The sequence below is a fragment of the Mastacembelus armatus genome, chromosome 23, assembly GCF_900324485.2.
Source record: "Mastacembelus armatus chromosome 23, fMasArm1.2, whole genome shotgun sequence".
NCBI classification, from domain to species: Eukaryota; Metazoa; Chordata; class Actinopteri; order Synbranchiformes; family Mastacembelidae; genus Mastacembelus; species Mastacembelus armatus.
In genome coordinates this window covers 872,579-1,016,757 of record NC_046655.1, presented here as the reverse complement: position 1 = coordinate 1,016,757, position 144,179 = coordinate 872,579, and the positions used below count along the sequence as shown (strand labels likewise).

At 41.3% G+C, this 144,179-nt stretch overlaps 1 protein-coding gene across 1 annotated transcript; it reads left to right on the top strand.

Moving 5' to 3' along the window:
• Window positions 1-27,236: 27,236 nt before the first annotated feature.
• Window positions 27,237-134,538, top strand: large1 (LARGE xylosyl- and glucuronyltransferase 1). The gene is made up of 16 exons (XM_026326798.1): window positions 27,237-27,805; window positions 34,829-34,997; window positions 56,926-57,112; window positions 76,046-76,344; window positions 78,744-78,826; window positions 81,448-81,571; window positions 81,802-81,973; window positions 112,610-112,714; window positions 114,424-114,536; window positions 117,126-117,251; window positions 118,472-118,627; window positions 123,584-123,747; window positions 130,161-130,439; window positions 130,546-130,692; window positions 131,630-131,825; window positions 132,525-134,538. Exons 2-16 carry the CDS (start codon window positions 34,941-34,943, stop codon window positions 132,720-132,722), a joined length of 2,406 nt encoding a protein of 801 aa, XP_026182583.1. The 5' UTR covers window positions 27,237-27,805; window positions 34,829-34,940; the 3' UTR covers window positions 132,723-134,538.
• The last annotated feature ends 9,641 nt before the right edge of the window (window positions 134,539-144,179 follow it).

Here is a 144,179-nt window from a genome sequence, read left to right as displayed (position 1 = left end):
TTGTGCGTGAAAGTTTTTCAAAGCTTAAACATATCCCTTTCACATATATAAACAAATCAGATAGTAACCTGCTTTCTTTATTGACTTCTTACACTTAATACGTCACATCTTTTCTCTCTCCTCTATCCACTCACCCCAACCGGTCGAGGCAGATGGCCGCCCAAACTGAGCCTGGTTCTGCTGGAGGTTTTTTCTTCCATTAAAGGGAGTTTTTCCTCTCCACTATCGCCAAGTGCTGCTCATAAGGGATTTGTTGTTTTTTTTGTTTTTGTAAAGTGCCTTGAGATGATTTGTATTGTGATTTGGCGCTATATAAATAAAATTGAATTGAATATTGAACTAGGAGTTCTGTCCTTTTTTTTATATGTTTTGACGACGACGATGACAATGACAATGATCAGGAATGGTCGTGGTCGTGACCGTGACCGTGACCGTGACCGTGACCGTGACCGTGACCGTGACCGTGACCGTGACCAAAAGAACAATCCAGCAACAAGGTGATGTAGCCGGCAGGTAAATGTACCCTATCGCTGATTGCTCATCGGAATCAGGTGAGGCTCATCACCTTGTTGCCTGAGACCACACACACACACACCAAGAGAGAGAGAGAGACAGGGCAGAGACACACAATACAGGTCAAAAACAGGTGAAACTAATAATCATGACTAAACATAGAACTAACTGGGACAAGACTAGGTGAAACAGGAAACATAACTAAACTGAACGTCTACAGGAAGTCCGTGACCAGGATCATGGCACTTTTAACCATTAATCCAATGTGCTCCTAATCTGAACCAAGTACCAAACTAGCTTAGAGGTGGCACATCAGAAAACAGTGAGAATTGTTTTTGGAAGACACTTTTTTGATATTACCAAACCAAACCAAGCTGGGTTTAGATGTATGTTGTACAGTAAACACACTATAAGTGGTAAAAACCAAGTGTCCAGAAACTTGTGTCATCAAAAGCACATTTTTGTAAGCATGCAAAGACAGCATAGCGTCACTATATTGCTACATGACTTAATGAGTCTGGTAACCCCCTAACTGGATCTTGTGGCTGCTCTGGAGTTGGATTAACAAACCCAATCTAGTTGCTGTGATCTTGAAGCTGCATCTGCATGAACTGAAGATAGGAGTTCTCATTTGGAGACATGGACACAGAGGATGCTGGATCATCAGGGCTCAGGGATACATACTCTGTCTGATGCCATCCTCTACGGTCTATGTGAAGGTTGCAGACGTGACCTGACTCTGAAGATTTTCTACTGAGACATTGTTTGTGTGCTGTATGGCATCACTATGCTTGGACGTTGCTGTGGGGGAAAATATCAGCAAACACAATTCTGAGAGGTGGAGCATTGTTTTGTTTGGTTTTATAGGTTCATGTGAATGTCACTGAATGTTAGTGCTGCAGAATAAATGACAATCTATCTTCTCTGTTTTCTTGACTCTAGCCCTACAATCTTAACAAGAGGGGGAGGATCAGAGAGTGTAGGGAGAAAGATGCAGACATTTGATATTCTAGCATAGATGTGATGCTGGAATAATGTGAAAACTGTTGGATTAATAAAGTAACACTGATACTTGACCCCTCTGCATCTTTCTTTATTTGTCTGTGTTTCCAGCAGCAACCAGCTAAGGCCTTTCATTTCATGTTAGGGTTATTTTACACATGCACATCTCTTACCTATGTATAAATAACAGTGGACATATCAGAAAAATGTACTTACTGTAAGTATCAAAAATAAAATACCCTTCATGCAGATTAGGCTACATAAATACCACTGTAACCCACTGAAAATGTTTCAATGGCACTGAGGCAGATTAAAATGTGAGTAAGATTGTTCTGTAATTTCTATTTTGCAGGTCTTTCAATTATCTGCAGTGAAGGCAAATGCAGTTTGTTCTGCTGGACTATCAGTCAATAGACAACGAAGATGATAGCAGCTTTCTACTTCATATTTATAGCTCACCAAGTCAAGGTGACATTGGATGATTGTTATTGCAGCAGCAGTGAGACTATTTCATTGGAGTGGATAATAATTCTCTGTTGCCCTACAGGGACAGCATTTAAAACAAATCACTATCCCCATATGAAATATCCAGAAATAAAGCGTGGTCCCCCATTCCAACTCTATATTATGTATCTGGTTCCTCAGCTATAGATCAACCAAATCATCAACCAAAAATTAATTTCTTTCCCGTGTGATTGTGATAGCATTTGATGTGAACTTTAAACCCTTATTTCTCTCTATTTGTCTACAGCAACATGGATGAAAAAAATCACAGGTGGCATGAAAATGCGGCATGAATTTAAAATGAACATACCATTCAACTGTCAGCTGCTTTATTGCACAGTTCCTTTTCGGAACATATTGAACATATTATTGGAACCACTAGAGACATGCTGAATATGACCACAACAACATGTAAGATATACTGCATAGCATATGTGTATAATGAGAACACAGCAGCTGAAAATAGGATAAAAAATACAGCATTACTGATTTTCATACCTGTCACTATATTTCAGAGACAAGCAGTCCTGCCATGAACATAGTTTGTGTTCCACAGAGGAAAATATGGTGGATACAGTGTTATGATTTACAGAGAATTGATGAGGAGAACCCACACGCAGGATCACAAGGGAACATAACATTAAATATACAGCAGATGTTACAATAAGAGGCTCTGAGTTTCAGCTAAAAAGGGTGGCCAATAATTCCAATCACAGGGTGTCAAATATTGATGCTTTGTCAATTACCTTTGGTGCAAACAGACGTTAGACTTTGGTATTCAGTCTGCAGGGCCTGTTCCTATTATGTTCCTGCAGTGACCTCTATGCTGGCATCAGTGTAACTCAGCTAAGGCCTGTGTAAACTTAAAACTCATCACTTTTAGTTAAACTTCTTCTGTCGATTTATCTTTATTGTCCTTCCAGCAGGTTTGTGTCTGTTTTAGTCAATTCTTTTAAGCCTATTTAGCAGATGTATTCCTGTTCGGGAGGTGCGAGATTCGATATGTGAACGCCTCACATTACGAGATCATGATCGGTCGGCATAGAATTGGAGCAAAAATCTTGTCGAGTACCTCGACCCCTCTCGATATTCGGCGCAGATGATCTTCTAATGTGAGGTGTTCACAGATCGAATCTTGCACCTACCGATCTGCTCGCACAAAATCGGGGGTGCCCCGATTAATAGCAAACATGTTTGATATTTCGAATTTTAAATCGGGATGATGACGGTTATGATTACTTTAGTACTTTCACAATAGTCAATAAGAAACAAGTCTACAAGGAGACGGAAGTAACGAACATTTTGAAATGACGACCGCGACACCTGTAGAATGTACGCGTTGGACTTCAGAGATGGAGGAGCAACTTGATGTGGCAACAACATGACTGTAGACCTATTTAATACTTCAACTTCATCAAAGCTGCACCACAATACAGATAAGAAGAAGAGCTGGGGAGAAATCGCGTCGGTTTTAAACGTACGAGGTGAGTATAGAAAACTGCTAGCGCGCTAGGCTAGCAAATGTAAACAAACCACTGAAGCGTCAGTGACCATCTGCTATACATGTGTTTACATCCGCTTTTCCGCGTCTCCTCTGGATCAGGTGAGTCGCTCCTTCTGGCATGATAATCTTGTAGTGCGTGATGTGCCGTGATTTTCAAATCTTGTAGTGTGTGCATGTTTAAGATTTTAGGGAAGATAATCTGCAAAGATTCTCCTTATGTGTATACTGCAACAAGATTTCATAATCGGTTAGGATTTTTTAAATCCTCTAGTGTGAGCCTGGCTTTAGGTAGCCCTTCCAGGGTTCTGCAATCTTCAATCCTGCCAGAATTAATGCAAATTTAAAATGTAGTATAGTTATTAAAACATAGGTTGTGTGATGTTTAAGTGCAATGCTTGTTGTTACAGTGGTCAACCACTAGAGAGTATTGATTTAGAGTTATCCTTGATAAAGAAGAAGAAAACACAGACCCAAGATGGAGGTTGTACCCTATCCATGTTAGACACTGTTAAGACGACCTGTATTAACTGGAGTTGACCAGTAAAGTTCTACAAACTGAGACCTGGCCATCAGAGTCCTTTTGGGGTTACGATACTACATATTCTGGCGACGAGGATGAATACGACAGACAAGTCAGCGTTGTACTGGATGAGTGAAACCATACCGCTGCACCCATCTACACTCTCACCTAGCGGCCCTTCGGTGCAGTAAGAAACCTCTAGCTGTGACCTGACGGAGGGGGAGAAGAGAGGAAAGCTCCAGAATGGCAACTGTTGGCACGGTGACTCCATTTGATGCTAAGCACCAGTCTTGGGATGAGTACTGTGAAATTCTTGAAGTTTTTTGCAGCTAATGAGATTGATGATTCAGGCAGGCAAAGAGCCATTCTAACCAGCGTAGTAGGAGCACCCACATATAGTCTAATCAGAAACCTCCTCAGCCCAGAGAAACCTAAAGACAAGACTTATTAGAAACTAGTGCTGTTACTGAAAGATCACTTTGATCCCAAACCAAACGAAATAGTGCTGAGATTTAAGTTTGACTCCCGCACGCGCAAGCCTAATGAGTCAGTGTTACGCCCGGCCTAGGGGAAACCTGGGCATAACATGATGTGAGCTTTCTCCAAGCTTTCCCACTCTCAACAGAATCCAGCAGCGCACCAAATACAAGTAAAGGTAGCAATTTTATTTTGCCAAAAATAGTCAATAATTACTTCTTCTAATAACCAAAGCCCAAAATAACAAACAAAACTCTAAGGCAACCCTAAACTTACCTAACCAAACAAAAACCAACAAAAAGACTACCCTGGACTCCTAACCAAAAACGGGAGAAAGCAAAAATAAAAATAACTGGGCTTCTCACTACAAAGAAAATGCTACCTGGTGCTCAATATTTACAGTGCAATTAAAGTTCTTTCTCTAAGATTACAATTCTTACTGACGATTTGTTCCACACAACGTTAGGCTTTTCACAAATACAGAGTTACACAACAAAGAGTGCTGGTTTGGGAGTGGCAGAGATGGAGAAGAGCTCTCAGGCTGCAGTCAGTTGGTATTTCTTATAGTCTTCCAGGAAGGACTGGACCAATCCTGGAACATCAGTCCAGTTTGAATGGACCAACCCCATGGATCCACCTATACTCCACGCCCACTCCTTTCTCTCTCTCACATACACACATACACACACACCAAGAACCAGGGGAGGAGAGAGCTAACAACAACCAAATCATAAACCTCATTAATCATGACCCAGGGTCATAACAGTCAGTAACAGAGTTTGTAGCTGAATTGCAGCACCTTGCGCAAGACTGCAGTTATGGTGGCACACTCCAGCAGATGCTGAGGGACCATATTGTGTGTGGAATCAATGAAGAAGGAATCCAAAGGTGCTTGTTGGCTGAAGAGAATCTGACTTATGAAAAGGCGCTCTCCATTGCAGTCTCACTGGAAGCAGCAAGCAAAAATGCCCAAGACTTGCAAAACCCCAATACCACTGTGAAATGCTTCAGAGTAAACAAAAACGCAGAGGCACCTAGGGCGAAGGAAGAGTCTGCTCCATCCTGCTACCGCTGTAATTTTGAACAAGCATGTGGCAGCTGAATGTAAATTCAAGCAAGAAAAAGGTCATGCATGTGGAAAAATAGGCCACATAGCCAGAGCCTGCCACAATAAGAGTAAAGCAACTGATAAAGGGGACAAGAAAAGGGCAGGGCAATGGCACAACAAGAAGCATTCTATTCGCCGCAGTTCTCATAAGGTTGAAAGACATACAGGTGAAAACTCCAGTACTAGTTCAGAAGAAGACACAGTGACATTAGGATGTTTGACATATAGATTAGGGAAAATGAGAGAAGAGCATCACAGGAGTGTAGACCCCTACTCAGTGAGATTGAAAATAAATGGGAAGGAGGTAGTCTTTGAGATAGACACCGACTGTAGTCTTTCCATTATGAGTATCCATACGTACAAGACTGTGTGGGATGAAACAGAGCAGCCCCCTTTATAACCTGTTGGGATCAAACTAGAGACATATACTGGCCACCCAGTTAAGGTTGTGGGCGCAGCTCAAGTTAAGGTTAAGTACCTAGGTCAAAACAAGGCGTTGCCTCTAGTGATAGTAAAGGGAACGGGCCTCAATCTGCTAGGAAGAGGTTGGATAGAAGCCATGCACTTGGACTGGGCAGAGATAAGCATAGACATAAGTTAAAGATAGTCCAGCAAAAGAGGCAACAGTTACACCCAACAAAAGGGACACTGCAGAGTGTACTGGGTAGACATGAGACAGTCTTTAAAGATGAGTTAGGGACACTGAAAGGAACCAAAGCTCATATCCATGTGAAGGAGAATGCAACTCCCCATTTTTGTCGGCCGAGATCTGTCCCCTATGCTATGAAGGTGAAGGTAGATGAAGAGATTGATAGGCTGCTAGATGAAGAGATTGATAGGCTGCTAAATGAGGGTATTATCTCACCAGTAAAGTACTCTGAATGGGTAACCCCTGTAGTACCTATACTTAAACCTGTAGGGTCAGTCAGGTTATGCGGAGACCACAAAGTGACGGTAAATCAGGTGTCTTCGCTGGAGCAGTATCCGATACCGCGGCTGGAAGATCTTGTCACGGCACTGTCGGGAGGAAAGCTGTTTTCTAAGCTAGATATGAGTCATGCACGTGAGTGGTGTAGACGAATAATCTCATTTGCAAAACCTGAATGAAGTGTTAACCAGAGTAGAGGAGGCAGGATTAAGGCTAAAAAGACCCAAGTGCACCTTCATGCAAAGCAAAGTGGAGTATTTGGGACACATAGTGGACGCAGAAGGCTTGCGACCCGTGGAAAGAAAAGTGAAAGCTATTGTTGAAGCCCCTTCTCCTATGAACGTAACTGAGCTTAACTCATAGTTGGGACTGCTTAACTATTACAACAAATTCCTCCCAAACCTTGCAACCTTGTTGACACCCTTTCATGAGTTGTTGAGACATAATGTTTCCTGGAAATGGGGGAAATGTCAGGATTAAGCATTTCAGAAATCGAAAGGCTCTGTTGCAGTCAGCAGAGATACTGGTCCACTATGCTGACAAAGAGTTGCTTTTGTTGTGTGCATCTCACTATGGAGTGGGTGCTGTGTTGGCGCACAAAATGGAAGATGGTAGTGAGAGACCACTGTGGTTCGTTTCACGGACAATGTCACCTGCAGAGCGGAGATACTCTCAGCTAGACAAAGAAGGTTTAGCTGTCATGTTTGGAATCAAGCGATTTCATAAATACTTGTACGGACGTTCATTCACCATACTGACGGATTATAAGCCTCTATATCGCTATTCCACCCACAGAAGCCCATTCCCCAGATGGGATCCCCCCCAAGTACAGAGGTGGGCTCTGCGTATGAGTGCATATGAATACAAAATAATCTATAAGCTGGGAAAGCAGCATGCAAATGCTGATGCTTTAAGCAGGTTACCGGTGCCAGAGACCGTTTCGGACAATGACAAAGAACTAGTATTAATGATGGAGATCTTGGATGATTTGCCTGTGGATCCCAAACAGATCAGACACTGGACAGCAAGAGATGTCATTTTGTCGCAAGTTCACGAATACATTCTCAGAGGATGGCCCCCTAAAATGGAACCCCAGTTTGCACCTTATTGGCAGCGAAGGTGGGAACTAAGTGTGAAAGATGGATGTGTAGTGTGCGGGATCACGAGTTGTGGTGCCTGAAAGAGGGAGGAACCGTGTATTAAGGTTGCTGCATCAGGCACACTCAGGCATGTCCAAGATGAAAGGCCTGGCTTCGTCTTATGTGTGGTGGCCTGGTATGGATCAAGATGTGGAGAGAGAGGTCAAAACATGTGAGGAGTGTAACAAATACAGCAAAGCTCCACCAGCAGTTTGGAGTTCGAGGTATTCATTGCGAGGAATGGCATTAAACACGTAAGAACTGCGCCTTTCCACCCCTCTTCGAATGGGCTGGCAGAGAGGGCAGTTCAAACATTTAAAGAAGGGATAAAGGAAATGAACGGTGACAGTATTCAGACGAGGCTGTCACGTTTCCTGTTCAGTTATTGCCTAACCCCCCATACCACGACCGGAATCAGTCCGGCGGAAATGATGATGTCAAGGAGACTGAGATCCACTTTGGACTTGTTGTTACCAAATATTAATGCTAAGGTTCAACAGAAACAGCTGAAACAGAAAGAGGGTCATGATACCTCTGTAACAGTGAGGAGTTTTGGCCCGGGAGATCTGGTCTACATTAGGAATTACTCCTGTGGTCCGAAGTGGGTCCCAGCTGTTGTTAAGAGTGTTTCAGGTCCACTGTCGTATTCTGTCATTCTGGGAAATGGTCAAACCATGAAACGGCATGTGGACCAAATAAGAGCTCGATGGTTGATTACCGCTCCTGAAATGGAGCCAGAGGAAAACTACAGTCGACAGGAGGAGTGGGTGAGGTCTCCCAAGATACCACCGTTGGCATATGTACCCCCCAGTGGACAGGACAACAAGGAGATCATGTCACAGGACTGTTCTAGCTCAGACATCTTCCTGAGATCATACCTCCACCAGAGCCACCCGACATACCAGTGGTGCGACATTCAACCCGAGAGAGACATCCTCCCTTACATTTAAAGGACTATGTGATATAGATTGGACTTATTACAGTTGAGACATTATGATGGTTCAATCCACAGTTGTTGTTTTTTTATGGTTTGTGAGTAAATGTTAAGTGAGACTTTTAAGTTTTTATAAAGGCGAGTACTGGGGACAAATGCTGTTTTGGGATGGTGATGTGTTTGTGCTGCCTGTTTAAGTAGTACTGAATAAGGTGGTTATTCAGGCGTGTGGTGGAGGAGAAGATGTATAGTTATTAAAACATAGGTTGTGTGATGTTTAAGTGCAATGCCTGTTGTTACAGTGGTCAACCACTAGAGAGTGTTGATAGTCTATGATTTAGAGTTATCCTGGATGTGCCACATGTTTAGTTATTCCTCTGCCTCCATTAGTGATAATGATACCTGTAATAAGTGTAAGGTTCTGCTGGCTTTGGAGGCGAGGATCACTGATTTGGAACAGCGGCTTTGCACCTTTGAACAAAAGCCAACTCGCCTAGCAGATAACCCCGCTGCTAACCCTGTTAGCAGGTGTGGAGGCATCGAGCTCAGGCTCAGGGTCTGTTAGCTGTCCAAGGGCAGTTCCGGAGCAGCTTGGAAAATTAGCCTGGGTGACGGTCTGACAGAAACATACTGGCTCATCACCAGCCTGTTCATGTTCTAACAGATTTTCCCCACTCAGCGACACACCCGCTGAGAATCCGACTCTGATAATTGGCGGTTCTATAGTCAGGAACGTGAAGCTAGAGACACCAGCGACCATAGTCAAATGTATTCCTGGGGCCAGAGCAGGCGACATCGAGTCAAACTTGAAGCTGCTGGCTGAGGCTAATTGTAAATATGATAAGATTGTTATTCACCTCGGCAGCAATGACACCCGATTACGCCAATCGGAGGTCACTAAAATTAACGTTCAGCTGGTTTGTAACTTTGTCAAAACAATGTCAGACTCCACAGTTTTCTCTGGACCCCTCCCTGACCAGCGATGACATGTTTATCCGTATGTCGTCATTCCGTCACTGACTGTCTAGGTGGTGTCCAGCAAACGATGTCGCTTCATAGACAATTGGGACACTTTCTGGGGAAAATCTGGTCTGGTAGCGAGGGACAGCATCCATCCCGCTTTGCATGGTGCAGCTCTCATCTCTAGAAAGGGGAGCTCAGTGCACTGATGGTCCTGGGGGCAGTCTAGACCTATAGCAGCATAACTAAGGGATGGCTCAGGTTTACCTGAAGCCAGCCCTAACTATACGCTTTGCCAAAGAGGAAGGTTTTAATCTGGCCTTGCCTCCCATTATACTTTTGGAAACTCTGGGAATCACAAGTAGACCTGCACTCTGAGAGAGAAGTGCTCTATTGGGATAACATGGTACTATGAGGTCTTTAAGGTATGAAGGAGCTTGATCATGAAGTGATTTGTATGTGAGAAGAAGGATTTTAAATTCTATTCTGTATTTTACAGAAATACAGAAGCTGGTCTTGGAGCTGTATATTGCTGATGTGCAGTTACTGGCACCACCAACCTGCAGTGTCTATTTGTTGTTTATTGTTGCTGTTCTTCGATAGCTCAGTTGGTAGAGCAGAGAACTGTAGAGGCTTAATGCTGAAATCTGGTTCGAATCGGGCTCGAAGGAGCATGTATTTGTGGGGTGGACTGAACCACCTTCAATACCACGACTGAGGTGAGACCCTTGAGCAAGGCACCGGACCCCCAGTTGCTCACTGGGCGCCACAGGTGTGTGTTCATGGTGTGTGTGTTCACAGTGTGTGTTCACTGCTGTGTGTGGACTTTGGGATGGGTTAAATGCACCGCACAAATTCCGAGTATGGGTCACCATACTTGGCTATACAAGTCAGTTCACTATTTCTCTCTCCTTCATCCACTCACCCCAACTGGTTGAGGCAGATGGCCGCCCAAACTGAGCCCGGTTCTGCTGGAGGTTTTTTCTTACGTTAAAGGGAGTTTTTCCTCTCCACTGTCGCCAAGTGCTGCTCATAAGGAATTTCTTGGGTTTTTTTGTTTGTTTTTTTGTAAAGTGCCTTGAGATGATTTGTATTGTGATTTGGTGCTATACAAATAAAATGGAATTGAATTGAATTTAATTAATTGATGTATTTGCAGGATAGTTTACACGGTAGCATTAGCAATGCAATCTCAAAACTCTGCTTTACATACAGCATTTTTCATTCACACAGTTGGTCCTTTGTTAATCCAGCTACACCGATCAGAGGACAAAAAGCTAACAAAGGTAATATGACAGTTGGTCCAAGCAGAATTGGCCTTTGTTGTCCCAGGGGGCTGATCAGCTCAACCCCCAGATTGTTGCTGTCCCCAGTAGTGCACAACAGAGCACACTCAGTGGGAGATAAACCAGAGGCTGCTTACATCAACAAAACCCTTCCCTTTCTTTGCTTCCTGCCCTATGAGGAGTTTTCATTTTACCTGTTCAATTTAATATCACATAAGAAACAGAGTTGCAACCATGTGTATATGAGTAGGAGTATGTTGTGCAATTTGTTCTAATTATCCCCCAAAGGATGCTCCTTCCTGAGAGACATTTGCCTCAGTAGAAAAACAAAAAATTCCACTGAATGCCAATATTACATCTACCTGTGTCTAATAGGAATGTATTTGTTTTTCATAAAACTAGAATGTTAAAAATGCAGTATGCCTTGCTCATTTACACAGAAGCCTAAGTGCTTGACCCACAACCACAGTTCCATGGCTCAAAAGTTCTGTTCTGATTTATTATTTTAGTCATGCAGATGTAAATCTGCAGTGAAGGCCTAGCTCCCCATACACTCAGAAAAGATGGAACATCTAGTGTTGTCATAACAGCAACTCCATCTTTATTTCTGGATGTTGTAAACACTGTGAGATCATTTTTTCCAATAAGTCTCAACGCAGCAGCTTCCAAAGTCACTCCTCACTCTGTGCTTCCTCTTTTATTATGCTACAGCCAGCTGTCTCTGTAGCTGCCAAAGTCACTGTTAGCCATATTGCTGATCCCACCACTGCAACCACAGGTGTGGATTCCAAGAGAGCTGTCCTCTGCATCACTCAACATAAATAATAACACTAATTGACAGATTAGTCTCAGGTGTGACAATCACACATCCACTCTCTCGCTCAGACACAACCACACACTGCTGATATAGCCACATCAAGCTAGCTAACCACCACTCCCCATCCTACAAACAGCCCCATCTCCTCACACCCATTCATTGTATTTGCCTGCTCTAACTTCTTTGGCCATTAACTATGCATCCAGCTGTTCATGCCAATCCACATTCACCTAATCATTACTTACCTGCACAGGTGTAATAGGGTTGTTGCCCATGACAATCATTATCACAGTCTGTGTAATTGCAATGTTATATGCTTGTTTTATTTTATGATTCACAAATTCACACTCCCCTACACGACATCCTGACTGGAGAACTGCAGATCTGAGATGTCTGAGACGTTTGTCCCCACGGCCATTAGACCTTTTAACAGTAACTGTTAAGTTATTGACTGCTATATGTTATTGACTTGGTGCCTTTTTTATGTGTTTATTGTAAAAGAAAGAAAAATTGAGTCTGATATGGTAAAAAAAAAAAAAATCAGAATTTCCTGGGGGATGAACAAAGTATCTATCTATCTATCTATCTATCTATCTATCTATATTCAGCAGACTAGTGGGCTTCTTCAGTGCTAAAAATTTCAGTTGTGATCATCTTTTAGGGGGTGCAGCTATGTGTGCAACTATCATTGGCAATTTTAAGCTTGGTTGTCCTGCTGCTGCTCAGGCATTTCCTGCACACTTCTGCATCAGCGACACTCTTCTGTTAAAAATGCCATTCTAAGTTAAAGCTCTGTAACTGATGCAGCATAGTGGCTTAGTGGTTAGCATTGTTGCCTCACAGCAAGAAGGTTGTGGGTTTGTAACCCATCAGGGGCCTTTCTGTGTGGAGTTTGCATGTTCTCCCCATGCTTGTGTGGGTTTTCTCCAGGTACTCTGGTTTCCTCCCACAGTCCAAAAACATGTATGTCAGGTTGATTGGTGACTCTAAAACTGCCCATAGGAGTGAGTGTGAGTGTGTGAGGTTGTTCTGTCTCTATGTGGCCCTGTGATGGACTGGTGATCTGCCTTTCACCCAAAGAGAGCTGGTATAGGTGCCAGCAGATCCCTGTGACCCTAATTAGGAATAAGCAGGTATAGATAATGAATAAATAAATGTTTTCTGAATTGTTAAAGGTGCACTCCAGTGATTTAATGTTCCACTTCCATAAAGCATAGATTTAAAAGAAAAATCAAAATAGAATCAGAGTAGAGGTTGATATTCAAGTTTAACACCCTAACCTAGCTTCTTTTACAATGACAGTGACAATCTTAGTTCCAGATGTTTCTTCAACAAACCAGGTCTTCCAGGGCATAATCTCCTTTTGACAGCATCCCAAACACAATATAGATTACAAATACTTTATGATATTGTGGTGGCGGGGTGTGATTGCTGCCAGACTGTGGGGGGAGCTGTGGAGCAGCGGCTGGAGGAACGGTGGCCAAGCAATGGCCATGCTGGACAAGGTCGTCCTAGAGCATTTCATTGCCGGCTTACCAACGCGTCCGACTGGGTAACATAGTCCTGACCAACTAGATACTTAGTGATGCTGAGAGGTGACATTACACTCACATCTTTACTTGTTTGTTTGGGATAAGTGAAAGAACACAGCGTTGTGGAAACCAATGCTGATGGTGAGGCAGTGAGAGATGTGTTCCCCCAGCTTCATGTGCTTCTTCCTGTCTATCAGTAAGTTTGTGATCCACCTGCAGATAGAATCTAGCACAGTAATCCCATGCTTCTCTTGCACATGATTGTGGTTTTGAACAATGGAGCTGCACAATGTCACTAGTGTGGCTAAAACATGGATAAGGGGTGCGGGTGATAAGTGTACAAAGTTTCAGACTTTGTCATCAGGCCAGAACTTGTTTCCTGATTCCCATGTGAGTCAGTGGGTCACAAACATTTATAGATAAGAATATTTCAAAATAAATACATGGCATCTTAACCCTTGTGCAATGTTCAAAAACACTACCTATTATGTTCAGGATGAAAACATCCACTAAATAAACTGCTGTAAAATATATCAGGTAAATAATTTTTCTGACTAATTTACTGTTTATGGATGTTTCTGTCCTTTTGACTGCCATTATAACGACATTTTTTGACTGCACATCCATGACACTATAATCAAGTGGCCCCATTGACGCTTTACACAAGCCTGGGCATAGAAAGCTTAGTTTCTGGCTTTTATATGGAGTTTTATATGGACTATATCATATTATAGTGTGTGTGTGTGTGTGTGTGTGTGTGTGTGTGTGTGTTCAGTCTTTCCAGCATAACTTGCAGGATATAACCTCCTGCTCTTTGCAAGTGTGTCTACCACAACAGATGAAGGTGCTGACTGTTTTGTTTTTTTTGTCCTTTACACAACGTGCATGGTCCCCTCTTTACTCCTGAGCTGCTGGTGTCTGTGGCTCTGTGGTGGGACAGCTGCAGAAGACTGGATTCCTCTCACCAGTGCTGCAGCAAGTAGTGCGCGAGGGAGGTGCTCAACAATATTGATGCAGAGACCAGAGAATTTCCCTGTTCTTCTAGTAAAAGCTATGGTGATATGTCTACCAAGTACTGACAACCTACAAAGACAAAAGTTCTGGTTTATTTTTCCTGATTGTCCCGACCAAGGCTACTTTCTTCTGCAGAAGCTCCTGAGCAAGTGAGTAGGAGGTAAAAGTGACACAAGTAACAGTGAGGCCCCTGAAGTCCTTCTGTTATCTCCATGATAGCTGTACAGATTTTCTCGTGAACCATTTCGATTTGGTGAAGAAGAGACTGGACAGACAGTTTCATCCCTGCTGTTTCCAGTTTTCTGTGTGAAAGTGGAATTCACGGGCACCATGGCAGAATCCAAGGGGCTGCAGATATGATGAAAAGTACTCGGACAAGTTCTGCTGTTGAGCCCAAACTGATGATATAACAACGCTGAGAAACTTCAGTTGCTGAAAATACTGGAGGAAGCCTAGAAGCAGTTGCATAAGTAGCTGCTACTGATATTATGATACATTATTTTAATTGACACGCTGTAGCTAGGAAGCATTTTTCCCAGATGCATCGTATTAGTGGGAGGTACTGACAAACAGTTCCAGATTTGCTTGATATGGTCGAGTATCATGCAGAGAACAATAACATGTAATAGAGTTTTATAATAAACAGTTTCAGCAGCTAACCAAGCAGCAGTTAAAAATCACTCCTTTCTCAACACTAAACGAGACTAAAGCTTGTATTGTGGAGCTTTTCAGCAGGACTTTGAAGACCCGAATGTGGAGGTATTTCACATCTGCTCATTCTCGTAGATATGTTGATAAAATCCAGGATCTTGTCCAGGCTTATAATAATTCATACCACAGCTCTGTAAAGATGGCGCCCTCTGTGGTGAATAAGGACAATGAGAAGACCGTATTTAACACACTGTACAAGACACAGTCTCAAAAGCCAAAGGTGTCATTTAAATATGCTCTGGGTGACACTGTGAGGATATCAAAACTGCTGGGGGTGTTTTGAAAGGGGCGTCGTTAGCACCTAGCCCGAGAGCCGCCTGTATACAGACTGATTGATCTTGCAGGCAAGGCAGTGAAAGGGACATTTTATGAGCTGGAGTTACAGAGGGTAATTATTGATAAAAACAAGACTTAAAATAGAGAAAATATTGGGCAGACGTAAAAACTTAAATTTTAACTCCTGGGTACCCGCAAAACACGTTTTGGACATAAAAAATGCGTCCCAAATCACATAACCGCACTTTAGAGCAGGAGACATAAAAGCATGGACAAGAAGACTAACAGGTTTTATCTGACACTGTCGAATAATGCATCCACACACGTTTATCCAAATAAGAATTGGCATTAGAACGAAATTAGCAAGACCTGTGGGTGAGTTTCCCTGACTCTGATGCGGAAGTAGTACATGACACTAAATGCAAAAAGGATGTCTGTCATTCTACCTGTTTGTCATTATGACTCTATAGCTAGAATATTAAAAGAATTCAACTCTGCGTGTCTCTTACAACAAGCAACATCGTGCATTAATTTTCAACACAATACCTTAACAAATAGCACTCCGCTCCCACGGCTTCCCCCTTCTCTCTCCCCACTGAGGAAACTCCTGGCCGAGATGATGAGCTTGAATTCATCCTGGAATTAGCCTTGAACCCAGAGTGAGACGACTCTGCCTCCTTGCTATGCCACTCGCCGGATGGCTTCCCGATCCACCCCCGCCCCTCCGGGCAGCCGGTGCAAATGTCTGCCGCTAGCCTGCTAGCAGATCGGCCTACGCCAGCCTCTTCTACACCTCTGCCAGCCGTGGCTAAGCTGTTACAAGAGCTCCCGGGCATCATCACGACGGCGGCTAACAGATGTAAGCTCCCCGTCCCTCCTGAGATGGTTCAACCTCTTCAGAATACCCACTTCGGCCGGTACAACCCGTGGCAGGCGCCACGCCGTGTACCTGTTTGGCCTCGATCACCTACCATCTCCGCTTACCTCTCCACGGCAGTGTCAGAACCAGCCAAGCTAAAAGCTCTGGTGTCGACCTTCTCCCACATCACACAGGTGGCTGACCTGGGCGCTGGAACAGAGCCTGGCCTCTCTGTTTGGAGCAAAGTGTGTGCTACAGGCCAGGCGGCAGCCTGCCCCCCGGCTCCAAAGGACGTGCTAGCTGCTAAGCTAGTGGACAGGTCCAATCAGTGCGCCTTCCAGACCACTGCTGCAGCTAATAACATCGCTGTCCTGGCTCACTCACTGTCCAAGCTCATGGTGGACACCGAGGCCATCCTGTCTGATTGCTCGGAGGAGGTTAGCAAGAGGGAGTTGTTTCATTGTTCCACCGGTGGATGTGGCCCTTGGATTTTATTCCCATTATTTCCTGGTTCCCAAGAAATCGGGAGAGATGAGGCCCGTCCTAGATCTGACGCGTCTCAACAAATCAATGCAGATCAGCAGATTTCATGTTAAATCTGGGCCGTTCACGTCACTTTGCTCCACGCAGACGTGTCACGGCTCGATCGATGATGCGCCTTCTGGGGATGATGTCAGTGGCTCATCCGGTGGTGCCGCTCGACCTATTGCATACGAGGCTGTTTCAGCGCTGGTTTATCTGACTGAGGCTTGACCCAGTACGTCACCAGCCTCACTATCCCTCCCCCCGTCATTGGGCCCGGATCTGCTTTACTGGAATAATCCCTGTGCTCTGATGCAGGGGGTTCCCTTGGGCATTCCATTGAATCACGTGTCAGTGTTCACGGATGCTTTCCTGTCTGGTTGGGGAGGGACGTGCCTCTCCCGGACAGTAAAGGGGGAGTGGATGATCAGGGAGGTGGCGTATATAAATGAACTAGAGCTGCCCACAGTGTGGAAAGTTCTCTAGCACTTTGAGAGGTCACCACGTTCTGGTCCAAACGGACAACACGACAGCTACGGCATATATCAATCAGCAAGGGGGTGGGGGTGGGGTACACTCGGCGCGTGTCCTCTACCTCACTCGTTGCCTGTTGCTGTGGAGAAGGTTAAGCATTTTAACCCTCAGGTTAACAACAAAATGCTGTGCTTTTGTAAAATAAAGGAAGCAGACAGGGTGAACTCTCTGTCTTCTCTGTCTCTGTCATCTCTCTCCACAGACACGTAAATAAAACAACCTGAATCTCAGCGAATATTTGCCTCATAAAAATAAGAAATATATGGCTAGAAAGCTTGAAATGTTTTCTTTTAAATGAAACAATTCAAGTCTTAAGGAGTACCTTCTCCTGTCTCACCTCTTTACAGCTAAGTTGATCCCACCTCGCACTGAGCGCACTGTTCACATGTAAATAATCTGAGGTGAACCAGTTAATTCTGTGCACGCCCCCGAGAAATTACATAAAACGTCAAACTTCATCATAGAATTTACTCACCTTTTCTGTGTGTTTGGATGATGGCACGGTATGCAGGTGAAGAAGTGCTTCGTATGTTCCACACAGAGACGAAGAGTTTACTTTCTCCTCAGTGGAAAAACACGACTCAAATGACGAACGTTTGGATCCGCATTGTATTGTATTGTGTTGCACTAATCCCCGCTCAGCCACAGTGACTGAAAGTCTCATTATGCAGTTTTTTGTGCAGGTCTTTTGAGTGCGTCTTTTGTCTTAAGTAAATCACATGAGTATTCATGATCAGACACACCTTCCTGCATATGCCCTTTCTAAACAAAAAGTGTCTTAGAAAGCATTGTATTATTTTCTGTGAATGAGTGAACAATGAGTGAATGCCTTTCACATCATTGTGAAGTAAACACTTTACACTACAAGATGCAGTTCTTAAAAGTCTTGTAAAACAATGTTCTGTTTGTGTTTTATGGTCTTAAAAATTTTAGTTTTTCACTAACCATGCATAAACATGCTGCTCACATATTGTAGCCCAATTTGTGCTGATTACAGTGTTATCAGACTTTAGCCATTAATATGTTTAAAAGCAACTGAAAAAAAGCACAAATATCAGGGCATGTCAAAACTTGTCCAGCATCCCAAAACACCCTTAGACCCCAGAGGATTAATATGGTTTATACTGTATCATAGCGTTTCTTCCTGTGTGCCAAGACACAGACACACACTGTCAAACTATTATTACAGAGATAGACCACAAGTGTGTTTGGCTACTAGTCAGAAACATTATCTGGGTGACACTGTCATTAAATCTATCTTTTTCTAACCAGGTCACAAGACAAAAAGCTTCCAAACCTACAATCATGTCATGAGTCGCGTACAGACGCTGGGTGGAAGGAAGAGGAGCAGGACCCAAATGCAGAACTCTTTATTTTCCCCTGGGGAATTCCAGGGCGAACACTAACCACAAACTAGGAACCAAATGAAACGGTAACTCGAAAGACCGAGTGAAACGGTCACTACACAAACACAATTGCTACTGGGGGGCATCCACAGTAGCGAGACAGTAACTACTTCCACTGAATCCAACTAATGCTTCGGCAATAAGCCCAGAAACCAAGGAGGTATAAATAGGGGGAACACAAAGGCAAACAGGTGAACGGGATAAACAATAAACCACAGGTGAAACTAATGAACACAAACTATGAACATAAAGCTGCCAGAGCCCAAAACAGGGGAAACAGGAAGGCCTCACAAAATAAGAGTCCTCTGGCAGGAAGTCCCCAGAGGGACTCATGACAGGACCCCCCCCTCAAGGCCGGATTCCAGACGGCCCACGAGTTCCACCAAAAGTCCAGGGTGGGAGGGTGGGAACACAGTTTATGACCCCCAACAGGGCAGAGTTCTGGGTCGATCCGATGATTGACTCCTGGGGCACACAAAGTCTGAGGCCTTTCCGGCGGACGACCTCTCTGACAGGCGAGGATCTGGGACCGCTCCGGTGGACCGCCTCTCCGGCAGGCGAAGGTTCGGGGCCGTTCGGGAGGACGGCCTCTGAGACGGGCGAAGGTCCGGGGCCGTTCGGGAGGACGGCCTCTGCGACCAGCGAGGGTCCGGGGAAGCTGCAGGCAAGGCGGCCTGGGAAGCTGCAGGCGAGATGGCTGCTGAGGAGACTGCTGCTGAGACGGCCGGGGAAGCTGCCGTTGAGAGCGCTGAGACGGCCGGGGAAGCTGCCGTTGAGAGCGTTGAGACGGCCGGGGAGGCAGCGGGCACGGCTGCTCGGGACCCTCAGGAGGAGGCTGCTGAAGCGGCTGGTCGGGGAACTCTGCTCGCTGCCGCGGTGGCTCAGGGAACTGTGCTGGCTGCCTCGGTGGCAGAGACCGTGGAGACCGTGGTGGCTGCCGCTGTGGCTCTGGATAATCTAGATCGGGCTCCTGAGGAAGCTCTGGCTCTGGCTCGGGCTGCTGAGGAAGCTCTGGCTCTGGCTCGGGCTGCTGAGGAAGCTCTGGCTCTGGTGGCTGCTGCCTCTTCTGGGGAGCCGGTGACTGAGGGACGGAGGGCGCCGGTGGCTGAGAGACTTGGGAGACTTGGAGACTTGGCTGGGCAGGGCTCCAGTGTTGTCGGCTGCGTCGGCACGCTGGAGGTCGGGCAGGCAGGGCTGAGCTCCAGCGTTAACGGCCAAGTCAGCACGATGGAGGTCGGGGCAGGCAGGGCAGGGCTCCAGCGTTAACGGCCGGGTCGGCACGCTGGAGGTCGGGCAGGCAGGGCAGGGCTCCAGCGGGGACGGCCACGTCGGCACACCGGAGCTCACGGGACCAGGCTGGGAAGGTGCCTCAGCGGGGACGTCGTCGTCGGCACACTGAGGGTGCAGGATCCTGGTCCCGTCGATTGCTACTGGGGGGCATCAACAGTAGCGAGACAGTAACTACTTCCACTGAATCCAACTAATGCTTCGGCAATAAGCCCAGAAACCAAGGAGGTATAAATAGGGGGAACACAAAGGCAAACAGGTGAACGGGAAAAACAATAAACCACAGGTGAAACTAATGAACACAAACTATGAACATAAAGCTGCCAGAGACCAAAACAGGGGAAACAGGAAGGCCTCACAAAATAAGAATCCTCTGGCAGGAAGTCCCCAGAGGGACTCATGACAAATCATGATGAGCACCTGCAGCTGGAACATGTGTTTGATTGTGTCACAGAAGACATTAAAAAATTTATCAGGCTGACTATGACTCATTGCGTCTGAGGATTAAATCAATAAGTCTGACAGGCTGTTACAACTAATACTTTGGAAACTGTATGATTAAAACTTAGAAATTTATGAATGACATTAAAAAATGGTTAGCTATGTGTAACAAAGCTGAATGAATAAGATGGGCTGCCTCACAAACTAAGTACAAATACATAAAATAATATACTGTATCTTAACACTCTATATACATGATTAGAGTAATCTGCAATTGGTTAATTGAAATCTTTGTCTTTGGTTAGAGTAATCTGCAATTGGTTAATTGAAATCTTTGTCTTTGGTTTAATTTACATCTTTGTCTCCCTGTTCAGTCTGCATAGAACATGGTGGGACATGTATCCTCAGGATCATATATGTTCCCAAATCCACCACTACTTCCTTGAATATGGTTTCCATCACAGGAGAGAAACAGAAATATTGTTTGTTGCTTTTGCACTACAAGATTAAGAAAACATGTTGTAGGTGTTTACAGTCGCAACTACTATTGTTAGAAGAGTAAAGTTTCTTGTTTTATTACCTTTTAATAACAGTAAATTTTTATTTACATTATTCAAATCTGTAAAAGATAACTTTTCTATTTTCAATTTACAGTACTGGCATGTTTGCTTAAGTAATTGGTTGTTTTTGCACTTTCCTTTTTCTCCTCTGAATATGACTATTGATGTGTAATACCTCCAAAGTAATAAATGTTACTATTTTTTTCCAGAATAAATATACTTACAATACAATACACTGCCCCTTCCTTGCCTTGGGAAATTTGGTCTGCTGTCCAGTACATCACAGTTCATCTCTGAGATTACTTTCAACCTCTTTTTAATTCTTAGGATGAATTTATAACAATTGATCAAGTTATTTTTATATTAAACCTATAAAAGTGTGTAGAAAACATCTACTCCCAAAAGAGCAATCTCCTAATATGACTAATATACTTCAAATATGTAATTTTACAATTATTATAATAACAAGATCATGAATTACATTGGATAAGATTATTGGAATTATATTCTAACACCTTGTTAAGCAGATATCCAGTGTTTTTGTGCTCTACCTGTGTGCACATAAGCACACCACAAAAAACCACTGTCTGATGGTAATTCACACATCCAAACAGGATTCTGCTTTGCTGGTTACAGTGACAAACTCCTGGGGCCTGTTTCAGAAAGTGGGTTTAGTGAAAACCCAGAGTTTGTTAACTCTGAGATGGGGGATGCGGTTTTACAAAGTGGGTTCAGATTGACTCTGAGTCAGTTACCACGGTAACTTACTCTGTGAACCAAACCTGCTCGCTGGCAGGTTTTATAAACCCTGAGTTGTTTCTGAGCCAATGGGCATTGAGACTGAAGAAGAGGGAGGAGACATGACATGCCCTTTTGCTTCGCGGAATTCGAGAGGCTAATCAAACCTCATCTAGACGTCTTTTCTTTTCCTGGACAATATCTTTATGAGCGATACCGTTTTCTGACAGTTCGCTTCATTATATTCATGATATCCTCAGCCCTTACATAGCCCATATGATTTCTCGTGGACACGCTTCAAAGTCAGAGCAAATTATCAAATATCTTATCTTATCATTATATCTTATCTTATCAAAGAGGAATTGTACAAAATTGCAGGTACGACTACTAGCAACAATTGGCACATTCAGCCTGTAGCTTTGACACTTTATGCACAAATCAGTTTTTATATTTTAGGGTTTCCAGGCGTGATCAGCTGCATAGGTGGGACTGAATGGCAGAGGATCCCCAAATCCAGGTGTGAAAAACCTGTTGCATCATTCCCAAGAAGACTCATGGCTGTACTAGCTCAAAAGGGTGCTTCTACTCAATACTGAGCACAGGGTCTGAATACTTATGACCATGTGATATTTCAGTTTTTCTTTTTTAATAAATTTGCAAAAATTTCTACATTTCTGTTTTTTTTCTGTCAAGATGGGGTGCTGAGTGTACATTAATGAGAAATAAAATGAACTTTTTTGATTTTGGCAAATGGCTGCAATGACACAAAGAGTGAAAAATTTAAAGGGGTCTGAATACTTTCCGTACCCACTGTATGTGCCTGTTGTGGTTCCCTCTGTAAATGAAGGTGATTATGTCAATAGGAAGTCCTTCCACAGCATTAATGTACATGTAAATAGTGGACTTTAGCATTCATTATGAAAGATAATTCCATCACAGCTAATGCAGATTTTTTTGTTCTGTGTGCTTAAGGTCATATGTGATGCATCACATGTGATAACAAACATGGAAGCAAAGTGGCCTGGATCTGTGCACAGTCACAAATTTTTCATTCGAGCGTGCACTAAGCCATAGATTTGCCCATGATGAGTACTAATGGCAGGATGATTAGGGAAACAATTTGTTTTAAACATTTTGCATAATAAAATAAAGAGAACATATATGTATCAAGTCTTCTTTATTTCCTGTATGTACAAATGCAATAAATTGTCTTTTTTTTGGTTAAATCCATCATACATAGTAGCACCATATCACCTTACCCACCGTTTTTTTTTTCAAAGTCCGAGTAGCTCCTGTGTTATTTTGAAGTTTTTTTCGTACAATGTGTACTGGCTCAAGTAGAGTAGTGTACACTAGAGAAGAACTGTTGGCCCTATCAAAGATTGGACACGGAGTAACTCACCCAATCCCGACTACGCCCTACTAGACAGTTTTGTGGATGTAGAGCTAAGCTAAAGGCTAAGAAGAACAACAGAAGGTGGAGATACAAGCCTGTTCTCATGGGGAATGTTAACTCACTGCATAACAAGTGTGAGGAACTGGAGGTGCTTGTGAGGAGCCAGATGCTGTACAGGGAGTGCAGTTTGAAATGTCTTTCTGAGTCCTGGTTGAATGACAACATACCGGATTCATGTGGATATACCTGGTTTCACAGCTGTATGAGCGGAAAGACGAAAGGTGGGGGAGTCATCCTACTTTTCAATCAGAAATGGGTTAACCCCCAAAATGGGACTGTGAAAGAGAGGGTCTGCTGTCCGGACATTGAACTGGTCTCAGTTGGTTTCCGCCTATACTATGTGGCAAGGGAGTTCACATACATAGTCGTCATTGTTGTTTACATTCCCCTGAAGGCAGCGCCTGCAATGGTGTGAGATGTCATACATACATACATGTCTCTCTGTCTTCCTGCCTAACTGACTTTGTACAGTATGTGGACTGTCCAACACGTGGAGAAAGGACATTAGATCTGTTCTATGCTAAAGTCAAAGAAGCCTACAGGGCTGTGCCTCTTCCACCACTGGGTAGATCAGATCACAACATGGTCTATCTTCAGCACACATATAAACCTTGTGTGCAGAAGCTGTCACCAGTGACATTAAAGACGTCCTGAACCAGAAGAAGAGGGCTTTCCAGGACAGGGATAAGGAGAAACTAAGGAGTATACAGCGCGAGCTCAAAAAGACACTGAAGCAAGCTAAGGTGGAGTACAAGAAAAAGTTGGAAAAACAGCTGGAGAACAATAATACCAGGGGGTGTGGAGAGGGGTAAAGACCGTCACTGTCTACAAACTGAACAACTCTCAGTCTCTCTTTCGGTGATATGGATAGAGCCAGTACCTTCAACCAGTATTACATCGTTGCATGAGGCTGCAGGTTGAGGAGGATCTTGATCCCCTTCAGTTTGCCTATCAGAAACACATGGGAGTGGAAGATGCGATGCTTTACATGCTGCACCGGGCATATGCCTATCTGGATGTGCCTAGTTCATATGTGAGGATTATGTTCTTTGACTTCTTCAGTGCTTTCAATATTAAACAGCCTCCCATAATGAGAGACAAGCTTCTATGCATGGGGGTGGCCCCCTCCATGATGTCATGGATTATGGACTATGTGACATCCGCACCGCAGCATGTCAGGCTGGGCAGATGTGTTTCTGGGACACTGGAATGCAGCACTGGGGCTCCACAGGGGACTGTTCTTGCTCATTTTCTGTTCACAGTCTACACATTGGACTCTAGGTATAACTCAGAGTCTTGCCACCTTCAGAAGTATTCTGATGATATGGCTGTTGTGGCATGTGTGTGGGCGATGGGAGGGGGAGTACAGGGAATAATGAATAATTAATTGTTCATCTTTGTTTTCTTAATGTGCTTTTATGTCTTATTTTAATTTACTTTGATTTAAATTTATTTTATGTTAAATGTCTTTGTTCTTAGATACTCTTTTCAATGCTTTTAATGTAATTATATGCCTTGTAAAGCACTTTGAATTGTGTAGTGTATGAATGGTGCTATACAAATAAATTTGCCTTGCCTTGCCTTGCCTTGCCTAGCGGAGGCCTTCACTGACTGGAGCAAGAAGAACTAGCTTTTCCTGAACACCACCAAGACTAAGGAGCTGGTGGTTGATTTTAGGAGAGCAAAAACATTATGCCAGTCAGTCTGCATTGATGGACAGGAGATAGAGACTGTGCAGACCTTCAAGTACCTAGGGGTGGTACTGGACGAAAAACTGGGGTGGTCTGCCAATGTGGATGCAGTGTACAGAAAAGGGCAGAGCCTCTTCTTCTTGAGACGGCTCAATGTCTGGAGTGAGTTCTACCACACTGTTACGGCAAGTACACTGTTCTATGCTGCTGTCTGTTGGGGGTGTGGGATTACGGACAGAGACTGTAGGTGCCTGGACAAACTGGTGAAAAAGGCCAGTTCTGTGCTAGGCAGGGTGCTGAACCCTCTAAGAACTGTGGTGGAGCAGCAGATGTGGAGGAAGCTGCTTTCTATATTGAACAATAATAAACACCCCCTCCACCACATACTGACTAAACTGCAGCTGCAGTGGGAGGCTCATCTCACTGTGCTGCAGACCCGAGAGGTTGAGGAGATCCTTTGTCCCCACACTTAGACTTTTTAATAGTAATTGTTGATATGTTATTTATGCTATTTATGTTTTATGTTATTAACTGAGTGCCTTTATCTGTTATTTATATGTCATACTTTATATTTTATAGTGAAATTTCTATGTTAAAGTTATAAGAGCTGCAGGACAATCTGAATTTCCCCCATAGGGGATGAATAAAGTATCTATCTATCTAGTAACTTGTGTTCCAAGTATACTTTGTATAGTTGGTTCACTGGAAGCTAGACGAACACAAAAAGAATGATGTTCATTGTGCTTTTGCCACTTAGTATTATTGCAAGTCATTATTCAAGAGGAGACACAATTTTACAGTGGCTAGTTGGGCAGTGGATGTAGATGGATGGATGGCTCCTCCTCTCCATTACCACATTCAGCATTGCTCTGTGATATGTAATGATAAATAATTCAATAATAATAATATCTGTTTAAAACAGGTTTTTATATTTCATTTTAATTTGCTTGTAGGGTTGCACCTGCATGGATATTGAACACGCTCAGAGGAGCACATCAATGTTGGAACACCAGAAGTTTAAAAAAAAAAAAAAAAAGTTGAAATAAAAAAAAAAAAAAAAACAACTCATTGACGCAGTCAGCAGTTTTCTACCACGCCAGCTCACGTCCCTTTGCTGCGGCGTTGGTATTGTTTTTAAAAAAAAAAAAAAAAAATATATGCTCATATTCTGCATGAGGCCTTGCATGAGGCGATTAAAACTCATAGTTCCACTGGGGAAAAATATGCGGAACGTGTCTTGGTCAATCATGGTGAATCATTGTATCTGTGTTTCACTGATGTGGGCTTTTATATGTTATCAGGCACGTTGATTGAACTAATTCTGATCTGGTTTTCTGAAACCGAAAACTCAGAGGTGCCGATGTCAGGGCCAGTCAACCCAGAGTTCAGGTTAACTTTAGAGTTTGTTGAACCTGCTTTCTGAAACAGGCGCCTGGTTATATCAGCAACTAAACTAACATTTTTCACCAAGTAAACCAGACAGAATTACCACACAAACTATCTATAATCCTTTCAGTTATCCTGTAAAGCAAACAGCCCCTCAGCAGCGACAGCTGAGGCTTGGGAGGATGGGATGGGGACTCTCAGACCATAACACTTGTTTACCCAAAAATAATTTTTATTTTTGAGATTTGTTGATAAATCTAGAATAGATTTTTTTTCAATTTCTTTTTATTTTTTGTTTGAATAATTTGTTCACAAGTTTAAACTGAGGAAATTAATCCCAATCTTTGGGAAAATTGGGAAATTACTGCACCCCCATTGTCCCCCAACTACTAAGTCACAGTGATTCTAATTCTTATAATATAAGAATATAATCTCATGAAATCAGTCAAGGAATTAAACATTGTGCATTTTTTACACTCTCACACACACCTGATTATGCATTTCCTTAATTTTCATATAAGACTTTTAAATCTATATATGGAACAGGTTTTCATGAAGGCAGCCATGTTGCTCCTGCTGTTGTTTCTATTTGGCTCCATTTCAGCCCCTCAATGCTCAAATATAGATAAGAAATATAGAAATTAATAATTAGATAAGGTGATGTTTTAAGGTGAAAACCACATGGCCTTATATCAAAAATCTATGTGTAATACTTTTAATATTGCAGCTGCTATTATGCACACAAGATGTATATTCCATCCATTCATGCATTATCTGCACCTGCTTATTCCTATTTTAGGGTCATAGGGATCTGCTGGAGCCTATCCCAGCTCTCTTTGGGTGAAAGGCAGGGGTACACCAAGGACTGGTCACCAGTTAGTGTATATTCAGTTAATTTAAATAACGTACAACAAAAGTGATTTGGGAACACATGGACCAATCGGTGCGTTGGTCCATGTGTTCCCAAATCATAGTTTGTTTTTAGCCCCAGGACAAACATGGGTTAAAGCAGATTACAGAGGGCCTCAGCCCATCAATGCTGCGGTCCAATCCGGACTCCAGTCCGTTATGATCCACTCCTCTGTCTTACATTCCGCTCTGTGAATGCAGCGCTGTGATTGGACGCTGGCTGCTTGTCAGGAAGAAAGCTCCTGTGCTGAGGCCGAAAACTCAGATACAACCAGGACATGGACGATACGGTCCTACATCAGTGGAAGGGATATATATACGTTGCTGGCTACTCGGCGGCTGTTTTTTAACCAGCAGAGCGTCAGCGGAGTACCAACCGAGTCTCCATGCTCCTGCTGTCGAGGCCGCGGTTCTGTTTCTGCCTCTCCGACTGTGCGTCGCTGGTCACAGTAATCCACAGCCGCTGCAGTGTATGAGACCGAAGCGGTGCTGTGGCGACGCAGCCACAAGCCTTGTCTGAGATTTAAAGTCTTTATCCAGCCTAGAGGAGACGTAACGGCACAGCTGTTATTGCTGCGTACAGGGGGCTAACGGCCGTGGCTGGCACACGGGATAAATACCCTCGACTTCAACTAGCTTACATGGAAGAAGTCAGCAGTGGACCATCGTATCGTTTTGCGCAAGAACTGTTATGACTGAGTGGAAGACAGCTTTCTCAGTGGGCTTTTCTACCGTGGATTTATTGAATTTAGACGCCCTGAAGGGAGCAGTTCGAAGCCCCTCTGCATCAGGTGAGTGGAATCCGCAGTTATCCACAGCACGTCGACCTTTCGGTACCTTACCAGAAAACCTGCCCCCCTGAATTCTTAACCGTTGTCACTTGTGATTATAACCTTAAGTCCTTGTGAGTAAATTTCCGTTACACCCACTAACATTACGTGTTAGTGGGTAAAAGCCCCCCCCCCCCCCCCCCACACACACACACTCTCCCCTTATTCAACCCAAAAAAAGAAGAAATTTTAGACTAGCCGTTTCTCAGTTGTCAGATGACTTAATGCTACCCAAGAGTTCTGCAAGAATTTTTTTACATTTAAATTACGTCTGATATACAAAACATCCATGTTAGGATCTGAGAAAGAAAGCTGTGTGACATTTACGTTCCTCATGCAGTCCACTGGGCTGTAAAACAGTTTATATAACATAACTGAGGTAGAAACTAAGTTATAATAGCTGCTTTCACCTGATGCACCTGGGGATGGGTTGGTTGTAGAACTGAGGCAGAAAGGTACGCTCCACGATGATGGCATGTATCCGCTGGAAGATTCCAGTTTATAGAAAATAGAGGAAAGCAGCAAACTGTCATATGTAGTGTTTTTGTTTGATCCTTGATTTTGTGGTTCTATTTTTAATAGCTCCTCTTTAAACCTTAAATATTCAGGTGTAAAAGGAACTACTGCAAACCTATTCAAAATTCCTCCTTCCCAGTGTGTAGAAAGTCAAAATGTGCACTCAACAAGTGCTCGTACAAGCACCCAAGCTTGTAAGCAAGCCTGTTGTGGCAACTTTAGTTTGCCTAGCCTTTGTTAAATTGCGTTTTCGTCTGAAAGACTCTAGAGTTCAATGTCACCTTTTTTTAAACTGATTCCTATGATGTGAAGAGAAGATGCCTATGAATTACATTAAACTTTAGTCTGCCTTCTGTATATTAAAATCTCTTATCTTCTGGCTGCAAAAGTCCTCCAAAGTAGTGTCATCTAGAGGTATTTTGCAACCTGCTTATACTACAATTTGTACAATCCATCACCGTAGGCCTGCCTTCCAGGATGCTCATCACACTGCAACCAAAAGGATTAGGGCCGCAACAAACAACTATTTTAATGGTCGATTAATCGGTCTATTATGTTTTCAATAGGGCTGTCATTCGATTACAATATTTCATTGCGATTTCGCATGATTGTTACGACTTAACTCGTGATTAATCTCAACTTAATCACACATTTTTATTTGTTTTAAATGTACCTCAAATTAATACTTTTCAAGTTTTTAATACTCTAATCAACATGGGCATGGACAAACATGGATGCTTTATGCAAATGTATGTTTATTATTAGTGAAACCACCCTAAACATACAGCATAAAGAATAGAGACATGTTTCAAAGACGGTAGATATGTTTTTCAAAGAACTTGTTCATGTCTATTAAACACATGGAAAAAAAGAACATAGAAAAAACACAAGTTCCCATTATTTCTCTTTCATTGCACTGAGTCAGTTGCCTGTTTACATTTTCAGATGACAGGGCAGCTCACTTTTTCTGAACAACATGCCCTGACAGTGAAAACACAAGGTATGGATGTGGCAGGTGTTGCTAAGTATCTGCAGACGTTGTTTAGTAAATTAATTTACTGTTCAGAAGACCTTTTTCTTTCTCCATTTCTGTTTGCTGCTGCTCTCTTAACTGTCTATGGCTGCATTTTCGATTTCTCCTACTACAGGCTAGGCCACGGGTAAAACAGGAAATGCACCCGTTAATAAAATTAGTGCCGTTAAAATGAGTTTGCGTTAATGCGTTAATTTTGACAGCCCTAGTTTTCAATTAATCAGATTTTAACAAAAGAATATCGAGAATAGGGCTGTGCAATTAATCAAATTTTGATTCCGGATCTCAAAGATAAAAAAAAAACGATGTAATTGAGAAAAAACGATTATTCCGTTTTTCAAATTATTTTGGCCTGCATTCTTAATGACGCACATGCGCACTTTCGCCCTTCAGAAGCCCAAACTCTCTCAGCCTATACAGTCAGTGAAACAAGTCGCGTATGTGGAATCTGGTGGCATTTAAAAATCAGCGTGAGTTAAGATGGCAGAAAGAGAGCAGCCACAGAAGTCTTTGGTCAACAAAAGACGAAGCAATTCCGTTGTTTGGTCACAGTTTGGATTCAAAGAGGCGGACGTGGATTAAAAACATTATGTGCAAGATTTGCTACACGGTGGTGTCCACACCGCTATTTATAAATTTTAATATATTTTATGTTATTTGTTTTAGGGAGAGGATTCATTGTTTTGTTCAATAAATGCAACATATTTCCAAAGTCAATGAGTAATCATATAAAATAATTGTGATTTCAATAATGACCAAAATAATCATGATTGACATTTTTTTTCCATAATTGAGCATCCCTACTAGAGAAGTCTGTTAACAGTCCTATGGATGTAGTAATTTTAGGTGTCACACTTTTTTACTGTGGTATATTTTCAGTGCCCTGGTGGTGGCTTTGTCATGAGTGGTTTTAATCCTGTGCCAAGCTAAAAAATTCAACATGCAGTACTTCTTTCTGCCACCAGGTGTCACAAAACTGGGTACAGGCATTGCTGTAGATAAAAAATTATAATATGTCACACCAGGTTTCATGTATCTAGACAAAGATCTATTACACATGGAGCATAGAGGAAGCGTTACCTCCTGTTCTTGTCTTTATTGTTTATTTATTATCTTGACTATAGACTACAATACTTTTACACTTGTTTAGGTCTTGTTTATCCCCAATGCCTTGCATTGTAGTCCACTTACTACTTATGGTTCACTTGAATCGAGCCAAGACCTATGTTTTTAGGCGAACCGGAGTTCACTACTTTGATCTGCGTGAATTATTTCATTTAACAGAAAACATTTCAAGCTTTCTAGCCATATATTTTTATTTTAATGAGGCAAGTATTTGTTGAGATTCAGGTTGTTTTATTTACGTGTCTGTGAAGAGAGAAGACAGAGAGCGCACCCTGTCTGCTTTCTTTATTTCACAAAAGCACAGCGTTTTGTTGTTATGAGGGTATGCAACTAAAACTAGACCCTTTTACAGATTCAAATGATATATTGTTTTTATCTGTACAATCACAATTGACGGAGTAATTTAAATTTGTTTCGGAGTTATCAGGAGAAGATGCCACAAAACGCGCCGGCGCGTTTGTCGACCCCAGAGGGTTAATATCGTTTAATAGTATTTAGGTTGTGCTGTATTCTCTTTTAATGTGTAATGGTCCCTCACAAGACTTTGTTTTGCCTTCTTCATCATACCTCTCCATTTCCCATGAGCAACTTCCTCCCCTGTTTTACTCCCCCAGTAGCTTGTCTGAACTGTAAATATGCTCTCTTGTAGTGTACAAGCTTTATAAGCTTGTGAGCACTTCGGGGAAGTCTTATGCTAAACAGTGTTTAATACATTTTTTAAATTGTGAAATTCTTTACCTGAATTAATCGATTAATGATGAAACATTAACATCCCTAAACCCTTCTCAAATTTACTTTGGTTACACTGTTATGGCCACTGGGTCGTTCCTCTTCACTCATCTGGGAAAGGGAGAGGGTTTGTTTCTGTGTGCCTCCGTATACTGTATGTTCTATGCTGGATATTATGTGACCATTCATGGTCACTGTTGGAGCATAGGGGTCATTGAATAAACAGCTGCCACTCCATCTAAAGCTACCGCCCTCCAGTTTTCTGTTTGTCTGGTTCTTGAACTGTCACACCATTCACATCTTCACTTTCTGCTTGTGCTACAATTTAAGGGGTCACCTGACATTGAAAGAGGCGATTGTGCTTCTAACATTAGCAGCCTGCCACTTTCCTCCAGGTTCTCACATTTTGATAGATGTTTATATATTAGTGTGTAGCGTATTTACACATTAACTCACACTCACTCACAGCTTACAATTTCGCAACTTCAGTAAAATAAACCAGTGCAGCTCAGGAGAAAAACTAAATTTATCACTTAATTTAAAGTTCATGTACTTTTTGCAAAGTTCTTTTTTCCCTTTTTTTTAATAGGGTCATGTAGCTATTGTTGACTACATGGACCTAGCAGGTATGGTGGCTAGTGATTGTGCTATTTGGTTTGGTGGCTGTGGAGTGTAGCTAACACCGTTAGGTTTGGTAGTTAACCGCGGTGCTAGTTGCGTGGGGACAGCTAACACAGGCTCTCCAAGCCAGCTCTGTGGTGAAGAGTAGGCTATCAGATGACCATGGTTCGTGCTAGTGTCCAGTGTCAGAGGTGTTAGTTCATTCAGTAGACAGTCAAGCTCAAAGAGGATTTTGAATAAGTGATGCTGCATCAATACGTCCTATAGAAGGGGAATGGGCTCCGCCTTGGCACAAGCGTCACGACTGGCAGCCAGTACTGGAGTAATGATATATAGGCTTCTGAGGAGAGTGCTGGGGAGCGTTCCTGATAGACACCAAAACCAAGAGAACGCAGTTCCATTGTGTTATACAATATACTTTTCATTGAAATGTTATTTGTTCATCTTTTCACACCATTAAGTTTGGGACGCTTGAGCAGTCTGTCCTCTGCTCTACATTACATATTACACCAACAAGCACATGAGTTATAAATTAAAAAGAAATGTTTACCAGCTTTTTCTAGGAAGTTATGAACATGTAAAAAGCAAAACTCAAATACAGCTCTGAAGTCTCAAAGATTAACTGTTTGTTTACTGACTGAAAAAATATGGCTTGTAAAATTCTCACCACCTGAGAAAGGCTGGCATGGACAGAAGTACAGATAACATTTTTTTAAATCAGGCTTTGGGTGGTTAGCAGTAAAGAGGAAGAGATGTACTTTCATGCTTGTGAAGTGTGGCAACTGGGTTAGTGTGTAGATGCAGCATGAATGGGGAGGTCTTAAGAGAATTGGCCCTGCTGTTGTCAGATCAACCAGTGAAAGTGAGACTAGAGTCTTTGTGCTGGTTCAGATGGAACTTGAAGTCATGCTCAGATGTGGCCACATTTTAAAACAACTATTGCTTCAGTGAGCTGAACCAATGTAATTCAATTTAATTTCAATTTATTTTATTTGTACAGTACCATATCACAATCCAATCATCTCAAGGCACTTTACACAAACAAAAACCCAACTCCTGGAGAGGAAAAACAGAAGAAACCTCCAGCAGAAGTGTGGTTTTAAATCCTATTCTGGGTTTTACAGCGAGCCAATAAAGATAAGCTAATATAGCAGTAGTTCTAGAGGTTTGTTTTATGTGTGAATTAAAGGACATATCTTGGTCAAAAATAACTCCAAGGTTTTTCACAGTAGTGCTGGAGGCCAAAGCTATGCTGAATTTAAAAGTACAAAGTTGCTGGTCTTCCAGGCCTTTATGTCTTTTAGATATGCCCCAAGTCTCTAACTGGTTTGTTTCATCAGTTTCATGGACAGCTAAGTGTCATATGCATAGCACCAGTGAAAGTCACTAACTTTGTGCTTTCTCTCTCCCCTAGTTTGTGCTCTCTTCCTCTCTCTCTCTGTCCTCTCTTTCTCTGTACCTTCTGCAGGTGTCCCTGGTCCTGGAGCTGTATATTGCTGATGTGCAGTTACTGGCCCCACCAACCTGTAGTGTCTATTTGTTGATTATTGTTGCTGTTCTTTTCTCTCTCCTCTATCCAATACATTAATACAGTGCTTCCTAATAACATTACCTAAAGGAAGCATGTTATAGAGTGAAGAGAATTGGTCCTAGCACAGAACCTTGTGGAACTCCGAAACAAAATTTTGTGTGTGAGTAGATTCATGAACATGAATAAATTAGAATCTGTCTGATAATTAAGATTGAAACCACTTAAACACTGTTCCTTTAATACCAATCACACGTTCTAGTCTCTGCACTTGTCCTCTTTGTGTCAAATGCAGCACTAAGATCTATCGACCACAGCATTTTATTACAGAGACGAGTCCATTGTCTGAGGCTAAAGTTAAGTCAGCTTCTGTCAGAAAGAAGCAGTCTTAACTAAGGTCTTACAGATGATTCGAGAGCTCCTGTAGTAGAAACTTCGTCTGTGGCAGCTATGGGGAGGATCTGATTAATTTTATCTTTAATCGTTATGATTTTATTTGTAAAGGAACTCATAAGGTCATTACTGCTGAGAGCTAAGAGAACGGTGAGCAAGCACTTGACCGTGGAGAGGAAAATCTCCCTTTGACAGAAGAAACCTCCAGCAGAACTGGGCTCATTTTGGGTGGCCATCGTCCTTGACTGGTTGGGGTGAGTGGATAGAGGAGAGAGAAAAGAATGGCAACGATAACCAACAAATTAATACTATGCGGGTTGGTGGAGCCAGTAGCTGGCCAGGACCAGGGATAACTGCAGAAAGTACAGAGAGCAGAGAAACAGAATGCACAAAATTAGTGACACATACAATTTGACAGCGCTGTGTCTATTCACTGTAACATTACGTTTTTCCCTCCAGTGATGGTGGGCGATATGGCCTAAAAAAATGTTTTTCTTTAACAAAAAATCTTATTTATGAGTGCTGCCGCAGTCTTATTCACTTCTTAGGACACAACATCACTCCCACTTGGCAGCATGCCTCTCTTTGAGGTTCTGCAGTAAATTGGTCGTACGGCCTTTGCTAGCAACAGACTTTAAACACACTTTGCAGTGGGGTGTTTGTCCTACGTCTGATGCTGCAAAACCGAACCATTTCCAAATTGTGTGACACTGCAGGGCTCCAAACTGCGACTAAAATGGTCGCATTTGCGACCAAATATGTTTATTTGCGAGTGAAATTTCTGCCAAGGTCGCCATTGGCGACAATACAAATTTACTCGCTTTGATTGTAAAATTTGCATCCTATGTGCATGTTTTATAACCAGTAGCCTATCGCTTCATTTGTTTTGTTAACGTCATGAAATGAGATGCTTTGTGTGAAAGTTTCACTGAGTGAAAGCACCAAAATATGAACGGGTAAAGCAAATATCACCTTTCCGTGCCAGAAAAAATGTCAAAGTGAAAAATATCTGACTTCTTTCTTCCTCATCTCTGTCAAGCACCAGCACGGATGACACACCTGCTAACAAAAAAGAGGCTCCAGCAGCTGTGCCAGCATGAGCGCGCTAGAGAAAGCCAGAGACACAGGGATTCATCTTTCCGCGTCAGTCAATGAACACCGTGCCGAAATTTCAAAACGTCCTGGATTCAGGAGTTTTCTTGGCTGAGGTATGATCATGAGACAAAAAATGTTTTGACTTTTGTTCAAGAGCGGGCAAAAAAATAGCAGGGAAAACGGGGTTCATTACAGGAACTAACTATTTCAAAAAAGAGACTGTGAGAAAACGTGCAGTTTCTTGTGCATGCGAGCTGTGGGATGAAAAAGAATGGAAGGAGTTAAAAATGAAATTTAACACAGCCTATATGATCGCAAGGGAAGAGCTGCGTTCAATAAGTTTAGTTAACATAATCTATAATCTATATTATAGTTTTTATGTGCATTGTTATGTGGCTCTTAAAAAAAATTATTTGGCGCCTGTTTTTTTTTTTTCTCCTATAGGAGCCAATGGCTCCTTAATTCATTTTTTTTGTTTGGAGCCCTGCATTGTGCCTTTCGTGCTCGCTGACATGCTTGCGTATCTCTAATATAGTGCGCGCACAGGGAGGGGCTGAGCCCAGAGGGAGATGTCAGCGGATGTTAACCCACAGGGGTCGACGAATGTGCCGGCGTGTTTTGTGGCATCTTCTCCTGATAACACGGAAACGAACTTAAATTATTTAATTATTAGAGCAATATATCATTCGCCTCTGTGAAAGGTCTAATTTTTATTTGTATACCCTTATAATAACAACAAAACGCTATGCTTTTGTAAAATAAAGAAAGCAGACAGGGTGTGCTCTCTGACTTCTGTGTCTTGTCATCTGTCTTCACAGACACGTAAATTAAAAACAACCAGAATCTCAGCGAATATTTGCCTCATAAAAATAAGAAATATATGGCTAGAAAGCTTGAAATGTCTTTGTTTCAATGAAACAATTCAAGTCGAAAACAAATTCTCTTTCAACCCTCTGGGGTCTGAGGGGGTTTTGGGGGCCTGGACAAATTTTGACATGTCCTGACATTTGTGCTTTTTTCAGTGTCTTTTAAACATATTAATGTCTAAAGTCTAATAACACTGTAATCAGCACAAAATTGGCTACAATAATATGTGAGCAGCAAGATTATACATGATAGTGTTGAGAAAAAAGTGTTTATGCATGGTTAGTGAAAAATTTTTTAGTCACTGAAATAAGACCATAAAACACAAACAGAACATTCGTTCACAAGACTTTGGAGACCTGCATGTTGTAGGCTAAAGTGTTTACTTCAGTGTTGTGAATGTCATCTTGTTCACACATTCACAGTAAACAATACACTAATTTAAATTTTCTAAGACACTTTTTGTCCAGAAAGCCCATATGCAAGAGGGTGTGTCTGAGGATGAATAGTCATGTGATTTACCTGAGAAGACAAAAGACGCACTGAACGACCAGAGAAAGACACGCATAATGAGCCTTTCAGTCAATGTAGATGGGAGGTGATTAGTGTAGCACAATACAAAACAATGAGGAGCCAAATGATCCTCATTTGAGTTAAAATCAGTGTTTTTACTCTGAGGACAAGCTAAACTATTTATCTCTGTGTGGAATATAAGAAGCGCTTCTTCACGTCCGTGACGCGCCATCATCCAAACGCGCAGAAAAAGTGAGTAAAGTCTATGATGTAGTTTGACGTTTTATGTCATTCCTCGGGGGTGTGCACATATTTACCTGGTTCACCTGAGATTATTTACATGTGAACAGAGTACAAGGCGGGACCTCATTACCTGTAATGAGGTGAGACAGGAAAAAACAGACTTCTCCTTACGTTCATACGGATTAAATCAAAAGTGATGATTTGTTTTCGACTTGAATTGTTTCATTGAAAAGAAAACATTTCAAGCTTTCTAGCCATATAATTCTTATTTTTATAAGCCAAGTATTCGCTGAGATTCTGGTTGTTTTATTTACATGTCTGTGAAGAGAAATGGCAGAGACAGAAAAAGTCAAGAGCGCACCCTGTCGGCTTTCTTTATTTTAAAAAAGCACAACGTTTTGTTTTTATTATGATGGTGTACAACTAAAACCAGACCCTTTACAGATTTGAATGATATATTTCTTTTATCTGTACAATCAGAATCGACTGAGTAATTTAAGTTTGTTTCGGCGTTATCTGGAAAAGATGCGTCACACTACAAGATGCATTTTGTTGGGGTTATTCAATTCAATTCAATTTTATTTGTATAGCGCCAAATCACAATACAAATCATCTCAAGGCACTTTACAAAAACTAAAACTAAAAACCCAACAATTCCCTTATGAGCAAGCACTTGGCGACAGTGGAGAGGAAAAAACTCCCTTTAAGGACAAAAGTTCAAATTGTTGCCATTGTGGAATTAGATCTGAAGATAGGAAGTTTATGTGAGAGGTCTGCTTCTCCAGCTGACCTCCATAACCTTATGACCCATGATGAACTGAAGTTTTATTGCACCCAAGTATCCTGTGTCTGGTTTTGTTCCCCACTATACAAATAAAGGACTGCTAAGTGAAACGAGTGAGAGAAGGGTGAAAGTCGCATGGGGAGAGAAGAAAGTCTCTTCTCTCCGTTTGCAACTGAGGCGTTTTCACTTGCAGACAGATACTTGGTACAAAGTTGTCGTGTGTTTCATTGCCTTCAGGGAAAAGAACCATGTCAGTGTAGCGTAAACCTGACACATTTCTTCGAAGTCTTGTAAACCAATGTTCTGTATGTGTTTTATGGCCTTATTTCAGTGACTTAAAAATTTTTGTTTTTCACTAACCATGCATAAATGCTGTTTCTCAAAAACACAATTATGTATAAACATGTTGCTCACATATTATTGTAGTCCGGTTTGTGCTGAGTACAGTGTTATCAGACTTTAGCCATTAATATGTTTAAAAGCAACTGAAAAAAGCAAAAATGTCAGGGCATGTCAAAACTTGTCCAAGCAAATTAAAAATGGAGCGGAAGCAGGTCTTTGCCTCTGATTGACTCTGTTTTGCATACATGGATGTGAATTTAAAATTAAAACCTGGGTACTCATGAACGACAGAACAGAGTGTAGTTTGGTAAAGTCTATGTTGTGTGTTGATGAGCTTCTCTTTCTTGTTATCTCCAGAGTTTTGCACACTGCTCTGATACTGTTAGTTTGAAGTATTCACAGAACCCACACCACAGCCACAGCCTCCAGTGAGTCCAGCTTCATTCCAGTCACTGAACCAGCATTTTGCACCAGTTTGTCAAGCCACCTTGAATCCTTCTGCTTTATGTTGCCTAACCAGCAGATTTCAGAATAAAACAAATTGCAGCATACCAGGGATATCTGAGACATAGCAAGTATCATTGTTCCTGCAGTTTTACACCAGACTCCCATAATTGCACAACTCACTTTTACATAAAGATCATAACAGTAATCTTTCTACATCAGATCTGTTTGATTTGGATGTTGTTACATTAATGGACAATTAATGGAGCTGTAAAAAGTTAATGTCCAGAGACATTAAAATTTAAATGAGAGCAGCAGTAAGAATTACAGAAAACATTTTAGCCCAGTGTAGAGACACACACACACACACACACACACACACACACACACACACACACACAAAAAGTACTGGAGCTGCTCATGGTACATCTTTGTTATAAGACAACTGTACAGTGGTGGTTATCATCTGTTACATAAACCAGTCAATACGGAAAATGCTGTGGATGAGCCCAATTAAAAATATTTTACTTTATGTCAGATCTGTCTAGTTAAAAACAATTGTCCTGTCAAAAATATTGCATAATCTGAAAAAATCGTGGCACTTGAGTTTTGCGTATTTTGTTTTTTTCCCTCTCTATTTCACATGGCAACTTTAGCTTGTTAGCTCCACTGAGAAGTGTTAATGCAACCATTGACGGTTAATGCATTTTTAATTGGTTAAAGTCTCACCTGCAATCAATTTGACTAATCGTTAACCTCCCTAATATAGACCATTTATGATGCATGTTTGTACACTGCTTAGAAATGTTAAAGGTTTATTGTTTTGCTTCCCTGATTCTATAGAACAGGTTGGCTCTGGCTGTTGTTAGCCTGCAGTGTCACCGGCCCTAAAGGCTGCGTCCCGAGCCCTCAGGAGCCTGTGAACCTCTCGTGTCATCCATGGCTTATGGTTGGCACAAACGGTAATGGTTTTGCTGTGTGTGACATCATCTATGCACTTTGTGATGTATGACGTGACAGCCTCCTTGTATTTTCCAATATCTGTGTGGCTTTGTAAGTGGCAGCCTGTTTGAAAATGTGCCAATTGTTGAAGCAGTCTTTTAGGGCGAACTGGCCCCTTCTGCCCACACACGTACCTCCTCTCACCCTAGGTCTGTATGCAGTGTCTCAGCATTATGGTAATGTGGTCAGAGACTCCCAGGGGGAGTGGGGAGGCCTTGTATGCTCCTTTAGAGTTTGTGTAGACCAAGTTGAATGTGTTGTTTTCTCTAGTAGGGAAATCCACATGCTGCTGCAGTGTGATGAGAAAAGCCTTTAAATCTGTCCCCAGCAGAGATGAGGAATCCATCTGGGTCTGCTGTCTGTTGTTCACTGATGGCCTGATGGAGTTCGCCGAGTGCCTTGCGCCTGTCAAAAGAGGACTTGCTGGTGTGTTTTGGATCATTGTCCTGCTGCATAACCTAAATGTGCTTGAGCTTGAGGTCTACTCTTCCAGCATAATGTAATAACTCTTGGAGGAGCTTGGAGGAGACCGAAATCTAGGGGTTTAGTCTGTTGGTCTAGTTGGTATATATAGACAGAGTTTAGCAATTAAAGGAATCTTAGTATTGAACATATCCGACATACTGTATATTTAATACTCTCTCCAAAAATGCTGTATTTTTGGAAATTGCCAGTGATATGTCCTTTTATCACCTGGGATGTTAACAGACATATAATGAAGTTTAACAGGAGTTATATAGGTCCTCATTAACCATTCATATTTAAGTTACTTAATATTTAAAGAGAATATAGATATATTTTTAATGGTAAATCAGGGATGGACGCTTGTTCAATGTCCACCCAAACTGTAGATGGTGTTGTACGGAAATAATGTAATGCTGAAGTCATCTAGGCATAATACCATCTAAAATTGGGAAGCTGAAGCCCTCCCCTTTCAAAAAGTAAATATAATAACTTAAAGCAAAGTCAAGCTTTTCTGTCATTCCAAATAAATTGGGCAAGTTGTTTAAGTTTGTCATATAACATGTTTGGTATGGACAATGGAAGTGTTTAAAAATAGTATGTAAATATGGGTAGAATAGACAATTTTATTATTTTAATTTGTCTGATTGTTATCATGGATATTGGTGAATTTGACCACTTTTGCAGTACCTCAATAGTTTTGTCCATTAGGGGGTCATAATTTATCAGGATTATTTTACTAAAATTGGGAGTGATTTTGACACCTAAATAACCAAAATCATCTATAGTTATCATGAATGGGGTTATTTCTTTCTTCCTTATTAAGAAACAATAATACTGACTTGGAATTATTAATTTTATATCCAGACAATTCTCCAAAATGTTCAATTAATCTCATCATATTAGGAATACTGCTGTTCAGATATGTCAGAAAAAATATAACATCTCAATTAAGAGATACGATGATCCTTCCACCCAATTGTAATACCTGATATTCCTGTATGGGCTCTTACTGCCATAGCTAAGGGTTCGACTGCCAACACAAAACAGTGTGGAGAGAGGGTGCCCTTGACGGGTAGATTGTTGTAAATGAAAAGGTTTGAGATGGTGTTATTAGTTAATACAGTGAGTATAACGGAACGGAAAGTATTCAGACCCCTTTAAATTTTTCACTCTTTGTGTCATTGCAGCCATTTGCCAAAATCAAAAAAGTTCATTTTATTTCTCATTAATGTACACTCAGCACCCCATCTTGACAGAAAAAACCAGAAATGTAGAAATTTTTGCAAATTTATTAAAAAAGAAAAACTGAAATATCACATGGTCATAAGTATTCAGACCCTGTGCTCAGTATTGAGTACAAGCACCCTTTTGAGCTAGTACAGCCATGAGTCTTCTTGGGAATGATGCAACAAGTTTTTCACACCTGGATTTGGGGATCCTCTGCCATTCTTCCTTGCAGATCCTCTCCAGTTCTGTCAGGTTGGATGGTGAACGTTGGTGGACAGCCATTTTCAGGTCTCTCCAGAGATGCTCAATTGGGTTTAGGTCAGGGCTCTGGCTGGGCCAGTCAAGAACGGTCACACAGTTGTTCCGAAGCCACTCCTTTATTTTAGCTGTGTGCTTAGGGTCATTGTCCTGTTGAAAGGTGAACCTTCGGCCCAGTCTGAGGTCCTGAGCACTCTGGAAGAGGTTTTCTTCCAGGATATCTCTGTACTTGGCCACATTCATCTTTCCTTCAATTGCAACCAGTCGTCCTGTCCCTGCAGCTGAAAAACACCCCCACAACATGATGATCCCACCACCATGTTTCACTGTAGGGATTGTATTGGACAGGTGATGAGCAGTGCCTGGTTTTCTCCACACATACCACTTAGAATTAACGCCAAAAAGTTCGATCTTGGTCTCATCAGACCAGAGAATCTTATTTCTCATAGTCTGGGAGTCCATGTGTTTTTTGGCAAACTCTGTGCAGGCTTTCATATGTCTTGCACTGAGGAGAGGCTTCCGTCGGGCCACTCTGCCATAAAGCCCCGACTGGTGGAGGGCTGCAGTGATAGTTGACTTTGTGGAACTTTCTCCCATCTCCCTACTGCATCTCTGGTGCTCAGCCACAGTGATCTTTGGGTTCTTCTTTACCTCTCTCATCAAGGCTCTTCTCCCACGATTGCTCAGTTTGGCTGGACGGCCAGGTCTAGGAAGAGTTCTGGTCGTCCCAAACTTTTTCCATTTGAGGATTATGGAGGCCACTGTGCTCTTAGGAACCTTGAGTGCTGCAGAAATTCTTTTGTAACCTTGGCCAGATCTGTGCCTTGCCACAGTTCTGTCTCTGAGCTCCTTGGGCAGTTCCTTCGACCTCATGATTCTCATTTGCTCTGACATGCACTGTGAGCTGTAAGGTCTTATATAGACAGGTGTGTGCCTTTCCTAATCAAGTCCAATCAGTTTAATTAAACACAGCTGGACTCCAATGAAGGAGCAGAACCATCTCAAGGAGGATCAGAAGAAATGGACAGCATGTGAGTTAAATATGAGTGTCACTGCAAAGGGTCTGAATACTTATGACCATGTGATATTTCAGTTTTTCTTTTTTAATAAATTTGCAAAAATTTCTACATTTCTGTTTTTTTCTGTCAAGATGGGGTGCTGAGTGTACATTAATGAGAAATAAAATGAACTTTTTTGATTTTGGCAAATGGCTGCAATGACACAAAGAGTGAAAAATTTAAAGGGGTCTGAATACTTTCCGTACCCACTGTATCTCAACAGCTGGGTTTTTGTATAGAAGTCGAATCCACTTGAGATCAGTTTTGCCTAATTCAAACCTTGGAAGCACTTCAAAAAGATTCTATCCTGTCAAATGCTTGACATGCATCTACAGATAGCATTGCTGTCTTTTTCAGTCTCTCTCATATAGTATATTCAAGACCCTTCTAATATTATGATATCCTTGTCTATTTTTGTATAAAGCCTTGTTGATCATCAGCAATTAATTGGGGAAGACCTTCAAGAAAGCACTTTACAAAGTATTTTTCTCTCACATCCCATTAATCCTTTTCTGTCAAATTCGTTTAAGTTCTTGTTTTAGTTATATAAACTCATAATAGCAACAAAACGCTGTGCTTTTGTAAAAATCTTGTTCACTCATTCACAGATAACAATACACTGATTTAAATTTTCACTTTTTGTTTAGTAAAGACATGCAGGAAGGTGTGTCTGATCATAAATAGTCGTGATTTACCTGAGAAGACAAAAATCCACATAATGAGCCTTTCAGTCAATAAAAGACTTATTCGTCAGGAATTATATCCTCCGCTGGTTCTCTGGAATGTGGCTGAGAGGGAATTATTGCAATACAAAGCAATGCAATGCAGATGCAAACGTTCGTCATCTGAGTTATCGTGCCATCATCCAAACACACAGAAAAAGTAAGTCAATTCTATGATGAAGCTTGACGTGTTATGCCATTTCTCAGGGGCGTGTACAGAACTAACTGGTTCACCTCAGATTATTTCCATATGAACAGTGCGCTCAGTGCAAGGCGGGATCACATTAGGTATAATGAGGTGAGATAGGAGAAACCGTCCCGTTCCTTACGTTTATACAGATTAAATAAAAAGTGATGTTTTTTTGAATTCGAACTTGAATTGTTTCATTTAAAAGAAAACATTTCAAGCTTTCTGGCCATATATTTATTTTTATGAGGCAAGTATTCGCTGAGATTCAGGTTATTTTATTTACGTGTCTGTGAAGAGAGATGAGAGAGACAGAGAAGATGGAGAGCGCACCCTGTCTGCTTTCTTTATTTTACAAAAGCACTGCGTTTTGTTATTGTTATGAGTGTATACAACTAAAACTAGACCCTTTACAGATTCGAATGATAATTGCTCTTATCTGTACAATTAAAACTGACGGAGTAATTTTTGTTTCAGCATTATCAGGAGAAGATGCCACAAAACGCACCGGTGTGTTCGTTGACCCCTGAGGGTCAAAATATGGTCAACCATCCTGTTGTTCAAACATCGTAGCATCAAGAAACAAATACTTATAGTAAGATAAGTGTAAGGATATATGTAAACAATTGAACAGAATAAAACATTTTCCTAACAATACATAATTCCTACTGTACATCTCGATCATCCACTGTATTCTACAGCTGATCAAATATTTCTCCAACGTGTTGGTGTAACTCCACAGTTCACTTGCTCTTGTAGAATTATTCAGCTTCTTGTGGTGTTGCAAAAAGGTGAATCTTGCAGTTGTGTAGCACTCTCAGCTTGCAAGGTTTATATTGGAAACCACGGAACATGTTGATACCAACAAATAGTTTTCGTAACTGGGTTAAATTCCCCATCGGATCTGTACTGTCTTAACTGAGAGATCCGGCGGGAAGGATATCTTGACCCCATCATGCATGATGTTACACCGCCTTGATTCATGGTAGACAAATTCCTTCTGAAACTTCAAGAAATGGATGAGGATTGCTCTGTTTTGGTTGTGCTTCCTGGATGCTAGTGTGCTTTGCACTCGTTCTAAAGTGAACGATTTTTCCAGACTCAGCTCCAGCCATTCTGCTAACAAATTCTTATAAATTCGAGGAGTGTTTTCTGGCCTTCTGTGCCATAGAGACGGAGGTTTTTCCTTCTACCTTGGTTCTCCAGATCATCTGTCTTTGATTCAAGATAAGCGATTCATTTGATGTATGAGTCAAGCGCAGCTTCTGTTTTTTCAAGTGTCTTTTCCGTATCATGAATGTGGCCTCTTCGATACATGTTGCATTGGAAGAAACATCTAATTTTTCATCTGACGCTTTTCTTTCTAATGCAGCCACTGAGCTCGCCATATCGGTCAGATGGATATCAGTATTATGCAACTTTGTTTCAATTTCTGCTCGAAGCGATTTCAGTCCATTTAAAACCTTGGCTAAGCTATCCATTTTGTTAGCTTCCACTTCACTTGATACACTTACCGAAGTTTTCACGCTGGTCATACACCCTTGAGTGAAAATGTCGCACTGTTTAGTCATGGCTGGTTTTGACGTGTCAACACCAATGTTGTGCTAAAAGATTGGCCGCGTATAATAAGGGCTTTTATCTTAAATTGTGTACGGTTACTCAGAGCTTCTCCATTAAGCCACCATCTTGGTCCTGGCCCGGTGACCTGCCCCTGATGTGCTCATATTAAATACACTGAGTTCAAAGCGATTACAAATTTTTATTTATTTATTTTTTGCACTCTAAAGAATAGATTGCAGCTCTCTCTAAGTTTTGCATAGCCCAAAAAAATTGAGAATAATTTTGGTGTAGGAGCAATTTAAAGGTAAATTCTTCATTATGAAAACATAAGTTATAGTTTTCCTTTGTACCTTTATTGTGGATATAACAAAGATATTTCCTAAAAATGTTATATTATTTCTTTTATAAATTCACTAACTTCTTTATGGACAAGCCTGGCAATTGGATACTCAACCGAATGTACCATTCTTAATTCTTAAGCATTGCTTAAATATCCCAAGTCTCTTGAAAGTTAACATTTTGTGCCAATTTTCCTTATCTTCTCCCACTTCACCCTCATCTGAAAAAGTATCTTCCAGCTTCTGATTGACTGAACACACCAGATCAAGGTAATCAACAGTGGGGCAGTAGAGCAGAAGTAAATGAAAAGCAAGCCAGAGGAGTGACCCTCGAGGAACATGGGTTGGCCAACTCTGCTCTAAATAGACTTGCATCATATCTTAGTGTACAGCACTAGCATACGCCAGGATGATGCCTTAGGTTATCAAACGGGCTCTTGTTGGAGATACCTACATAAATGACTGTGCTTACAGCACAGCCAAAGGTACTGAATGGCTTAACATTTCATGGTAGATCTACCACAGATGTTGGCGTTTTTAAATCCTGACTTAAAACTTACTTTTTCTCTATTGCATTTATTAGATTTTGATATTATCTGTTGATTATCATCTGTATCTGTTTTAACCCTGTTTATCTCACATTTTATACTATTCTATCTTTTAAACTGTCTACTGCATTTTGCTTTGTTTATCTACAGTATTTTGGTCAAATCAGTGTTGTATTTAAATTGCTATATAAATAAATTTTACTTTCATTTGATTTCTTATGTTGTAGCTATTGTGTCTATGGGTCATGCAAACAATGTTAGACTTGCTGCCTCTGTTGTAGTTGTAATCTTAAAGGGTTTGTTCTGGTGTACTGTATTTTGAGGTTATTTTTAATCATACATATTGCATGTGGTATTTGTTGGGACATGCATTACACCTGTGTCCCCCCGAGTTGTTTTATTTGAAGAGATCAGTCAGTAGCCTATTGAAGATTCTATACTTTTGTTTCCACAGCAAAACAGATTACATGAGCAAATACAGTCAGATATATCTGGAGTTCTGTGACACTATTTCTAATGCATGTAGCCACAGAACTGAAAACAAGGAAACACACAGTGGTTATATAGTCTGATTACGCCCTTCTCAACTGTAACTCTTGCTGCTCAGCTCGTTCCCATATATGGCCTTTACATCAGTGTATGCTCAATAATATTTCACCTCCTATATATGGTCTCTACACCAGTATATGCTCAGTAATATTTCACTTCCCGTACATGGTCTTTACACCAGTGGTTACAATAATTCAATCTTTTATTTTTGACCTCTCACATATCTTTTGGACCAGGTCTCTCTTTAGGAATTTGTGGCCGCTCATGTTTTTACCACTTTTTTGTTGAAACATCCCTGAATTATCCTTTAATTGCTGTGAAATGGGCATTCGAGATATAGCTTCCATCTTGATGATACCACTAATCATCACCAATCAAGGTGCTTTTTGAATTTGGTTTGAGATAGATGAAATCTAATTACTGCATCAGGAAAAGCTCCCAGGTAGACCTCCTCTGAGCAGTAAGCTGATTTGCATGAAAAGTAGCATATATCCCACTTTACCCTAATGCTGAAGATTTGTGTGAATTTACACCAGCCTTTACATGCTTATAAAGCTTCAGTGACATACATATTGAAGAAGCTCTTTTGCATGGCAGTGGAAGTTTCTCCCTACTGTGATTGAATACTAATGGGGCGTACAAGCAGGAACCATGTAGATCACAGTACACGCTGTGCTCCTGTCAGGATAATGTGGATTGTTTTGACCTGTGGCCTTTCTTGATTATCATTCTCTTAATCTTCATAATTCTGCTCTACTAAGTGGCCATTTACACATATTCAATCATGCTCAGTGTTTTTTGTTTAATCGCTTCTTGTTCTGTTCAAATTTTAGAGATGATGAAAAACTAGGCCCCTTTTCTCCTCCTCAGTCATCCGAATGGATATGGTGGAGTCACATTCTACCCCTGGTATCATCACAGTCACAGTTCTCTACAGCACAAAAAGACTTTTCAAGCTACATATTTTTTCGTTCCTTCCTACTGCATGATAGGGAGTCATTATATGTCTTATAAAATTAAGAAACGGACAAGGTTCTTAGTTTTCACCTAGTGAAACTGGTGGCTGAGTGCTCTCAAATACCCTTGAGTTAATATTACCTTGTTACCACTGGACAGTGTCAATACATTTTGTTTTATTCTTATCTTTGTTCATTGTTGTATTTCACTGGGAAGCCAAGATGTTCCCAAACAGTAGACCACAATGATAACTAGGTGTCTCCTAGCTTTGGCATCTTAGTTGCTTTGGCCATGACGTTTGCTAGCCAGAGGCTTGGCTAAGCTAAGCATGTTGTGTTTGTTTATTGTGCTCCAGTCTACCACTTAATGCATTTGTAGTGGAATTCAGACCTGAGTTTAACAAACTTAACCCTGAACTCTGAGCTGATTAACCCCAAGATGAGAAACTGACTTTTCAGTTACAGAATAGTAGCTCAGAATTAGTTTAACCACCTCTCAGTTGATTACCTAAGTTAACCAGCAGCATGAGGACAATAAAAAGGCATGCTCAATGGAGCTCAGATACAAAAGTCATTATGTAAGTAGAAAAAGAGGTCCATGTTCTTCCCACAAGTGGAATCAATTTAAAGTGCAATATAAATACAGTTACAGTTTTCATCAGATATTTCGTGGATATAAAATTGGTCTAACAAATGTAAGATATTGAAAAACAGTTACATTATGCACAGTATGTATCACAGTAGGTTATAGTTGAAAAAGTGGTGGGATGTGACTTTTTCAAAGTTTATATTCATTCAGGTGCAATCCAATGGACAAAAAGGACCTGACATTGTACAGACAGGTAAGGTATAGGCTACTGTATAGGCTCATTATTATAACCTCACTTGGTTTAAGCATATTCAGCACATTAAAGAAATCAAACATTATTCAGTGGTTTTATTTGAACATGAAGTGGCTTTTATTCCAAGCCACAATGCAGTTCAAACACGTAGGCTACAATTCACCTGTAACTCATTACAATCCTCCTCAACATTATATCTTTAACTTTATTTTCAGCATGCTAAATTTAAAAACAAAATGTTCTTATAGGCTGAACCTAAGTACTGAACCTATAGATTTTATTCTGAACTGAGAATAAATCGACGCTTTACACGTGAAGAAAGATTGCTGTCCTTACACTGACTAATTGATTTATAAAAAGTAAAAAAAAAAAAAGGTAAATAATTGGCTACTGCCTAATTGGATTTTTATCTGCTTCTCTGACGCAAACTTCTGAAAATAAATGTGCTCTCATTAGCACTGTGATAAGAACTGTATGAATAAGGACATGAAGCAGTCTGTCTGACAGCTACTGCAGACTCTGCAGGAGGGAGGAGACACAGAAACTCAGAGCAAATCTGCCAGCGACTAGGTTAGTTTCACAGAGTAAGTTGTTGTTGTAACTGGGTTTAAATGATCTGATTCATGCAAGAGTTTCCCTAAACTCAGGGGTAAATTACTATGAGTTTTCACTAAACCCACTTTCTGGATTACCCCTCCTGAAAAGTCTTGCACATGCAAAACAAGTCTGCTGTTAAATACTACTAAAGATTCTGCTCTAAGTCCTTTACCAAAGTGGACTATAACAAAGATGGCCATCTCTGTGTATCTATGCAGACAGTAGTGTAACAGGTTATCACAGGTCACAGTGGATTGCAAATGTGCCTATTCTAAAACCTCTCATAAAGTACACTTGTCTTCAACTGAAACAATTTCATATTTGCTCCGAAAGGAGAAGTATGTTTTTCTTGGCATGCTGTGTCTATGGTAGCCATGCGGATAGTTTTTGCTTGATATCTGTCTCTGAGCATTAGCATATATACAAAAAACTAAATATGCTGTTTCACATAGTATTTAGATGGTGTTTTGTGATACTAGACCACACTTACAAGTCAATATTATTTGCCAGTGCTTTCCAAAACCATTACAAATCACTGTAACAGAAACCAGCAGGTGGTTGACTCTTCTCAAATATCTTGTCATAATGGTGGGTTGCACAACAAAGTCTGATGTTTTGTTGACCCATTCAATCCAACCTTAGTTAAATGAGATGAGGTGAGATAAACTTTATTCACCCCCAAAAGAAAATTCACATTGTCTTGTAGTCAGTGGTAAGAGTTTAGTACAACCTGATGGCAGTGGGGATGAAGGATTTCCTGTATTGTTCCATTCTGCAGCGCAGTAAGGTGAGTCTTCCTGCATCAAGATGCTGCAGTTGCTTCTGTGGTCCATCAGGATGTTGTGAAGGGGATGGTCACTGTGTTCCAGGATGGCCTACTCTACTTTTTTCTGTGTGCATCTCTCCTCCAGTGAGTCCAACCTCATTGCAGTCACTCAACCAGCTTTTTGCACCAGTTTGTCCAGCTGCCTTGCATCCTTCTGCTTTATGCTCCCTTCCCAGCAGATTGCAACATAAAACAGCACACTTACTACCATGCATCCATTCATCCATTATCTATACCCGATTATTCCTATTTAGGCTCACAGGGATCTGCTGGAGCCTATCCCAGCTCTCTTTGGGTGAAATGCAGGGGTACATCCTGGACAGGTCATCAGTCCATCACAGGACCACATAGAAACTAACAACCACACATGGTCACACTCACTCCTATGGGAAATTTATCACCAATCAGCCTGACATACATGTCTTTGGACTGTGGAAGGAAACCAGAGTACTCGGAGAAAACCCACACAACCATGGGAAGAACATGCAAAGTCCGTACAGATAGGCCCCTTGCCGGGTTTCGAATCAGGAAACCTCCTTGCTGTGAGTCAACAGTGCTAACCACTCATCCACTGTGTTGCCTACTTGCTACCATAGTTTGGTAAAACATGTGCAGTATCCTGCTGCAGACGTCAAAGGTCTTAGGAGAAAAAGCCGTCTCTACCCTGTTTTATATAGTACATCTGTGTGACCAGTGGATCAGTCCTTAATGTCCACCTATATATTGGCTATATTAGGCTGCCAACACTTCAGTGTCCACACCACAGATGTTGACTGGATAAGGAGGGTATTTAGACCTTCGAATATCCACTACCATTTTTTGGTTTTAGAGGTGTTCAGTAGGGGGCACCAGAAATATTTTTATAGGGTTTTTGCACTCCTTTTTTGTCCATTCTGCTTTGATGATTTTCAGTTAGGTTTTGATGGGGCCTAACTGTGCTCATCAAGGTCGTCAGAACACCGACGCTGGCAGAGACTGTCTTATTACTGCTGGATCGAAGTGCTGCTTTTGACACAGTGGACCATGTGATCCTGTTAGAGGTTAGAGGACTGGATAGGCATCTCTGGTACTACCCTTAAATGGTTTAAGTCCTATCTTGAAGACAGAAAGTATTTCATTGAAGTTGGTAATTGTCTCAGACCAAATGGCATTGACATATGGGGTCCCCCAGGGGTCCGCTTTTGTTCAATTTTACATGTTTCCTTTAGGCCAATTAATACGCAGCAATAATCTGTCCTACCGTAACTATGCAGATGACACTCAGATTTACATTTCACTCACAGCTGGTGAATATGGACCAGTCGATTCACTGTGTCACTGTATTGAACAGATCACTGTGTGGATGCAAAACAACTCTCTCCAAATAAATAGTGACAAGACTGACAATAATCATCTTTGGGCCACAGAAACAAAGATAAAATGTCAGCAGTCACCTCGAGTCTCTTTCTCTAAAATTTAAAAATCAAGTTAGAAATCTAGGGGTAATCATGGACTCAGACATGAATTTTAACAGCCACATTAAATCAATCACATCGTCAGCATTTTATCATTTCAGAAACATTGCCAGAATCAAAGGTATCATGTCTAAACCAGACTTGGAAAGACTCATCCATGCATTTATCTCGAGCAGGTTAGATTACTGTAACGGCCTGTTCACGGGGCTCTCAAAAAGAGCTGTAAGGTAGCTACAGTACATTGAGAACGCTGCTGCTCGGCTCCTGACTAGAGCTAGGAACCACATTACTCCTGTTCTCAGATCTCTGCACTGGCTTCCTGTCTCTCAGAAAATAGACTTTAAAACAGCACTGTTCGTGTATAAGTCTCTTCATGGCTCAGCTCCACAGAACATTTCTGTCATATGAACCATCTCGAACTCTGAGAACATCAAGGACAGGCCTTCTGCTTGTACCCAGAGTCAGGACTAAACAAGGAGAAACAGCGTTTCAGTTCTATGCAGCTAAAACCTGGAATAGTCTTCCTGATGATGTTAGACAAGCGTCATCTCTGGCAATGTTTAAGTCCAAGCTAAAAACCTAAAAACCTTTCTTTTTAGCGTGGCTTATGTATTTGTACTTGTGACAGGTGGAATAATGTGCACTACATACTTTAAGTTAGATCTGTTAGAAGGGTACCACCTAGCGATCTCACAGTTGGTGCATTCTGGGAATATGGATAATTTCATGTTGGATGATACCTTTTGTTTATAGTCTTGTGTTTCTAATGTTACTGTCAGTCTCAGCAGCTGAAGCACAGTATTTTTATGTTATGTTTCATGCCCGTCTCATTTTAACTCTGGGTGTTTTAAGAGAAGATGTAGTTACACAATGAGTCCAGCAGAGGGAGCTCCAAACTCCGGAGCTAAGCTGAAGGGCACGTCGTTTTTCTTCTTACACATGTGAGCTGAGGAAAGTTGTGTCCGTGCATCTTTCATACTAATATCTCCCTTCTCAGGTGTGGTTTCTTTATGACTGTTCATGGTGCTGTTTGTGGATTTCTGTTTGTCTATATTGTGTTTTCACATAATTACTGGAATTCACAGGTTGAAACATTGTCAGTGTTGGTGTTTATGGACAAAAGGGACATGTCTTACTGTTGGATGTACATCTCTCATTGTGATATTACAGTACAACTTTCTGATATGTCTTGCACTTAAGCATAGTGGTATTTGTTATGCTATTGGTTCTTATTGTATGAGATTGTTGGTGAAGCACTCATTACACACGTGAGATGAGGAAAGTTGTCTGTGCATCTCTCATACTAATATCTCTCTTCTCAGGGTTTTTACAGTATACAGTAGTTTTAAAGTATTGGTAATAACAGTCTGTCAGACTTGAGACACAAGGAGTTATAGTCAGCCTGATACATTTTGAATGTCTTCTGTGACACATTCAAACACATGTTCCAGCCCCAGGTGCTCACTATGATGGTAGGTCTGGAAGCTTTTCAGGTGTCTTGTGACCTGGTTAGAAAAAGATGACAGTTTAATGACAGTATCACCCAGAGAATAACATTTGTGACTGTAACAATAGTTTAACAGTGTCTGTCTTGGCACAGAGGAAGAAACACTCTAATACAGTATAAACCACATTAACATGTTCTGACTTCAGCGTAAACGTGCTATTGACAATGAAAGCGCACAGTGTCAAGTATTCACATTACACACTTTTTATATGTATTTTTACTTCCTCTCCAAGGAGGAAGACAGGGACTGGGGTCTTCCTGCACCTCCTAAAGTCCACCACCGGTTCTCTGGTTTTCTTGATATTGAGCTTTAGACAGTTGTTACACCAATCAACGAAGCGTTTTATCAAGTGTCCATACTCCTCATTGTTATCATTATTGACTCATACAACCCATCCGACTCATTGAGGAGTCACCAGAAAACTTCTGGAGGTGACAGGTTCCTGAGTTGTAGCGAAAGTCTGAGGTGGAGGGTAAACAGGAATGGTGCCAGTACAGTTCCTTGGGTTGCACTGGTGCTGCTCAACACCACATCAGGTATGCAGCCATTTAAGCGAACAAACTATAGCTGCCCAGTGAGGTAGTCTGTCATCCACTCCACCATGTCTGCAGGAACTTCCATATCCTGCATCTTTGCACTTAGCAGGTGGGGCTGAATAGTGTTGAAAGCACTTGAAAAGTCAATGAACATGACTCTCACAGTGTTGCCCTGCCTCTCCAGATGGGAGTAACAGGGTGATCGGTGGAGCTGAATGACTATAGACCGGTGGCTTTGACATCCCATATCATGAAGACCTTGGAGCAGCTCCTTGTCTGTCGCATGAGGCTGCAGGTTGAAAGCTCCACTGCTTTCAACCCTATTCGGCCTCCCATATTGAGAGACAAGCTTCTATGTATAGGGGTGGCCCCCTCCCTGACGTCACGGAATATGGACTATTGGACATCCAGACCACAGTATGTCATGTTGGGGACATGTGTTTCTGGGACACAGGAATGCAGCACTGGGGCTTCGCAGGGGACTGTTCTTGTTCCTTTTCTGTTCACAGTCTACACATCGGACTTTAGGTATAACTCAAGAGTATTGCCACCTTCAGAAGTATTCTGATGATGCAGCTGTTGTGGCATGTGTGTACGGTGGTCAGGACAGGGAGCACAGGGACCTAGTGGAGGCCTTCACTGACTAGAGCAAAAATAAAACTTCTTCTCCTGAACACTACCAGGACTAAGGAGCTGGTGGTGGATTTTAGGAGCTCAAAAGCTCCATGCCAGTCAGTCTGCACTGATGGACAGGAGATAGACTGTGCAGATCTTCAAGTACCTGGGGGTGGTACTGACCAAAAAACTGGAGTGGTCTGCCAATGTGGATGCAGTGTAGAGAAAAGGACAGAGCCTCCTCTTCTTCTTGAGACGGCTAGGTTCGTACAATGTCTGCAATGACATGTTGTGCATGTTCTACCAGACTGTCATGGCAAGTACACTGTTCTATGCTGCTGTCTGTTGGGGGAGCGGCAACACGGACAGGAACTGTAGGCGCCTGGACAAACTGGTGCAAAAGGCCAGTTCTGTGCTAGGCAGGGGCCTGGACTCTCTCAGAACGGTGGTGGAGCAGCAGATGTGGAGGAAGCTGCTTGCTATATTGAACAATAATGAACACTCCCTCTACGATATCCTGACTAAACAGAGTAGCAGCTGCAGTGGGAGGCTCATCTCACTGCGCTGCAGAACTGAGAGGTTGAGGAGATCCTTTGTCCCCACAGCCATTAGACTTAGACTTTATAATAGTAATTGTTGCTATGTTATTTATGATATATGTTATTAATTGGTTGCCTTTATCTGTTTATTATATTTTATAGTGAAATTTCTATGTTAAAGTACATATAAGAACTGCTAGACAATCTAAATTTCCCCTATGGTGGATGAATAAAGTATTTCTTTTTCTTTTTCTTTTTCTTTCTAGGTGTGAGGTTAGAGTCACATGGTTAATAGTATAGTGAGGGCCTCAGAATGTTGACTTTGTATCCTGGCAACATGGATGACTTCATATGGAACATTAGCATTAGCACTTGGTTGAATGTAAACAAGTAGGGCAATGATATGACTGAACTCCCTGGGACCGTAATATGATCTGAGACCAAATGCCAAAAGCTCAGTGTCCTGACAATATATCCTTTCCTTGACAGTAATATGACCAGGGTTACACCATCTCTTGTTTGTAAATAAAACATCCTTCACCCTTTGACTTGCCTCAGCATCTCTGTCTACATGTACCAGGGTGAGGCTAGGCACATCCACACAGGAGTCTTCAGTGTTTTGATTCAAACAGGTCTCAATAAAACACGTAAGGCTACACTCATGACATGCTCTCTCGGTACAGAGGTACAGATAGATGAAACAAGTATTTCAACAAATGGCAGATTCTGTCATTTACTTTGAAGAACAATCTGTCCACAAATAACATCCCAGATAAACCACACAACACAGTGAACTGTCTTCATTGAAAGTATTTCTCTGGTAAAAATTAGTCCCAGGGGAAACTATTTCCACCAAGTACTATGAGGAAAAATAGAGGAGATTCCATTCATGTGTTCCCATAAATGAAAGTGGCAATTGTGACCAGTTCTGTGGATTATTGAAATACAGCAAACAAGTGGTAGTTTACAGGCCATATAATTTTATATTTGAATGTACTGGGGGTTGGATCCAATTGGATTGTGTTGTTAAATGCCTTTGACCATTACAATTCTCTCCTTAAGAATTTTTTTTTTTTCCATTTGAAGCTATTTTTAAAAGAAATTCAGTCGGATTCATGTTTATTTCTAATCTATTTAAATATAACATTTTTTAGTGTTTCCCTGCTCCACTGCAGTGCCTTTTTTCACAACAAAACTATTCAATTTATAGTCTCTCAGCATGTTTCCCCATGGCCCTTTTCAACCAATAAACCACTTCTCTTGTAATCATTGTTCATTGCTTTTGGTGTCAACACACAAAAATATACTATTGACTTGTGAATATAAAACTCATTTTTTTTAACTTACAGTTGAGCCTTGAAGGTACGCATCTCTAGCAATAACTATAAATTAAAAGCCAGTGTCTGGATGTCATATTTTCTACCCGACAATGTTAGTAAAACTGAATGTGATTTGATGATCAGAAATATTTGTGAGTGTTTGAAATGAGTGGAAAATTTTATGGTGCGTAATGAATTTGACTAAGTAAAATTAAGGTTTAATATACTTTAAGTGTCATGTTTGAGACATTCAGTTTTCAGAGAGTGGGTGGTTAACTACATGAGTACTGGTGGCTGAGGAGAAAGGCAAATCAAATATGTAGATTAGTGTGTTAAACTTGGTAGTATTGCTGGCCCACCATGTCACACACGACCTTCATTCTACTGCTGCTCTTCAGTCTGAGCCCCTGCATCGTTCAAGTGGAAGCATAATGCCTTTTAGCTTATTCTGTGGTCTTACATGCTAGTTGGACATACTAGTAACAAGTATATTCAATGCAGCATTTGTTATGTAAATCACAGAATGCAGTGGAGAAGTCAATTTACGCAGGTGTCAAAAGCTAAATAGCACTAAAGTGATTGTCAGCTTATCAAAGCAGTGGTTATCATACTTCAGACTTGTTTTAATCTTCTCTAGCTTCGTTTAGCCCATCTCACTGTGAACTCTATACACTGGCCAGACCAAAAAAAAGGCCAGAGATTCACAAAGTGCTGGAAGAGTACTGGAAATACTTTGCTATTTCTGAAATCTGCTCCATCTACTGCATCTTACTGGGTGACACTTATAATTGGCATCATGACCTGTGTGTCTGAGTCTCTAGTGCCAGTCAGAGGTATTGTGTTTCATCTCTGGGTAGTCTCTGGTGAAGATTAAAAATTGACTTGCGGTCAATTCACCAATTCACCAATTATTATTATTATTCACCAATAAATTAATTTTGCGCTTCATTTAATTTTGTTTTACACTTGGAAGGTTAAAAAAGTTTTAACTGCTCTGTGCTTGCAGTTGTTACTGTTATGAGTGTTATATTCTATGTAAATTATTAAACAGTTAAGTTGGCTCTACAGTGACTTTCTTCTGATTGGTTACATCCAGCTCACACTTGCTTTACTGGATTTGGAATTGGAGCCCTATTGTTTTCCTTCAGGTTTTTTAATCTTACCCTTACATTTGTTTTCATCGAACTTCAGCTAAAAATCAGCAGGAACCTTCTGCAAGTGAGGAATTTGCTACACTTGTTTTGGCAAATTAAAATATGTTCTTGCATTGCTGTTGCAATTTTTTGAATATTTAATGAATATTTGATTGATATTCTAGCTCAAAGGTATATTACATAGTGATCATTTTGCTTTTTATATCTCCCATTGCCATCTTCCCTTTCAATTCAATTGAATTCAATTTTATTTGTATAGCACCAAATCACAATACAATCATCTTAAGGCAATTTACAAAAGGGAACAGAAACTGAAACATATGGTGCACCTTGATTGAGTATATAGACATATTTAATTCCTTTTTAGGTATGCTCTTGGCCTCTCTGACACTCTTGCTCATCACTACTTAGGTTCTTAGCTGCATTGGGTGTATGTCTGGTTTCTTCATTACCTAGAGATGATCAGGATCTTTTTCAGCTGTATTTTGCTTTGACAACAGCAAAAACTGTGGGCTCAGCAGTAATTATGTCATTACAGGATGTAAAATGTCTGCTTCTTCTCTAATTCAGCTTTCCTTCCCTCTCTTCCAGTGCCATGAATCAGCCTGGACAACAGCTACTACCCACATAGAGGTCACTTCACCTCGCTTTCCATTTGCTTTGGTCCAGAGAATGCTGGGAATGTGTCGCGGGCGCAGGAAGTTCCTGGCCGCCTCCTTCGCCCTGCTCTTCATCCCCGCACTCACCTGGCTTTACCTGTCGGTCGGGGGCTTTCAAGGTTAGGACATGGGCATCTAATAATTGGGGTTGATGAAATGACACATTGGCAAATGTTCAACCATTTCAGTGAACACAGCAGCTGCGTGGGTGGCACTTAGGTCTGTTCTGTTAACTTACAGTATGCTGTTCTGTTCTATATGTGTTCAGTTAGTCAAATATCTTTTATTGTGTATTAGAAGGAAGCTAGAACTTTTATTTTGATAGCACCGGATGTGGCCAGTGTGGGAGGGAAAAAAGTTAATCAGTTGTTGTTCTGCCTGCATGAATGGCAAAAGCGGGAGTTACAGATCAGAAATAAAAGTTTGTGTTCTTACTGAGTAACATTGGTAGCAGAGGATGGTTAGCAACTACAGAGTGCCTCCAAGCTTTGATGGAGGAAAAGTTGGAAGAATGAAGTCGCCGTTTGGACCAGAGTCACGGAGCTTGACAAAGACAAGCAAGCGCTTGCAGTCGTTTTGGCGCTGTCCGGGAGAGCGAGAGAAACGGGGATGGAAATACCGGTAGATGACCTGAATAAAGACACCGGTATGAACACATTGCTATCGAAACTTGATAATTTGTTTCTTAAAGAAGTAAAAGACCGAGCATATGATGTTTATTCAAGCTTCGACAGGGTTACGAGAGATAGCAGTATGTCTATGGCGGACTACATTATAGTTTTTGAACAACGTTACTCTCGGATGCGCAAGTACAAAATGGAACTTCCTGATGCTGTTTTGGCTTTTAAACTGTTGGATACTGCATGTCTGGATACGAAAGAACGACAGTTAGCTCTCACAGCATGCACGGATCTTACTTTTGCATCTATGAAGTTGGCGCTGAAGAGGATATTTGGAGGAAATCCGGCCGCTGTATCCGGAATGGGAATTAATCAAGAAAGTGTATGTATCACAGAACAGAGACGACAGAGAGGCAAGTCATGGCCACAAAAGGATCAACAGAGAACGCTGGCGCCTGGCACAAACCCACTGGACACATATGGCCGGAGATCAAAGTGTGCCGTGTGCCAGTCCACATTTCACTGGGCCAAGGACTGTCCACACAAAAGTGAGCAAGTCAAGTTGACTGAAGTAATTGCTAATGATCAAGTAGAGGAGTGTAATATCACTGTACACAGAAGAGTCACTCACTGCAGCAGAAATCCTTTTGAGCGAGTGTTTTGATTCAGCTATTATCGACACTGCATGCACACGGACTGTGTGTGGACAACAGTGGCTGGATAGCTACATCACTGAGCTAAGTGAGAGAGAGTTAAATGAGGTAAAGAAAACTGAAGCCTCATTGAAAAGAGCAGGGACAGTACTGGACATGGAAAATGACAGAGCAGTGATGTTCAACAAACCGATAAAACTTGACTTTACAAGCTCTGGTCATTACTGTGTGAACATTATGAACAACAAGAACAAGAGCATTCAGTGTGATGAACAGGTGTTGACAACTGCAGAAAATGTCACTTCATCAGATAAAAAGGAGAGCTCTGAGGACGAAATCCTCACAGAGCAAATGAACCTAGCAACAAAACGAAGAATCTTGCTGAAACTGCACAAACAGTTTGGACATGCTTCTGCTGACAAGTTACAGTGGCTGTTAAAGAGCTCAGGAAACAACAATACAGACTACCACAACATCTTGCAAAAGATTGTAAGTAATTGTGAAGTGTGTCAAAGATAGCAGGCTTAGGTGCAGTCTTACTCTGTCGGCTTACCACTAGCATCTCAACACAATGAGACTGTGGCTGAAGATCTGCATGAGCTTGTACCGGGTGTGTGGTATCTCCACATTATTGATCAGTTCACGTGGTTTAGTGCAGGTAGCATTCTGACCACAAAAGTCTTCCGAAATAGTGAAACACTTTGTCCATGACTGGATAAGTGTGCACGGCCCACCCCAGAAGCTGTTTAGTGACAACGGAGGAGAGTTTAATGATGAAATGAGAGATATGGCAGAGAACTTCAACATAGAGGTTAAGACAACAGCTGCCTATAGCCCATGGAGTAATGGACTTCTGGAGCGACACAATCAAACGCTTACTGAGATCATAATTAAAGTGAAGGCAAGTAATGGCTGTGACTGGAGCACTGCTATGGACTGGGCTCTCATGGCAAAGAATACAATGCAAAATGTCCATGGCTACAGTCCTCATCAGTTAGTTTGTGGACAAAATCCCAACCTGCCCTCTGCGCTCACTGATAAACTCCCAGCTTTAGAGGGTACAACAAAAAGCGAATGGGTAGCAAAACACATCTCTGCTTTACATGCATCAAGAAAGGCTTTTACAGAAGCAGAGTGTTCAGAAAGAATACGTAGAGCACTGAGGAAACAAACACGTCATACAGATGAGAAATATGAAGCTGGAGACAAAGTATACTATAAACGAGTGGACTGCCCTGAGTGGAAAGGGCTGGGAGTGGTCATCGGTCAGGATGGTGCTGTGGTCTTTATCAGAAATGGAGGAACCTGCATTCGGGTACATCATCTCAGACTAAGAAAAGTGAATGCAGCAAACATGGAACAACATGTCACAGAGGATGATGCTGAAAATGACGCAGACTCTGAACAAGGGCAAGGAATTGCCGATAGTAACGCGGAGAACACAGAACACATTGGGTCTCAAGTGCAACAAAGGTTCATGCAAACAGAACCTGCAGAAGATCTCACAAGTGACACAAAGCAAAGGACAGATTTCAGTCTGAAGGCAGGGCAAATTGTGAAATACAAAGACAATGGTATTTTACACACCGCTGAAGTTCTAGGGCGTGCAGGAAAAGCTACAGGTAAATACAAAGACTGGTACAACTTAAAGTATATGGAACCTACTGATGTTGCAGAGACTACTGAGTCAGTGGATATGTCAAGAGTAGAGAATCTTCAGGTAGGAATTCATACCACAGAGGCCACTGATCCAAATGTATGTGAGGACATATTTGCAATTGAAGATTTATCATTCGACTCCGCAAAGTGCAAGGAGATAAACTGGCGTGATAACAATGTGTATGAGGAAATTAGAGATGAGGGACAGAAGTGCATTTCCACCAGGTGAGTGTGTACCCTCAAAGAGTCGCCCATTGGGCCAGTACCCAAAGCACGACTTGTGGCCTGGGGATTTGAGGAGTTGGAAGTGTCAGAGCTACAAAAGGACTCTCCAACATGTGCCACTGAGTCTCTTCGGATGCTTGTGGCAGTGATCTGTCAAAAACAGTGGACACTTAATTCTATGGACATAAAGTCAGCATTTCTACAGGGAATGCAGATATCACGTGACGTTTATATCAGACCACCACCTGAAGCTTACAGCAAAAAGACATTATGGAAACTCAACAAGTGTGTGTATGGTCTGGCAGATGCCTCCCTTTACTGGTACAACAGAGTAAAAGAAATAATACTCACAGCAGGAGGAAAAGTTTCTCAAGTTGATCCAGCTGTTTTCTATTGGCTAGATCAGGACTGTACTGTCACTGGGATTCTGGCCTGCCATGTGGATGACTTCATATGGGGAGGCACTCAAAGTTTTTCTCTACAGTGATACCTCAGCTCAAATCTGCATTCCACTTGGGACGTGAGGAGCATGGGAACTTCTGCTATGTGGGGATGGACTTTGAGACTGTTAAGAAAGGAGTGCAAATACACCAGGACAACTACATTCAACATTTGCAGCCCATACATATGGATCATTCACGAGCAGTGGAACAAGACTCACCTCTCAGTGAGAAAGAAAAGGATCGACTCCGATCCAAGATTGGCCAGATTCTTTGGGTTGCAAGACAGAGCAGACCAGATGTAATGTTTGATGCCAGCAACTTGGCGTCAGGACTAAAAAAGGCTACTGTACAGTCTATTCATGAAGCAAACAGAATTGTGTGTAAATTAAAGTCCAAGAAGGTAGTTTTGAACTTTCAACATTTGCGCAGTGATAATACCCTAAGGATGGTCGTGTTCAGTGATGTTTCATTTGGAAATCTCTCAGATGGAGGTACGCAGGGAGAACATCTCATTATCCTAATGGGGGGGAAAAGGATGCACCGGGGGTGGATGAGGTCCATCCCGAGTACCTCAAGTCTTTGGATGCTGTTGGGCTGTCATGGCTGACACGCCTGTGCAACATCGCGTGGCGTTCGGGGACAGTACCCCTGGATTGCCAGACCGGGCTGGTGGTTCCTCTTTTTAAGAAGGGGGACCAGAGGGTGTGTTCCAACTACAGAGGGATCACACTCCTCAGCCTCCCGGGGAAGGTCTATGCCAGGGTGCTGGAGAGGAGGATCCGGCCGGTGGTCGAACCTCGGATCCAGGAGGAACAATGCGGTTTCCATCCTGGGCGTGGAATACTGGACCAGCTCTACACACTCTCGAGGGTGCTCGAGGGTTCATGGGAGTTTGCCCAACCAGTCCACATGCGTTTTGTGGACTTGGAGAAGGCATTCGACTGGGTCCCTCGTGACATCCTGTGGGAGGTGCCCGGGGCCCTTTGCTGAGGGCTATCCGGTCTCTGTACAAACGGAGCAGGAGCTTGGTTCGCATTGCCGGTAGTAAGTCAGACCTGTTCCCAGTGCACATTGGACTCCGGCAGGGCCGCCCTTTGTCACCGGTTCTGTTCATTACTTTTATGGACAGAATTTCTAGGTGCAGCCGGGGGCTGGAGGGAGCCCAGTTCGGGGACCACAGGATGTCATCTCTGCTTTTTGCAGATGATGTTGTCCTGTTGGCTCCATCGAGCCAGGATCTCCAGCGTGCGCTGGGGCGGTTTGCAACCGAGTGTGAGTCCATGGTACTCAACCGGAAAAAGGTGGCTTACCATCTCCAGGCCAGGGGAGAGATCCTGCCTCAAGTGGAGGAGTTTAAATATCTCGGGGTCTTGTTCAGGAGTGAGGGAAGGACGGAACGCAAGATTGACAGACGGATCGGGGCATCGGCAGCAGTAATGCGGTCGGTGTACCGGTCTGTTGTGGTGAAGAAGGAGCTAAGCCGGAAGGCGAAGCTCTCGATTTTCCGGTCAATCTACGTTCCTACTCTCACCTATGGTCATGAGCTCTGCGTCATGACCGAAAGAACAAGATCGCGGATACAAGCAGCTGAAATGAGCTTCCTCCGCAGGGTGGCCGGGCGCTCCCTTAGAAATAGGGTGAGGTGCTCGGTCACCCGGGAGGAGCTCGGAGTAGAGCCGCTGCTCCTCCACATCGAGAGGAGTCAGTTGAGGTGGCTCGGGCATCTGTTTCGGATGCCTCCTGGGCGCCTTCCTGGGGAGGTGTTTCGGGCATGTCCCACTGGGAGGAGGCCCTGGGGAAGACCCAGGACACGCTGGAGGGACTATGTCTCCCGGCTGGCCTGGGAACACCTGGACACTTCCCCCCGGAAGAGCTGGTGGAAGTGTCCAGGGAGAAGGAAGTCTGGGTATCCCTGATTCGGCTACTGCCCCCGCGACCCGGCCCCGGATAAGCGGAAGAGGATGGATGGATGGATGGGAAAGAGGAAAGTTCTCACCACTTGCTTGGCAGTCCAAGAGAGTCAAGAGGATTGTTCGCAGAACTCTAGCAGGTGAAACATTGGCTATGTCAGATGGGATTGACAATGCCATCTTTCTGTCTACACTTTTCTCAGAACTGACTTTTGGTAATATTGAACATCCCACAACAATAACCTGTGTCACAGACAATCATTCACTGGTAGACGCATTGCAGTCCTCAAAGTCAGTCACTGAAAAAAGACGTCTGGAGATAAGCAGCATCAAGGAACTTATTCAAACCCGAAAGGTTGAGCAAGTCCTTTGGTACAGCACAAAAGAACAACTTGCAGACTGCCTCACAAAGAAGGGGGCTTCGGCTCTCCAGCTACTTAAGGCACTCAGTGATGGGCAATGGGAACTTGGTTAGACATACAAACAGACACATATGGTCATTTTTGAGTGATGTGTTATGATTTATGTTGTCATTGTTATGATGCATTTGTTTGTGTATAAAATATAAGGTATATAACGGCTCCAGTTGAGCACTAGGAGTAAAATGCTTTAATGGTTTTTTTTTTTTTTTTAGAAGGAAGCTAGAACTTTTATTTTGGTAGCACCGGATGTGGCCAGTGTGGGTGGGAAAAAAGTTAATCAGTTGTTGTTCTGCCTGCGTGAATGGCGAAAGCGGGATTTACGGATCAGAAATAAAAGTTTGTGTTCTTACTGAGTAACATGTTCTGTTTCATTCGTGCACTAGCTGTAAATAGCTGTTGTAAATAGCTGCAGTGTGTATTGCTGGACTCTAGCATGTGGATGTTGTTCACCATCCAAGTGCTGAACTGTGCCCCTGTGGTTCACGTCTCTCTTAAATCATACTAATGGAATTACGCATTCTGCAATTAAACAGAACAGCATTGTTTTATGTTTTACTGGGCTACAATAATATGTGAGCAGCATGTTTTATACATGATTGTGTTTTTGAGAAAACAGTGTTTATGCATGGTTAATGGAAAACCAAAATTTTTAAGTCACTGAAATAAGACCATAAAACACAAACAGAACATTGGTTCACAAAACTTTTGAGAAATGCATCTTGTAGGCTAGAGTTGTTTACTTCAAAATGATGTGAAAGTCATCTTTTTCACTCAGTCACAGAAAACAATACACTCATTTAAATTTTCTAAGACACTTTTTGTTTAGAAAGGGCATATGCAGGAAGGTGTGTCTAAGCATGAATAGTCGTGATTTACCTGAGAAGACAAAAGACGCACGCAACGACGCACCACATAATGAACCTTTCAGTCAATGTGGCTGAGAGGGGATTACTGCAACACAATACAATACAATGTGGATGCAAACGTTCGTCATTTGAGTCGTGTTTTTCCTCTAAGGACAAAGTAAACTCTTCGTCTCTGCCTGGAACATACAAAGTGCTTCTTCACCCGCGTAGTGTGCCATCATCCACAGAAAAAGTGAGTAAATTCTACGATGAAGTTTGACGTTTTATGTCATTTCTCGGGGGCGTGTACGTATTTACCTGGCACTCACCTCAGATTATTTACATGTGAACAGTGCGCTCAGTGCAAGGCGGGATCAAATTAGCTGTAATGAGGTGAGACAGGACAGAACATACTTCTCCTTACGTTCATATGGATTAAATAAAAACTGTTATGTTTTCGACTTGATGCAGGTAAGACCAATATAATATTTGAATCTGTAAAGGGTCTAGTTTTATTTGTATATAGTCATAATAACAACAAAATGCTGTGCCTTTGTAAAATAAAGAAAGCAGACAGAGTGCTCTCACTGTCTTCTCTGTCTCTGTCATCTCTCTTCACAGACACGTAAATAAAACAACCTGAATCTCAGTGAATAATTGCCTCAAAGGTGAGAAATATATGTATAGAAAGCTTGAAATATCTTCTTTTAAAGGAAACAATTCAAGTCAAAAATAAATAATTTCTTTTTATGTAATCCGTATGAAAGTAAGGAGCGGTATGGTTTCTCCTGTCTCATTTTATTATAGCTAATCTGATCCTGCCTTGCAGTGAGCGCACTGTTCATATGGAAATGATCTGAGGTGAGCCAGGTCGTTCTGTGCACGCCCCCGAGAAATGACATAAAATGTCAAGCTTCATCATAGAGTTTACTTACTTTTTCTGTGTTTGAATGATAGCCTGCTACATGAGTGAAGAAGCACATCATCATTTTGAAGCAAAAACTCTAGGCTACAACATACAGTTCTCAAAAGTCTTGTGAACCAATGTTCTGTATGTGTTTTATGGCCTTATTTCAGTGACTCAAAAAGTAGTTTTTCACTAACCATGCATAAATGCTGTTTTCTCAAAAACACAATCATGTATAAACTTGCTGCTCACATATTATTATAGCCCAGTTTGTGCTGATTACAGTGTTATCAGACTATAGCCATTAATATGTTTAAAAGCAACTGAAAAAAGCACAAATGTCAGGGCATGTCAAAACTTGTCCAGGGCCCCAAAACACCCTTAGACCCCAGAAGGTTAAAATAGTTTCTTTTAGCTTTGGCTTTTCACTCAAATTGTAATATGGTGTCATCTTTAGACAGTGGACAGTGGTCAGTCTCAACAACCAGAATCTCAGCGAATACTTGCCTCATAAAAATAAGAAATATATACCTAGAAAGCTTGAAATGTTTTCCTTTAAATTAAACAATTCAAGCTGAAAACAAATAAACTCTTTTTATTTAATCTGTATGAAAGTAAGCAGCAGTACTGTTTCTCCTGTCTCACCTCATTATAGCTAATGTAATCCTACCTTGCACTGAGCGCACTTTTCATATGGAAATAATCCGAGGTGAGCCACGCAGTTCTGTACACGCCCCCGAGAAATGGCATAAAACATAAAGCTTCATTATAGAATTTACTTACTTCTGTGCGTTTGGATGATGGCAAGCAACGCGGGTAAAGAAGTGCTTCGTATGTCCCAAACAGCAACAAAGAGTTTACTTTGTCCTCAGAGGAAAAATACGACTCAGATGACAAACATTTGCATCTGCATTGTATTGCACTAATTCCCTCTCAGCCACATTCCTGACTGAAAGGATCATTATGCGGGTCTTTGTCTTCTCAGGTAAATCACATGACTATTCATGCTCAGACACACCTTCCTGCATATTTCTTTTCTAAACAAAAACTCTCTTAGAAAATTTAAATCAGTGTATTGTTTTCTGTGAATGAGTGAACAAGATGACTTTCACATCATTTTGAAGTAAACACTTTAGGCTACAAGATGCAGGTCTCCAAAGTCTTGTGAACAAATATGCAGATCAAATCGAATCAAATCAAATCTCTTTATTGTCACACATAATGTACACAAGTGTACTGATGGTGAAATTCTTAAGTACAAGACTCTGTGCCATGGCAGTACAAGCAGCAAGATGTGAAAAATTAACAATGTACCAAAATAACAATATACACATTTTACACAATATACACATTTGCACAATACATAATAGACAATTTGTACACGATATGTACACAATATACAATATACACATTTTCATATTTACACATAATGCTCAGTATACTCGAGAGACTTAAAAATGTATTGTATGTATAGATTTGTACTTGACTTGCGGTGATGCATACTGTGTGTAGTTCATTGCAGTTAGTGCAGAGCTGAAAGTATTCTGAGCTATGCAGTGCAAGACATGCTACAGTGCTGTCAGAGTCAGTGTGGCTGGTATGTAGATGGGATCCAGTGTGGGGGGTGGGGGTAATGAGCATAGTCTACTATCGAGGTCAGCAGTATGCTGGCCTGTGAGAAGAAGCTGTCTTGCATTCTGCTGGTACGCATCCTCATGCTGCTGTACCGTCTGCCTGATGGTAGCAGCGTGAATAGTTCATGACTCGTGTGGCAGGAGTCTTTGATGATCTTCCGTGCTTTCCTCACACATCACTGAGTGTAAATGTCCTGGAGGGAGGGAAGCTCACCTCCGATGATGTGCTGGACCATCTTAACTATTCTCTGCAGGGATTTCCGATTGAGAGCAGTGCAATTCCCGTACCAGGTGGTGATGCAGCTAGTCAGGATACTCTCCACAGTGCAACTGTAGAACTGTTTGTGGACTTTTGAGCTGAGACCAAATTTCTTCAGTCGCCTGAGGAAGAAAAGACCCTGCTGGGCCTTCCTTACTATTGACTGTGTGTGAGCAGTCCAGGTGAGGTCCTCGTTGATGTGAATACAACTTGAAGCTATTGACCCGCTCCACTGGAGTCCCGTCAATGGTAATGGGGGGTGCTCACTGGTCCGCCTCGTGAGATCCACCACCAGCTCCTTGGTCTTGCTGATGTTCAGAGAGAGGTTGTTGTTGTGGCAGGGTTAGTCAGGGTGCGCATCTCTTCTCTGTAGACTGATTCATCATCGCCGGTGATCAGACCTACAACCGTTGTCATCCGCAAATTTGATGAGGACATTGGAGCTGTGTGTGGCTACACAGTCATGCGTGTACAGGGAGTACAGGAGAGGACTGAGAACACAGCCCTGTGGGGCTCCAGTGTTAAGGGTTGGTGAGGAGGAGATGTTGCTCCCAACCTGCTGTCTGCCTGTCAGGAAATCCAGGATCCAGGTGCACAGAGAATTGTTCAGACCTAGAGCCCGGAGTTTCATTACAAGCTTAGAGTGGCACTATGGTATTAAATGCTGAGCTATAGTCAACAAGCATTCTCACATATGTGTTCCTCTTGTCAAGATGTGAAAGAGCAGTGTGCACTGCTTGTGGTTTATGGTCTTATTTCAGTGACTTGAAAATTTAAGTTTTTCACTAACCATGCATAAACGCTGTTCTCTCAAAAACAATCATGTATGAACATGCTGCTCACATATTATTGTAGCCCAGTTTGTGCTGATTGCAGTGTTATTATTAGACTTTAGCCATTAATATGTTTAAAAGTAACTGAAAAAGCACAAATGTCAGGGCATGTCAAAACTTGTTCAGGGTCCCAAAACACCCTTAGACCCCAGAGGGTTAATCTTGTGTTTCCAGTAAACGAACAGTAGTCCAGGGCATCTATTAAAGTTTTCCTGTGCACAGAAGTGGAAATTAATGTTCTTGTGTCATCAAATTATGCCCAAGAGGTTTGTATTGTTACTGGAGCCACTTTTCCTTTCTTTATGCCTAATGGGGGAAAATTCACATAGAAAAGGAAGCTTTGGTGCTCAGAGGTAACCTTTATAACCCATGTCAAAAAACATAGAGTTAGAGGAAGGCTGTCTGTGGATGATCATGGTTGTTGGCTTGAAAGTATTTTATTGGTTGTAAAAAAAATTGTAGAGGAAGAGACAGCTAAGCTGTATTTTATAAAAAGCAACACATAGATATGATTTATTTAAGCGTATTGCCACATGAAAGTATATTGTATTTTGCTGTAGACATGACTTTCTTTTGCATTGACCTTTTTCTATTTCATTTACTTTTTAATTCCATCAGACCTTACAGTTGTCTTACAATCAATCACCATCTTATTATTGCTGCATTGCCTCCTGCAGATCCCTGTGATCTTAAATAAGTATAAGCAGGTATAGATAATGGATAGATGGATTTTTAAAGTTTCTTGGCCTTTATAAAGAAATTTTACATGTGTTTGAATTTCAATTTTTAAATAAAGCTGCCTTGCTTTGCCTTTCCCATTTGTAGAAACTTACCAAGCATGCTCACGTGTGTATGCTTGCAACTACTATTTGGGGAAATGGGTCACATAGCATAACAGTAAAACCTGATACAGTAGTAGTCGTTCAAAGTGTACTTTTGAACAGTCATGGTAATAATTTTCACCACAACTGTTCATCATTTTGCAATGGCACAGCATGTGTTACACTGTAATGTCTGGCGCTCAGCTTATACTAACATATACAGCACATACTGTAGTCTGTTATAATAAATGTGTACTTAGAAACTAAAGTAAAGATTAAGCCCCATGGTCTGGGTTTGCTGTAAACTGTAATTATTGTGTGTAGGTCTTATTTTATTTTTGGAATTTTAGACTTCATGAGGACGATCAGCCAACCCTCTTTCCTAAAACATCCCCATACAACTAAACTGCAAACAAAGATACAAACACATTTGATTGATTATATTCCAATATAACATACTTTGAATTAATGATGTTCTACGTTTTCCTACAGCGAGAATAAAGCTTAGATATTATGGGAAAGGTTAGCAGAAGTGAACAGTGTTACACTTTAAAACAGGAGATGTGAGTTTGCTCCCACATGACGCTGCACTTTGAAATGGGAACTACTTTTAATTTTCGCTGTGAGACTCTGTACATAAAACCTTAAGTTTTTTAAGTAAATAGCATTTAAGCTATAGTCAGAAAACTGTTGTGCTGGAGGATTGGTGATGGTGTTCTAGTCCATGATGGTTCTGTAGTGTTGCGAAACTTTTCCAGGACTGTGCAGAATCCAACATGGCTGCACGCAGCTAAATAATCACTCCACATAAGTCAGACAGATTTAGGCAATTACAAAGAAAACAGTATTAGATACGTAGGATTATTAGATCCAATAATAACATTGACATTAACATTACCACTCTGGAGCAGCTTGAGGAGTATTGAGGAGTTCTTCCAAGAAGTTGTAATGAAGAAAGCAAATAAAACACCTCTTTGAGATGGAGCTGACCTGAAAATCTGACAGAAGCTGTTTCATTTCCAGGAGGAGATATGAACGATATATTAGAATTCATTGATTAAAAATGTATCCAGTCCAGATGCCGGATTATCCTTAGTGGAAGCACTGCACAAAGAACTTCAGGCCTTGTGAGAGTGATTGATAAATCAATGGACAGCTGTGCCGGTACCGTGAATCCACTCTTTGGGTCTACTAACACTTGGTAACTCTGCTCTGTTCTCTTCCTACTGCTCTGTGGTAAATATGGTAAGCAGTTAGACTCATAAAACTGCACATCTCACCAAAATGACTGGAAGCACTTAAAAAAATTCGGTTTCACAATGTTGGGTTTGTTTTTGACTGTCTTGTCTGTCTTGATGTTTTTCTTTTTATTCATATGTGTTGTTTTTCTTATGCAGAGCAACTGCTTGCAATGTCCTACATACTGACACTGTCTAATGTACAATGACCACACGCACATTCACACACACATGCAACATGCGCAACACACAGACTCATATCAAGAGATGCACACATGAGCACAAACCACTGGGCAGTCAGGAACACAGCATACACTGAGTAGGGAACAGAGATATACCTGCACGCACGCACACACATACATACGGACACACGTGCACACACATACACGCATCACACCAGTCACTCCTAGTCTAGATTTAATCAGCTAGACATGAACACAGTGAAGTTTGTTACATGGAATGTACAGTACATGGGATTGCTTCATGGGATAAAACATTAAAAATTCAAAATCACTTAAGCAACCTACAAGCAGACATTGTTTTGCTATAAGAGACTCATTTAGCAAAGACAGCAGACCAGGTTCTCATTTCACCAGTTTCCTCACCTGTATTCAGCCTGTTATAACGCCAAACAAAGAGGACAAACAGTAAACTACACCCTTCATAGCACCACCACAGATTTGGAGGGCAGATTTGTAGTATAATAGCTAACATGTCAATGCAAAACAAAGCCTTGAGCATTGCCAGCATATATTGGACCAAATGTTGATGACCCCTGCTTCTTTCATGCATTCTTTTCTGCTCACTCTGACATAACACTTACAACAGGAGGCGACTTTAACATGGTATGTAACCCACAGGTTCAGTACAGCAGAAAATCACATCTGGCAGTCTGTAGACATTCTAAAACAATGCATAAGTAATTTTGGTTTGGACTCATATTCTTGTCTAGATTATTTCTAGACAATTCAAGTAATTCATGGTAGATATCGCAGACACTCCGATTCCCCCTTTTACTATCAGTGATCATGCAAAAGTATCTACTTCTGTGGCCAGAAAAGAAATGCACCATTGAATAGATCTTGGTAATCTAATATATCATTACTTAGAGACAAAGATTTTATAGACTATCTAGAATGACACGCTAGAAACCTTAGCATGCATTCTCTGGGAAACAGCAAAGGCATTTATGACAGGCTAAATAATCTCCAACTCATCACAGTTGAAACGCAGAGAGATCACTAGAAATAGAACTGGAACAAAATATGTTAGAGGTTGCTTATACTGCTTCTCCAGAAGACAATAAACTGACCAATCTGAAAAAGGTGAAATTTGAATGAAATAAAATTAAAAAAAAAAAAAAAAAGACCCAGTTCCAAATGCAAAGGTTATGCTTAGAGAACCTTGAACATGGCACCAAATCTGGCTGATTCTTAGCTAATCAATTAAAATAACTATTTTCTCTTTTAAGAAATCAATTGGGAATATCACACATGACCCTATAGAAATACACACCTTCAGAAACTTTTATAGTAACTTGTAGTATTTGTCGCAGATTAATCCAGCTGACATTTGACGGACATCGTTTTAGTCCTGAATGGTGTAGATTTGCTAAGACTAAATGATGAACAGATCATGGCTCTGGATTCCCCCATCACAGTGCCTGAACTCCAAAAAGCCCACAAACTAAGATGGTTTTCCCAGCTGAATTTTATAAGGAACTATGGACAGTGCTGCCCCGGTATTTTATAGAATGGTAACAGAAGTTAAAGAAACTCACACAATACCTCAAACATAACTTCAGCAAACATTATCCTGCTACTTAAACCAGGTAAAGACCCTGTACTTCCATCCATCCAGTTATCATCCCATATCCCTCCTTAATGTAAATCTCAAAATCATTTGCAAAGCTCTAGCCAGGAAACTCACATACCCTTCACATAATACACCTCGACAAAACAGGATTTTTTTTTAGGGTAGACAGGCAACTAACAATACACAAAGACTAATTAATATAATACACTATACTACAATGAATAAATTAGAAACTACTATTATTTCTTCAGATGCAGACAAAGCATTTGACAGGGTTAATTGGAAATTCCTCATTGCCACATTACAAAAATTCAGATTCCAAAACACCTTCATAGATTGGATCAAAGCATTGTCTAGTTCTCAGGACAAATGATCAAACTTCCCCAAGGTTCAGTCTTCAAAGGGGAACCACGTAGGGTTGCCCACTCTCTCCTTCGCTATTCACCATTTTTATCAAGCCTCTAGCTGCTGGTATTTGACATCTTTGGCTACATTTCTTCTTCAGCATTTCAACATTAGATATCTGGGTATTAGTATCTCCCAGGGTTCTCAGACCTGATACAGCCAAATTACACACCTGTGTTTAAAACAATAGAGAATGACCTCATGCAATGGAACATTTGCCTGTATCATTCATGGGAAGAGTCACAACCATACAAATAATGCTCCTCCCTAAAAATCAATTATATGATTTCAGTGATTCCTACTAAACCCTCACCTCTTTGGTTTAAGTCATTAGACCAAAGCATATCTAAATTCTTGTGGAAAAACAACCCACCATGAATTGGTTTAGAAGCCCTATAGAAGGCAAAGGATTACAGTATTCTAAAATTTACCAATTACCAGATTTTTATCATTTCCTAGCAAATATATTACAATATATCTCTAAATGGATTCATCTGCTTGACAACTCCTGGAGGGATATAGAGCAAACGTTCTGCAAAGAAATCAACATCTTATATGTGTATTCAAATCTCTATGTACAGTGGGTACGGAAAGTATTCAGACCCCTTTAAATTTTTCACTCTTTGTGTCATTGCAGCCATTTGCCAAAATCAAAAAAGTTCATTTTATTTCTCATTAATGTACACTCAGCACCCCATCTTGACAGAAAAAAACAGAAATGTAGAAATTTTTGCAAATTTATTAAAAAAGAAAAACTGAAATATCACATGGTCATAAGTATTCAGACCCTTTGCAGTGACACTCATATTTAACTCACATGCTGTCCATTTCTTCTGATCCTTGAGATGGTTCTGCTCCTTCACTGGAGTCCAGCTGTGTTTAATTAAATTGATTGGACTTGATTTGGAAAGGCACACACCTGTCTATATAAGACCTTACAGCTCACAGTGCATGTTAGAGCAAATGAGAATCATGAGGTCGAAGGAATCGCCCAAGGAGCTCAGAGACAGAATTGTGGCAAGGCACAGGTCTGGCCAAGTTTACACAAGAATTTCTGCAGCACTCAAGGTTCCTAAGAGCACAGTGGCCTCCATAATCCTCAAATGGAAAAAGTTTGGAACGACCAGAACTCTTCCTAGACCTGGCCGTCCAGCCAAACTGAGCAATCGTGGGAGAAGAGCCTTGGTGAGAGAGGTAAAGAAGAACCCAAAGATCACTGTGGCTGAGCTCCAGAGATGCAGTAGGGAGATGGGAGAAAGTTCCACAAAGTCAACTATCACTGCAGCCCTCCACAAGTCGGGGCTTTATGGCAGAGTGGCCCGACGGAAGCCTCTCCTCAGTGCAAGACACATGAAAGCCTGCATAGAGTTTGCCAAAAAACACATGAAGGACTCCCAGATTATGAGAAATAAGATTCTCTGGTCTGATGAGACCAAGATTGAACTTTTTGGCGTTAATTCTAAGCGGTATGTGTGGAGAAAACCAGGCACTGCTCATCCCCTGTCCAATACAATCCCTACAGTGAAACATGGTGGTGGGAGCATCATGTTGTGGGGGTGTTTTTCAGCAGCAGGGACAGGACGACTGGTTGCAATTGAAGGAAAGATGAATGTGGCCAAGTACAGAGATATCCTAGAAGAAAACCTCTTCCAGAGTGCTCAGGACCTCAGACTGGGCCGAAGGTTCACCTTTCAACAGGACGATGACCCTAAGCACACAGCTAAAATAACAAAGGAGTGGATTCGGAACAACTCTGTGACCGTTCTTGACTGGCCCAGCCAGAGCCCTGACCTAAACCCAGTTGAGCATCTGTGGAGAGACCTGAAAATGGCTGTCCACCAACGTTCACCATCCAACCTGACAGAACCAGAGAGGATCTGCAAGCAAGAATGGCAGAGGATCCCCAAATCCAGGTGTGAAAAACTTGTTGCATCATTCCCAAGAAGACTCATGGCTGTACTAGCTCAAAAGGGTGCTTCTACTCAATACTGAGCACAGGGTCTGAATACTTATGACCATGTGATATTTCAGTTTTTCTTTTTTAATAAATTTGCAAAAATTTCTACATTTCTGGTTTTTTCTGTCAAGATGGGGTGCTGAGTGTACATTAATGAGAAATAAAAAGAACTTTTTTGATTTTGGCAAATGGCTGCAATGACACAAAGAGTGAAAAATTTAAAGGGGTCTGAATACTTTCCGTACCCACTGTATATAGACATACAGCAGTGATGATAAATTAAGACAGTCTTTGATACACCAAGTATCGAAATTCAATATCACAAAGTAAATACATTCATATTAGTAATCAATGTATCACTGATGGCTAAAAATTCAGAAAAGTGAAGGTGGTCTGAATACTTTCTGAATGAACTGTAAGTTATAGAAAAAAATGAAAACAAAATTATAAATGAAATATAAAATAGAATAATAAATAAAATAAAATGAACTGACCTCTTTCAGTTACAGAAAATTCATATTTTAAGATTGAACAGACTACTTGGATTGAAACTATGAACACATAGGCAGGTTGATTGGGCAGGTTGATTGAGCAGATTGAAGTTATGTACAGCCTCAATAATAGAGAGATTTATTTTCAGAAGGAGGAGTTAAACAGGTTGATGGCCACCGACAGGAATGAATTCTTGTGGTGCTTTGTGTTGCATTGTGGGGAATGAGTCTCTGGCTGAATGTGCTCTGTGGTTCAGCAGCACATCATCCAGAGGGTGTGAAGAGTTGTCCAATAATGATGTTATCTTGGACAACATTCTCTTCTCTGACACTGCTATCAGAGAGTCCAGCTCCTCTCCCACAACATGGCTGGCCTTGTGGAGGAATTGGAGTCTGTTGGCATCCTTCACCCTCAGGTTGCTGTACCAGCACACAACAGCACAGAGGATGGCACTGGCTATCACAGACTTGTAAAACAATAAACCATCCTCAGCGTCATCTGGCAAATATTAAAGGACGTCAGCCTTCTCATGTCTCTTAATCAGGGTTAATGCGCCACTCACTTTAGATTTAAATATTTCTGTTATATTTATTCTAGTTTATTCTAGTTAAATGAGTGCCCTTTTAATGGAATAACAATTAAATCTGTTCAAATGTCATCACACAAAAATAGTTTTAATCATGTGTGGCAAACTCATTATTTAAGGTTCATATTTTGACAATAAAATGTTGAAAACATCCATCCATCCATCAATTATCTATACCCGCTCACTCCTTAACCAGGGTCATGGGGATCTGCTGGAGCCTATCCCAGCTCTCTTTTGGGTGGAAGGCAGGGGTACACCCTGGACAAGTCACGTTGAAAACAGACTTCTCTGTATTCTTTTGTCAAAATCTGATTAACTCATTAATTCGAAAACATGATTGACCAATTAATCGATTACTAAAAAAGTTGTTTGTTGTAGCCCTAGTACTGCCCTGTCTTGGGACACATCAGCACTTTGATGTTGTTCCTAAATGTAAATGGCTAAAAGCGGATATCTGCTGCCATAATGTATTTAAATGGTATACTGCTCTTTAATAATGAGAAGGTGCCATAAAGCTTCATTAGTGTGAGGTTGCTGTATTTTTGTCAGTCTGTCTCACCACTCTGCCCCTATAATTTTTCATTTACGCTTACACCTTGCTACATAGCAACACTACCACACTGAGGTGGATGAAATGACAGAGTACAGAAAACAAAGGGTGTACATTTGGTGAGTGTCGTTCATGTTAGCCAATATTGATCCTCAAAATTATAGTGGGGTTGTTCCCACTATAATTTTGCTCTTGTTGTTCTTTAAGGCCAGCCTGGGACATCTCTAAATCTTGGCACAGGTGGGGACGTTTGATATGGAAGGAAGACTAATATTGCGCTGGATAATGAGAGGAATGTACTAGATGTCAGAACCTTTCAAACTGTCCCTTGACTCCATCACCTTATTTATTTGTATTGCATCACATCACCTTATGACCCATTTGCCTTATATTATCTAAAACAGCATCAAATAAACAAACTGAGAATGTTTATGTCAGTATTGCATGGTTGTATGTTGTGTGTTACCAGTAAATATACAGTATGCCAGTTCTTAAAATGTGATTTAATAACTAGTTATAGTGATAGTTATTTTGGCTGCTAATTGTGTTGACTTAGTATTACATAATGTTGCACCCTTTTGCACAGGCTTTTTCCATTTTTTCATGTTAACAAATTGAACACAATATTTTTAGTGTCTTCTGAAAGTGAGCAGTTACATTAGGGTCACCTTGACATCATTGCTCCAATATTGTTGGCATCATTATCAGAAAAGAAATTTAAGTTGATATCCATGTTTCCTACCCCTAATGTGTAGCACCATTGTGATTTAATCCACAGTGAAGCCCCTTCCTCTGTCTCCATTGGAAGCCCAGTTGTCAACACCAGTGGGTGGAGTAGGTGAGCGGCAGGCCTTAGAGCTACGGGTCCGGGCAGTGGAGGAGGAGAATCGGGCACTGCGCCGGGAGCTCAGTCGGCCACCCAGGAGCCCTTCAGCACGGCTTTCAAACAGCAGTCACCATGGCAACCAAAGCCGAACTCATTCAGAGGAGGGCACCGGTGACAATGAGGGCCAGAAATCTGCTGCAGTGGGCAATAGCACAGACTGTGTGCAGCAGCCAGTGGTGGATAAATGTGAGGTGAGATGTTTAAAGTTAATTTGTCATAGCAATTTATTAAAAAAAAAACAATCCTGTTTTCCCATATCTACAAAATGTTCCTTTGGTAGCAGACCACTCAAAGCCTTTTTTGTGCAATAATGCAATATGACATTGAAGGCGATGTCCTGCAACCAGAGTGCCAATAGCACATTATGAGACTGGCTTTAGCCTCCTATCAACATGATCCTCCAGCAGTGATGGTGGTGGTTTCTTGTTGGCATATGGCTCTCTGTCAGAAGGCTGGATAATGTGGGAGCTTTAACATGTTGTGATGCAACATATTGATGTACCTCACTGATATATACTAAACAGGACAGTTAAAAAAACAGTGCAATGTTTCTAAATTACCTTACATATAACTGGAAAATACCTCCTGAGATGTCTCACTTTTTGACTAGCAATATCGCCATTGTGGCACGGTATAGTTTCAACAGGCCATATTAGCCAATGTCAGTCCATTTTTTAGCCCATCTGGTGTCTGACAACTGTAAGTTTCTTTGTCACACATCAGCTATAGATTATGACCGACTGGTTTGTCATGTCAGCATGTACGAGGAGGGTTATGGAGAATTGCAGACGCTAAACCCAGGGAACCTAGTCCTTGGAAGATGGGTAGTTAATCTGTTGGACCATGAGACTAAAATAAATACAAGATTAAACAGCTTCATTGTCTGGGAATGGAAAAAAGAGGATAAAAGATTGGAGTATGATATGTCTCCTGAGCTGTAATCCGAGACTAGAAGTTTAAGACAGCTCCTCATTAGAAAAATGACCAGATCTGATGTCTTTGTGAGTCCCCTCCTAACTGTCCACATGGGATCGAGGTATAAAATCATCTTGAAGTTCCTCATGAGGCACTTTGGGCTCAAGACAACTCGGATTTAATGCTATGCCATGTTCTGTATCATGATTACGCATTAAATCTTTGGTGCAAGATTCACCTGTTTGATTATTTAATAGACTTAACAGTGAAGTATTTTTATTAGTCTTTTAGTCTATTAGTGTGAAGACTTAAGAAAAATCCACCACCTCAGATATATCATTTGTAGGTGTGGTCGTGTAGGCTGTAGTCTGCATTTTGTGAAGATACACCTAGTAGATTTGCTAAATGGCTATTATCATTGCTAGTATCATATACATTGGTACAACGAGACAACTTCATGATACATTTTCTTATCCATAGCTCAGACTAAGAATGCATCAAGAATAACATCAGCTTTAGAGCTGATTTTCCTCCAACACACAGGAGCACACATTCTCACTGACAGGTGTGAGATTTGTGTGTAGAAAGGAATATACCCTGAGATGGTTTCTTATCACCACCCTCTCCTTTCCTCCCACATCAACTGTCACTCACTCAGTACTTAGCTACAGCCAGGCACTGTTTCAAACGACTGAGACGACTGCAGAGAGAGCAGAGCTCCTTCAGCGTCAGAGCAGGAGGACCGTAGGGCAGTCAAACTATTGCACCCTTCCAGTGAAGGTTGTACATAACCACTGCTCATTTTGGTGGGTTAGCCCAGCTGGCCTGACACCTGCAGGAGAAATACCATGTTTCAACTGCATTCTATAGTGCACTCACAATTCTGTTGTCTATTGAACAATTATTATGGTAATTTCCAGTGTAGTCACTTTTGGTTCCAAGTGGATAGTTCAGGTAGCTACTTTGCTAATAGCTATGAAAGTAAGAAATAGGTTGTAAAAAATAAATAGATAACTATTAGTTAGCCTATAGAATGATGTTTTCAACTATTTTCTTAGTTGTCACCAGGCAGAAATGGATTGTGGACTAAAATATTTTTGTGTAAGAGTCGGGTGTTCATGCCTGTGGTAAACAATGCTAAATAATGCATAACTGTAAAGCAGTAGATTGTAAGCAGCCGACACTGTATTCTTAGCTGAAAATTTATTCAAATTCAATTCAATTCAGTTCATTTGTATAGTGCAAATCACAATACAATCATCTCAAGGCACTTTAAATAGAAACCCAACAAATTATGAACAGGCACTTGGTGACAGTGGAGAGGAAAAACTCCCTTTAATGGAAGAAACCTCCAGCAGAACCAGGCTCAGCCCCCTGCCTCGACCTGTTGGGGTGAGTGGATAGAGGAGAGAGAAAAGAACAATAATAAACAACAAATTAATATTGTGCAGGTTGGTGGGGCCAGTAACTGCACATCAGCAATATACAGCTCCAGGACCAGTGATATGTACAAAAGAGAGCACAAACTAGGGGAGAGAGAAGGCACAAAGTTTGTGACATTCAACAGTGCTTTGGACTTTTTGGTATTTCAACTGACAAAATTCAAATCTGTCACTATTTTTCCTATCCTGTGTCAGAATGAATTTCTCTCTCTCTTTCTATTCTTTCGTCACAGACCATCCATGTGGCCATTGTGTGTGCAGGTTACAATGCCAGTCGAGATGTGGTGACACTCGTTAAATCAGTCCTTTTCCACAGGTACGCAATCTTTCTTTTTACCTTTTTTATACTAACCCTGCCTTCTAGCATTAGCATTTATATCCAACTAGTCTGCAACAGAAAATAGGTTTTTACAGAGAGGATTCAGTTTTATTGCATACCTATGTTAAAATATCAGAAAGGTAATTATCATTCTTAAAACTGAATGTCTGACAAAAATGTTTCCTTCACAAAGTACAACATTGTCCAAAATGTGGTCAGCATGCCATGTCAATAAACCTTCCCTCATTACACGCAGAGCTTTTGAGGAGATATTTTGCAGACCCACCTAGTGTCTGCCAGTCTTTGATGTTAAAACCTGCATGATATACACCCACTTTCAATGTCTATGTTGCTATTTTCGTCACTTCAACATAAAGAAATACTTAATTGTAAATGAGGAAAAGCCACTCTGAGCAAGTGAGCGTACCTTGTAAATGTGATAAAGTAAATCTCCTGATGGACCTAAAAGATGGAAATGACAAGCCTCCAGTAATATAATTTGAGGACCAAGCACTTTTTGATTCAAGTGCTTTTAAACGTTAGCCTGCAGCATCACTTGATGTTCAGTGTTCTATGTAAAGTTGAATAATGAATGATTTATTATGCATGTGAGATGGAGGCTCCATTAGTAATCAGTCCGTGTGCATCGCAGCTTCTAACGCACTACTTATTAATTAGCTCCAGAGATGCAGGTGAATTAATCATAAATGCAATTATAATTACATTGTATGTTGATGGAAGCTTTAACTCCTGCTGGCAGACACACCTTAAGACTGTCATTTATTTAGTTTTTTATGAACAGAGACAGAAAGCACAATGATGTGCTGTGGCACAGTCTCTTTCTGTTGTTTTACTTTAAAGTAGCATAAGATTTTAACGATGTGATTGGATACTTGTTTAGATCCAAATCAATTAATGTTAGCTTTATATATTTACAATGAAAATGAGATAAGCAGCAGAAGATTTGAAACGTTGATTAAATTTCATCTGAAAAACTGAGATAAAGGCTGGAGTGTGCTGACCACTTATTTTCTTTAATTTTCTTTTTTACACCATCACTATTATGTATTATAGTAGTATTGTAATATTAACAATATTATGATTCAGAATACCATGGTTATTATATTTATTCATTACATATATTTGGGACATATTGAAAACCTAGGGCAAACAAACAAATTTAATTAAAATAACATAGATCATTTAGTTTTTGTATAAAAAATGTTCTGCAACATGTTTCAAACTATGTACATGCCAAATTTAGTTTTATGAAAATAAAAGCATGGAATTACAATGTCATCAGTCTGGAAGTAGCAGCCTCACTTAATGTAAGTGAAAGGTTAATGTAAGTAAGTGTACCTCAACAACACTGTTTTTCCCAGAGTGGCTAAAAATAATGTAAAGCAAGTATGACACCTACAGTATCGAGTATTATGCAGCAGGTTTCTTGGTTCAGGATAGGGTCACTAGCAGTGTTGCTAATATGCTAACCCTTGCAGGCTGTGTCTAAACAGAGTTCAAATGTTGACTCACTGTTTTGCAGCTGAGTGACAAATCCATGAATGGACAGATGCCTGAGAGATATCATTTGATAGTGTGGGGCATCCTGCTGACTAAAAGGATGCTGTGTATATCACAGTAGCTATACTGTCCACCAGTGATATTTAGTTTAGCCTTCACTATAAATCAAACATGTACCATTAGGTCTTCCTATGCCTCAGTAAAGGAACACCCTCACTGTGTGACTGATGCTGACTGATGGCCTCTTCCTGCTGCACTCAGTCAGACACAGCGGCTTCTCATCATTCTGATCTGGCCAATGGCAGCTCTATATGTCCTGTCAGGATAAACTGACACTGTCTTCAGGTTGAAAAAATGGCTGCATCAGTTGATTTAAAACACCAAACCTCTTGTTGGGGTTAACAGAGTGAAAAGTGTACAAAGTGTCTAATTTTGCCCACAATTCATTAACGCATCTCCTGTTAAAAGAATGAATGTATGTTGGTCAAAATCTAATTAGTATGTCCCTGTGACTGTTTTATCCTGCTCCGTATCCCCCTGCTGAAATACAAAACAGCGTCATGTTAACATGTCAGAGGTCTTTGTTGAGTTCACACAAGGGGGAAGCCAGGATGTCTGGCAAACGGTGGCATCCTGTATATATGAAAATTTCTCTCAAACTACTGAAAGTCATTGCTACAAAAGGATGTTCGACCAGTTATGAACTCCAAGGGTTCGCTTACTTTTTCCTCCAGCACTGTGAATGTTTGAGTGTGTTCAGTAAAGGCACAATAAATTAGTTTGTATGTCATCAGCTTTAGCACTTTGTGTGTGTCTGTCATTGTGGTTTAGATAAAGATCAGATGACATTTTATGACAAATTAATGCAAAAAAGTTAACTCCAATGTTTCACATACTTTTCCTTGCCAGCAGTAACGTTATGTCACCTCAAGCACTGGATAAGCTTTGTCAATTCTGAGAAAATTACTGCACATTTTTAACAGAAAATCTTTACAAACTGATGGTGTGTCAGTTGACAGGAAACAGTGCATTTATTGGCCATAGATTGGCACAGACATTTAATGTATTCATGCATGTTTGTATATTGTGGTCCACAGGCGAAACCCTCTACATTTCCATTTCATCACAGACTCCATTGCTCAGCAGATCCTGTCATCTCTGTTCCATACCTGGATGGTTCCTGCCGTCAGGGTCGACTTCTATGACGCAGATGAGCTGAAGGTAAAAAACAGACTCCTCACTAACCAACAGCTTTCCTCAGAAATACTCAGTTGCATTCAGCTATACTCCTTATCCTGTGCTTAATCTCCTGACCACTACCAGCTTTATTTATTCAGAGAAATTATGTGCTCCATTAAGTTGCCTAAGAATGCTGTTATGTAAATAACACATTTCTAAAATTCAGTTAACTGAGCAAGAAATGATCCCAGCTCTTCCTTGGTGTGTTTCAGTCTGAGGTGTCATGGATCCCAAACAAACATTACTCTGGGATCTACGGGCTGATGAAACTGGTGCTCACCAAGACATTGCCATCTGATCTACACAGAGTGATTGTTCTGGACACAGACATCACCTTTGCCACTGACATTGCTGAACTCTGGGCTGTCTTCCATAAGTTCAAAGGTGAGATGGCTTATAACTCTTTGCAAGGTGATTTCTATTATCGATTTGTGCAGTCTGGCTTTGTAAAGGCTCCCAGAATCATGACAACTGGACAGTTAGGTCGAAATGTTTCACCATTTTATCTTTCAGGTTGGTTTCACTCCACCTCTTAGCCTGAATAGGTGCATTAGGGGGACTTTTTAAATGTGGTGACAGTTGTTAGACACAAACTCCTGAGTTGGTTTCACATCACACCTTGCTTGAATAGACTCGTTAGGTAAATAATGGAAGTGTGCACAGGTGAGGGCCATTAGGATTTAATGGTCAACTCTTGTGACCCCTCTGATCCACAAACTGGCTGAAAAGTGCTGCTTAACCCTCTGGGGTCTAAGGGCGTTTTGGGGCCTTGGACAAATTTTGACATGCGCCCTGACAATTGTGCTTTTTTCAGTTGCTTTTAAACACATCATCTAAAGTCTGATAACACTATAATCAGCACAAACTGGGCTACAATAATATGTGAGCAGCATGTTTATACATGATTTTGTTTTTGAGAAAAGAGTGCTTCTGCATGGTTAGTGAAAAACTAAAATTTTGAAGTCACTGAAATAAGACCATGAAACACATACAGAACATTGGTTCACAAGACTTTTGAGAACTGGATCTTGTAGCCTAGAGTGCTTCAAAATGATATAAAAATCATCTTGAATCATCATTCACAGTGCACTGATTTGAATTTTCTAAGACACTTTTTGTTCCGAAAGGGCATGTGCAAGAAGGTGTACCTGATCAGGAATAATCATATGATTCACCTGAGAAGACAAAGACCTGCATAATGAGCTGCATAATGAGCCTTTTAGTCAATAAAAGACTGGTATTATATCCTCCGCTGGTTCCAGTCGCTCTTCAGAATGCAAACGTTCATCATGTGAGTCGTGTTTTTCCTCTGGTGGTGTAAAAATTAAATAAATTCTATAATGAACCTTGATGTCTTCTGCCATTTCTCGGGGGCGTGTACATAATTATCTGGCTCACCTCAGATTATTTTCATATGAACAGTGGGCTCAGTGCAAGGCGGGATCACATTAGCTATAATGAGGTGAGACAGGAGAAACCATACCACTCCTTATACTCCTCATACGGATTACATAAAAAGAGATGATTTGTTTTCGACTTGAATTGTTTCCTTTAAAAGTAGATATTTCAAGCTTTCTATACATATATTTTTCATGTCTTTGAGGCAATTATTTGTTGAGATTATTTATGTGTTTGTGAAGACAGGTGACAGAAACTGAGAAGACGGAGCGCACCCTGTCTGCGTTCTTTATTTTACAAAAGCACAGCATTTTGTTATTATGAAATAATTTTGTTATTATTACTGTGGGTGCTTGTGGCATTTTCTCCTGATAACCCCGAAAAGAATCTAAATTACTCTGTCAGTTTTGATCGTACAGATGAGAGCTATATATCATTCAAATCTGTAAAGGGTCTAGTTTTATTTGTATACAGTCATAATGACAAAACACAAGTGCTTTTGTCAAATAAAGAAAACGCACAGTGTGCACTCTGTGTTCTCTGTCTCTGTCACCTCTCTTCACAGACATGTAAATAAAACAACCTGGATCTCGGCGAATCCTTGCCTCAAAAACATGAGAAATACATACATAGGAAGCTTGAAATGTCTTCTTTTTAAATTCAAACAATTGTTTCATATGGAAATGACAAAGAGTTTACTTTGTCCTCAGTGGAAAAACGCGACTCAGATGACGAACGTCTGCATTGTATTGCAGTAATTCCCTCTCAGCCACATTCCTGACTGAAAGGCCCATTATGCAGCTCATTATGCGGGTCTTTGTCTTCTCAGGTAAATCACATGATTTAAGCACAATTATTCATGATTTAGTCTTTCCCCAAATGTTTGCCAATAATGGCTGATTGATCTCTCCTGAAGAAAATCACCACCATGACTCACCAACACTCATCCTCTTGAATCAGTGTATGGTGGGAATAAGCTGTGTGTCATAAAGGTAGTGTTTTTTTTTTTTTTTAAAACAATCTTGTAAGAGTAGTTTTCCATCTTTTCATAAACTCCAGTAGAAAATTAAACTTACTGGGCTGTAGTTGAATCCAAACCTGCATAACTGGTAGAATATAGTTTGCTACATCTGAACATGCCCAAATTTCAAAGAGAAAATTGTATGTAGCCTAACTGTGTATTCATCGACCCATCCATTCTGTGCACGGGCTTCCAGCTGTAGAGGAGGTTGTCAAATACATCCAGTGAACCCATGTTTTGGTTTCTGTACTGTCATGGTGATTACTAAAACCTGCCAACCTCAGTGAAAGTTTTGGAAGACTCCACCAGCAGATGACATGCAACTTTTGAAATCACATCAGTTCAGGTTGAAGTCATTTTGCTGACAAACAATACAAATTAATTCAATTCAATTCAATTCAATTTTATTTGTATAGCGCCAAATCACAATACAAATCATCTCAAGGCACTTTACAAAAACTAAAACTAAAAACCCAACAATTCCCTTATGAGCAAGCACTTGGCGACAGTGGAGAGGAAAAAACTCCCTTTAACGGAAGAAAAAAAAACCTCCAGCAGAACCGGGCTCAGTTTGGGCGGCCATCTGCCTCGACCGGTTGGGGTGAGTGGATAGAGCAGAGAGAAAAGAACAGCAACAATAAACAACAAATAGACACTGCAAGGTGGTGGGGCCAGTAACTGCACATCAGCGATAAACAGCTCCAGGACCAGGGACACCTGCAGAAGGTACAGAGAGAACAGAGAGAGAGGGAGAGAGCACAAACTAGGGGAGAGAGAGAGCACAAGGTTAGTAACATTCAATGGTGGAATATACATGAGGTGGGAGGAGAGAAGAGAGAGGAGGGGAAGGGAGGGAAGGGGGGGGGGTTAGGGTAGGGGAGCTCAGTGCACCGATGGTCCTCGGGCAGTCTAGGCCTATAGCAGCATAACTAACTAAGGGATGGTTCAGGGTTGCCTGAAGCCAGCCCTAACTATATGCTTTGTCAAAGAGGAAGGTTTTAAGTCTAGCCTTAAAAGTACAGAGAGTGTCTGCCTCCTGAACCCAGGCTGAGAGCTGGTTCCACAGGAGAGGAGCTTGATAGCTAAAGGCTCTGCCTCCCATTCTGCTTTTGAGAACTCTGGGAACCACAAGTAGGCCTGCACTCTGAGAGCGAAGTGGTCTATTGGGATAATATGGTACTATGAGGTCTTTAAGGTATGAAGGAGCTTGATTATGAAGGGATTTGTATGTGAGAAGAAGGATTTTAAATTCTATTCTATATTTTACAGGGAGCCAATGAAGAGAAGCCAATATAGGAGAAATATGATCTCTCTTGCTAGTTCCTGTCAGGACTCTGGCTGCGGCATTCTGGATTAATTGGAGGCTTTTTATTAAGATATTAGGACATCCAGATAGTAATGAGTTACAGTAATCTAGCCTTGAGGAAACAAATGCATGGACTAGTTTTTCTGCATCATTTTGAGACAGGATGTTCCTAATTTTGGAAATGTTGCGCAGGTGAAAGAATGCAGTTCTAGAAATTTGTTTAATGTGTGAGTTAAAGGACATGTCCTGGTCAAAAATAACTCCAAGGTTTTTTACAGTAGTGCTGGAGGCCAGGGCTATGCCATCTAGAGTAGCTATAATTTTAGAAAAGTTATTTCTGAGATTTTTAGGCCCAAATATAATGACTTCTGTTTTCTCCGAGTTTAAAAGTAAAAAGTTACTGGTCATCCAGGCCTTTATGTCAGTTAGACAGGCTTGAAGTCTGGTTAACTGGTTTGTGTTAACAGGTTTAATAGATAGATATAACTGAGTGTCATCCGCATAGCAGTGGTAATTAATAGAGTGCTTCCTAATGATATATCCTAAAGGAAGCATGTACAGGGTGAACAGAATCGGTCCTAGCACAGAACCTTGTGGAACTCCATAACTAACTTTTGTTCGTGTGGAAGGTTCATCATGGACATGAACAAACTGGAATCTGTCCGATAAATAGGATTGGAACCACTTTAACGCTGTTCCTCTGATACCAATCACATGCTCCAGTCTCTGTAATAAGATGTTGTGGTCAATGGTGTCGAATGCTGCACTAAGGTCTAGGAGGACAAGTATCGAAACAAGTCCATTATCTGAGGCTAAGAGAAGATCGTTGGTAACTTTCAACAGTGCTGTTTCTGTACTCTGATGTGCTCTAAATCCTGATTGAAAATCTTCAAATAGTTCATTCCTGTGTAAGTGGTCTGATAGCTGCTTAGCAACAGCTTTTTCTAGGGTTTTAGAAATAAATGGCAGGTTGGATATTGGTCTATAATTAGCCAAGACACCTGGATCAAGACTAGGCTTTTTGAGTAAAGGTTTGATTACTGCAGTCTTAAAGGCCTGTGGTACGTAGCCTGATACTAGAGATAAATTTACCAAGTCCAATAAAGATGAGTTCATTAATGGCAGGGTGCCTTTAAGCAGTCTAGTCGGGATGGGGTCCAAGAGACACGTTGATGATTTCGATGAAGCAACTACTGATGTAAATTCAGAGAGATCTATAGGAGAGAAGCAGTCTAAACATAACTGAGGTCCTACAGATGATTCAAGAGCTACTGTAGTAAAAGATTCATTTATTGCAGGTATAGGAAGCATCTGCTGAATTTTATCTCTAATAGTTGTGATTTTATTTGTAAAGAAACTCATAAATTCATCACTGCTGAGAGCTAAGGGAACACTGGGCTCAACGGAGCTGTGACTTTTTGTCAGCCTGGCTACAGTGCTGAAAAGAAACCTGGGATTGTTCTTATTTTCCTCTATTAGTGATGAATAGTATGCAGTTCTGGCTTTACGGAGAGCTTTTTTATATGTTAGTAGACTAGGCTAGAAAAATTTCCTCTAAGTTTGTGGAACGCCACTTCCTTTCCAGCCTTCGTGATGCCTGCTTTAAGGTACGAACATGTAAATTATACCATGGGGCTAGTCTTCTCTGAATCACTAACTTCTTTTTCAGAGGGGCTACAGAATCAAGCGTTTCACGCAGTGAGGTTACAGCGCTGTCAACAACATGATCAATTTGGTAGGGAGTAGGATTAAGGCAGCTGCCCTCCATTATGTTTATACTTGGCATAGATGCAAATAAAGATGGAATCATTTTCTTAAATTTATTAACAGCGTTGTCGGATAAACATCTGCTGTAGTGGAATTTTCTTCCAAACGCTGCATGATCCATCATTTTAAATTCGAAAGTTATTAAAGAATGATCTGACAAAACAGGATTTGGGGGAAAAATTATTAGATGTTCAATTTCGATGCCATAGGTCAGAACAAGATCAAGGGTGTGATTAAAACAGTGGGTGGGTTTATTAACGTTTTGAATGAAACCAATTGAATCTAATATAGAATTAAATGCAATGCTGAGGCTGTTATTTTCAACATCTACATGAATGTTAAAATCTCCCACTATAATGACTTTATCTGATCTAAGCACTAAATCAGACAGGAAGTCAGGGAATTCAGTTAAAAACTCTGAGTAAGGAACAGGTGGACGGTACAAAATGACAAGTAGAACTGGTTTTTGTGTTTTCCAGTTTGGATGTGAGAGACTAAGAGTGAGGCTCTCAAATGAGTTATAACTGTTCTGAGGATGAAAGTTTAATAATAAGTTTGAGTGGAAGATTGTAGCTACTCCTCCACCTCGACCTGTGCTTCGAGGAACATGATAATTTTTATGACTGAGGGGGGTTGATTCATTCAGACTGACATATTCATCCTGCTGTAACCAGGTTTCAGTAAGATAAAGTAGGTCAATTTGGTGATCAGTTATCAAATCATTTACTAACAGAGATTTAGAAGAAAGGGACCTAATATTTAATAATCCACATTTGACAGTTCTGTTTTTCTGTTCAATAAGAGGAGTGGTCTTAATTTTTATTAAGTTTTTATGAATAACTCCTCTTCTGTTAACTTCTGATTTATTTGATTTATATGTTCGAGGGGCAGACACAGTCTCTATGTGGTTTGAGGGGGGCGGCGGCTCTAAGGAAACTGCAGAGAAGCGTTTTAGACTGAGTCTCTGCATCCCGGTCCCCACCCTGGATTGTCAGGCTTTAGGTCGGCTAAGAAACTCGGCCAAATTCCTAGAGATGAGAGCTGCACCATTCAAAGTGGGATGGATGCCGTCTCTCGCTACCAGACCGGGTTTTCCCCAGAAAGTGGCCCAATTGTCTATGAAGCCCACATCGTTTGCTGGACACCACCTAGACAGCCAGCGACGGAACGACGACATGCGGCTAAACATGTCATCGCTGGTCAGATTGGGGAGGGGTCCAGAGAAAACTACGGAGTCCGACATTAATTTAGCAAAGTTACACACCGACTCAACATTAATTTTAGTGACCTCCGATTGGCGTAATCGGGTGTCATTGCTGCCGACGTGAATAATAATTTTCCCATATTTACGATTAGCCTTAGCCAGCAGCTTCAGATTTGACTCGATGTCGCCCGCTCTGGTCCCAGGAATACATTTGACTATGGTCGCTGGCGTCTCTATTTTCACGTTCCTGACTATGGAATCGCCAATTATCAGAGTCGGTTTCTCAGCGGGTGTGTCGCTGAGCGGGGAAAATCTATTAGAAACATGAACAGGCAGGTGATGAGCCGTGGGCTTCTGCTTAGGAGTATGTTTCCGTCGGACCGTCACCCAGGCTAATTCTCCGGGCTGCTCCGGAGCTGCCCTTGGACCGCTAACAGACCCTGAGCTCGGTGGCTCCACACCAGCTAACGGGGCTAGGCTAGCTGGCTTTTGTTCGAAGGTGCGGAGCCGCGCTTCCAAATCAGTGATCCTCGCCTCCAAGGCTAACAGAACCTTACACTTAATACAGGTATCATTATCGCTAAAGGAGGTAGAGGAATAACTAAACATGTGGCACACCGAGCAGGAGAGAGAGAGAGAGAGAGAGGGAGAGGCCATGTTAGTTAAGCTAACTAGCTAGCTAAGCTAACCGGTAGGCCAACGAGCGCTAAGTCAGGAAATAGCAACAAACACCGGTCAAAACAGAAAGGTACCCGACCAGCACCGGAATGCAGCAGCCAGTGAACCGTTCAAAGTCTAGCCGGTTCCCAGGTGTACCAAACCACAGCTAGTCTGCCGCCAGTCTGCAGACGAACCACACAACACACACAACACGACACGCCTGCAAGACAAAAGTGATTCGCTTACCCGGATGTTCAACTACTCCAATTAAAATTACAGTTTAATGTAATCAAATAAATGATTATTTAACTCAGTGATCCATTCCCAGATGCTATATAAGGTACCAAGAATTGTGCCAGTTGTCAGAGATATAAAGGTAGTCTGATTGAGAAAGTTAAATTGCTAGTATGCTGCATCAGCACTGATTCTTGGATGTTAAAATATCTTCAGAAAATACCCTCTCTATACATGTCTCTGATATTGGATTGGTTTGAACAACAAAATGCATTTTTTTCCAGGAGAGAAGTGTGCACTGTTACCTACAATATGAGCTCACTCCTCTCTATGATAGTGAGCTTGTCATTTAATCTGAGTGTGCCTTACTGAAATAAGCACTTTAACCTTCGAGCATGGTCAGAAGGCACGTTACTCCAGGAAGGAACAGTGGAGCACTGGTTAGCACTGTTAACTAACAGCAAGAAGGTTTTGAGTCTAGCTTACTTTCCCAATCCAAGACATGCAAGCTGGATTGACTGGCATTTTTTAAATTGCCTGTAGGTGCGAGTGTGAATGTTTCTCTCTGTCAGCCTTGTGATAGTCTGGTGATCTATCAAGGGTGTATCCGAAATCTCTCCCACTGTCTGCTGGGATTGGCTCCAGCCCCCCCATGATCCTCTACAGGATAATTGTTGTAACTAATTATTGATAATGAAAGGCCCACCAGATCATGCCATTGCAAAAGTTTCAGAAGTTGTTAGATAGTCAGACCAGCACTCATTTTGAGTTGGTGAGACCTTAATAGTATGAGAGATGACATGCAAGAAGCATGGAGGCAATAGGATACCTTCCTGTGAGTACTGTATATCTCTGGCAGGGCAGAGAGAAGAGAGTAAAGATCTATAAAATACTGCCTCATTTGCAAAATTTTGTTTGAGAGCTGACACATTGTCATGATTCAGCCAGCACTAAAATCTGAGTGATCACTAGGGATAACATTATCTTTGGTAGAAGTTTCTGTAAATTCAGAAATGAAGGTAACTGTTTAAAACATGAACCATTCTTAAACTCTGTCGTGTGAAATTTCCTATGTATATTTTTGCCACTCTAATTAAGCCTCATCTATGGTAACAGACTCATCTATCAATTGCTGTCACTTTCTATCTGTTAATACTTGCCATCTACTTTACCTTTGTTCCAAGCACTAGATGATTCACATTAAAAGTTTACCAAAGAAAAACTGTCATTTAATCAGGAGTTTAAGCCCAAGGCTTTAAATTAAATATCTGTGGTAGGAGTGTTGCATTTTATTGTATCTTACTGTTACTTCACATTTCCAGAATTTCAATCATCCTAATTGTATGGCTAGTTTAATTTAGGTTTAGACTACAATAAAAACAAGCTGACTGTGAAAAGAGTGTGAATGAGTTTATTATTCAAGATTCTTAGTGACTCTTGATGAAATGGCTTGAAATACTTTCAAAATGTCTGAACTCTTTTTGTGGTTGTTACTTTAGATGGTGGAACTTGCAGGCTTTGGTTGGTGTTATTCTCAATATGTTTAATGTGGTTGGTCAGAACAATGCATGCAAAACATGTTTGTCCAATCTAGTGTTATTGTTGACAGAATGGACCCCATATTTCACATCTGATTTAGTCACATTTTCAATTAATTGCTTTGCTGTTTTATGGATCATTTTTCTGACTTGTCTGCAGGTTGCTCTCTGGAAGGTGAAACAATGAATATTTGCCACCTTTTCTTGCTTAGATCTGATTATATTTACTTGCTAATGAGAGCCAGGGCCACTCAGAGATCTGTATGAAACAGTCTGTATGAAATCTAGACTGTTTTCCATGAGTTTTGGAGGTGTTCACTTGCATTAATGTGCACTTCTCATTAACCCTCACTTTATGAGTTGTTAAAAATATAAATATAACAATACGTTTTTGTAGTTTTACCAGAATGCATTAAGCCATCTAAATTTTAAAACATGTTTTTGAAAACAATTTGCATTAGGACTTTCAGGTTGTTTTTGTAGAAACCTCTATCCAGAGTTAAACAAATGTACATGCAAACAGCTTGAGTTCACCTTCTTTTTCCACCATTCAATTTGAAAACAGCAAAACTGTATTACAATTACCATTAGTGTAAACAGAGCAAAGCTCATTCTAATAACCAAGGTGCAACAAGAGACTTGACCTCTATCTGACTTTCAATGTCAACCAATGATAGAATAGCAAACATGGAGAACACACACCTGTGTCATGGTTCATCAGACGCTTCCTGTTGTGAACGCTTATTTTGGTTTTGTTTCCTGTTTAGGTCCTGTTCCATTCTTAAGCTTGACTTGTCTCATTACCTGAATGATTGACTACCTGTTGTTTGTTTAAACATTGTATTCTCGCTGTTATGATGTAGTATCCATCACTTCTTACTATTTGTGGTTTGTTTAGCCTTAGTTTCAGCTTTTGTATTTATTATTGGTTTCCTTAATCCATTGCTTCTAGTTTCCCCTGTGTGGTAGCTCTAGTTTACTGACTTTTGTTGTGTTGAGTTTCCTGTGTTTTTGTATTTGTATAATTTCCTTACCTGTGTTGTTTGCTTTCCACCACCCTGCCCCTGTGTTCTCTGGTTTCCTTGTGTATTTGTTAATAAAGAGTTTGCAGTCATCTGCGGTCCACATTGAAATGGACCGTCCACAAAAACATGTTCATAAAATCCAAATATACCTTTCTTATTTTTGGATACAATTTTTCTCTTAAAAGAGAGCACAGGAAATGAAACTCAGATATCAGAACTGCACACTGCATCAAAAACAATACAAACATAGCATTATAATTTCAGCTGGACTTAAATCTCTGTCTCCTCCTACATAGCAGTATCTGAGTTTTAAATATAACTCAGGTGATGCGCTCGCCCCCCCAACTTTATTTATGTTTTTTTTTACACAAATACTGCCACAATTTCTCAAGCAGTGTAAACAAATCTCAGATGTGGGGAATACCAATATGCAGGAAACGTACTGGTGCGTTTTGTGGCATCTTCTCCTGATAACGCTGAAACAAACTTAATTAAATTCCTCCATCAGTTTTGATTATACAGATAAGAGCAATGTATCATTTGAATCTGTAAAGGGTCTAGTTTTAGTTGTATACACTCATAATGACAAGAAAACGCTGTGCTTTTGTAAAATAAAGAAAGCAGACAGCGTGCGCACTCTTCACAGACATGTAAATACTGTAAAATAACCTGAATCTCAGCGATTACTTGCCTCATAAACATGAGAAATACATACATAGAAAGCTTAAAATGTCTTCTTTTAAATGAAACAAGTTAAGTCGAAAACAAATCATCTCGTTTTATCCGTATGAAAGTAAGGAGCAGTACGGTTTCTCGTCTCACCTCATTATAACTATTGTGATCCTTGCATGTCTTTTCTACTAAAAAAAAAAGTGTCTTAGAAAATTTAAATCAGTGTATTGTTTTCTGTGAATGAGTAAACAAGATGATTTTCACCACATTTTGAAGCAAACACTCTAGGCTACAAGATGCAGTTCTCAAAAGTCTTGTGAACCAATGTTCTGTATGTGTTTTATGGCCTTATTTCAATGACTTAAAAATTTTAGTTTTTCACTAATCATGCATAAATGCTGTTTTCTCAAAAACACAACCATGTATAAACTTGCTGCTCACATATTAATTTTAGCACAGTTTGTTACAGTGTTATCAGACTTTAGCCATTAATATGTTTAAAAGCAACTGAAAAAGCACAAATGTCAGGGCATGTCAAAACTTGTCGAGGGCCCCAAAACACCCTTAAACCCCAGAGGGTTAACAACTATTACAACAGTGCAGGAAGTGTGAAGATATAGAAGATGAAGATATAACAACTGAAGCATGGTCTTTGTTAAATACAATACTAATATGACAGGTCAAAGAGTACTCAATACTAATACAATGTTTATATAAAGACAAAGTTATGGAAAGTCACAGCCAACCTACTGAGGTACACATTGGAACTGCAATGGTTGTATATAACAAACATAAAAGGGCTGTCATATTATAAAAATCATAGCAGTAGAACCGTGTAAAATGAATTAAATTTTTTAAAGTTTACGAAAGTGGAGAGAATCTTTAATCCAGTATTTGTATGATGGTTAAGAAGAGGATTTCCAGCACAATAATTTCCTATGTCTGGCTAATAATGTAAGAAAAGCTACAAAGTCTGCTTTAGAATTTGTCAAGGTCATTGTGTCCAGGAGTATCCCAAACAATGCTATGAGAGGGTCTGGACAAAGGGGCAATTAAAGAACATTTGATTAAAATCTCAAACGAACACAAACAAAATCTCAAACAAACAAAATCTCAATGAACAGGACCAAAACGTATGGATTAATGAAGCAGGTACTTGATGGCAACAGTCACAGGCAGGGTTTACATTAGGATAGATTTGAGAAAGTTTGGCTTTAGTACTGTAACAGCAATGCAAAACTTTACATTGTATCAGCCCAAGTCTGTCACATAACGAGGAAGAATTTAATCCCATTGATCTCCATTAATATCCTGACCTATGTCAGCATTGCTCACTCTGCCAGAGCGAGTGACTGTCACATCCTTTTGTGTGTGTGTGTGTCTGTGAATGTGTCGTCTCTCCGTATCTTGTGTGTCCTCAGTGTTCCTGACCTCAGGAGCGGCCTGGTCAGGGCTTTCAGCGACAGGTGTGACCAGCTTGTCTGGATTGAAGATGGCGCCTGTTCCTCCTATAGTGCTCATCTTGTGCTGTCTCCACAATGTAAGACCTTTGAGTAGAGCTGGAGCTGTGAACCACCGCAGGCATAGTCCAATGTTTTTGACCATACAGCTTTGTAAGCACGGGGTCTCCTGGGCTCAGTGGAGGTAGAATTCTTACTCCATTCCTGCGGTTGTAGTAGTAGGATTGCTTCTGTTTGACTGCAGCGTCAGCCTGTCTGATCTTTTCCTCATCAGGCATGTTCGGCTTCAGGTTGTTCTGCAAGGTGGGCAAAGTGGTTCGAATCTTCCTGCCCATTAGCAGTTCTGCTAGACTGACTCCTGTCGAAGAAGTGGGTGTGGCTCTGAACGCCATCAGGGCCAGGAGAGGGTCATCCTGACTCAGTTTAGATTTTGCTACCTGAACTGCCCTCCCTGCCTGTCCATTATTCTGAGGGTAGTGTGGGCTAGATGTGATATGGACAAAGTCATATCCCACACTAAACTCCATCACCTCCATTGAAGCTAGCTGAGGCCCATTATCACTCACTAGTACCTCGGAGGTGCTGAAACGTGCAAATGCGGCTTTCAGTTTAACTACAACCTGACTGGTAGTAGTTATAGGCAGATTCAAAATCTCAGTATATTTTGAGAAATAACCGGATATGGGAGCTCACTAGACATTAGTGGCTCCTTCTGTGCTTTTGTTTTCTCTACAAAATGTACACTGCTGTACTGTTCCAATCACTTCAGACATTCTAGGCCACCATACAGATTGGTTAGCTCTTTCTCTGCACTTGACTAGGCCTTGATGCCCGTCATCGATTCTCTCTAAAATGACCTTCCTCATTTCTGTGGGAATGACAATGCAACTGCCTCTAATGACTAAACCATCTATTTCAGATAGCGCCTCATCAGTAACCTCTGACGTCTAATTGGGACACAGTCCAAGTCTTTACTGTTCATCAGTGGTACCTGGGGTTTGTGATCGATAACTAGCCTAAAGCTGCCAAGTCCATATAGGGATTTGGCGAACCGCTTGCAGGCCCACACACTTGCCTGACATTCCTTCTCAATTTGCACATACCATTTTTCTGCATCACTAACTCATCTGGAGCTTTAAGCCACTGGTCTCCAGTGGTCCTCATGGTGCTGCAGTGAACACCACCCAGCCCGTAGCTGCTGGCATCTGCTGACACAGTGGTGCCACTCTTGTTGCCACTCTTGTGCCATACCTTGTTAGCATCGTAGAAGGCAAGTACAGGGGCTGTGGACAGTGGAGTCTTTATTTTTCAGAATGCCTTCCACTGTCCCGGCCCCCACCTCCGCTCCATATTTCCTTTCAATAGCTCGTACAGTGGATGAGCCTCTACAAGACATCGGTTGTATAACTCCTCTGTCTCAGCATGGATTAGGACATCATCCATAAAAATCTCTGTACTATCCAGACTGACCAGTCTCCATAATTTTCCTTATTCCAAATGGAAGACAGCAGAAAGCCTATCTCCCAAATGAAGTGATAAAGGTAGTGAGAATCCTGCTTTCCTCAAGTAATGGAATCTAGTAGAAGTAGCTCGGTGCATCCAGTGACATAAAGACTTTTGATCCAGCGAACCTTGGTAGTAGTTCCTCCACTGTAGGCATGGCATACTTCTCTCATTTTATTGCTTTGTTCAGTTTCCTGAGGTCAGCACAGATGTGGACTTCTCTGTTGTTGGCTTTTAGGACTGGCACCATAGCAGTGCCACCATTCTGTCAGCTGTGTAACCTTTTCAATTATGCCTTCATCCTCCATGCGCTGTATTTCCTTTCTCACACCAGTGGCAAGGGTATCTGCCTAGCTGTATGTACTGCATATGGCTGAGCATCCTCACGGAGGGCAATTTTAACTGGCTTTGTTTTCAGTAGCCCAGTAGATCCAAACATCCATCCTCTTCACCAGCCCCATTTTCACCACTTCCTTGCAGCCTAATAAGCACCTTGTTCCCTCTGTCACATACACCTTAAATGAATACTTTTTCCTCTTATGTCTGGTGGTACACCAGAACATGCTCATGCAATTGAGATCGCCCCCTAGGCTTACAAAGTGCATGTCCAGAGGTCCAAGGTTTATTTTAGGACTCGTCTTTGTGAATGCCACTTGGTTGATAACTGTAGCGTTGGCACCCATGTCTATTTTAAAAGTTATGATCACATTGCTTATAGGTAAGCTTACAGTCCTTGTATCCTCATTATGCTTCCTGTCTACTGCTCCCAGAAAATAGGTCTGTTCGCTTGTGACTTCTCTCACCACTTTTAGAGTGGCATTTATGTTCTCAGTGTCCTTTCTTTGTACATAGTTTTTAATGCAGGGCAGTGTCTTTCGTCAAAGTGTTGATGTAGGCTCCATGACGACTATTTTCGTATCTCTGTGCCTTTTTTCTTGTACTGTCCCTCCTTCCTCTTGACAGCTGGCCAGCTTAGCGTCTGGTCAGTTGGCTTGTATTGCCTCTGCCTGTTTGCACACGTTAAATCACTTGCGCCAGCGTCAGATCTGCCTTGAGCTGGAACTGGTGGGAAAGCTCCTCCTAGTTGATATGCCTACAACGAGGCGATTTCTTATATGTTCGTTCCTTTTGTCCCCAAACTCACAGTGTTCTGCCAGCTAGTATAATTGCCTGATGCAGTTTTTGCAGTTTCACCAGTTTGCTGGTTTTGCTGATAGAAACATGCTTGCTCATGTATGATGTTGTGTCGTGGAATAGTCATCAAACTTTTTCATGACCACGTCAAAGTTCTTTTTATGAGCTGCCTCAGTGCATTGAAAGGAAATGAATATCTTTTCTACTTCACTGCCCATTGCATAGATCAGCGAACTCACTTGAGTCTAGCTGTCCTCTTTGTTTAGCTTTGTGGCTAACCAGTAGCGGCAAAATTGTTTCCACTCCAGCCATTCCATTCGCTAAACTTAAACTCACTTGATGGGTTAAACTTCAACGTTTTCCCTACTGATACACAGACTATTTTGACATCATGTACTGTCCGTAGATGTGTCTTACCGAAATATAATACTATATTAATACACCGATGCTGTGAGTCCTCTCTATGTTTAGGTTTTTTATTGTGTCCCCTCTGGATGCTCACATAGTCTCCGTCTACTAGAACAGTGACATCTCTTGGTCATCACCTATCATTAAATTATCTTTAATGTAGAGATGATTAAATGATTTTATGCCAAGATTGGACCAGATGGAAAAGACTCCATCAGCCACAGAAAGGGCCAAAGAAGGGATTTTTTGCTATAGGAGCTTGTAAAGACAAAAAATTTTAAATTGAATTTATTCAAAACTTTTAGTGTTTCCCACAGGGTGAGAATTTACTTGTGGTGGGCAGGGCGGAGTGGCATGACACAGTGCAGAGTGGGGTTGTGTGATTCGGTGCGGTGTTTGTTGAGTGGGTTGTGAATAAACAAGATGACTTATCTGAATTAGGTCCCGAATGAAACAGTTGATCCAGTTTTCTACCTTGGATAAACAAGTCAACTACGCACGCGTCAGTTTCATGGTTACCACCCCATTCCCTTCCCCTCTCTCTCTCTGTATCTCCCTCCCTCTCTCTCTCTCTCTCTCTCTCGCTCGCTGTCAAAAAAAAACAGATTTATGCAACATACACAAGGTCAAAAAAACAGAAATTCGTAAAGAATTCGTGTTTTATCTTCCTGCTGGGCAGGTCGCAATTTACTTTGGCTGGCCGCCCAGGTAGAGCGTACGTATGGGAAACTGGTGTTTTTGAGAAAACAGCGTTTATGCATGGTTAGTGAAAAACTAAAATTAGTCACTGAAATAACGCCATAAAACACATACAGAACATTGGTTCACAAGACTTTTGAGAACTGAATCTTGTAGCCTAGAGTTTGTGCTTCAAAATGACGTGAAAATCATCTTGTTCGCTCATTCACAGAAAACAATGCATTGATTAGACTTTTCTAAGGCCCTTTTATTGTAGAAAGCGTATACAAGAAGGCGTGCATGGTCATGAATAATCAATTGATTCACCTGAGAAGACAGGTCATAATAACAACAAAACATTGTGCTTTTTTTAAATAAAGAAAGCCGACAGGGTGCGCTCTTGGCCTTTTCTGTCTCTGCCATTTCTCTTCACAGACGCGTAAATAAAACAACCAGAATCTCAGTGAATACCTGGCTCAAAAAAATAAGAATTATATGGCTAGAAAGCCTGAAATGTTTTCTTTTGAGTGAAACAATTCAAGTCAAAAACAAATCATCACTTTTTATTTAATCCGTATGAACGTAAGGAGAAGTCCGTTTTTTCCTGTCTCACCTCATTACAGGTAATGCGGTCCCGCCTTGTACACTGTCCACTGTTCACATGTAAATAATCTCAGGTGAACCAGGTAAATATGTGCACACCCCCGAGAAGTGACACAAAATATCAAACTTCATCACAGAATTTACTCACTTTTTCGGAGCGTTTGGATGATGGCGCGTCACGGACGTGAAGAAGCGCTTCTTGTATTCCAGAGACAAATAGTTTAGCTTGACCTCAGAGTAAAAACACTGATTTTAACTCAAATGAGGATCGTTTGGCTCCTCATTGTTTTGTATTGTGCTGCACTAATCCGTCCCATCTACATTGACTGAAAGGCTCATTATGCGCATCTTTGTCTGGTCGTTCAGTGCGTCTTTTGTGTTCTCAGGTAAATCACATGACTATTCATCCTCAGACACACCCTCTTGCATATGGCCTTTCTGGACAAAAAGTGTCTTAGAAAATTTAAATCAGTGTATTGTTTACTGTGAATGTGTGAACAAGATGACATTCACAGCACTCTGAAGTAAACACTTTAGCCTACAACATGCAGGTCTCCAAAGTCGTGTGAACCGATGTTCTGTTTGTGTTTTATGGTCTTATTTCAGTGAGTAAAAAATTGTAGTTTTTCACTAACCATGCATAAACACTTTTTTCTCAAAAACACAATCATGTATAAACTTACTGCTCACATATTATTGTAGCCAATTTTGTGCTGATTACAGTGTTATGAGACTTTAGACATTAATATGTTTAAAAGACACTGAAAAAAGCACAAATGTCAGGACATGTCAAAATTTGTCCAGGCCCCCAAAACCCCCTCAGACCCCAGAGGGTTAATGACCATCAGTAAACTCTTCGTCGCTTATTGCTAATATCTGAACGATCAAAACAGACTGAGTAATTTAAGTTCTTTTCAGTGTTATCAGGAGAAGATGCCACAAAACACGCCAGCGTGCTCGTCGAACACTGAGGGTTAAGTAACATTTCTGCAACTTGCATAAACAATGGATGATCGAATTCTGCCTGTAAAGAAAGTCGAAAATCGATCATTATATACAGCTACATAGGAAGAGGCCACGTATAACACATCAAGTTCTCATACAGAGAATACACAGAATATTTCCAGACAGAAATATGGATGCTCTATGGGCTCAACTGTGTCACCCATCATCAGTTCCTTCACAGGGATGACACCAACACATTGGTTCAGATATGTGGATGACATCTGGGTGAAACTCAAGACCCAGGATGTTCAAGCCATCACATCAATGCAGTAGATGCAAACATCAAATTCACCAGAGAGGACACCAAAGAAAAAAGGCTTGCCTTTTGGCTGTGAGGTCGTCATTGGGTCTGATGGTAACCTAGAAATAGAAAGTCTACAGGAAACCCACACACACACAGACTAATACTAATATTTTTGACTCCCATCACCCACTGCAACACAGACTATGAGTCATCATGCTTTACGCCACAGAGCAAACAACATCCCAACCTCCATGGAGGCCAAGAGAAAGGAGGACATTCACTTGAAGACAGCCCTCAAAACTTGTGGCTACCCTTAGTGGGCTTTTAACAAGGCAACATCCACATCAGGCAGAATAACAAGACACTGAGCTTGAACCTCAAGATCCACTGAGGAAAAACCTGGTCATTCCCTATGTAGCAGGTGTTTCAAAGAGGCTTAAACAGATTTTTGGAAAACATCAGATACCAGGTCACTTCAAACCCACTAGCACACTGAGACAGAGACTGGTTCACCCTAAAGGCCGGAAACCAAAACAAAAGAGGAGCAATGTAGTATATTCCATCCAGTGTAAGGGAGAATATTCAGAACTGGAGAAACCAAACAACCACTTAACAGGAGGGATGGCCCAGCACAGGAGGAGTAGCTCCTCAGGACCACTGTCAGCTGTGCACCTCCACTTGAAGACAATGATGTACATATTTTGGACACAGAAGATGGAGTGGTTTGAGAGAGGAGTCAGAGAAACTATATATGTTCAAATGGAAAAATCTTCCCTTAACATGGGTGTAGGGCTCAGACATAACCTGCCCTTTCATCTGTTCCCAGGAAATTAAGCAACACATCAAATGTCTTCCAGGGAGGACACACGCTGCAGCCAGTTGGTGAATCAGGGGGATCACGAGTCTACCACTAGATCCTAATGACCCTCACCTGAGCTCATTTCTATTGTTTACCTAACGAGCCTCTTTAGACCAGGTGTGAAGTGAAACCAACTCGGGAGTGTGGGTCTAACAACTGTCACCACATTTACATAGCTCACCTAATGAGCCTATTTGGGCTAGGGGTGGAGAAGGTCAATTTTGAAGAGCCTTTATCTCTATCATACCTGCAGCTAGAGACTTCGTTTAAATTGTAAAATGCTTAAACGTCTTTCATCTGTCAGGATTGTGCTTCTTGTTATAGCTTCTATAGTTTTTTTATTTGTTTGAGTCAAAAGTCCTCACTTTTGACCTTGTCGCAGCCATTTTCTGAGTTTCACAGTGTGTGACGTCAACAGCTAGAGCGGAGTTCAGCCTGTTTTTTGACCAGAAAAAAAGTCTCTAAACTGCTGTCACAGCTTCAGTTCTAACTCTACAAGCAGAACACTAACCTCAGAAGTTGCCAAATGCCTCTTGTCTCGATCCATGAAGACGTATAATCCACAAGAGTTGTAGTTTTTGCCATGGGGAGCCTTAATTGACAGGCAAGTTGCGTCTGTGTCACCATTGACTCAACACAAATTTGCAGCCAAGAGCTAGTATCTGAGGCTGTCAGTCTAACCTTCTCTCACTGCGTCAATTTGACTCCAATCTGGAGAAACTGTGCATGGTCTTGTACAAGATGTAAAGACACTAGTAGCAAAAGTAGTGAAAGCATTTTTTTGAGGAAATTACGAATCTGTGAGAAGTTCGCAGACAGTGCTGTTGCTATGTAGAGTGTGTCTTTCTTTTTTATGTGGTATACCACATAAAACACCTTAGTTCTCAGCTTACCTGGTATGACACATTGGTATAGTGCGTGCCACTGATATGGGTGACCCAAGTTTGAGTCCAAGTGATATCTCTTTTTGAATTTTTGAATTCTGCCTGTATGTCTTCTGTTATACCATGCTGTGTACAGGTTTAGCTTGTTTATCACATTTTACAAGTATTACAAGCCTCATAGCTGATAAAAGCCCATCATTTCAGCACACATCAACATTTTCTCTTGTGAAAAAATAAATGCACTCTGAGCTTGGTGAAGGCATGCATTAAAATTTTCCACCATGTAACAACAATTAAATTTTTCTGAGTTTTAGTTCAGTCTAGATTCATTTTCTTCTGGGACAATTATTGACTTCCATAAACATGTACTGTCTCACATGTACTGAATGCTAATGCAAAATAAGCCGGGGGTACTGGCTATATTAATCATATTTATAATCACTATGACTCCCACTCCCTTTATAATCACTATGACTCCCATGTACTTACAGTTAAAAACATGTTTTGTAATATGCACATGTAATATGCTATGTCATATTTTCCAAGATATTATCATTATCAAGCTCTGGCTCGGGCTGCTGAGGAAGCTCTGGCTCTGGCTCGGGCTGCTGAGGAAGCTCTGGCTCTGGCTCTGGTGGCTGCTGCCTCTTCTGGGGAGCCGGGGACTGAGGGACGGAGGGCGCCGGTGGCTGAGCGACTGAGTGGGCGCCTGGCCAGAGAGGAGAGGGCTGGGCCTGGCGCCGAGGGACTGGGAGAGGCAGCGGATGCTGTGGCTCAGAGGACGTAGGCAGCGGCTGCTGCGGCTCAGGGGACATGGGCAGCGGCCGCTGCGGTTCCGGGGACGTGGGTAGCGGCCGCTGCGGCTCCAGGGATGTGGGCAGCTGCGGCGGTGGCGAGGATCTGGGGCGGAGCTCCAGCGGGGGCGCTGTCGTCGGCGCACCGGAGCTCACGGAACCAGGCAGGGAACAGGGACCGGGCTCCAGCGGGGACGGTGACGTCGGCGCACTGGAGATCTGGCTGATCGGGTTGAGCTCCAGCGATGTCGGCCATGACACCACGCTGGGGCTCGGAATACTGGAGTCGTGCTCCAGCGGGGATGGCTTCGTCGGCACACTGGAGCTGGGAAAAAAGGTGGAGACCTCAGCGGGGGCGGCGTCGTTGGCACGCTGAGGGTCCGGAGGGGGAGAAGGGCCCTCAGTGGGGACGTCATCGTCAGCACACTGAGGGTCCGGAGGGGGAGAAGGGCCCTCAGTGGGGACGTTATCGTCAGCACACTGAGGGTCCGGAGAAGGAGAAGGGCCCTCAGTGGGGACGTCATTGTCGGCACGCTGAGGGCGCGGGGGTGGAGACTTGGGAGACTTGGGAGACTTGGCTGGGCAGGGCTCCAGTGTTGTCGGCCGCGTCGGCACGCTGGAGGTCGGGCAGGCAGGGCTGGGTTCCAGCGTTAACGGCCGAGTCGGCACGCTGGAGGTCGGGCAGGCAGGGCAGGGCTCCAGCGTTAACGGCCGGGTTGGCACGCTGGAGGTCGGGCAGGCAGGGCAGGCTCCGGCGGGGACGGCCACGTCGGCACACCGGAGCTCACGGGACCAGGCTGGGAAGGTGCCTCAGCGGGGACGTCGTCGTCGGCACACTGAGGGTGCAGGATCCTGGTCGGAACCCCCGCGGGGACGCTCTCGTCGGCACACGGGGGTTCGGGTTGCTGCGGCAGCGGCGAGGTGGTGGCTGGGAGCTCCAGCGACGGGCGGCGGCTGGGCTCGGACTGCCGAGCTGGTGATTCCGACGCCATCGCTGTCGGCGATCCCGTCGAGCAGCGCGGGGGGACTCGGGCTGGGCAGCAGCGAGGAGGGACTCGGGCTGGGGATCAAGGGCTGGTGGCGGGAGAACCAGTGTCAGAGGCTGGGACTCTGGGGACTGGGACGCCGGGAGCTGGGACTCTGGCGGCTGGGACGTCGGGAGTTGGGAAACTGGTGACTGGAACAGGGCGAGGGAATTACACACCTCCCAGGTTTCGTCGAGGGGGGTCCACTGTTCCAGGCACCATTCCAGGATCGATCTGATGGAGGCCAAGTGGGAGAGCATCAGGTCAGCCCCCTTCCTAGTGGCAAAGCAAGACGGGTAGGTACAGCCCCGGGCCAGCGTCGAGCAAAACTCAAAAATCTCCCGGTAACACAGGGCTTCCTGAATCTCGCTCGAGAGGGACTGTAGGAAGCCAGAGATCAGCCGGTCCTCCTCGTTCGTGTCCGCTGGGTCCGTTTTTGGCCGAAGCATTCTGTCATGAGTCGCTTACAGACGCTGGGTGGAAGGAAGAGGAGCAGGACCCAAATGCAGAACACAGAACTCTTTATTTTCCCCTGGGGAATTCCAGGGCGAACACAAACCACAAACTAGGAACCGAATGAAACGGTAACTCGAAAGACCGAGTGAAACGGTCACTACACAAACACAATTGCTACTGGGGGGCATCCACAGTAGCAAGACAGTAACTACTTCCACTGAATCCAACTAATGCTTTGGCAATAAGCCTAGAAACCAAGGAGGTATAAATAGGGGGAACACAAAGGCAAACAGGTGAACGGGATAAACAATAAACCACAGGTGAAACTAATGAACACAAACTATGAACATAAAGCTGCCAGAGACCAAAACAGGGGAAACAGGAAGGCCTCACAAAATAAGAGTCCTCTGGCAGGAAGTCCCCAGAGGGACTCATGACAACTTATACAGACATGCAAAGTAAATGCAAATAATCATTTACATAATCAGATAATTCTTTACTTCCCTATTGTTCTACAAAGTGATTCCTTAATAAGGCTATATTCTAAAACTTTATATTCTCATTCGACAGTTAACCCTCCATCCTGGGTGTGCTCTGTTGTACTTGTCCTTTTCTCACACCTGGTGTCCTAAGGAACCCTTCTCCCAGATACTCCTCACTAACATCCTTGAGAACACTGTGTCCCTTAGTGTCAGACTATACTAGGTCAAGAAGAACATAAACATCAGATATGATTATGAAAAACACTTGGTGAACTCTTTGAATCAACCTGTAAATGAAAACCTGTGAAGCCTGAAAAACCAAGAATACAGTAAGAAACAATAAAAATCATAAGAATAATCAATTATTGAAACTCATTTTTCCATTACAAAATTTAATACAACAATGCAAAAAATGCAACAGCTGCAAGTGACAGTAACAGCTTGCTTTCAGCAATCACATGCATTTTCTTCAGGAAATGCCCATTCTAGTTGGCTAATTAGACCCTTTACAGTTCTCGCTACAAAATTTAAATCTTTAAAATTTAAACCTGCTGGCTGATTACGGATATTAGATTGTTGTTCATCCAATGAAAAAAATAAGAAGAAATGGCTAAAGACCTTTAAGTAGCATTAGAAGACCAAATATAATATGCAGAGCAAAAAACAAAAACGAATGAAAAGTCGAACTGACCCCTAAATGCTGAAGCATCTTCCCAAACAAGATGCACGCACTCACAAACCACTAGGTACCTCCTACCAGACATAAGATGACCCAGCAACGATCAGTCCAAAACAACAACAAACATATTATAATGAAAGTAAAATGCACAGAAATAGAAAAGCTGTCCCCGTGAATGGATGGATTAAGCAAGTCCTTGTTAATAAAGTCAGTTGCAGCTGTAGGATCAGTGAACTTATGAACAGTGTCTCCTGGAAGTGTGATCCTCAGGTCAACTGGATAGAAGAGACCAAATTTCATTTCAGAGCAGGAGTGTCGAAGGCGTTTAACATCTGCAAACTGTGACCGTTTTTTAGCTACTGCAGGCTTGAAGTCAGGAAAAATAGAGAAGCAGCCCGATCGGCACCTTTCAAAAACACTCAAGGTCACCTTACAAAGAGCAAACAAGAATGCAATAAAAGCCATAAAACAATCGGGGAGATGTATATGGTAGTGTAGTCTGGTTAGGCAAATACGACGCACTAGTTATGCGGGGTAGGTGAGTTTGAAGATATGGGGTTGTAAATGAGATTTAAATGTGGAGATGGAGTCAATTGAACGGATTTTTGGTGGGAATGTCTTTCAAAGTCGGGGGGTTGATCAGCTGAAGGCTCTGAGGCCCATTGTGGATAAACAAGCATGTGGAGCAGAAAGGAGAGAGGCAGAGGAGGAGCGGAGTGTACGGGAGATTATGTATGGGTTTAGGAGACCTGAGAGGTAAGGGGGTACCGGATGAGGAGTCAGCTATAGGAGGGTGCTTTGTAGGTGAGGAGCAGTATTTTAAATTCAACACGGAGATGAACCAGTAGCCAGTGGAGCAGTTTGAGGTTAGGGGTGATGTGTTGGGTGAATGGGGTTTTGGAGATGGTACGGGCGGCTGCATTCTGAACCAGTTGAAGTTTATGGAGGAACTTGTGTGCTAGACCAAAAAGAAGAGAGTTACAGTAAAAGTCAGGACGTGATGATGGCATGGACCAGTATTCCTGTCCTGTTTGGAGTGAGTGATGGATGAAGATGGAAATAGGCTGACCGGGTGATGATGTTTATGTGCGCTTTAATGGAGATGCTGGTGTCAAGGATGACACCCAGACTCTTAACCAATGGAGAGGAAGTAATGGTAATGGAATGGTCACGGAAAATCTGGTGGGAGTGTGCCGGTGGGCTTGGAGGAGAGGTAGAGCTGGGTGTCATTGGTGAAGCAATGGAAATGGATGCTGTATTTTCTGAATATATTGCCAAGTGGAAGTAGGTAAATGATGAATCGGAGCGGCCCCAAAACAGAGCTCTGGGGCACGTGTGCACGAGTGTGGTCTGTGAGGTATGAGGTAAACCAGGAAAGTGCTGTGGTATGGATGCTAATCGATACTAGATGGTTGAGAAGGATATGGTGGGAAATAGTATCAAAAGCTGCTGTGAGGTCAAGGAGAATGAGTATGGTAAGGAGTCCAGAGTCAGCTGCCACGAGAAGATTGTTTATTTTGAGTAAAGGAGTTGAATCAGTACTTCTACTTTTACCAGTCTTTTTTCAGACAAATATCTGTACTTCTACTTAAGTATAAAATGTGAGTACTTTTGCCACCTCTGGTAATAAAGGGGTATGATACATGTCTTTATGGATTGCTAGTCCTGTTTTTCTGTAAAGGGGCTCAAGACAGTGACTTTTAATGTACAAAAACTGAAGAATTAAGTATAATTCAGTAGCAGCTTGGGAGACATTTTTATAACTCAGTACATTTAAAACGCTGAAGGCCCTGCTGGTACTCTGGAGACAAGCTCATCTTCAAAGACTTCCATCATTAATCATCAGTACAGTCACAATTTTAGATGTCCTTCCCTCTTGTTTTTCTCTTTTTTATTTGCAGTGAATGTCCTTTTATGTTCTCTGTATTGTATGTATGTTTGTATTGAAATAGATTTGGAAAAAACATGGAAGCTGAGATAGTTCATTACAACACTTCTACACAGTTATAATGTAATGGAACCTTTTTCTACTGTCTATAAACTCTTTAGTATCTCTGACCTCCATGGCTCATGGAAAAGCCATGCAATTGTAAAAATCAAGTGGACTGGGAAGCATGGATGTGCTCACCAAATTGCATAGCATTGTAACTGTTATACAAGATATTTTACAATCAAAGTTGATTTTTAGAAATCTCACAGTCATCCATAAGGTGGCACAAAGGCTTATGTGTCTTAAATGGAAATGTATTATCTGCTGTGACACATGGAAGTGCTTGAATGGCAATCTTCCAATGTAAATGTTTGTGTAGAGAGTTGTCAGTGTGTCTTAGTTTGTGTAAATTGAACACCTTTTTACATGCTACAATCTTGTCACATCTGAGATCTTTGATTCTGTCTGTGCATCAATTATATTCAGCCCTGAAGCTGCAAGGCTGATGCTGAAAAATATTACTCTGCTTCCAACATACCACAGTAGCTGTAATGCATACCCACCACCAGGAAGATTTGACATTGCTGGCCAGAAGAACAGTGTTGTTTTTTTTTTTTGTTTTTTTTGTTTTTAATTTACTCCACCAAGAGTTACTAACTCAAGAAATAACAAATTGTAAAATCTTGTCCCTAGGAAAAAGATGATTTCAATGAATTCTCTTGACTCATGTCTTGTGAAATTGCATTTCAGGAAAAACGAAATATTAAGGAGTAGTTGATCAATTTCATCAGATCCCACATATCAGCAAGCCAGAATAAATTGGCTTTTGGCCCTTGCTTTGATGTATTGTCAGCTGAAGTTTGGATATTTTGTTTTCTTATGTCTTCACTTTTATCATTTTATCCCCAAATGTCACACTTTTTTAGCAGACTTTCCATTTTAATTTAGATCATGTTCACAGTAAAATTGTTTTTTATGCTGCAAGTTTTGAAAACCCTCAGACCTTAGACAATACCTAGTTAAATACATCTAATATAGTTGGATGTTCTGTGGAGTAGATCCTCAGTTACTGTGCATGGGCACTGACAGCTTATTTAGCACATGGTGAGGTACAGTACTACATCTGACCATTCAAATGGGATTTGCCTCTAGGGAATGACAACTATGAAGGAAAAGCTCCTGTTTGCAAAAGCAGTGGGCCTGAGATTGCATGATGCTGGCTTTATTATCATAGTATCAGTGTCAGTGTACAGACCTTTTTTCAGCTCATCAGCTTTGTGGAAAGGCTCCATCACACTAGTGATGGGCAATTATTACTTATGTCGATCAAAATGATATTAATCCGAGTCCCCACTTGCTGATAAGGTTCTTATTTTCTTTTGCATTGTCTACACACTCTTCTCTGTGCCTTTATATCTGTTTTCTCTCATGGCAACTCTGAAAATTGGGGTAAATGCTACATAAAAATAAAATAAAGAAGTTGCATGATGCTGGTAAAATGGGTTCTTCGACACTTTTGTTAATGTGTCATGAGCTCTTAAAGGACTATTGAACAGTGTGATCACAATTAAAGATTTTAAGAACAGAAGGGCTGGCAGCCTTACTTTTCCTAGTGGTCAGAGGAAGATGAGAAAGCTTTATACTGTATTTATGTCCTTGAATGCATGGGAACAATAACCTGGTGATGACCAGTTGCGTTTCTAATGATTTCCCTTGGCACACGTGCTACGCATACCTCTCATCTGTGTAACTGCGTATCAAATTAAAATAAGAAAAAGCTGATTGTCAAATGAGAAAGTAATGGCACAAGCACAGTTTAATACAACGGATCACTGAGAGTGGAAAGATACTGAATAGAGCCTTAGTGACTTGTCACTTGGCTGAGTAACCTGTGTGTCAAGATGGCGTGTGTGCATCAAAATCACAGGCAGGGGGCTATGTGGCAGGGTAAGAAGATAACGCTTTTTCAACTTACTAAGATGTTGGGCAAACACATGCCTCCAGAACACCTTTAGTGCACCGTGGCACTGATTGCCCAAGTCTTTGAACTCTGGTAGGATGAACACCATTTTCCAAAAGTTATTCACTCAGTTGGTATTGTGATGATGTTAGTGAAGAGTGCTCCCTGATACTAGCCTCGCCAACCAGACTAACTCTTTTCCTATTCTATACAAGTAATTAGTCTGGAATCTCTTCAGTTGAGATCAATTTCCAATGGACGCAGAATAAACCAATCAGAGAAATGACGCAAGCAAAAGCGATAGTGAAACCAGCGAATGGCATGCGATAGTGTAGAGGCACTTCTTTAAGCTAGTTGTTGTTTTTGTTGTAAAAACATGAGAATATACAATGTTATCACTAGTTCTGTGCATATGTTTGAAGAGAGTAAACAGCACAAACCAATTGTGGAAAGATTTGCCATTCTGGGGCATGATATGAATATGCTTTGATCTAAACCATTTCACTGTAGCTCTGGCTGTATATTTAGGGTCATTGTCATGCTGGAAGATGAGCCCCCACCCCAGTCTCAAGTCTTTTGCAGTTTCTAAAAGGTTTTCCAGCAAGATTGCCCTGTATTTTGGCTCCATCCAACTCGGAAAAGCTTCCCTGCCCCTGCTAAAGAAAAGCATCCCCACAACATGATGCTGCCACCACCATGTTTCACCATCAGGATGGTGTATTCAAGGTGATGTAGAGTTTTCTGCCATACATAAAAAAAAGTTCAATTTTGGTCTCATCTGACTTATTCCACATGGCTTGTCACAAACTTCAAATGGGACTACTTCTGGCTTTGTTTCAACAATGGCTTTCTTCTTTCCACTCTTCCAAAAAGTCCAGATACATGGAATGCATGACTAATAGTTGTTCTGTTGTTGTCCTGTGGACAGATTCTCCCACATGAGCTGTGGATCTCTGCAGCTCCTCCAGAGTTACCATGGGCCTCTTGGCTGCTTCTCTGATTAATTCTCTCCTGGTCTGGCCTGTCAGTTTAGGTGGACGGCCATGTCTTGGTAGGTTTGCAGTTGTGCCATATTCTTTCCATTTTCAGATGATGGATTGAACAGTGCTCTGTCAGATTTTCAAAGCTTGGGTTATTTTTTGATAACTTAAGCCTGCTTTAAAGTTCTCCACAACTTTATCCCTGACGTGCCTGGTGTGTTCCATGGACTTCATGATGCTGGTTGTTCACTACTGTTCTCTAACAAACCTCTGAGACCTTCACAGAACAGCTGCATTTATACTGAGATTAAATTACAAACAGGTGCACTCTATTTACAAATTAGGTGACTTCTGAAGGCAATTGGTTCCACTGGATTTTAGTTAGAGGTGTCAGAGTAAAGGGGGCTGAATACAAATTCATACACTTTTCAGTTATTTATTTGTAAAAAAATTTGAAAACCATTTATCATTTTCCTTCCACTTCACTTTGTATTGGTCTATCACATAAAATCCCAATAAAATACATTTATGTTTGTTGCTGTAACGTGATAATGGAAAAGTTCAAGGGATAAGAATACTTTCAAGGTACTGTATGGAGGTGCCACGGCTAGGTCTTCATTGACCATTGATCATTCAATGACCGTTCTTGACCTGTCCAAAAGCATCTCCACATGATGCTGCTCCAATCATTTGTTCAGGCTTATTCTTTAGTTTTTTCACCCTTCTCTGCGTCGATTTTGTCAAATTATGTCACAGTTGAATAATGTGGCATCTTCTCCTGATAACGCTGAAACAAATTTAAATTACTCCATCAGTTTTGATCGTACAGATAAGACCAATATATCATTCAAATCTGTAAAGGATCTAGTTTTATTTGTATACACTCATAATAACAACAAAAGGGTGTACTTTGGTAAAATACAGAAAGCAGACAGGGTGCACTCTCTATCTTCTCTGTCTCTGTCATCTCTTTTCACTGAAAATGAGAAACATATACCTTGAAAGCTTGAAATGTTTTCTTTTTAATGAAACAATTCGTCACTGTCTGGAACATACGAAGTGCTTCTTCATCCACGTAGCGTGACATCATCCAAACACACAGAAAAAGTGAGTAAATTCTATGATGAAGTTTGACGTTTCATGCCATTTCTCAGGGGCGTGTGCATAATTACCTCTGCTCACCTCAGATTATTTCCATATGAACAGCGCGCTCAGTGTGAGGCGGGATCACATTAGCTGTAATGAGGTGAGACAGGAGAAAACGTACTTACGTCCTTATGTTCACACAGATTAAATAAATAGTGAGGATTTGTTTTCGACTTGACCTGTTTCATTTAAAAGAACACATTTCAAGCTTTCTAGGCATATATTTCTTATTTTTATGAGGCAAGTATTCGCTGAGATTCTGGTTGTTTTATTTACGCGTCTGTGAAGAGAGATGACAGAGACGGAGAAGACAGAGAGCACACACTGTCTGCTTTCTTTATTTAACAAAAGCACAGCGTTTTGTTGTTATTATGAGTGTATACAACTAAAACTAGACCCTTTACAGATTTGAATGATAAATTGGTCTTATCTGTACGATCAAGTAATTGAAGTTCGTTTCGGCGATATCAGGAGAAGATGCCACAAAACGCACTGGCGCGTTCGTTGACCCCTGAGGGTTAAAGGACCTAAGCTTCATCAGGAAGTACAGTGTACTCGTGCCCTTCTTGTACACAGCAGCCTGCTGTTCAAGTGAACCCCCAGATATTTGTAGTGGTCCACAACTTCCACCTCCTGGCCCTGGATGATGATGGGCTCCACTGGTGTCCTTTTCCTCCTGAAGTCCACTACCAGATCCTTGATCTTGTCCACATTAAGGAGCAGGTGGTTGGCCTGGGACCACTTGATAAAGTCTCCGATCAGTGTTCTGTACTCCACCTCCTGGACACCGGACAGTGCTTGTTGGGATAGCTGTATCCTCACAGAAGTTGATATAATCCTAGATGCAATCCATCATATTGTCTATGTCATTCCCATTGAGCTGGCAGAACACTCTCCAGTCTGTGGACTCCACCTCCTCACGGTCCTTGTGGAGACAGGCTGCCTCTTTACTGCAGGGACATACTCAGTGTTCCAGGAAAGGACAACTTTACAGCAGACTACCTCTGCTGGTAGAGAGGTAGAGATTTGAAGGGGGGGAGTGTGTGATGGCTGTGTCCACAGCCACACATTAAAGATCCAAGTTCGGCACACTCACGGCAATTTCGCAGTTAGATATATTAGGTTGCACTTTATTTCTAGGTTAAATAATACAGTTGGTTTGTTTATAGGATATAATTAAGTTTTGACACAGCATTGTTTTCGGAATGAAATGCACACATTTAGGTAACATTGTTCTGTCATTTGTGTTATTAGTTTATCTTTCCTTGTTTTGAGTTATCTGTTACCTGTATTTGTATTCCTGATGTGGCAAAAGAGGTGGCTGAGCAGGGAGCCTGGTCTTATGTTAGAGCTCAATTCAAGGAACATTCCATGGACTGGAAGATAAAGGGGGAACTGGGATCTCTCAATTTAAAAGTTTTCTTTATTTTGCTTAGTCTAATTTACAATTGTGACGTATTTGTTTTCACCCTACTTTAAGCTGTTGGGAGCTGACCAACTTGATTGTTATTTATCTGTATGTCTTATTTAGTTAGTTATGTATGTTATGTAATTTTCCTCGTTTCAGCCAGTATTTAAAGTCCCTTGTGTGTTCAGTTTGAAGGTCATTTTGTCTTTCTTTGGTTAATCTAGTCACTTCATTTTTTTTTTTTTTCTTGAGTTGTATTATGTTTAGTTGACCTCTTATACTGGCCCAGAACTCTGTCCAAGTTGTTATTTTTTGCATTTTCGGTAAATAAACCCTTATTTTTGCTTAAAATCAACCTGTGGCTTGTCTATCTACCAGCTCGGTCCCTCAAAGATAGTTTACAATGAATATCTGCAGCATGGTGAAAAAATTCCAATTTCTTCTGAGAATTGTTAAATAACATGAAAGTCTATTCCATTTCAGAAAAACTATAAAAAGAATAGTTGGATGTAGAGAATGTGACAAGGTTGTAACGAAGTTATGTTTGCTGTGATCAGGTCAGCAAGTTTTGGGTCTGGTGGAGAACCAGAGTGACTGGTACCTGGGGAACCTGTGGAAAAACCACCGACCCTGGCCGGCCCTTGGGAGAGGATTCAACACTGGTAAGTACATGATGAAATGATGTTAGCACACATTTAAAATTAAGTCCCAGTAACATACCACACAGTTAGAAGTCAAACTCATTTTAGGCAGTCACTTTGAGACAAATTTATTATGGAAATGCTTATATTAAATAAGTATAAGTAGTATTACGCAAGCTGCATGCTGTATCACTTGATTTTTGAGGACACTCCTTATGAATAGAACTGCTAATTATGAACCATATATCATATTGGGACTGGCAGGCGATACAGTTTGCCTGTCAGTGGTCATAATGCTATGGCTGATCGGTGTATACATATATACACACACAGATGTGTGTGTGTGTGCGTGTGTGTGTGTGTGTGTATATATCTACACACACACACACGCACATACACACACACACAGAAGAAATGGACAGCATGTGAGTTAAATATGAGTGTCACTGCAAAGGGTCTGAATACTTATGACCATGTGATATTTCAGTTTTTCTTTTTTAATAAATTTGTAAAAATTTCTACATTTCTGTTTTTTTCTGTCAAGATGGGGTGCTGAGTGTACATTAATGAGAAATAAAATGAACTTTTTTGATTTTGGCAAATGGCTGCAATGACACAAAGAGTGAAAAATTTAAAGGGGTCTGAATACTTTCCGTACCCAGTGTACATATATATATATATATATATATATATATATATATATATATATATATATATATATATATATATATATATATGCTTTTATATATATAAACAAACAAACATGTCACAAATAGACTCTGAGGACTAGATTATATAGAGGTTTTACTTGCAAGGAGTAACAGTGAAACAGCACCTCGGTACAGCATGAGAGTCACAGCCCAACACATCAGTTTAAATGGTAACACAAAGGGAGGTAATTTCCTACAGAAAGACATCTGGGCCCTTATCAAATAGTCAAGGTTAGAGAAAACTGTTCTCACTGAGAGCAAAAATTATATTTCCACAATACACAATAGGCCCTATTCAGAAGTGTTTCAGTTATACTAAAGTAAGGTGGATTAGGTCACTTGAGGGTAAACATTTTTAATTTCTCTAACAATATAAAATATGTACACCCACATAGATAGAGAGATAGATAGATATACCTGTATCAAGGGGAAATATGTGTTTTTTGGAGCTGGAGGATAATCTTTTTATCGACTAACCCAAAACAAATAGCACAATTTGCTGCAGCACCTTTGAAATTTCCCCAGCAGAAAGAGTTCAGCAGGAGCAGTGTAAAATCATATGAACACATCTAGGATGTCAAGGTTCAGTGTTTTTGCCTATCAGTGTGACCAAACATCAGCTGTAATGAGCAGAAAGGCACGTTTTGTGTTACAGTATCTATTGTATGATGCAAAAAAAATATATGGGAGAGGAGGGGGGGTAGAGAAAGACATGACTTGCATCTACCAAGTGAAAGACATGACTTGTATTTACACAGAGCACCAATTTGACAGAAAGTTCCAGTTCAGTTGCAATTGGTTGAATCTGTGGCAATGGCCATAGCAACAGCCATGGCAACAGATGGAGCCCAGTGGGTATGAAAGAAGGTTTGTTTGTTCTGATCTGAAAAAATTACTCATCATGTCTCTGCCTCTGAAAATTGGCTGTTTGATTATATTTGTCGAAGCAAGAATTTTTTCTTTTTCTTTTTTTTTTTTAAAGTCAGGGAACTAAGATTAGTGTTTGTGTGTGCTTTACAGGGGTGATTTTGCTTCTCCTCGATCGACTACGGAAGCTCAGATGGGAGCAGATGTGGAGGTTGACTGCAGAGAGGGAACTAATGAGCATGCTGTCCACCTCCTTGGCTGACCAGGTAACCTCAGACATGCAAATTTGTCACCTGTGGGCAAAATTTGCTGTTTTACATGACGCTTGAGACAGGAACCTGCTTGCGCCATTTGTGTTGACAATGTGATACGGTACTTCTAAGGAATTTGTGGTTTTGGGTACGTTATAAAAAAATGTAACGACCCTGGTAGAACTTTTTCACAACAGACATTTTGGCACGTGGTAAAGTACAAATGTAATTCATCACAGTAAAAATGTGCATGCTGGCTCACTGCCATTGCTCACTGGATGGAGCCCACTTGTGCAATATGGGGTCAAATTTATGGAAAATCCATGGTTAAGCTTAAGCTGTCAAGATGTTTCTTCAGATTGTTGGATGGCTTTGGAAACCACCTCACTCCATGTCGTTCCAGCATCACAGTCTGGAGAGCTGTGGCCAACCATGTCTGTAACTTTCTTAAACTTACAGACTGACATTTTCATCCATCTTACATTAAGTTTGGTTAGATGTGTGGAGGAAAGAAGGCAGCCCATGCCTGGAGCTTCTTCTTCAAGCCCTATTTTTGTATTCTTTAAACAGTTTCTTTGTCAGTATATGCTATAAATTTCTTCCAGGAGAAACTGTCTAAAAGTGCTCTCCCCATATTTAAATGACTTTTTCTGCCCCTCCCGATGACAGTCTGCTTTTCACCCCTCAGAACAGCTATACAGAATTGTCTGACAACACATCCTCTGGGATGCTTAACAATACCTAGCCCTTAACACGTTAATTGCAGGTTCTTGACCTAAGTGTCAGTTGTTACGATGCAGTCGTGGGTTGCACTAAACAATAACATTTTCTTGACAGAAATTTTCAAGTACTGCAGAGAGAAGTGACAGAGGAGGAGGCAAAAATGAGCACGTGAAATCCTGGTTTAAGCCAAAAGACAGAAGAAATAATGTACTTGAACATAATATTGTTGAAATGAAATACTCCTCTGTTCTAATGCATTCATCATGAAGGTCATTAAATAGGTCTGTGTGGCGCTCCTTATCTAACACAGTAAGGGCATACACTAAGACCTTGGTGAAGGCTCTCTCCATTATCTTAGGGCTACTAAGAGCTCATCTAGATGAAAGGTACGTTTATGAGATTTTAATTAAACCTTCATTAAATAAGGTCCTGCAAGGTATGCAGTTTGGAAAATGAATGGGGCTTCGTTTTAGTGCTCCATCTGCTTTCTGCCATATGAGCTGCTGCAGCCCTCTTTATCTCAGCATTCATTATATCGCGATAGAGTTTTTATGTCTCCCATTAGGAAGCTGGAATCTGTCACTGAGACTCTTGTCTTAAAAAGCTTAAAAAGTCTCCCCCATGTAATCAAAGTATATTTCCTCAAAGCTATTTTAAGTATTTTATTTTACATGTGGGACTACACATAAATTAAGAGTTAAAGCTTGAACACCTGGAGACATACAAAACACTAACAAGACAGGGAAGAGTCAGTCTGGTTAAACTGGCCCCACAGCTGTAACATCCATCCATCCATTATCTATACCCACATATTCCTTAACCAGGGTCATTAGAATCTGCTGGAGCCTATCCCAGCTCCCTTTCGGGTGGAATGCAGGGGTACACCCTGGACAGGTCACCTGGACAGGTCACCAGTCCATCACAGGGCCCAGCTGTAACATCTGTGGAGATTTTCTGTGTTTTTATTTAAGGTGAAGCAATCAATGGGGTGAGGATTCTTCCTATTGCTACCACTCTGTATTACATGTATCAAATCCATTTTAAATTCTAACTAAGATCCCAAACATACCAAATCTGTCTGGCTGATTGTTTGAGGAAATGTCCTGAAATTCCCTTGAGGATGAATTTTATCTTATGTAACTAAAGTGACGCACAACACATATTGGATATCTATATTTTGTAAGTTGTGGCCATGGAGACTTTGGACTTTGGAGTTTTTTTCATTCATCCATGGTCTCTTTGATTGCACTCACATAAAACAAACCTTTCAAAGTTTTAGTCAGTGATGGTTTAGCCCTCCGCCTTCTCTTTTCATATAGAGTTTTCTGCTCTGTGTTTGGAATTAAAGACAATGTGTAGATCCTCATTAAAAGGGCTTTGTGTATATGCATTATGATGCCCAAAACAGAAAAATAAGACCCAAGTTGTAATAAAACTGAACCTTTTTCCTTCTGACAAATTCATGTTTCCTACCTTATTTAGCCTCTCTTTATACATTTAGTGTTTATATCAGTTTGCTGTCATCTCCTGTTTTAGTGGCACAGTGATACTCTTATAGCATCTTACAGTCTCACGTTGTCAGTGTTATTAAATAGTGAAATACTTGGCCACACTTGGGGAAAATAAAACCATTCACCAATATGTGCCCAGCAGTGTTAATTTTGGCACCTGATTCATTTGTCATTTCTCATATTCTTGTTTAATTTTTATGTATTAAAACAAAACAACAAATCATTTCTCTGGAGTCATAAATGCATGCAGAACTCAGGGTAAGATTAAATATGGCTTCATGTGGCCATCAAATAAAGAGGTTGTAGGAGAGATGATGAGATGTATGGCAAAGCTTCAGGCTCAGCCTGAAGTGTGTGTATGTGTGCATAGGACATCTTCAATGCTGTGATCAAACAGAACCCATTCCTGGTGCACCAGCTGCCCTGCTTCTGGAACGTCCAGCTGTCCGACCACACTCGCTCCGAGCAGTGCTACAAAGATGTTTCAGACCTTAAGGTAAGAACCCACTGTGTGCATACTCAATAACTCAAGTTTACACCAGATATGAGATGTCACTGGAGTAAGTGTTGTTGTAGCATCCATCTGTTCAGTCAACACCAAGACTGACTGACTGAAAAGTGATGTGCATACAAGTGATGTGCATTTGGTTCTACTTTAATAAGAACTCTCTCTGCTTTTTGACCTTGACCTTTATTTACTAGGTCTCAGGAGGTGTGAAGGTATAAAGCATGTGCAGATATAAGCAATGTAAAATTTCAAATATATTGTTGGATCAGGCTTCATGCCCAATGATAAACAAAAATCAAATTTCACTTGTTTTTCATGACCCTTTAAAGACCCTAAACTAGCAGTGATGAGGCTCTCAAACAGGCAGCCATCTGTACAGGGTTAGTGCAAATAATATTCCATAATTTCTGGATGTCTTTTTTATTGGTCTTATAAGTGTTGCATCTCAGAATAAAGCAAGCATTCTGGTTCTTTTAAAACAAATTGATATACAAATATTAGAGGCTAAGTGCTTATGGATGGATGTTGCTGTCACATGTCTACCCAAGCCAACATGATGAACAATGACAGAACACCAATAGCTAAAATATGTTATTAATTGGTAGATGCAGTCACTTAATTTTCCTGCATTAACAGTTACTGGACCACCTTTTAATCCATTTTTCATGTAAACCACTTTTATTACCAAGGGATACAAAATACAAGAGGCTAAATTTGCTCAAGAAAACTGCTGCCTTCTGCTGAAATATTGCAGTAGAATCATCGAAAAGATCACGTAAGCTGGAACCTGTGTGTAATATGAGTATAATATGAAAATTGGTTTATATAAATAGCAGTTACTAGTAGCACACCATTGATTGAATGTTCACTCGTTGAACATTTTGAAGTTTACTTTTTATATGTAATATGAAAAGCTGCCCACTTCTTGCAATCTTACAATAGAAAGCAAGAATAACTGTAAAAGTAAATAAAAATGTAATAGTGTGTGCTGAAGCAAAAACATCTTCAAAGTATAATTAAAATAAATGAAGAGTTGATTAGTAAATACATTTTTTGTGCACAAACACAATGGATACTGCAATGTCAGTAGAGACCACTGAATAACAGTGTCCATGATGGTCCGTGCATTGTAACAAAATAATGTGAGCATGACAACAAGATACGGTAACCTTTTTCACTGGTCTATTCTCTGCGGTTCTTCTGAACAGGTGATTCACTGGAACTCTCCTAAGAAGCTGCGAGTGAAGAACAAGCATGTGGAGTTTTTTCGCAATCTCTATCTAACCTTTCTTGAGTATGATGGCAACCTGCTGCGGCGAGAGCTGTTTGGCTGTCCGAGTGAGGCTGACCACAACAGTGAGAATGTACGTGGAACTGTTTCTGTGATCTGGTTGTGCTTCTTATGATGACATTATATGACGACAACTTTGCAATAAACTTTTCAATACTACTACTACTTTAGAATTTGGTTGGTGCGTTGGCATACCCAAATACCAAGTTGTTATCTTAAAAATAATAACCTAATGTCAAGGAGTAAGTATGTTTTGTCTGTAATTAAACCAATATGTACATTTTATATTATCAATGTGTTTTGTATTTAAGGCCAGATATTGTGACAGTCAGTAGAGTCTGACAGCTGAAAACTAAACCAAACAGCAGGTTCATGCTATCACATGATCTAAGAGCTTACTAGTTTAGATATTGCATCAACAACAGGACATTTTATAGAAGCATAAGCTTTTGTTTATTTGCAGAGATTTTGATTCTGTTTGTCAGACCTTATGTTTAACAACATGTCTTGTATGTCTAGAGGTGACATAAAACCTTTGATATCAAGTGGGATTTAGGGATTCTCAAAAAGACATCTTATGCTATGTTAAACCCTGGCTGTCTAAATGTCACGTCAATAATGAAAGCTAATGTCCTGAATGTCTGCATTCCTCTGCCCAGGCTCTCCATGACTCATATTTCTTTATAAGCAGTCAAGTGTGGGCAGCTAATTTATATACAGCAGAGTTTATAAGATGGCTACTTTACATTTATGCTCACTGTTCTAGCCCATCAAAATTTTCATGTAAAATATTTGAGTAATATGGAGATTATATCAGACAAAAGAATAAATCTGATAACAAGAGAATACAACTGAAAAAGTCTTAGCCAGCGACTGTGTTGTGAGACCAGATGTTTCTTTTCCATCTTGGTAGGAGGAGTTAATGAGGTGAACTATAGACTCTCTCAATGCCGCTGCCTATCATACTGTGACTGCAAGAGAATGGAAGAATGTGATTACAAGGATGACTGACACAAACACATCATGCCTGCCCACCACGCATTCCTTGTCACTTAGGCATTTATCAACAAAATTGCTCTGTGTCACTTTGTGATTGCATATTGTGGTCTCCAGTGTGACTACAAAATACAAGTGCTTCCATTAACATATTTTTTTCTTAATTGTACAAAGAGAAAGCTGCACTGCTTATCTTTGCTGATTTGCAGACTGTTTTACTCCCCATCTGCACTCAAAACTGGTATGTTCATACATTTTCTGGTCAGGATAGCTTTTTTGAAATCTCAGTTATCTTTAACTGAAATTCGTTTTATGGTTATGGATTATGGATTATCAATTATACCAGTGTTTTGTTTCAACTGATGTATTATTTCTACAAGTTAGATGTGTATGTAATGCACTTTGTTTCAGTGCTGTTCCCCTAGTGAAGCATGCTGTTCATGGTTCTATTTCCACACAATCTAGGTCCCACACATTTTCTGCGAGCTTTCCAGTTTTACTGCCAGGATGCAGAGCTACTGTAGGCAAAAGAGCAGTTAATACAATTGGGATTTGCAGTACTTGTAACTGTGTTGAGGGGACACTGCTACAGTGTAGATGTCATGCACCTTCTTAGCATTTCTTCTTCTTAGAATCAAGATGTATGCCCATTATATAATAGCCAGGGAAATCCCTCTGTTTTATGCAGTTTGCATGATTTGCAGATTGGTACTAAAAACAAGGCACAAGCAAACACATATGTCATTTGTGCTGCACGTATTTGTAAATACATGAAAGGATTTGTTGAATTAAAGTTTAGACAGTACATAAAAGTCAAAATATTACTGAATCCTATCAAATTAAATTCATTCTCTTGGACCATAGCAGCCTGCCCAAAATTTCATGTGAAACCATGCAGTAGTTCAGTACGACTTTGTTTCAGTCCTGGTGGAAGTTGTCAACAAGCTAAAAGCTTGACAGTTTATGGCCCGCAATCCTGTACTTTCCTGTATAATATTAATACCTGTTTTCCAGATATTCTTGTAACTTCTTAATACTTTTAATCAATCAATCAAAGGCACAGCAAACAGAAGAGTATTCAGGTTGGATTTGAGAAGTCCTGGAGTTGGGGCATGTTTAAGTTCTTCAAGAAGTTTGCCTGCATGCAGTATAGCAGCTGAAAGCAGCTTCGCCCTGTTGAGGTCTGCTAGATTTGCCTATTTAAGACATATTATAGAATGTGTCAGAATCTTCACTCAGATCTAAACTTTAGCAGGCACGTTGTGGTCATATGTAAATGAACAATTTATCATCTCAAATAAACAGCAAGACTTGGAGGTCTCATTTATGACTTCCACATTTTATTGTCTGGTCTTCCCAAAAAGGCTGCTCATTCAGAGCATGAACCAGGAGAAAAGAACACATCATGTGTGTTCTTAAATCTTTATCCTGCCTACAAGTTACCTACAAAATAGATTTTAAAGTGCTACTGTTAATTTATATATTACTCAGTAATATGGGGCTCTACAGTCCAAGAATTGAACCCTGGGGGGACTCCATGTGTCACTGTGATCCACTTAGATTTACAATCGCTGATAGAAACAGTGTAGCCCCTGCCCTAGAGATATGATCTGAACCAACTGAGGACTGTACCTGGTAATCCCACCCATCGTTCCAGTCTGTCAAGAAAGACTTTATGGTTCACAGTAACAGACATATCATTTGACACCTTAGTCGGTGTAATCTCAGTGTAAAATAATGTTTTCTGACGCCAAACCGAAATATTTACCACTGGTAGTAAATGTGGAGCGTTTAGCCTGATTAGATTTTTTTGGTGTGCTTTGCTGCATAAAATCTGCATATTATTGAGGTAGCGGAAAAAATCTTTTAGTTAGTTTTTTTTATTTTTATACTTCCATTAACTGCAAGAACAACTGCTAGAGCTATGAGCATACATGTGTTATGGTCCGGTTACAGACTTTTATTTTGGTGCCTGTTTTCTGGTTTTGCCTATTTAGTTTCAGGTAGCTTTCTGTTTTTTAGTAATGGGTTTCACCTGTGTTCAGTTGAGCCACTGTATAAATACTTCCCTGTTTTGTTTGTTTCTCGGTGAGGGATTAATGTTTGTTCAGGTCATGCCAGAGTCAGTGAAGGGTTTTCTTCTTCTTCTCCTCCTTTAGGCTGATCCCTTCAGGGGTCGCCACAGCGAATCATCTGCCTCCATTTTACCCTAACCTCTGTATCCTCCTCACCCACACCAACTATCCTCATGTCCTCCTTCACTACATCCAAGAACCTCCTCTTTGGTATTCCTCTAGGCCTCCTTCCTGGCAGCTCTAACTTCAGCATCATTTTACCAATAAGTTTTACAAAATCAGTGAAGGGTAGAGTTTTGTTTTTAGTTTTGCTTCCATGCCGAGTGGTGGAGTTAGTGCTGAGAGAGCTCTCAGTGGTACCTGAGCCTGTTTCTGCCCAAAATAAAGACTGTGTCCAGCATTTGGGTCCTGCTCTCGATCCCTCACCTCCACTACACATAACAGATGTCATTTTCATTAATTGAAATACTTTATCAATCATGCTAGTGAAGACTGTTTGTACAGCTACAGTTATTTAAGCTCTGTAGTAGCTCAGCTGCTGAAAGAACAGTTAGTTTTAAGGATAGTGACAGCCCTACTTTTCAGTCAGTCAGTCTTGGTGTTGACTGAACAGATGGATGCTCCAGCAAGACTTACTCCAGTGACATCTCATATCTGGTGTAAACCTGAGGTTAGCTCACTGTAGAAAATATATTGACACACAGACGTCCTTTCTACAATTAAGTGCAATAACATGAATGCCTTTCAACAGAGAGTGCCTGAAAGTGTGCGGTGTTATTTGCATTTATACAAATGATTGTGTTGAAGTTGCAGAGATACATAAAAGATTAGAAAGATATTGGTGAGGAAATGGGATTTACTAGTTAGAGGCTTTGTCAATGGGATTTTCATGCAGCCTTCCACCAGATCCATTCAGAATTGATAGAACATGTAACTTTAGTAGCAGAGTTTATACTTTTCTCTGTTGTTTAATCATTCAGGCAGCCGATCCTTCGTACCTCCTCAGCTTACCCTGCTGAAGGTCACAGTGGTCAGGTCTTTCTACAGTACCGTCATGGTGTGTCAGACTCCTTTTTTTGCCAACTTTTTTTGTCAGTCCTATTGTGTTCTTAACTCAGGAAATAGTTTGCTCACTCAATTTTTCAGAGTTTGAGCAGTGATTTAAATCCCATTATAGTGATGATTAGACTAATGAAATCACTCAGGGATCTAGTAGCACATTGCCTTTTAGGGCCACAGTGCCACCGCAGCCCAGTCACTCACTGCAGCTCACTAATCACACTGTTCAAAGCAGCACAACTCCACACACCAAGTCCTGACAGCCCTTCAACCATTTCTTTCCACTGTTCCCCACAGCACAACTCAGCTGTGCTTTGTTGCGTTTTAGCTATCAAGTTAGAAAGACCTAAGAACAGAATTTTGATATCCATTTATACACTGGTTGATGTATTACACATCACTTTTACAGTTTGAACATATTGTGCAGAAGTCTTCAGGCTTGTCTTCAGCAAAGCCTGTCACTCCTTTTGTGTGACATTTCATCAGAGAGTTGACAAGAGCTAATCGCTGAGAATTAATTGGAAAATTGCATTTTATTTGCATGACCTTGTAATAGCTTGGTACTAAATTGACTTGTGTAAGTTTGGAGTCTTGGGTCTGGCAGGCAGTGGCAGACTGGAACACAGAAAAGCCTTAAAATTTAACCCATGCTGCTCCAGTGCGGACCCCAACAATTCGGTATTATATATATATAGGCGCAGGCAATTAATTGCGACTGTTGTAAGCATGGTTGAAGGATCGCATGTTGTTCTTATACGTCCTGCAAAATGTATGTTTTGAAGGGTTTGGGGAGGGCATTAAAATATGTTTTTCTTTTTGATATAATTTACGGTCTTAATTAAAATGACAATGTTATGATAAAGGGTTAACATTCTGGTTTATGTCCTTTTTCTATACAGCTCCAGAAGACTTTGTCAGAACTAGATGAAGATGATCCTTGCTACGAGTTTCGTCGAGAGCGATTCACTGTTCATCGAACACACCTTTATTTCCTCCACTATGACTATGAACCCAGCTCTGACAATACTGATGTCACTTTAGTCGCCCAGCTCTCTATGGACAGGTAATCTTCTACACAAACAGTAAAAGAGCTCAGCTTGCTCATTTCTTACATTAACACTTTCCTTGCATGCAAAGAGAGACCTTTTTGAAAGATGCAATTATGTGCATTGACAGCAGTTCAAAGGCTTGAACATGAAACTAAGAAAAACTAAAAATAAATAACTGTTGGTTAAATCAGTGCAAAAGATGAACACCTGTGGGTTCTCTCTAGTTCTGATAAAACATCAAAAGTACAAGCCTCTGTAAATAAAACTAAAGAGCAAGACAGGAAAGTCACCTACAACTCAGAAGCTGTTTCGTAAGTATCCAATCACACAAAATGGTGTTGTTTAAATTGTTCACAGTGAGAATAAGCTACAGATTACACTTGGTTCACTTTAAATTAGTGGGATGCCTTGGACTCATTCACCAGTTATTGCATTGTTTATCACAACTGCAGTAAATGAAGTTCTGGTTTGTACCTCTGACTATGTTAATCACAGTTTGCTCTTAATAGTGGTGCTTTTACCAGACATGTTAAATGAGTTTTTTTGCATCCACTCATACTTTCCCTATGTACAGCATTTTCCAGGCACATGCATGCATATAAGAGCCTACTGAGAAACCTGGTTTAGAGTGTAAATTGGCAAATAATCATGTTTATATTTCAATTTTCAGTGGTCATTTACAAGGGACAAAGCTGTCAGTTTTCTACTATGCTACTGGCCACCATCCTAAGACACAGTATCTGATGAGCCATACAATGATCAGCTTTCAGATTTAGCTAATTGTGATAGCAATCCATCCAATTTCTGATTTCTGTTGCTGCTTCTGCTTGTGTGAGCGTGTATTGAACTCGTATAACATACAATGGTCCAGTCATTTCCTTTTCTGCAAGTTTTATAACAAAAATTAACTGGAAATGTTACATGGTCAAAAAACTATAGCGCTCTATTCTTGCATGAAACAAATTGCCCCCAATTCTTGCCGGAAATGACATCAGCATTGTTTTCAATATTTATATGAAACGCTAAATTATTTAAGTACAAATATTTAACAATTACTTAATCCAAACAATAACTTATCTCACATCTATATAAATAAACAAATAACATAAATGGCTCTTACACATCCGACCCCTAATTGGTTGGGCAGGTGACAAACCAATTATCATAGACATATTCAAATATTAAGAGCCATTGAATTTTAACATTTTAAATAAGAAATAGCAACTTAGTTCTTTCACATTTCCTTTGTCTTTCTTCTTGATGATTCTTAGCTATTCTGCGTACCTATATTGCCTCCTGAATTAAACAGTTTGTTTACAGGTCTCTCTGATATATTTGTCTTGGTTTGTAACTTCACTCAGCATACAGCTCCACTGGAGTCTGACAAGGTTTCTACTACTCTTCCCATTATCCATGAATGGCGTGGGTAAGAACTGTCTACCCCTAACACCACATCGCCTGGTTCAAAGTCCCTTTTAGGTCTTACCTATTTACTACGCTTTTGTAGAATAGGTAGGTACTCATGAGTCCTACCCATATGCTGATACTGGACCTGTTTCCAGCACATTGGTCCTCTTTTCTGAAGAGACCTGGTGGTAGTTTGGGTTGAGTTTTCAACAATAGTAAATGTTTAGGCGAGCCTCAAGATCATTTGGATTGTCTGATACACTAGTTACTGGTCTGTTGTTAATGATGCGTTCCACCTTGCACATGATGATGTGGAGACTGTCATCGTTGACAGACTGTTAGCGCTAAGTATCCTCCTTTACTGTATGGATTTGATGCTCCCATATTCCATCCTGATGGGAAGCAGCTGGACTGTTGTTTGTTCAACTCTTCCACTGAATGTGTGACAAACTGAGCACTTATATATCAGCTTCCAAATAGCTGTGTTAGCTTGGGGGATCCAGAATTTTTGTCTGAGCATAGATAGCAGGTAATTTTGACCACAGTGCCCATATCGTTGATGAATATCACTTAGAACAAGAGTGGAAATTCTGGAGTGTTTAGAGAGAATCATAGGATGCTTAGATTCTTCTGGCATGGCTGCTTTGTTACCTACCACCCACTCTTAATATTCCATCCTGAAGCACACAGTCAAGCTTGTACAGTTGACTTCTTTTCTTAATAGGAACATTCTTTCTCAAAGCCTCAATTTCTTCTGAGAAGCGTTGTTTCCAACTGTACTGAATGAGTTGAATTTCTGCTCGATTTAGGTCTTCCAGGCTCAATGACATTGTTGATCTGTATTTTTGCATTTGATCCTGTAAAAGGACTGCTTGTTTTTCTGGGTCTTTCGCTGATTGTGCAATGGATGAGTGGAACTGTTTCCTTGCTTCACATAATTGTAAAAGTGTTTCTTTGAGTCTTAGCATCCATGCCATCACCCTTTTAAATTGAAACCAGCCTGAGTACTAATCAGTTAACTTGCTCATAACATCATTGCCTTCATGGATGTTGAGAACATTGACTTTGATTTCATTTTTGATTTTAGGTCTTATTCTGGAACTTGACTCATTTACCCTGGTCTTCGTGGCCATTCTTCTTCTGGTTTCAACAGAAAGTTGGGCCCTTTAACCTATGTTTCTGCCCACACAAAGTCCTTTGCTTTAAGACCTCTAATAGCTTGAACTGCAGGATTTTGTGATGACTTGACAAACCTCCACTGCAGTGGAGTAGTAGCATCTTGTATTAGTGAGGTACTGTTTGCTACAAAGGTTCTGAAGCAAGCACTCTCATTCCCAATGTAGCACTGTAGTGCTGTCAGAAAACAGACTGCTGTAGTGGGATTTGAAGTTCTTGTCTTAGTACTTTGTCCATTTGACAGCTACTGCTGCTGTTATCAGTTCAAGTCTGGGAATTGTAATTTGTTTGAGTGGGCTAATTCTTGATTTTCCCATTAACAAAGAACAATGTTTCTGATTTTGTTCATTTGTAAGTACCAGATAAGTTGCTGTACCATATCGCTCTCACTGGCATCAGAGAAATTGCAGCTGTGCTTCTGTTGTGCTTCTGAACTTCTCTGGTTTTACACACTGTTGGATTTTGAAGTCTAAGAGGTGATTTAAATCTTCTAGCCATCTGATCAGCATGCTTACCATCAATCACTTCATCCCATCCATATCCTTGTTTACACATATCCCTTAAAAGGAGTTTGACTGGTAGGATGAGTGGCACCAGAAAGCCAAGAGGGTCATAAATTGAATTGACGACAGAGAGAATACCTCTTCTGCTCAATGGCTTCTCCTGTACCTGGATGTTGTAAGTGAAGGTGTCATTTTCTGTGCACCATTGTATGCTGAGTGCTCTCTCGATGGGCAGAGAAAACTGATTCAAGTTGAGGTCTTTTATTCCACCAGCACTGTGATCTGCTGGGATAGACAATAATACTTTTCTGCTGTTGCTTACCCACTTTATTAAGCATAAACCTCCTTCAGAACACAAGTCTCTAACGTCCTTCACTAGGTCATTTGCTTCTTTTTCCGTGTACACTGATCTCAAAGTCATCTTCATAAATATTGTACAGAACTGTTTCAACAGCCTTTTGAGATGCTAAATTTTTTCTGTCTTCTGCTGTCTTTCTCAGTGCATAAGAGGCACAGCTAGGTGACAAAGTGGCCCCAAATAAATGCACCATCATTCTATACTCCTCTGTAGGTGCATTCAAAGCAAAGCAGATCTGCTTCCACTTCAGGTGAAGGTGAAAGTGACTTGTGGCCAAGTATGGTGACCCATCCAAGGTGCACACACACAGCAGTAAACACACACCATGAACACACACCCAGAGCAGTGGGCAGCCAATGCTGCGGCGCCCAGGGAGCAGTTTGGGATTTGATGCCTTGCTCAAGGGTCTCACCTCTGTCGTGGTATTGGTATTGAAGTTGGAGAGCGCTCTGGCTATTCACTCCACCCCACCGACAATAGCTGCCGGTCTTGAGACTCAAACCCGCAACTTTCGGGTTACAAGTCCGACTCTGTATCCATTAGGCCACAACTTCCCCAGGAACCTTCACTTAATAGAACATCGACTCCACATCTGCCATCATGGCTATTGGTTCTTCTCTAGATCCGGTGAGCACACTGATGACTGTATTTGTGAGGTTCGGACCTTGTAGCAATTAGTTGTTTAGAGACATCCCTTAAAAGGAAGCAGTACAATCAAAGACCCCTCTTATTTTCTTTTTTTGGGGGTGGCACCCCATGGTGTGGTATGTACCATACTCTTTTGTCGTTGCAATCAAGCTGTTCTGTGGGAACTTTAACTGCATATCCTTTCTTTATTATATTCTTCATGAAGTTACTGTAGTCTTCAAGCAAGCTTGAGTTTCTTTGTAGCTTCCTTTTCAGGTTAGCAGCATGCAGTTCAGCAACAGATCGATTGTTTGGCATTTTGACTGATTAGTTTCTCAAAGGCAATTTCATACAGTGATGCCCATTCTCAAACTTCGTGTTTTCCTACACTGACCTCAAGACTTGTTTGTCCTCCTGTGACATTTCTTCTTTCTCTTCATAGTGGCATTCAGGAAAGTCTGAATTATACTGTTGAATCAACAATTGCTCCATTTCCACCACTGAGAGATGATTAACTGTATGGTGCGGCAGTTTAGACCTTTGTGCATCATCCAAAGGTCCTTTTCTGCAAGTTTAATAACAAAAATTAACTGGAAATGTTACACGGTCAAAAAACTGTAGCGCTCTATTCTTGCATGAAACAAATTCCCCCAAGTTCTTGCCGGAAATGACATCAGCATTGTTTTCAATATTTTTATGAAATTAAGTACAACTATTTAACAATTACTTAATCCAAACAATAACTTCACATCTATATAAATAAATAACATACATGGCTCTTACACTAATAAAGAGCATTACAGTACTTCTGAAAAATCCAGGGGTTTTACCATTAAACATCCTCAATCTACTTTTTCTATGCTAATCTGGCTGTTTTTATTAACAGTGAGCATGGGGATTATAAGCAAATTTGTGCAGTGAGCTTTGCCTTTATTTGAACATCCAGTTTCTGCTAAACTCATTTGCTAAAGTCATTTGTGTTACTCAAAGTCTTCCCTACAGACACTGAATTGTATTCCCTATTTAAGAGAACAGACACAGCCTTTTTCAATGTAACATTTACATGTACAGCAATGTCTTTAGCACAGAGGACGATTACAACTACATTTTCTGAAGGTTACAACAGTCAACAATTAGTAGAAAGTGTTCATGTAATGATGACTGTATGAATGCGCTGTTTACTATTACGGTACCAATCACCTTAGAGAACCTTTACATTCAATTGAACCTTTACATTCAATTGATGTCCAATAACCAAGTTCCATATATAGGGCCCTCTATAGGGATATATAGGACCATACATAGGGCCCTGTATATCCCTATACAGGGAGTAGGGTAGACATTCGGACACAGCCCGTCTTTAGCTTGCTGATGACGTCAAGGCGTTTGCCAAGTGCTGTAGAGTTGGCCTGCAGGGGGGATGTAAACAGCGGCCAAAAACGCAGCATTAAATTCCCTTGGTAGATAATAGGTACGGCATTTCAGCAGTAGAAGCTCCACATCTGGCGAACAGTGCTTATAAACAGTCTGTATGTCTCCGCACCCCGAGTTGTTGATAAACAAACACACACACCTCCCCCTTTAGCCTTACCGGAGGCTGCAGCCCGGTCTCCCTGGTGTGGAGTGGGTCTGTAGCTGAACAGTGGATTCTGGGACTTTTTCTGAGAGCCAGGTCTCGGTGAAAATCAGAGTGCAGCATTCTCTTACTTCCCGTTGTGTTGTAATCCAGGCTCTAAGCTCATCCAGTTTGTTTTCCAGAGCCCGCACATGACATTAGCTAACAAAAGGCTCGGTAGCAGTGGCCAGCTAGCACGGGCTTTAAACCTAGCATGGAACCCTCCTCTCTTGCGTCACCATCAATGGAGTGCTCTCCTCGGGTCAGCTACCTCACTTTAGCTCGGTGCTTCAGGCCTTCCCGGGTATTGGTGGTGGCTGCAAGAGCAAATAATGATATGTAGCCCTGGGTGTATAAAACCGGCAAATTCAAAATGGTTGTCCGATTTAGCGGGTATCCTTCGTTACAAAATATTTTGCATAACTGGATTTGCATGTATTACTTTTTATAATACTGGTTCTACTGGAGGTTTTTTTTAAAGGGGGTTTTTCCTCTCCACTGTCGCTCTGTGCTTGCTCACAAGGGATTAGTTGGGTTTTTTTGTTTTTTGTAAAGTGCCTTGAGAAGATTGTATTTTGATTTGGTGCTATACAAATAAACTGAATTGAATTTAATTGAATTGAACTGAATGTGCCATGGACATATTTTTATATTTTGGCTTTTTTGTTCTATACATTAAAACCTTCATGTATAACAAGTTTTTTAAATTTTTGTATACTTCTTATGTTGCACTCTTTGCAGGCTGCAGATGCTGGAGGCCATCTGTAAGCACTGGGAGGGGCCCATCAGCCTGGCGCTCTACATGTCCGACGCCGAGGCTCAGCAGTTCCTGCGCTACGCTCAGGCCTCCGAGGTACTGATGAGCCGCGGGAATGTGGGTTATCACATCGTGTACAAAGAGGGACAGTTCTATCCAGTCAATCTACTGCGTAATGTGGCCATGCAGCAGGTCAACACACCCTACATGTTCCTTTCAGACATTGACTTCCTGCCCATGTATGGCCTCTATGAGTATCTCAGGTAAAAGGAGATATGCTTGTTAATTATTAATTACTATTTTTAGCTTGAAGTGGTTAAATTGTATGTAGCTTGAAGTAATAACTATATGTTAACTGTGTGTTTTTAGGAAATCAGTAGTGCAGCTAGACATGGCCCATACCAAGAAAGCTCTGGTAGTTCCAGCCTTTGAGACGCTGCGATATCGCCTGTCATACCCAAAATCTAAGGCTGAGCTGCTCTCTCAGCTGGACATGGGTACACTCTTCACCTTCAGGTGAACCACTTCTCTGTTTCTTTAGCCATTTGTGTTTTAGAGTCTTTCATTCAACCGAAAACTGCTGCAGTTCGTTTCATTCCCCTGTAACAGAGACTGTGCAAATTATTAGTACTGATGCATGTATTATGTTACTCTTTAATTATTACTCACCATAATTTAAATTAACTAAATCCTCAGGCCACACTGGAAGTGTGTTGCTTGGACTGAGCTTGCAATACAGTGATATAAAATTAAGAAATTATAAGGCCTTAAATGATGGACACTGACCATATGATGTTCACTTATGTCGTTGGAATGCTACATTTTAATGTGAAAAGGTGGGTATACTTAGACAAAAACTATGTATGACAAACACTAAGTAGCTTAATAAACTTAACTAACATGTAAAATATCCAGTATACAAAATTAAAAAATATATCAAAATACACAATCATTAAGCCTTTCTGTAACCAGCATAAGTATGTGTCTTGATTAAAGGTAGGTTTACCGTATAGTTGCTTTTATTGCTGTCTTTATTCAGTGTGTGGCAGTGCACACACAGCCCTTCTCACACCACCCACTGTGGCCTTAATGCAGCAACATGTCGGTAAGATTTTTCTGTATAGTTGGAGAAAAGAGGTGTTTTTCTTCTGTGCATAGCCCTTACGGGTGGTCATGCTTCCTTCAGTCACACTCACTTTTCTTCGCTTGCCTGGAATTTTAAGTCAGTAAATACCTCTTTTATTTTGGTGGTGGGTGTTCTGGTGGCACAGACAGAAAAAGACATAACAGTGTTTTTCCCATCAAAATTGATTTGGTCTGCAGTGTGGGGTAAACAGAGACGCTTTAAATACAGTCTAGATTTTATGAGAGACACATTTGTAACCAAAACACCACCTATTAAAAAGTGTAAATTACATTTTTTCCAATAATAGTTTCTTTTTTCTCCTGGCAGGTATCATGTGTGGACTAAAGGCCATGCACCGACTAACTTTGCCAAATGGCGGACTGCGACCACACCCTACAGGGTGCAGTGGGAGGCTGACTTTGAGCCTTACGTCATGGTAAGGAGGGACAGTCCTGAGTATGATCGTCGCTTTGTGGGCTTCGGCTGGAACAAGGTGGCTCACATCATGGAGTTGGATGCACAGGTATCTGACTCATCTCAGTTCCATGCAGCTGGTTGATGTTTAAAAAACATAAGACATATTTTTTTCTTTTAAATAAAAATTGTAGATGTTAAAGTCTGCAATATACAATGATGTCCAACATTTGAGCAGGAAATGTCCACCTCATATTTTTTGATTTAGGAAAACAAATTAATTTCATAAAAATGAGAATTCAGACCATCATGATAAAATGAATGAACTAGTTTCATGTGGGTGAATGGATTTTACATCCTTACACCACTTACACATTTTTTTATTAGTATTAGTAAGTCTCTAAATAATGGGAATGTAGCCTCTGGTTCAGTGTTTTTATTTTATGCTGCTATATTATGCTTCTGCAGAAATAATATCTTTTTTTCCCACAGACTCTGGATGCTCTTTGATCACCTGAATTGTGTTCTTTAAATTTTCAACTATGGCCCAAATTTCAATCTGAACTTCACAATAGATAATATCATTTAATTTAAGGTACAACAGTTTGTCAGGACACAACCCGACTCCAAATGAATAATAATATAGCTCTCTGTCTCACAAATATGTAAAGAGGTCATTTTTTTCAGCTAAAGTTTTTAATAACTAAGGCAATAACATGTCATTGTTTTTTTCAGCTTGTGTAGTTTCTGTTAAACAATATTACTCAGCAGTCAACACTGAAAGATCTTAACTTTTGTTTCTCCACAGGAGTATGAATTTGTGGTTCTTCCCAACGCCTACATGATCCACATGCCTCACGCGCCCAGCTTTGACATCACGAAGTTCCGCTCCAATAAACAATACAGGGTCTGCCTCAAGACCCTGAAGGAAGAGTTCCAGCAGAACATGTCGCGGCGCTATGGCTTTGCTGCTCTTAAGTACATGACGGCTGAGAACAACAGCTAGCCACCACTGCAGACCCTCACACCCTCCACCATGAACTACTGACACACTTCACCAGCTGGGGAGGGGGTGGACAATTAACAGACTTCCCATATGAGGCCATGAGGATACTTTGAGTTTTACTCAGACTTTGATAGAACATTTGAATCTTAGTGTGGGACTGCAAGAGTCTTTATGTCCATATTTTGTCCTTTGATGTGGACAAAAAAAAAAAGGATCCAGGAGAAGCACACTTCTGCCAGGATGTTAATGCTGTGAAATATGAAATATTTGTGGACCCTGAGCTCCAGCTGTGGCATCTGACAGACAGCAGGCAAAGAAAAGCAGACATCAATACCTTGGCATAGCTCCTAAATCCTCTTTTCTCATATGACAAGGGAAGTCTATGGATGGCTGAAGCTTGTCCACATGGTTGATATACAGTATCTCCACATTAGCCTGAGTGAGCTACTAAGTGAGTGAGTGTTTCCAGTATTTTCTTATGACTACACATTCTGACAGCATCTGGCGCAGCGGTCCTGTATTTTAAACTGGTGCCAGCACACTCTGCAGGCACACCTGTTGTAAGTCTTTTTGGTATGTGAAGCTGCCAGGCCACCACACTGAGCAGCACAATGCCAAGCACCAATTAGTCAATCTTGCAATCCTGATGGGTGGAGCAGGGATAGCCAACACATAGTCGGGTGGATATGGGGAGATCAGGAAGTCTGGAACCACTTATAAGTTATATTTTCTTTCTTTCTCACTCTGGCCTCTAGTTTAAACACATTATGATGGCAGCCAATGATCCTGTGACAATGTATGTGTGATAATAAAACTGGTGCATCAGGTCATCTGCCTGTTTGTAGCTGCAAAAGTGAAGAATTAAAACTAGACACTGGAGTCTATCCATCCATTTATCCTTCAAAGGATGTGGGGGAGACTGGTGCCAGAGCTAAGACCACTGTTTTCTATAATTATGTGTGTTGAAATCTACTTCACCAGCCATTATCACACCTCACAGACCCTGTAGAGGACATTTCCACATATTGATTACTGAGGAGTAAAAAGAGAGATGGGGGCATTTAAACATTTTTAAAATCTGGCTAGAAAGCATGTCAAAAGAAACTCTTCAAGAAGTGATTCAATTCAGTCACATGAATCAGGAATATCCAATTAATCTCTCTAATAACTGGACAAACTAAAATACATGTGAAAGCTCTAACGAGCTAGCAACTGGACCTTGATTTGGAAGTTTAGTCCATCAAACTACCGCTCTTCCATTTGTATGGCCTAAATAAGTTAAATACAGTACACTACCACTACATACTGTTGTGAAACTAAAGGCCTCTCTGTTTAGTGACAGCATTCTGTCACTTTACAGCAAGCTGCAGGAGTGTAGTCATGCAGGTGTGGTTATATAAGTAAATAAGTGGTGTGTCTGATTGTCCCTTCAGTATGCTGGTGTAGGTGATGCACACTGTGGGAACCAAAAGCCACATACACACATTTACATTGTGGGGACTCGGCCTTCCACTTGCAGACCAGCATTTGGTCCCCACCATGTAAATCAGCTTTATGTTAATGACTTGGTGTAAAGTTGGTGAAAGGTTAGGATCAGATTAATGTTGGGGTGAGGCTTAGGGTTAGGCAAGTAGTGGTTATGGTTATTGTTAGGTTAGGGCAAGTCCCTAGGAAATTTTTCCCTTTGTGTGTGTGTGTGTGTGTGTGTGTGTGTGTGAGATGGGTGGGGGAGGAGCTGCAGTGTGGGAGTAGGGCAGTGCTAACTGATACCAGTGCTGCTGACTGCTACCTGAATAAAAGCAGAGTCTAAACACTTCGTTGCCTCTGTGTTTCATCATTTCCTTGTGAGTGTATAGATGTATTTTTGTGTCTCTGGAACTAAGAAAATAACTGTCCAGAAATAATCTGTGTTATCGTCAAATGAAATATGAAATTAAATACTGAGGACTGTCTCCTATCTATAGGGTTGTCAGTTCGATCCCTGGTTTCTCCAGTCTACATGTCAACTTGGCTTTAGGCAGGACACTGAACCACAGCTTGCTGTTTCACAGCCGCTTTAGGTAGCTGCACTCATTTCTGAGGCTAGACTTAAAACCTTCCTTTTTGACAAAGCGTATAGTTGGGGCTGGCTTCAGGTAACCCTGAATCATCCCTTTGTTCTGCTGCTATAGGCCTAGATTACCCGAGAATCATCGGTGCACTGAGCTCCCCTACCCGAACCCTCCGCTCCCTTCCCTTCCCCTCTTCTCATCTCCTGCCTCCTCACATGTATAGTCCACCACTGAATGTCACTAACCTTGTGCTCTGTCTCTCTTCCCTAGTTTGTGCTCTCTCCCTCTCTCGGTGTTCTCTCTCTGTACCTTCTGCAGGTGTCCCTGGTCCTGGAGCTGTATATTGTTGATGTGCAGTTACTGGCCCCACCAACCTGCAGTGTCTATTTGTTGTTTATTGTTGCTGTTCTTTTCTCTCTCCTCTATCCACTCACCCCAACCGGTCGAGGCAGATGGCCGCCCAAACTGAGCCTGGTTCTGCTAGAGGTTTTTTCTTCCATTAAAAGGAGTTTTTCCTCTCCACTGTCACCAAGTGCTTGCTCATAAGGGATTTGTTGGGTTTTTAGTTTTTGTAAAGTGCCTTGAGATGATTTGTATTGTGATTTGGTGCTATACAAATGAATTGAATTGAATTGAATATATTTGAGGCTGGAGGAACAGTGGGTTGACCTGAATATGAAAACAATTGACAGCAACAGAGTGGAGCACCCAATTTCCCAGCTCCCTGGTGTCTGACTTTTAAGGGATAGCTGTAGAGGGGGGCCCACCCCAGGTGGGCGTAAATGAATTTCTCTTCAGTGTGCAGGCACATATGACCCATAGCGATAGCCCAGAGGGCTGCGCACCAAAGAGACAGAACGAAACTTTCACAGAATTTTGATCAGTCAGTTGATCAGCGCATATAAAGGAAGGAAGGACTCGGGATGAATCCTTCACTGTATTTGTCAACCCCATTGCAATGTGTAGACATTTACATATGTGCCAAACATATGCAGCAATTAATATTTCTGAATGAAAACTGCAATCTGTCCCTGTGATCTCTTGCTAGCGGTTGCTTGGTCTCAGAGTGAATCATGGTTCCATATTGACACCTGGTGGTCATTTCATTTTATTTTAAATATTTTATGTAGCAGATTAACATATAAATGTCAACACTTTGTTTACTGGTGCATGCAATTTGATGTAAAGCCACAGCGCCGCTACAGATTACAGTGTTCAATAGTTGTTAATTGTGTTGAAGCAGCTCTGTGTTTGAAGCAAATGTGTTGCTACTATATGTTTGAAGCAAATGTGTTGCTACTATATGAGATTACATTACTGAAGGTTACAGATCATTGTTGTGACAGAGGTAGGGTAGGGTTCTGTCTCCCAGAGGTCTGAGTGCAGTCTCCTCACGTACAGCAGTAATGGACATTATCTGGAGTGGGCCGATTGAAGCAATCAATTACTGTCTTCAGGCCTACCCCCATTTACAGCACAGGTAGCAGCAACATGTGCACAGTTTACCAAAGCCAAAGCATTCCTCCTCCATCACATCTCCTACGAGTACATGATCACTACATCTTCCAGGTGTACTGATTTATGAGTGTGGAGTATGTGTGTGATTTTTAATGACATTAAAGAACAAAGAAAATCTGTTTGCGCACATTCAGATAGAGTGCAAATGTATACACAATCAGAACACACTATACCTGTTTTCAGTATTTAAAGAAATTACTGACATTTTACAGTGTTCAGTGTACATTTTGTGTTACTGCTGTTTGAGACATCAAGAGGGAAAATTCCATTTAAATCCATCATGGTGCACAGGAGCTGTGATGCAAATCAAATCTATTTCATACACTTGCTGTTTCATTACTTTTTTTGTTGGGGAATTAACAACTTTACTGGCTACAATGTTAAAAGTCATCTTTGGTTTCGATGCACACTATAAATAAAAATCACAGTAAGAAAATGCACAGAGGACAGTCATTTGAAAGTCGTAGAAGCAACTTAGTGTTTTTTGAGACAGAGCACTGACGTTCTGCTGTTATCATCCGATCAGCACTAGCTGTCTTGGTTATTTTCATTGGCACATCATCTATTCAGCTACCAACTGACCACTGAAATCTAATCACTTCAACAAGAATACCAGCCAGGCTCATTTCTCATTAATACACTAGTCATTCTTATTGCCAGCACTGCCTGCTGCCACAACTCCCTCCATCATTCTAATATCTTCCCCACAAGACTAAAGTTGCTGAGCCCTATTGCTGCTGTTGCCTGGATTCTTTCAGAGCTTCCTCAAACAGCTGGCATTTGCATTTTTTACATTTGGAATCAGTGCCAACATTATTAAATTCTTGCTTTCATACAACTTACTTGGCTTTGAACATTGGCAGTGGACATATATTGTGTGGTGTAGATTTGATCAATATGAAAGTTTTTCATAGACGGGACTGAAAAAAGACAGGGATTAAAAATGTTAAAAATATACTAGTACCGGGTTGGACCCCTTTTGCCTTCAGAACTGCTTTCGTTTCTGAAATACTCCGACCAGCCCGTCTGGCACCAACAACCATGCCATGTTCAAAGTCACTTAAATCCCCTTTGTTCTCCATTAGCTATTTGTGTTAACAAGTGTAGGTAGCGTTATATTGCATACACGGTCATCTGTTGCATCTGCTGGATCCATAGTTTGATTTTCAGGCGAAATAACTTGACAGTCAACTTTAACTTTTGCACACAGTTCAGAAACACTACCCTTTCGTTATGTTAGGGATGAAAACATCCACTAAAATAAACTTCTGTAAAAATATATATCAGATAAGTATTTTTTTCAACTTTTGAGATAAATCTGTTAATCAACTTCAGTTCTGATTAAAAACTAAATGTTTTTTTAAAATACAGGATTTTAACTCCTTAAATGCAAATTTCTTAAGCGATATCACGGATTTGGGGATAAAAAACACACCAAATGTTTTCATAATAAAAAGTGATTGTGGACTGGATTTTTTTTTAACCTTTTATCACAATCATGTCAAAGATTAGTACCAACACTGATTTTGATGCATTGTTAGTTTTTGTGCAGAGTCAGATTTTAATTTTTCTAATTTACTGTTCGTAGATGTTTTTGCCCCAATGACTGTATGCCAGCAGCGGAGTAACGTGACATTACTGTATGGATTTACCGTGTGTGCGATCCATTTGTTGTGATATCAGTGTGATATATCTGAAAGCAGGTAGTGTAGAGTTTTATTAATGAATAAACATTCAGAAATGTCTAACTTTAGCTTGCTGTTATCTGTCATTGATAAATGGCCAGCAGTAGCCTAACTTACATACTGCATGAAATTAATGTAATTATCAACTTGTAATCAACATTTACTCTGTCTCAAAGTGGCTTTATTGACTTTAATGTTTGCCAATGCATGACAATGGAAAGACATCAAAATAGATTTTGTCCAAATACAGTAAACATAAAATAAATAGGAATACAAGTGATGTATTAAAAATATGTCTAATAAAGAGTCATCCATCCATCCATCTTCTTCCGCTTATCCGGGGCCAGGTCGCGGGGGCAGTAGCCGAATCAGGGATACCCAGACTTCCTTCTCCCTGGACACTTCCTCCAGCTCTTCCGGGGGGACACCGAGGCGTTCCCAGGCCAGCCGGGAGACATAGTCCGTCCAGCGTGTCCTGGGTCTTCCCCGGGGCCTCCTCCCGGTGGGACATGCCCGGAACACCTCCCCAGGAAGGCGCCCAGGAGGCATCCGAAACAGATACACGAGCCACCTCAACTGACTCCTCTCAATGTGAAGGAGCAGCGGCTCTACTCCGAGCTCCTCACCCTATCGCTAAGGGAGCGCCCGGCCACCCTGCGGAGGAAGCTCATTTCAGCCGCTTGTATCCGCGATCTTGTTCTTTCGGTCATGACCCAAAGCTCATGACCATAGGTGAGAGTAGGAACGTAGATTGACCGGTAAATCGAGAGCTTCGCCTTCCGACTTAGCTCCTTCTTCACCACAACGGACCGGTACACCGACCGCATTACTGCTGCCGATGCCCCGATCCATCTGTCAATCTCGCGTTCCGTCCTTCCCTCACTCCTGAACAAGACCCCGAGATACTTAAACTCCTCCACTTGAGGCAGGATCTCAGCGAATCACTTTTGTCTTGCAAGCGTGTCGTGTTGTGTGTGTTGTATAGTTCGTCTACAGACTAGCAACAGACTAGCTATAGTTTAACACACCTAAAAACCAACTAAACTCCAAACAATTCATTAACTGCTACATTCCGGTACTAGTTAAGTACCTTTCTATTTTGACCGGTACTTATTGCTATTTCCCGACTTAGCGCTCGTTAGCCTAGCGGTTAGCTTAGCTAGCTAGTTAGCTTAGCTAAAATGGCCTCTCTCTTTCTTGCTCGGTGTGCCACATGTTTAGTTATTCCTCTGCCTCCTTTAGCGATAATGATACCTGTAATAAGTGTAAGGTTCTGTTAGCCTTGGAGGCGAGGATCACTGATTTGGAAGCGCGGCTCCGCACCTTCGAACAAAAGCCAGCTAGGCCAGCCCCGTTAGCTGGTGTGGAGCCAACGAACTCAGGGTCCGTTATTGGTCCAAGGGCAGCTCTGGAGCAGCCCGGAGAATTAGCCTGGGCGACGGTCCGAAGGAAACATACTCCTAAGCAGAAGCCCACGGCTCATCACCTGCCTGTTCACGTTTCTAATAGATTTTCCCCGCTCAGCGACACACCCGCTGAGAAACCGACTCTGATAATTGGCGATTCCATAGTCAGGAACGTGAAAATAGAGACGCCAGCGACCATAGTCAAATGTTTCCTGGGACCAGAGCGGGCGACATCGAGTCAAATCTGAAGCTGCTGGCTAAGGCTAATCGTAAATATGGGGAAATTATTATTCACGTCGGCAGCAATGACACCCGATTACGCCAACCGGAGGTCACTAAAATTAATGTTGAGTCGGTATGTAACTTTACTAAATTAATGTCGGACTCCGTAGTTTTCTCTGGACCCCTCCCCAATCTGACCAGCGATGACATGTTTAGCCGCATGTCATCGTTCCGTCGCTGGCTGTCTAGGTGGTGTCCAGCAAACGATGTGGGCTTCATAGACAATTGGGCCACTTTCTGGGGAAAACCCGGTCTGGTAGCGAGAGACGGCATCCATCCCACTTTGAATGGTGCAGCTCTCATCTCTAGAAATTTGGCCGAGTTTATTAGCCGACCTAAAGCCTGACAATCCAGGGTGGGGACCGGGATGCAGAGACTCAGTCTAAAACGCCTCTCTGCAGTTTCCTTAGAGCCGCCGCCCCCCTCAAACCACATAGAGACTGTGTCTGCCCCTCGAACATATAAATCAAACAAATCAGAAGTTAACAGAAGAGGAGTTATTTATAAAAACTTAATAAAAATTAAGACCACTCCTCTTATTGAACAGAAAAACAGAACTGTCAAATGTGGATTAATAAATACCAGGTCTCTTTCATCTAAATCTCTGTTAGTAAATGATTTGATAACTGATCACCAAATTGACCTGCTTTATCTTACTGAAACCTGGCTACAGCAGGATGAATATGTCAGTCTGAATGAATCAACCCCCCTCAGTCATAAAAATTATCATGTTCCTCAAAGCACAGGTCGAGGTGGAGGAGTAGCTACAATCTTCCACTCAAACTTATTATTAAACTTTCATCCTCAGAACAGTTATAACTCATTTGAGAGCCTCACTCTTAGTCTCTCGCATCCAAACTGGAAAACACAAAAACCAGTTCTACTTGTCATTGTGTACCGTCCACCTGTCCCTTACTCAGAGTTTTTAACTGAATTCCCTGACTTTCTGTCTGATTTAGTGCTTAGATCAGATAAAGTTATTATAGTGGCAGATTTTAACATTCATGTAGATGTTGAAGATAACAGCCTCAGCATTGCATTTAATTCTATATTAGATTCAATTGGTTTCATTCAAAATGTTAATAAACCCACCCACTGTTTCAATCACACCCTTGATCTTGTTCTGACCTATGGCATCGAAATTGAACATCTAATGGTTTTTCCCCCAAATCCTGATTTGTCAGATCATTCTTTAATAACTTTTGAATTTCAAATGATGGATCATATAGCGTTTGGAAGAAAATTCCACTACAGCAGATGTTTATCCGACAACGCTGTTAATAAATTTAAGAAAATGATTCCATCTTTATTTGCATCTATGCCAAGTGTAAACATAGTGGAGGGCAGCTGCTTCAATCCCACTCCCTACCAAATTGATCATGTTGTTGACAGTGCTGTAACCTCACTGCGTGAAACGCTTGATTCTGTAGCCCCTCTGAAAAAGAAGTTGGTGAATCAGAGAAGACTAGCCCCATGGTATAATTTACATATTCGTACCTTAAAGCAGGCATCACAAAGGCTGGAAAGGAAGTGGCGTTCCACAAACTTAGAGGAAATTTTTCTAGCCTGGAAAAACAGTCAACTAACATATAAAAAAAGCTCTCGGTAAAGCCAGAACTGCATACTATTCATCACTAATAGAGGAAAATAAGAACAATCCCAGGTTTCTTTTCAGCACTGTAGCCAGGCTGACAAAAAGTCACAGCTCTGTTGAGCCCAGTGTTCCCTTAGCTCTCAGCAGTGATGAATTTATGAGTTTCTTTACAAATGAAATCACAACTATTAGAGATAAAATTCAGCAGATGCTTCCTATACCTGCAATAAATGAATCTTCTACTACAGTAGCTCTTGAATTATCTGTAGGACCTCAGTTATGTTTAGACTGCTTCTCTCCCATAGATCTCTCTGAATTTACATCAGTAGTTGCTTCATCGAAATCATCAACGTGTCTCTTAGACCTCGTCCCGACTAGACTACTTAAAGACACCCTGCCATTAATGAACTCATCTTTATTAGACTTGGTAAATTTATCTCTAGTATCAGGCTACGTACCACAGGCCTTTAAGACTGCAGTAATCAAACCTTTACTCAAAAAGCCTAGTCTTGATCCAGGAGTCTTGGCTAATATAGACCAATATCCAACCTGCCATTTATTTCTAAAATCCTAAAAAAAGCTGTTGCTAAGCAGCTATCAGACCACTTACACAGGAATGAACTATTTGAAGATTTTCAATCAGGATTTAGAGCACATCAGAGTACAGAAACAGCACTGTTGAAAGTTACCAACGATCTTCTCTTAGCCTCAGATAATGGACTTGTTTCTATACTTGTCCTCCTAGACCTTAGTGCTGCATTCGACACCATTGACCACAACATCTTATTACAGAGACTGGAGCATGTGATTGGTATCAGAGGAACAGCGTTAAAGTGGTTCCAATCCTATTTATCGTTCACCCTGTACATGCTTCCTTTAGGATATGTCATTAGGAAGCACTCTATTAATTACCACTGCTATGCAGATGACACTCAGTTATATCTATCTATTAAACCTGTTAACACAAACCAGTTAACCAGACTTCAAGCCTGTCTAACTGACATCAAGGCCTGGATGACCAGTAACTTTTTACTTTTTATATTTGGGCCAAAAAATCTCAGAAATAACTTTTCTAAAATTATAGCTACTCTAGATGGCATAGCCCTGGCCTCCAGCACTACTGTAAAAAACCTTGGAGTTATTTTTGACCAGGACATGTCCTTTAACTCACACATAAAACAAATTTCTAGAACTGCATTCTTTCACCTGCGCAACATTTCCAAAATTAGGAACATCCTGTCTCAAAATGATGCAGAAAAACTAGTCCATCTATTTGTTACCTCAAGGCTAGAGTACTGTAACTCATTACTATCTGGATGTCCCAATATCTCCATAAAAAGCCTCCAATTAATCCAGAATGCCGCAGCCAGAGTCCTGACAGGAACTAGCAAGAGAGATCATATTTCTCCTATATTGGCTTTTCTTCATTGGCTCCCTGTAAAATATAGAATAGAATTTAAAATCCTTCTTCTCACATACAAATCCCTTCATAATCAAGCTCCTTCATACCTTCAAGACCTCATAGTACCATATTATCCCAATAGACCACTTCGCTCTCAGAGTGCAGGTCTACTTGTGGTTCCCAGAGTTTCCAGGAGCAGACTGGGAGGCAGAGCCTTTAGTTATCAAGCTCCTCTCCTGTGGAACCAGCTCTCAGCCTAGGTTCAAGAGGCAGACACTCTCTGTACTTTTAAGGCTAGACGTAAAACCTTCCTCTTTGACAAAGCATATAGTTAGGGCTGGCCTCAGACAACCCTGAACCATCCCTTAGTTATGCTGCTATAGGCCTAGACTGCCTGAGGACCATCGGTGCACTGAGCTCCCCTACCGTAATTTCTCTCTGCTCTATCCACTCACCCCAACCGGTCGAGGCAGATGGCCGCCCAAACTGAGCCCGGTTCTGCTGGAGGTTTTTTCTTCCGTTAAAGGGAGTTTTTCCTCTCCACTGTCGCCAAGTGCTTGCTCATAAGGGAATTGTTGGGTTTTGAGTTTTAGTTTTTGTAAAGTGCCTTGAGATGATTTGTATTGTGATTTGGCACTATACAAATAAAATTGAATTGAATTGGATTGAAATTGAATCTCTCCCCTGGGCTGGACATGGCAAGCCACCTTTTTCCGGTTGAGTACCATGGCCTCGGACTTGGAGGTGCTAATTCTCATCCCAGCCGCTTCACACTCGGTTGCAAACTGCCCCAGCGCACACTGGAGATCCTGGCTCAATGGAGCCAACAGGACATCATCATCTGCAAAAAGCAGAGATGAAATCCTGTGGTCCCCGAACTGGACTCCCTCCGGCCCCTGGCTGTGCCTAGAAATTCTGTCCATAAAAGTAATGAACAGAACCGGTGACAAAGAGCAGCTCTGCCGGAGTCCAACGTGCACTGGGAACAGGTCTGACTTACTACCGGCAATGCGAACCAAGCTCCTGCTCCGTTTGTACAGAGACCGGATAGCCCTCAGCAAAGGGCCCCGGACCCCATACTCCTGGAGCACTCCCACAGGATGTCACACGGGACCCGGTTGAATGCCTTCTCCATGTCCTCAAAACACATGTGGACAGGTTAGGCAAACTCCCATAAACCCTCGAGCACCCTCGAGAGTGTGTAGCGCTGGTCCAGTGTTCCACGCCCAGGACGGAAACCGCATTGTTCCTCCTGGATCCGAGGTTCGACCACCGGCCAGATCCTCCTCTCCAGCACCCTGGCATAGACCTTCCCCGGGAGGCTGAGGAGTGTGATCCCTCTGTAGTTGGAACACACCCTCTGGTCCCCTTTCTTAAAAAGAGGTACCACCACCCCGGTCTGCCAATCCAGGGGTACTGTCCCTGAACGCCACGCGATGTTGCACAGGCGGGTCAGCCATGACAGCCCAACAACATCCAGAGACTTGAGGTACTCGGGACGGACCTCATCCACCCTCGG

Coding starts and splice junctions, on each gene's coding strand:
- large1 (XM_026326798.1), top strand. CDS start 34,941: ATGAACACCGTGCCGAAATTTCAAAACGTCCTGGATTCAGGAGTTTTC. Junction 117,252..118,471: donor AAGATGTTTCAGACCTTAAG/GTAAGAACCCAC, acceptor TCTTCTGAACAG/GTGATTCACTGGAACTCTCC. Junction 118,628..123,583: donor CTGACCACAACAGTGAGAAT/GTACGTGGAACT, acceptor TTTTCTATACAG/CTCCAGAAGACTTTGTCAGA.